The 123,880-nt window shown below is 40.9% G+C and overlaps 2 pseudogenes; both read left to right on the forward strand.

Annotated features, from left to right (window-relative positions):
* Positions 1-4,587: 4,587 nt before the first annotated feature.
* LOC132522676 (NADH dehydrogenase [ubiquinone] 1 alpha subcomplex subunit 3-like) lies at positions 4,588-103,090 on the forward strand (annotated as a pseudogene).
* A 16,082-nt stretch (positions 103,091-119,172) lies between these two features.
* Positions 119,173-120,618, forward strand: LOC132523818 (leucine--tRNA ligase, cytoplasmic-like; annotated as a pseudogene).
* The last annotated feature ends 3,262 nt before the right edge of the window (positions 120,619-123,880 follow it).

Consider the following 123,880-nt stretch of genomic DNA (forward strand, 5'->3'; position numbering starts at 1 on the left):
TTGGAGTTAGAAGTGTGGTGTAGCCCCATTCCTGGGGGACCACTGAGGCTGGAGCCATGTCCCCTTGGCTGTGTGGCCAGGGCTGGGCTGAGGCTTGCCCAGTCGATGCATGTCCCCATGCTGCCTCTTCGTCCAACTTTCCTGACTACAGAGGAATTGCATCTTGTACACACTTTACTTACAAAAATCTGATGACATGAGCTGAGAATAAAAATCAAGTCAATGGTAGTGGAACACCTTGCCTTATTATTCCTAGCTTCTATGCTGCAAGGATCATAGCCTTGGTGACTTGAACCTGCTACCAGGGGTTTTTGGTAGTAATTTTATTCTACATATGTTCTAATTACAATACATACTCACTTTAGACACAGCTCTGAGAAGATGCAACCCTGCTGGATTCTCAATTTTCATTCTTCAAGAAAAAATTGGAATTATCTCATCAATTTCTAAAAAACAAAAATCTCCCAATGACGTGCTACAGAAACTGCAGTAATTAAGCCTGTGGCTCTAGTGCTGGGCTCTGTGACCTTGGGCAAGTGTCTAAGGCCCTGTTTTTCCTCTGTAGCATGAAGACAACAAAGGTGAGGTAAAGACCTGCAATTACTTAGATACCAAGTTGCAGCAGGGATTCATCTGGCCTTTCCTCCCCAGAGATTCCAACTCTCTGTGTCAAGAAGCGCCACAATGTGGAACTTTACTTCAGCTGGAACTGTGGGACAAACTGGAGTTCCCTCCATCAACCCAACTGGGGCATTCCCACTGCCTGCCGCAGCCCAAGCTCTGTGCACACCCAGACCTGCAGCTGCACCTCGGCCTTGCAGGAGCCAGGGGTGGCAAGGTCAAGACAGCAGCACTGGCATCTCCAGACCCAGCCAAGAAATATTGTAGTTAAGAACTGCTCTTGCCTTGGACCACTTTGATGAAGCCCATGGGCCCTGTTTCAGGTGTCCATGCTGCATCACAGAAAGGGTTGTGGACACCAACCATTGTTTAGTTATGCTCACGGGGTGTGCGTCAGCAGTTGGGACAGGACACTCGGCTGGGAGGACTCAGAATACCAGAACCTGGACCAGAGTCTTCTACACTCATGACTGGTGCTCGAGGTGTGCTTGTTTGGGACTGTCAACCAAAGGGCCGGCATGTGGCCTATGTGGCTTGGGCTTCTCAGAGCTCACCGCTGGGTTCCAGGAAAGACTGAGCATTCCAAGAGAACCAGGAGAATACCGAATGGGTTTTTCTGGCCTCCTCTCCCACGTCAGGCACATTGCTGCTCCCACATTCCACTGGTGATGAGAGGTCACTAGAGCTGTCTCTAGACAGCTGGATCACTAGACACACATGGGGAAGTTAAATGCCACCCTGAGGGGTGATAAAAGAAATTTTCACATATTGAGATACAGAGAAGCCATTCTGACTTATGCATGAGTTAACTTGAATTTTATGCTAACTAAAATATCCTGTTTATGGCCTATCAAACATACATTGTACATCTGCTTTAATTATTAGAGAAAAGGGCACGCTGACCAAAAGTAAAGAATGTCCATGTTAAAAATAAAGTTTAAATTCCTCTCTTCCCAGGACACCAGTGCTAGTACTCCTCCTTTGATGATAAGACTCCCTTCCCAGATGCCAAGGCCATGCTGACTTGCTATATAAATGCTTATCTGTGTGATTTTTGTTGTTGGTGGTGGTTTTTTTTGTTTTTCTTTGTTTTGTTTTGTTTTTTGAAGCATTGAAGAAATGTATCCCTGACTTGTTTAATGTTCTTTGTTCTGACAAGATATAAAACTGTGCTGGAAACCATGCTTCTCTGGAGCAGCTTCTCAGAGTAATACGGGAAGCTGGCTTCTGGGCTAGTCCTTAGTTTGGCTCAAATAAAACTCTTTTCTTATTATAGACTGTTTATTGATTATTTTTGTTGACAGGGGTCTTGACACCATCACTTACAGAAGAGCTGGTGGGTGGAAGATATTGCTGTGGCCGACTTTGGAAAATACAATCTGCCACAGTCCCATCTCAAAACAATGTTTTTAATGAATAAACAAAATATTTATAATTATAAAGGAAACCAATTATATTAGAATACAAGTTAAAACATAATTTGTGGAATAGTAATATATGTGCCTCTTTATTAACACGTTGGAAACAAGATCTAGTGGTGGGTCTAACTGCCACTAATTACCAGTTTTAAGGTTGTGATGAGCTTGAATGATATTTTGAGAAATCCACCACAATTGTAATGTGCACAGATCTGTGACTTTCTATTGATGATGAAGTCAGAGGTCCAGCAAAGCCCAGTGACTTGTGGCTTTATATTCACATTTGAATTTTCTTTTCTCTGTAAAATTTTTATTGGGATTATACTATAAGTATAGATTAATTTAAGGAGAATTACATTTTTCATTTTCTATATTTTGACTCCAGGACAAAATATATCATCCCATGTATTCAAATTCAAAACTTGTTTTATCATCATGTGTTTCTTCATATGTATTTTCATACACTTCTTGTTAATAGTATTTCTAAATATTGTTTGTATGGTTATTATACATGAGATTTTTTCTTCCAATGTATTTTCTAACTAGGTATTATTTCTATGTAGAATAACTATATATTGATTTTCTTATATAAACTTGTTTGCAGTTTGTTTTCTTGCACCTACCATGTGTTCTGTCATGTTATCTGCTAACAGCGGTAACTTAGCCTGTTCCTAACCAAGTTTCATACCTTCAATTTCATCCTGGTTAACTGGATGAGCCTCCAGGACAATATTAAATAAAGAGGTCACACTGAGTTCACTTTCTTGTTCAGTGTCAGAAGCCAGCCTGCCATCAAACAACAACCCCCTAACAATCAGCTCCAAATGGCCAGAACTTGATCAATAACCGGCAGCTTCCCTAATTTTTGTTCCCACTTCCAACTCAGGACCAACCAGAGAAAGCCGGATATGCTCCCCTAACCAGTCACACAAGATGTCCCCTTCTAGCTAGGCCCCCATAGCCTCCACAAGTGCTCACCTGAACCTGCTCTTTTCCCACTGATATTCCACCCTTTTCCTTCCCTTCAAGGATCTTCCAAATGCAATGATGGTAGCTGACTCCCTTGTAAGCTCTGAATATATAGCCTTTGCTTCTTCTCATTTGGATGGCCTTGGTTCATTTCCACAATAGATAAACATTTTATGTTAAGGAAGTATCCTCTATTTGGGTTTTATTGGTCTAAAAGCAGGTCTTACCAAGGGCTGCCTTCTCATGCTGCTAGGGGTTGAATTGTAGCCGCCCCCCCCAGGGAAACACACAAATTCATATGTTTGAGTCCTAACCCCCAGTACCTCAGAATGTGAGTATATTAAGACATAAGGTCTTTACAGAAGTAGTTAAGGTTAAATGTAGTCACTAGGGTGAGCCCTAATCCAGTATGACGTGTCCTTATAAGAAGAGAAGATTGAGACACAGACATGCACAGAGGGAAGACCATGAAGGACACAGGAAGAAGGCACAGCCATCTACAAGCCAAGTAGAGTTCTCAGAAGAAACCAACCCTGCCGACACCTGGATCTCAGATTTCTAGTCTACAGAACTGTGGACAGTACATTTCTGTTGTTTAAGCTGCCCAGTCTGTGGTATTGTTAACGACATCCCAAGCTGACTAATACACACGTACTGGTGAATCCTCAGTGCTTTAACCTACGTGTTTCTTGGTTATTCCCTGACAGATCATCTGAAGCCCATCCTGCAGTGTCTAATCCCTCAATTAGTTTGTTTCCTGCCCAACCAGGAATTCACCTTGAGTCAGAGTGTATATTTTTCTCTTGTCACCATTGACCCCAAGATCTCCAAGCAACTCCTGTAAACATCTGTCACCCCGTTTGCACTTACCCTGTAAGAAGGAAACCCCACAGGGGGAGGCTATGCTCTAGAACAACCATCTACATTCAGCAGATGCCTGGGTGACCTCTTGATGAGATGGTGGAGACCAGGGGATCCTGTGCATCACCAGCCTGTGTTTCCCTTCCAACAGGAAGCCTTGGCCCTACACAGCCCCATGATGATGCAGGGTTTATCAAACTCCCTTGTCAGACAGGCATCAGCCCTGAAGGGGCACCTGGCACAGTAGATGGCCCTTAGCTACTTAGGGGAGATTTTTGACAGTTATGATGAATGTTGAATCTCATCACATGTATTTGGTTTGACTTAATGATGTAGTGTGCCATGTGAAGAGATTTCTTCATTTTACGCCATTCCTGGCACAAATTCTGTTTGGTTATGTCGGACTATTTTTTTACTGGAACATAAATTTGATTTACTGGTCTTGTAGTCAGAATTTAGCCAGTTTGTGGACAGCAGCCTTCAGGATGCCCCGATGATCACACTCTGTATTCACACCCTTGTGTCATTCTTCCCACACCATGCGGACTGAATCTGGGGCTCATGCTCTTAAGGAACAAATAGGCAGAAGCGATGGCATTGTCTCTGTTGGTTGCATATAAAAAGACTCTGGCTTCCCTCTTGGGTGTCCTCCTGACTTTCTCCCTCCCTCTTTGCAGGAAGCCCACAGCCATGTTTGAGCTGCCCTTGGGAGAGGCCAATGGCTGCTGTCTCTTTTGTCTGCCAGAGAGGACCTGAGGCTGACAGCCACGTGAGTGAGTATGAAGCAGACCGAACCCCTGTCAAGCCATCAGATGACCCCAGCCCCAACCAGCAAGGTGAGTGCAGCCCTGCAGAGGACACAGCTGAGCCGAGCCAGACTCCTCACCCACAGAGACAGTGGGATAAAAAATATGTGTTGTTTTAAGCCACCAAGTTTTGGGATAATTTTTTAGGCAGCAATAGATAATTAATACGATAATCTTAACTAAAATTATCTTTAGGTTTTGGAGTTGGGAAACTATCTTATGATATTTAATGAATTGGGGTAAGTTTTTACAATCTTTTTCTATGATGAAATTATTTATTCTTTTTAACTTTCAAATGAGCACTTGTAAAATAATTTAGGAATCAAAACTTTTGTTTTTAGAAGAACTCTTTATTAATTCCTTCAATCTTTTCCACTGTTCTTAATATACTCAGATATTTCCTTTCTTGAGTCAGTTTGGGTCATTATTTATTTCCAGAAAATCATTTGTTTTATTAAGATTTTTCAAATTTATTCATGGACATGTATATGATATTCTCTTATTAATCTGGTTATAACCCCTTTTGCATTTCTAACTGTTGATTTCATGTTCTTTTTCACTACATTTTTTCTAGGCTATCCATGTATTATTTGTATATGGTTTGGAGACTCTGAAAGTAGCAGCTCTTGAATTTATGTATCAATTTAGTATTTATTAATATCTTCTAGTAGTTGCTATTCTGTTTTCTTCTATTCATAAGGGTGATTTGCTTATTGTTGATGGTGTTTTGTAAACTTTGCTTAGATTATTCTTGTTTACTATTATTGTTTATAATGTAATAATTGAAGGTTATTAGTACTGTTCTGCAGGTTCTCATTGTGAGGTTTTCTAAAGTGATTTACTTTCCTCGTTGACACATTTTTTTCCACTGGAGTGTTTTATAAATTCCCATATCTTCAGATATGGGGATATATGTATATGTATAGTTGATTCACTTTGTTATAAAGCAGAAACTAACATACCATTGTAAAGCAATTATACTCCAATAAAGATGTTAAAAAAATTCCCATATCTTCTGTGTGTGTGTGTGTGTGTGTGTGTGTGTGTATGCATGTGCACACATATGTGTAGTTAATTTCTAGCTTTATTACTTTGTACCCTGTGACAGATAGGATGGCCATGTGTCCCAGTTTTCCCAGGACACTCTCAGCTTACACTGTGTGGGGAAATAAAACTTCCCCGGTTTTCTCAGTGCTCCTGTAAAAGACCTGCTTCCTGATATTCCTCACATGCCATGAGAATTCCATCTGGAGGATGGAATAGTAGTTACTATTTCTACTAATAGTAGTTACTAATTAATACTAACTACTAATAGTAGTTACTAATTCTCATTCTTTTGTCTAGTTAATTTCTTAGATCCATAAGAATAATAAAACTTCTCTTGTCTCCCCAAGAAGGCCAAACAATACAGACCAACCTCCCCAAGGTGGCAAAAAGGGAAGCAACTCTCTCCCTAGTTATAGACATTTCAAGGAAGAGTGAGCCTCAGAACTTGGAAAACTCTCTAAGTCTAAAAAGCCAAGACACACACACACACACACACACACACACAAACACAGGACTGTCTGGCCCCTGGAGACTTTATATATCAAAAGGTTGAATTAAGGACTCAGGCCCATTATATTTCCAAAGAGACCCTTTCAGAAGGATCAAGAACAGCTGCCTCCTTTCCTTTATGTGCAGAGAAGAATCCTTTTCCCTCAAACCTTCACTTCATCCTGCCACCCGTATCAGAAACATTCCCCCCGAGCTTGCCTCCTGTCTCTCCAGGGTTAAAGACCTGGACCAAAGGGGTGTCAGCACACTTGATCATCTTGTATGGTCTGTGAGGTTTCATTAAGAACTTGGTCTCTGATGCTGTTTGTTTCCCATAACTGCCATAACAAGGTTGAACAAACTGGGTGATTTAAATAACAGAAATGTATTCTTTCACAGTTCTGAAGGCCAGAAGTCTGAAATCGAGGTGTTATTGAAGCCAAGCTGCCTCCAAGGGCTCTAGGGGGAAATCCTCCCTCCGCTTCCAGCTTTTGGTGGTGGCTGGAAATTCATGGTGATCCTTGGTTTATGGCAGAATAATTCCATTTTCTATCTCCATCTTCACAGGGCAGTCTTTCTGCTGTGTCTGTCTGAGTCCAAATTTCCCTCTTCTTACAAGGACGCCAGTCATTGGATTAGGGTTCACCCTACTCCAGTATGACCTTGTCTTAACATGATTACATCTGCAAACAAACATTCTATTTCCAAATATGGTCATATTCACACATCCCACGTGGACATGAATTTGGGGGGGAAACTATTCATCCCAGTACATACACATTCAGGAGAAAATTAACAAAGATGAATATTAAAAGCCCAACATACTTTTCACCTCAGCATAATTATTAATAGCTCCCCCTTTCACTCTCAAAAGTGTTCCAGGGACTTCCTTGGTGGTCCAGTAGTAAAGAATCCGTCTTTCAATTCAGGGGACGCAAGTTCAATCCCTGGTCAGAAAACTAAGATCCTACATGCCACGGGGCAACTAAGCCCATGTGCCACAACTGCTGAGCCTGCATGCCTCAATTAGAGAGCCCACGCACTCTGGAGCCCGTGCGCCACAACTAGAGAGAGAAAACTTGCACGCCACAACTAGAGAGAAGCCCTCACCCCGCAACAAAGAGCCTGCACGCTGCAAGGAAAGATCCTGCATGCCGCAACTAAGACCTGACGCAGCAAAAAAAAAGTGTTCCAGTTTGGTTGATAAATGGTAAGGTCCCCAATGGCAGACTTTCATATTGTTCAATAATAACAAGTTCTCTATTTCTGCTCTCTTGACATTAGGTGTGGCCGTGAGAATAGTTCTGGTCAATAAAATGTGAGAAGTGACATTTGTGAAGCCTTTAACTGTCAGTGCTCAACTCTGCTGCCCTCACAATATTATCAAATCAAATCCAGCCTGTACTAAAATAAAATATCACCAACAAGTAGAGTGTATCTTAAGAATGCAAGGCTATTTTAACATTAGGAAATCCATTAAGGTAATAAACCAAAGGACTAAAGGTGGGGGAAGGGTGACCCTCTTAGTGATAATAAAATAAAATTCAACACATATCTGAGATTTGGGGGGAAAAAGAATCAATAAACTTGGATTAGATAAAACCTTATTTATTGATAAAAATGTATCTGGCAAATTACACCCTTAAGTTGAAATATCAGAATTCCTATTAAATTCTGGAAGACAGGAACACTTACTGTCATTACTTCCATTCCACAAGATATTTCAGGTCCTGGCCAGTGGAAGAAGAAAATCAGAGGATCTGAGTTAGGAAGAAAGAGGGAAAGAATCACCTATTTACTGATGTGTGATCATTTAACTAGAAAGCCCAAGAGAATCCATTGAAAAAGTGTTAGAAATAGCAACAGAACTCAGCAAGATGATCAAAATAATATATATGTATAAAAGCTAATATCTGTATATACATTTTTAAATGTACTGAATTTAAAAAGTGATCCATTAACAATAATGACAAAAATTATACAATCCTAGGAGCCTAACAAGAAATGTGTAAGATCCTTATGAAAAAATTTACATTTTACTGAAAATACAAAAGGCCTATATAAATGAATAAATAATGCCACATAGTAAGACTCAAAGTTGTAGAAATAGAATCCCCCAAATTTAGACTCAGTTTTGTTTAAAATTATTGAGACCATTAAGTCATAAGTAAGAGGGGTATTTAGTGAGAAACCTTGAGAGAAAGATTGTTGTCATTCTTGTGCATCTAGCTAAAGGGCAATATTTAGCGAGTGACTGAGATGAGGAAGATTAAAGAATGCTTTTATTTGGTGATCTCAAAAGACTGACAAATAATTATGGACCAATGAGACAAGATTCTTCATTTTAAACTTATACATAACTACGTTTCTTCTTAAATGTTTAGAAAGTAAGAGTAGGATGCCCCTGTCATAGTCAATTTATAACTATGAAGGTTGCTAATCAAAAAACTCAAGGATGATCTATAAACTGCATTTGTTGGAATGTTAGAATGTTTGTTACAGAAAATTGTATTTATTCATTGAAATTTAGAAAGAATGTTTGCCATAAAATTTCGAATTTGTTCACCTACATTATCATAACTACCCACCAACTCTGACCTCTCTGATCTTATAAACATTAACTCTGTCAATATACAAACATTATGTACTATCTTAATAATTAGGAAGAGTACATCTAGATATTTCTCCCTCCTGAGTTTTAAAACTACAATAAAAAATCCTGTTCTTGAACAACTTCAAATCTGTGTAACTTAATCTATAAATTTAATACAACCTCACAGAATATTTTATGAAACTCAACAAGATAATTCTAAACTTCATTAGGAAAAGAAAACACATGGAAGAAGCCAAGAAATTTTTCAAAAGAAGAAATGAAAGAGAAAATGTTCCTGCCAGATATAAAAGCATGAATACCATACGTATATTACATGATACATTACACACATTCTAGCAATTCAAATACTGGCAAGGAGTTGGACACATGAAACAATGGGATGAAATAGAGATTCCTGGAGCAGTTACAATGGAAAGTTAGATCCTTTTCTCATGTTGTACAAAAATAAATTCATAATTAAGGCATAAACATACAGAAAATACTTTAGAAGTTTAGAGGGACTTCCCTGGTGGCACAGTGGTTAAGACTCCATGCTCCCAATGCAGAGAGCCTGGGTTTGATCCCTGGTCAGGGAAGTAGATCCCACATGCATGTTGCAACTAAGAGTTAGAATGACACAACTAAGGATCCTGTGTGCCGCAACTAAGGCACTCGTGTGCCTCAACTAAGGAGCCCGCCTGCTACAGCTAAGACCGGGTGCAACCAAATAAATAAATAATAAAAATATTAAAAAATAAAAGTATAGAAGCATAATTTACAAAACCATGTAGAAAAGACCTTCTTAAGAAAGACACACAGCATGGAAATGATAAGCGTGTGATAACTTGACTACATAAAAATTTAAAACTTCTATACAACAAAAGATTATAAACAAAGTAAAAAGATGAGAGAACCCAGCTTCCCTGGTGGTACAGTGGTTAAGAATCCGCCTGCCAATGCAGGGCACACAGGTTCGAGCCCTCACCCGGGAAGATCCCACATGCCATGGAGCAACTAAGTCCGTGCACCACAACTACTGAGCTTGCTCTCTAGAGTCCATGAGCCACAACTACTGAAGCCCACGTGCCTAGAGCCCGTGCTCTGCAACAAGAGAAGCCACCGCAATGAGAAGACTGTGCACAGCAATGAAGAGTAGCCCCTGCCTGTGGCAATTAGAGAAAGCCTGCGCACAGCAACAAAGACCCAACACACCCAAAAAAAAAATTAAATTAAATTAATTAATTAAAAAAAAGATGAGAAAACAAATATATGCACTATGTCTATAAAGGGTTTATATTTAGAGTATACATTTATTTTAACTTTTATAAATCAATTTTTAAAAATAGACAAACAACCCAATAGGTAGTTAGACAAAGGATATAGACAGTCATACAAATGGCCTATAGACATATAGAAATATTTTCACCTTTATAATGATTGTGGAAATTAGTTTAAAAATCTATTATGTATTATGTTATCTTTCTCAGAATGACATTCTCTCTTTGGTAATACACTATAGAAAAGAGAATAAATTGGTACAGCCTTTTTTGAAGGGCATTTTGGCAAGAATGTATTGCTATTTTTAACGTGCATACTTGGAGTAGAATGAGTGTCACTTGTCAGCATTCACCCCCACTTTGCTGTAAGAAGAGTTTTCATGTCTGTCCACTGCCATGAGACTCCCAGGGCCCACCCCTAGGCCAAGAGTACATCCTGTATTGTAAGACCTAAATTTTTAAGAGCCGCCTTGACATCTTTGAGCCTCACAGGGCTCCAAAGTTCTAAGTGAGTTCCCCTGCTCTCAACAGGTGTGACCCCCAACCAGCAGGAAATATTCCCCTTCCACCCAGTCCTCAACTTAATGGGTTTCACCTCCCTGTCAGCCTGTGGAAGTATTTAAACAAGCCAATCACATCCTCCTGTGGGAATGAGGGGGAACCCCTTGTTATGCAAAAGCCTGCCTCCCACAGCCCTGCTGTTTCACTCTACTCCCAAGTGCACCCCTGTGTGACCCTGCACAGTGTGTGGAGTCCTCCTTACTGAGGCTGGAAGAACTTGTGACTAATAAACTGCTGTCCATCTCATCTGTCCAGCATCAGCACTGTGTGTTTGGCCACTTCGTACTACTCAGTGTAGGGATCCCACCTTCAGCAACAGGGACCTGGGATGAGAAGAATATAGACCTGAGCCTCATCCAGGAGCAGAGGAGCTGGTGCTGTGCAGCCCTTATGTGAGAAAAAATGTGCATCACTGGCAGTGTGGGCTTGTTTGTTACTGTAGCAAACCTGAATGCTACAAATATCCTCTTACCCAGCAGTTCCTCCTACATGTGTGTGTGCTGGAAAACACTTATAGTCCGGAGGGACACAGAGAAGCACATAGCAGAATTTCCAGTGGAGCATTGTGTGTACTCCTAAAAAATTGGAAGCAATTTAACTTCCCATCAATAAGGAACATTCAAAACAATGTCAATCTACACTATGTAAAACCACACAGCAATGAAAAAGAATGGGTTAGAACTGCTGCCTTAACAAGCTTTACTCCTGAATAGCAACACGCATTGTGATTCCACTTATAAAATAAGTAAATAAAACACTATTTACAATTGGAAATGTTTATAGGTCCATATAGAGCTATGCATATGCATAGAACAGAGGTTTGGAAGTTTATTCACTGAAAAATGAAAAACTTACTTTTTTTTAACATTACTAATAGCCCTTTTTTCAGATTTTTTTTAATGTGGACCATTTTTAAAGTCTTTATTTAATTTGTTACAATATTGCTTCTGTTTATGTTTTGGATTTTTGGCCATGAGGCATGTGGGATCTCAGCTCCCTGACCAGGGATCAAACCCACACCCCCGGCATTGGGAGGTGAAGTCTTAACCACTGGACCACCAGGGAAACCCCTGAAAGGCTGACTTCTGACAAGGGAAAGTGGTGGTCAAAAGAAACCTTTAACTAACATCTGAGTAATTAAAATAAATGAGATGAGAAGCACTTCTGGACTGTCTGTGTGGATAGACATGGACCCTCTCCCCAGCAAATGAGTCAAAACTAGTAAAAATTATATTTTTTTAAAAAACCCAATTATTTAAACTCTCAATAAGTTGTCCTATGAGCAAATGGAGAAATATTTACTCAAGAAAGCTACTGTCTCAGTAATAACAGAAAGTCTATGCCTTTTGAGCGTTGACACACTTCTATCCTTACCTCAGGGTGACTGAAGCTGTACTCTGCCCAGATGTGGCCAAGAAGATGGAACTCCCTCTTCCCTACCTCCCAGTCAAGAGCTACAATACCTTCTTGGAAGGGGAGACCACCAGCACTTGCATCCCTCAGCTCTGTGTTGCAGAAACTCTATTCCAGGCAAGCATGGCCAAGAATCTGAGTCTTCCTTCCTCTACTCAGTCCCTACTCTAGGGCAGAAGCTTCACTGCAAGTAGGGCAGGCTGAGAATTCTAGACCCCCATCACCTCCACCCAGTACCCTGATAAAGCAGAGGTTCTATACTAGGAGGAAAAAACCAAGAAATGCAGGCGCTACTGCTCCAAACCTTTGCCTGATCCAGAGCAGGGTGTTGGTCTGAGAGAAGCGGGCTACTGTTCCAGCTACAAGTCCCAGAACAAAGACACAGAGGGTCTTTCTGGAGCAAAGCCATGCCAGGGGAATGAAGGACTCTGTATCTGTCCCTAATGGGACAGATTTTATTTAGAAAAGTACTTGGGGAAGTTCAAGCATAAGAGTACTCCAAGGATATTTTAGTGGTGAGCAATCTTGGAGACTTCTATGATAGCAATGAGTGAAATAATACACAAACTGAAGTTTAACAAAGAGAACCAAGCAAAGAGACAGCTAAGAACTGTCCAGGTTCTGAACAAGCTTTAAAGATTGGCCCCAAAGTCTATGCCCATTAAGAAGTTCAGCTTTAATTGGATAAGACTGGGGAGCAATTTATGCCCCAGGGTGTCATTCAAAACAATACAGCAGTCAGCTAATTAACAAAGGCAAATAGCTGGTATCTATTGATACCAATAGAGGCAGACAAGCCAGAAGCTTAAAAGTGATATCACAGGAAGAGACAGAGAAAGACTAGCTATAAAACCCCTGGCACCTGGGGGCGGGAGGTTGACTGTGAGCATGTATCTTTTCGATGTCTCCAAATAAAGTTTTTAAGTGTATAAAATTACAAAGGAAACCAATTATACTGAAATATAATTATCTGAATATTTTACATTGTGAGAGAACAATGTGAGTCTTGTCCTTAAGGGATTTATAGTCTACTTGGCTATGTATTAACCTTATCTGGCTTAACGTGCCACGGAGTGACTAAGCCCATGCGCAACAACTATTGAAGCCTGCACACCTAGAGCCCGTGCTCTGCAGCAAGAGAAGCCACTGCAATGAGAAGCTCGTGCATCGCAATGAAGAGTAACCCCCACTCGCTGCAGTTAGAGAAAGCCCGCACGTAGCAACAAAGACCCAACACAGCCGAAAATAAATAAATAAATATTTTTAAAAAGCCGTTATCTGAACTTCATGTAGCAGCAACACCAGCTACATCAGGAAGCATGTTCCAAGCTCTGCTCTAGTGCTGGTCAGCTGCAGAGCCCTGAATAATTAAACTGTTAGAGTCTGGTTTTCTCATTTGTCATAAAGGATCATAGCATGTTCAGAGCAATTGTGAAGAAATAGAGCACAGAGAACTTTTTATAAATTGTAAAGCAAGATACAAATGCTAATTATTTTAAACACTGTCAAAGAAAAAAAAGTGTCCCACACTGAGAACAGACAAACCGTGTTCTGGGTCTTCCTCACTGGCCTGAGATATTCACAAGTGGCACCTATTTAAGAGGAGACTGTGTGGTGGGGTCCTGGCCTCTGTCTAACATCCCTGAGGCTTCTGTGTGAATCCATCCTATGGCCTTAGGCCCCCTATCAGTCCCTTGCTTCTGAGATTCGGTGATTTCTGATCAATAGTTGCCTTGCTTGGTGCCTCCCATCATCCAGTTGATAGGGATAGAATAAGATAGTTACACAGCTAGAAATCCCACTAGGGGAAGCTAGATAGAGAGAGACTTTAGGAGATCACCATAAGCTAGACACCAACCAGAAAATGCCCAGAACATCTGGCAGCTAATCAATAATCAGAACATTTTGAAACTAAACAGACTTAGGCCACTACCATAGAAAAATGGATACAAGACCTGAATTTGGCCTTGGGAGGTCAATAAGATAATGGAACCTGAAAAAACTGCATTCCTGCATGTAGCCAAGGCAGAAACATAGGTGAAAGGGGAAAGAAACTAGGTGAAAGGGGACATTATAGCGAAACCTGAGATGAATTACCGTATTTTAGTATATGTTACCACCCTTTTGTTAATATACATATGATTTTAAAAGCGCCATGACAGTCCCAGTTAGACTGTATAGGGTCAAAGGAGGAAATGATGATGTAAGCCTTTATGTCTACCCAAGAATGAGGAAGAAGGTAGTCTTCTTCCCGCTCTAATTTTTCTCTGATTATAAAAACATAGCCCTCTTTGTTCTCAGGGCTGCACTCCCTTGCCTGCCAGCTTGTATCTCTCACAAGCGTCCTATGCTAATAAACTCACTCTTTGCCTGTCACTTTGCCTCTCACTGAATTCTTTCTTCTCAGTAAGTCCTGAGGCCAGGTGTGCAGCTTCAATCAAATGACTGTGGATTCGAGTCCCCTCCTGAGTCAGAGACTGTGGGTTCGAGTCCCATCTGAGGAGTACAGTTTCAGTGTGGGGCTTCTTCTGTAAAGAGTGATGGGAACACCTGTTCATGACTTCATGAAACAAAACTGAAATCATTACCTAGTTAGCTGCTCACAGATTAAAATCTGCAAACTTGATTTCCCGAGTACAAACCCCCAAGATTTTCAAACACACTCTGCTGCAGGTCACCTCTTCATCACCTTGCTGGTTCCCTGATGATAATCTGGTTGATAAACAATGACATATGATCAATTTGTCTAAGATGTTTTGTCTTTATCACCACTGTTATTAATATTAAAAGTAGTGAGCGTTGATACGCCCCCAAACTGCCTTTCATGGTCTCTAGCAGACATAATTCCTTTCTCATCCTCTAGGTTTCTGAATGTTTGAATTCAGTGTGAATTCACTCGCCATGAAACTGCAACTAAACCATCAAACACAATGGACAGGCTAAGCTCAGTATACACTGGGGGTTCTGAGTGCTGCCCCCAGACAAGCCCCTGCATCCTTGTGAACCAGTTAGAGATGCAAAATTCTCAGACCCACCCCCAGTCCTGTGATATCACAGCCCTGTCTCCCCAAGCCTGTCTCCCCAAGCCTGCTGGTAGCTCTGATGCTCACTAGAGTTTGAGAAGCCCCAGGTTAGAACAGCAGGAATGGTTTCTTTCTTTGCCCATCTGTAGCTGTGATAAACAAGTTTTTGGGGTTCTCGCTCTACACTCAGTTTATTTGAAAAGCAGATTTCCAACCAGGGTTCATCCCACCATTAGGTAAGAAACTACTGTTTTTAAATACAGGAAAAAGATAGACCTGTATCAACTGGGGACAGATAGAACTGAGGAATCCACCCCCACTGGCTGGGAATGTAGTTGAAAAAATGTGCTTAGAATTGAACCAAAGATGAGAAACCAGGAGAATAACGTTGTTCTCACCTTCACAGCAAAGGAAGACCTGACAGGCCCTAAATGTCCTGCTTCACACTGTGGAGAAGAGGAAAATCTTTTTGACATTACATTTTTTTTCATTTTTAAAAATTGAGGTATAGTTGATTTACAATATTATATATGTTTCAGGTGTACAGCATAGGGATTCACAATTTTTAAAGGTTATACTCCAGGGACTTCCCTGGTGGTCCAGTGGTTAAGACTTCACCTTCCAATGCAGGGGGTGAAGGTTCGATCCCTGGTCGGGGAGCTAAGATCCCAAATGCCTCGTGGCCAAAAACACCAAGACATAGACCAGAAGCAATGTTGTAACAAATTCAATAAAGACTTTAAAAATGGTCCATATCAAAAAAATCTTTAAAAAAAAAGGTTATACTCCATTTATATTTATTACAAAATATTGACTATATTCCCTGTGCTGTATAATATATCCCTGTAGCTTATTCATTTTTTACACAGTGGTTGGTACCTCTTAATCTCCTACCCCTATTTTGTCCCTCCCCCTTACTTTTTATTCTTATTAAAAGCCACTATCTTTTTGATGTTAGGTTCATTTTACTCATAGCAGTTATGTCTGTTTCAAGTTATCATTTTAAAATGTATTTACTGATCTCTTTCTGTCCCCTCCCACAATGAAGGCAACCTTTTTATCTGGAGCTTCTGGGTCTCCTCAACTCCTGGGACAGAGCCTGAGGCATCCCAGCCCTCTAAACATATTTCCTAAGTAAGTCAAATGAAGGCTTTACACCCTTTGGAAATGAATTACATTCTTGCTCACAAAAAGGACCACTAAGGAAAAAATATGGTATATTTGTCAGCTCCAGCTACCATAACAAAATACCACAGACCAGGTGGCTTGAACTACAGATACTTTCTCACATTTCTGGAACCTGGGAGTCTGAGATCAGGGTGCCAGCATGGCTTGGTTCTGGTGAGGGCTCTCTTCCTGGTTTGCAGACAGCCGGCTGCCTTCTCACTGTCCTCACATGGCAGAGAGAGGGCTCTGGTGTCTCTTCTTCTTCTTTTAAAGGCACTAATCCTATCTTGGGGCTCCACCCTCATGAACTCATCTAAGCCTAATCACCTCCCAAAGACCCCACCTCCAAATACCATCCCACTGGGGGTGGAGGCTTCAACATGTGAATCCTGGGGGGACACAATTCCGTTAGTAGCAAGTGGGTTGTTCTAAGAATTTGAATTTCATCCAGGGTTTAGTCAGTGATGAGTAAGAGAGCCACTGTTTGTATTAGAAGATCGTAAATTATAATGGTTGTGGGGGTGGGAAGGGACTGAGGGTAGGAATCCAGGATCTCACAAAGCCACAGACAAGTCTCCCATGTGAACCAGATGCTTAGGGATGGGGCAGGGTTGAGTTCTATGGATGTGACAACATCTTCCACTCTTCCAAGAAGAGGTCAGGGCTGCATTGACAGCATGCTCCTTCCACTCCTCAGTGTATCTTCCAGCATCAGGTTCAGGAGATCTAGAGCTTTGAGGGGTTCTTTTGAATTTCCCCAAAATGATATGCAAATTTTTCTGGGGAGTGAGTCTGTAGCTTTCATCAGAATCTCAAAGGAATCTAAGACCAACAGAAGACTAGGACTCCTGGGTCTGACTGCATCCTGCTGAGGTGGAATAATTTTGTAAGGTAGGTATGCCCTCAACTTGGTTGAATTTTCTTTCTGTAGCTTCCCTGGAGGGAGTCCATAGAATGCCCAACTCAGCATGAGGTCGGGGGTCTCTCTGTAGCCAAGAAGGGTGGGGTGGAAAAGGGATTACACAGATGCACACACGAGATGCAAACTTCCTCCTCTTCCACTCACAGCTGATGAGCCACCTCACACTCAGTGGGAAAACAGAATCCACCAGAGGAAACACCTCCTCCCTCCTTCTGATCCACACTGGCATGGAACAGGCACAATCTGACTATGGCCAAGCACATGCAGCCGTTCCCTTTGGCATCCTAACCTGTTCTGGCCTCTCCTGTCACTTAACAGCTTTCCCTGAACCCACCCTACTTCCGGCACACCTTGCTTGTGTCTTCACTCCTTCCATGAACTCCAGCCTCTTCAATTAGACTTCCAGCTCAACCACTCCACTGAGATTACTTTTCTCCTGGCCACCAATGGTCTGCCTCTTGGCAAATCCAGTGAACGCCCAGTGTGTTCATCTCATTCAACCCAGAAGGCCAGTCCCCCATTTTGAAATCTCCTCCTAATTGAACTTCCCTCTCATTCCCTCTCCTGGCTTTGCCATAGCCCTGGAGGTCCCAGCTTCACCACTTTGCTGGCTTATACGTCTCTCTTCCAGCACCCTGGGGTTGGCATGTGGAATGAAGATCTGACTCTACTTTTTGATGTTTGATGACTGCCTTTAAGCCCCCTCACCTCCCTTCCCTGCTGGTGCACATCTGGACACACTGGTAAGAAATTTGGTGCTCCTTCCTTTGGCACCATCAGGAGACTCAAACTGAATGAGCCCCTGCCTGTGCGGCAACCTACAGCTTGGCCCACCCGCTAACCATGATGAAACCCCGAGCCAGTCTCCCTTCATTGTGCTCTCAAGCCTTTTGCACCTGCTTGCGAAGGCTGCCCTGCTCTCCCAGAGACCTCATTTATGTAAGTGAAGGGGATCAAGATATGCCACCCCAAGTATGCTCCTTTGGCATAGAGATTATTTTAAGCTAAAGGCAATTGAGATACAACAGATGCCCTTCCCTATCTACCTGAAAGCAGGGCACCAATTTCACTTGAGAAAGGTGATCCCTCCCTCATATCAGGGAGAGAAGAGCACTCTTATCACCTGAGACAAGGAGTCAACACAGACTTGCACTTACATAAACAGACCTTACTAAAACTACCCTTATCTCTCATTAGTTCTACTATGTATTTCCTCATCACTTACCCACAATTTATTGTCCCTTGAAGCCCAATTCCCCTTCCCTTTGTTAAAATGGTATATAAGTCTCTGAGTCTAACCACTTCTTTGAGTTTTCTTTCCCGTGAACTCTCATGCACATAAATATTAATAAAAATTGTGTGCATTTTCTCCTGTTAATCTGCCTTTTGTTAGCTTAATTCACAGTCCCTCTTTACAGAATATAAGAGCGTAGAGGAGAAGTTTTTCCTCCCTGATGTTAAGTAATAAACCTCTTCATATCATTTTGCTGTGTATGTGGCTTTATCAGTCTTGACATCAGAACCTAAATTAGGTGGGGCGAGGGGGTCTCTCCAGTTTTGCAGGAACAGTCACTGACTCCTCTTTTCTAGTTATACTCACACCTTTGCTAACGTTATCCAGTCCCATGGCTTTAAATAACATCTAGATGCTCCCCAAATAATAGAGAGCCCAGAATCCTCCCCTGAACTCCAGACTCAAATTTCTACTCCTTAGTTACTACTTCAATATCTCCAAGTTTAAATTTAAACAGAATTCTTCAACAACAACACATTAAAAGCATCATACATCATGATCAAGTGAGATTTATCCCAGGGATGCAAGGATTCTTCAACATCCGCAAATCAATCAATGTGATATACTATATTTACGAACTGAAGAATAAAACCCATTTCAATAGATGCAGAAAAAGCTTTTGACAAAATTCAACACCCATTTATGAAAAAAATTCTCCAGAAAGTGGGCATAGAGGGAGGCTACTTCAACATAATAAGGACCATATATGACAAACACATAGCAAACATCCTTCTCACTGGTGAAAAACTGAAAGCATTTCCTCTAAGATCAGGAACAAGACAAGGATGTCCACTCTCACCACTACTATTCAACTATTCAACTTCCACTATTATCTGGAAGTCCTAGCCAAGGCAATCAGAGAAGAAAAAGAAAAGGAATACAAATTGGAAAAGAAGAACTAAAACTGTAACTGTTTGCAGAAGTCAGGATACCATACATAGAAAACCCTAAATATGCCACCAGAAAACTACTAGAGCTAATCAATGAATTTGGCAAAGTTGCAGGATACAGAATTAACACACAGAAATCTCTTGCATTCCTATACACTAACAATGAAAGATCAGAAAGAGAAATTAAGGAAACAATTCCATTCACCATCACATTAAAAAGAATAAAATACTTAGGAATAAATCTACTAAAGGGGGCAAAAGACCTGTACTCAGAAAACTACAAGGTACTGATGAAAGAAATCAAAGATGACACAGATGGAGAGGTATACCATGTTCTTGAATTAGAAGAATGAATACTGTCAAAATGACTATACTATCCAAAGCAATCTACAAATTTATTGCAATCCCTATCAAATTACCAATGGCATTTTTCACAGAATGAGAACAAAAAAATCTTATAATTTGTATGGAAACACAAAAACCCTGAAGAGCTAAAGCAATCCTGAGAAAGAAAAACAGAGCTGGAGGAATCAGGCTCCCTGACTTCAGACTATGGCACAAAAACAGAACTATAGATCAGTAGAACAGGACAGAAAGTTCAGAGATAAACCCATGCACCTATGGTCACCTAATCTATGACAAAGGAATCAAGAATATACAATGGAGAAAAGACAGTCTCTTCAATAAGTGGTGCTGTGAAAACTGTACAGATACATGTAAAAGAATGAAATTAGAACAACTCCCTAACACCGTACACAAAAATAAACTCAAAATGAATTAAAGCCCTAAATGTAAGGCCAGACCCTATAAAACTCTTAGAGGAAAACATAGGCAAAACACTCTCTGACATAAATTGCAGCAAGATCTTTTTTGATCCACCTCCTAAAGTAATGAAAATGAAAACAAAAATAAACAAATCGGACCTAATTAAACTTAAAAGCTTTTGCACAGCAAAGGAAACCATAAACAAAATGAAAAGACAACCCTCAGAATGGGAGAAAATATTTGCAAATGAAGCAACCAACAAGGGATTAATCTCCAAAATATACAAACAGCTCATGCAGCTCAATATCAAAAAAACAAACAACCCAATTCAAAAATGGGCAGAAGATCTAAGTAGACATTTCTCCAAAAAAGATATACAGATGGCCAAAAAGCACATGAAAAGATGCTCAACATTGGTAATTATTAGAGAAGTGCAAATCAAAACTACAATGAGGTATCACCTCACACCAGTCTACAAACAATAAATGTTGGAGAGGATGTGGAGAAAAGGGAACCCTCCTACACTGTCAGTGGGAATGTAAATTGGTACAGCCACTATGGAGAACAGTATGGAGTTCCCTTAAAAAACTAAAAATAGAGCTACCATATGATCCAGCAATCCCACTCCTGGGCATATATCTGGAGAAAACTATAATTCGAAAAGATATATGTACCCCAATGTTCATTGCAGCACTATTTACAATAGCCAGGACATGGAAGGAACCTAAATGTTCATCGACGGATGAGTGGATAAAGAAGATGTGGTACATGTATACAATGGAATACTACTCAGCCATAAAAAAGAATGAAATAATGCCATTTGCAGCAACATGGATGGACCTAAAAATTTTGAGTGAAATAAGTCAGAGAAAGACAAAATCATATATTACTTATATGTGGAATTTTAAAAAATGGTACAAATGAACTTATTTACAAACAGAAATAGAGTCACAGATGTAGAAAATAAACTTATGGTTACTAGTGTGGAAAGTGGGGAGAGGGATAAATTAGGAGATTGGGATCAACATATACACACTACTATATATAAAATAGATAACTAATAAGGACCTACTGTATAGCACAGGGAACTCTACTCAATATTCTGTAATGGCCTATATGGGAAAAGAATCTAAAAAAGAGTGGATATATGTATATGTATAACTGATTACCTTTGCTGTACACCTGAAACTAACACATTGTAAATCAAATATATTCCAGTAAAAATTTTTTTAAAAAACAGAATTCTTCACTTGTCCTTTCCCTCCATCCCAAATAAACAGCACATTTACCCAGTTTCAAGCCAAAGCCCTAGAATTTATCCTTAACTCCTCCTTCCATTCATGTGCCACATCCAATTTGTATATGCCCTTCAAGGTATCTCCACGTAGCCGCTGAATCCTCCTTTCCATATAGTGCCCACTGCCCGTCCAGCCACCATCACTTCTCATCTGATGGCCACATGTGTCCTTCTCTCCACTTTTGCCCCTTGGCAGTGTTCAGACCAGGATGCTGAACAAGCGTTTGTAATATGAAGGCTCATCTCTCTCGCCTGCTTACAGCTCTGCCCACTGGAATAAAATCCATCCTTGATTTCAGGAGTCTGCTTGCCTCTTCCACTTTTCTCTCTCTCTGAGCTCCAGTCAGACTGTGGGCAATCTGTCACTTCATCACATTCGGCCATCCTACCTGGAAGCATTTGCCTGGGCAGCTTCCTTCTCCTCTGATCTTAGCATCCTTAAAATCCAGCTTCCATGCCCCCTCCTCCATGAGACCTTCCCGACCATCCTTAAAACTACAAGCAGGTATGAAAACTTGAATTATCCTGTTTACCTGAGTGCTAATTGTTTTATATCTTCCTGCAAGTATCTCCTTCAACTTGACAATTTTCCTCTCTCTGCCATGGCAGAATTTCTTGAACCTGGCATCTTGCTTCTCAACACTGTATGCTTTCATGAGAGTAAATGCTATTTTTCCAATCCCAAGCACAGAGCCTTACAATAATACACACACAATAATCATTTCTGTATAATAATAGATGACCGCATGTACAAATAAATGAGTAAATCACATGTCCTGGAACAGGGCTCTGTTAACCATCAGCTCAGGATATGTGAATTAAAAAATAAAATATTTGAATATAAATTTACAAAGAGCAGAAGAAAGTAAAGGTAAACATTTGTCCATTTTCTGTATGGGAAGATATGTGTACACTTAATATAAATGGAAGAAATTACAAAGTAAAAATTTGATGTCATGGATTGCATTGAAAATGTAAAAAATATAAAATGTAAAACAATTTTTACATTTAAAATTACATACCACCAAGAGAGAAGGAGTGTGTAACAAACATGATGAGCTTAGTACTCTTTAATATTCCTGATTTGTACATAGTGATTAGAGAAAACATGACCCCTAGAGTTTAGTGAGGGCAGAGAACATAAGTAAACTATTTATTAAAGAGGATTAAAAGAAGAGAAAGTATATTCCACCTTACTAGAAATCAAAAATGCAAATTAAAACAATAAGATATCCATTTTTGTCTCTCAAATTAGCAAAAGGTTTCAATGGCAAAACTGTAATGAAACAGCTGATGGGAAAATAATTTGGTATAATTTTGTGATTTTTAAAAAATGCCTTAAAATGATTTTATGAACACTAACCCAGTAATCCCACTTCTCTGAATTTATCTGTAAAGAAATAACCAGAAAAGGCAGAAAAGATTTATGCACAAAATTTTATGTTACTTAATTAAAAATGTATCTTTGAAACAATTTAGGATATTATTATTTGAGTAAAAGTTAAGTAAAATGTAGCTCATTTATGTGAAAGACTATAATAAGGCCACTAAAATGTTTACAAAACCTGTGTAATGGCTTGAGAAAATTCCTGTGACATAATGTAAAGGAAAAAAGGAATGATATGAGAGGATACATTCATGTGGGCATACATAGAAATGTACTAAAAAGAAACAGAAAGATGTATAAACAACCAGAAAGAAACATAGAGTTTCTTCCTTCTCTAAGTATCAAATATTTATAATTCCTGGTAACTCTACAGGTCACAAATGAGGTTTTAATATTTTAGCATCATAAATATTTGTTATTGGCCACATTCAAACCCAGTCCATTCAGCATCCTTCCATCTGAAACCTGTTGTTTTACCCCAGGCCACACCCATCTAGTCAACCCATCTCTCACTGGTCCACAGGGTGTTAGGCGTCCAAGGACACAAGGTAAATATAATGTGCATTAACTAAGTTAAAATTTGAAATCTTGAAAATAATGCAGAGCTTCATGAGGTTGATGAAAATCTCAGGGAAACACTGCTCAGATCAGGCTAAATCTGCTGCGAAAAGATTTGTCCCCCTAAAAAGGATTATGTAATGGTTAAAGAGAAGAAAATAAAGATCAATGCTGTCAATGAGAATGATTTGAGTATCAATTTGAGAAGCCCTAAGAAAAGTTTTTTTTTTCTTTTTTGTCAATTAAACCTTTGATGGTTAGGCTGTCAAATTCAAAAGTAAAGTGAAGAAAACATCCCAGGCCAAGTTGGTGGTGTGCGCATGGGCAGGGAACCAGAGAAGTCTGGAAGGGCGATGGGACCACACTCTAGGGATCCTGGAGCTCCAATTGCCTTAGGTCTTCAGTTCCCCAAGTCTCTGCCCAATTTTCAAATCCCATCTGGGGCTGATGTGAGAAAGGGTTGGGTCATGTACAAGGCCAGAGTGCCCCCTCTGAAATGATCCAGCCTGGGGACTAACCTAAGTATTTATTATAGGAAGAAGGTGCTGTACAGATGAAAAAGGAAATGTGCAATTTTAAGGAAGAGAAATCAGTGGGCATCTAGAAGACCTAAACTATATTTCAGCATTTCCAGATCCTGGGCTAATTAATTCCAACCTCACAGACCCTAGCATTGGAGACTCTTAGTAAGTGTCAGCCTCCTTCCTGCCTTCATTCAAGTTCTGAAAAATTCTCGTCCACCTGCACACCTTCCAGGCTTCACGGTTATGACATATTTTCATAATTAGTTTGAAGACAGATTCACTGCTTTATTCGAGAGTCTTGTCACTTAAAATATTAACTGCCATTAGATTTTGCAGTAGGTGTATCCAGAGGTTATCACCATAGCAGTAATTTCTAAGCTAAGACTCTACAAAAGTGGCCTAGAAACTCCGATTTGCCCTTTGTTTCTCCCTGACATTTCTCAGTTTGTTTCTCATGTACTTATGTGATTAATAGAATATCACTTGGTAAACTAAATTCCCAAAACATGAATAGTTACAGTAACATAGCAGCTGTGACAAATTACTCAGTCCTGTCTTGCCAGACAAATATTTTTTTTTCAGATTTCACATTCATAAAATAAAACTGTGTAAACATTCTAGCTAGGAGTATAGAATTTTAGCTTTTCCTAACCAAAGTGGATCACGTCACTCTAATACAGTGTATTCAGATTATACAAATCTACACTTTCTGACTTGCGCTGTACATCAGGGGTCCCCAACCCCCAGGCCGTGGACCGGTACTGGTTCTCGGTGGGTTGCACAGCAGGAGGCAAGCAGCAAGCGAGCAGAACTTCATCTACCTCTCCCCATCGCTCGCATCACCGCCTAAACCATTCCCCCCCTCCTCCCGCATCCCGGCCATTGGCCCATAGAAAAATTGTCTTCCACAAAACTGGTTGCTGGTGCCAAGAAGCTTGTGGACTGCTGCTCTGCATTATGAATATCTGCAGTGGTAAATAAAATGCCTGAAAAACAGTGACCGTCGTGAACAAGGAAAAGTGTCGTTAATAAACGCTCTGAAATATTATACAACAGAGAAACTTTTTGCTGAAGATCTGTGGGTCAAGCATGATTTCTCTTTGGTTTCGAAGCATGTTTATTTTGTGGAGAGATGTAAGAATAAAACAAAATGAACCAAAAAGACATTTCAATGATGGGAAGTAGAATTGCTTGATGACGCTGTCTATGCAATTCACAAAAATATACAGGTTGTTAACGTATTTAGCTGTTCAGCCTCTGCTGGGCATGCCCTTTTTCATCAAGCATTCCACTTTGCTCCCCAGGCAACCTCTCCATCCCACCTCAGCTGATCACCCTTTCCTGAGCAAGATTCAAGCCTCCACCTCCCTAGGAGGGGCTTTCTCAGCTGACAAAGGTCCACAGTCCTCACCAGCAATTCCAAAATCCAGACATTTTCAAAGCCAAATCTTTGCCTGAGTTCAAGGCACCAAAGCCCAACCTGTGGTTTCTTATATTCTTCATTTATTTCACTTAGTATGAATAATCATATGATTCATTGCACAAAATATTAATATGTTTGATTTGGGGCTGCTGCCCAGCCCTGACAGAGGTGTTTTATACTAGAGAATGTGCTCCCTATCACTTTTCTAAAATCTGAAAGCTCTCAGTCAGTGAGATGTTTCTAACCCCTACAGGTCTCAGTGAAGGGATCTTGCACCTGTGTATGTTGGGTAAGAGGATCCTACGCCTTCGTTTACTCTTGAGTTATTCCCTGGCAGGTGCCTTCATGGTGCTGACCCCTCCCCACCCCTGGGTATGGCCCTCTGATTCTCCAACACCAGCTGGTGTCCAATTCAATTCAATTCCACCATCTATTCAGAGATGGAGTTAAATCCCACAAGTTGAAAGGCTCAGTCCCAGGAGACCACCCCCCACCTCAAGTGCCAGTCCCAACGGCCATTCATACCAGCCCCATCCTGAGGCTACTGAGGGGCCCCACCCTGAGTCACTTCATTAGCACGAACTCAGATCTGGTAGAAAGGGGCTCCTTATGAAGAGCAAGACCCTTCTATCCTCAGGAAGCCCCAAGGATTTTAGGAGCTCTGTGCCAGGAACCAGGGACAAAGACCAGATATTTTTTTTTGCACCACAGTCCCAAGCACAGTACTGTTGGCTGTCCATGCGGTGGAGACCCAGAGCAGGGCTGGCCACCCTTCCCTCCTCTGCTCCTGACCCTGTGTCCCCAGGGCCTCAGCTAGTTCACACAGGACCTTTGCGTGAACTAGGAAGGCAAACTGAAGAAGCCTTTGCTTGCCCTGGCTCCCATCCCAGGGCCCACAGCATGGCAAGCCGAGCAGGCTGCATTTCAGCCCACCCGCCCACATCATCCCTGCAACAGCCCATGTCCTGCATTCATTCTGCATATCCCATAGACCCCAAGGCTGCACAGCCTGACCACACTGACAGGCTGCATGGGTTTTAGAAAGTGATTCTCTGTTCTGCTGACAACCAGCCTGAAATTTTCCCAGCACAAGAAACACCATGTTTACAGTGGAATATAGATAATACCAACAGAATGTAGACAATTCTTCTAATAGAGCACAGACAAGGTAGCTGCCAAAATGACCAGCAGCCCATTACCCAGTGACAACTCTGTGCTTATCAATGACCTCCGAAGGCCGTTCACCTCACTCCTCCACAATGCGTTTGAGAGCTCCATTGGAGGATCCTGCTTCCTGGTGGGCAACGTCCAGCCCAGAGCTGGTGGTAACCTCCCTTGTCACCCAGCGCAGGCTCAGCCCCATAAAAGCCCACCCAAGGGACTTCCCTGGAAGTCCAGTGGTTAGAACTCTGCGCTTCCAAGTCTCCCCCTTGCTGAGCCTCTCTCTCACTCCTCTGGGACGTTTCCTCCCCTTGCAGTAAAAAGCTAATAAATCTAGAGGGTGCCCTTGGCAAGTTCTCTAAAGGAAAATTTAACATGGAAGAGGGAAATGTTTAAACGATGGGCCAAACGTGATCTCCCCTTTAGTTTAGTGAAAAACACCCAAGGAATTACACACATGCCCTCAGTCTGTGCATATCCACAAAAGAACTTCCTGCTTCCACCCCTCTACTCACATTTCAAAAAAACCCACCTCCACCTGTAGGAGTTTCTACTCCCTGGACCCCCTCGCTCCCCCAGGTGGAGGTGCAGGAAGGAGCTGGCCTGGGGCACTCCACCTCACAGAACCCTCCCAGGAGGCATGGGCCCTTTAGAATCTCCAAACTCAGTTTAGTTGCCACATACTCGCTTTATCCACTTGATTGTCCAGTGGGCCACGTTTAAGTAGTGCACACACACATTTACACAGCCACATACATACTAAAGACAAATGTTAATTCTTAAGGGGAAAAAATATAGAGATTTTGATTGACATATATGCACTACTCTATATAAAATAGATAACTAATAAGGACCTACTGTATAGCACAGGGAACTCTACTCAATACTCTGTAATGGCCTATATGGGAAAAGAATCTAAAAAAAGAGTGGCGATATGTATAACTGATTCACTTTGCAGTACAGCTGAAACTAACACAACGTTGTAAATCAACTATACTCCAATAAAAATTTTTAAAAAAGAAAGAAAATATATAGTAAACATTATTTTGCCAGGGCCACCTCTGACGGTGACACAAACTCTAGTGAAATCTTTAAAATGATTGTGTGTTAGGAGTTGATTAATTCTCAGCCAAGGATTGCCTCATCCCCAGCTGTGTTTTGGATGTACAGGGTAGGATGAAGATCGTGTTTCATTTTCCAGATATGCGAGCAGTCAGGTGAGCTGAGTGCCTCTGTCCTCTGCAGACTGGTCGTCATTCTAATTGGAGCTACTCACGGGATTTCAGATTGCTGGAGGCTCCAGTCCTTGGCATGGGCAGCATTCTGAGCCCCAGTGCCAATGACAAGTAAGACAAATTAGCCAGTTCACAGGAAGGAATTTTTCCTTGTGGCACCTGACCTGTATTCTAACTCCTACAGAACAGCACACAGGAGGGGCCTAACAATGAGCATGTGTTTCATCTTGTTCTTTTCATGCTTTCAGGAATAAGGCACAGGGATCTGAGCTGAACACCAGAAGAGCCGTTTGCTAAGCATGGGGGTGAGATCAGGAAATATTGTAATCAAAAGAAAAACAAAATGTGTAACATGAAGGACTACTCTTAATTTGAATTTTTATAAAAAATAGGTATTATTTTTGAAATCTGAAAAATAGTTATAAGATAGCAACAATCTACACAGATGTAAAAGGGGAATAATATTTATAAATATTTTATTTATATAGTTATAAAAATAAAATAGCAGTTTACTCTGAAAGCAACAGGGTCTTAAAAAACATAGAAGTTCATTTCTCTCATGTGATGATAAAAGTGCAACCAACTCAGGACTGTTGAAAAATGTAGATTTTATTATTATCCAGGTATGGTGAGGACAACAGATCAGATGGTTGTCATTGAAAAGACAGTTTGTTACCCACAGTTTCCAAGAGGTGGGAGCATGCCATGCAGGGCCACTCAGGGAAGCACCAGGATCAGCCAGGAGGCAGAAGAAAAGGAGGAAATGTCAGCAAAAGACTTTTTTTGTGGTTTCTGCAGGAAGGAACAAGCAATACAGGATAAGTAGGTTTAGAATTATCTAGTTAATAATTTCAGCAGGCTCTGAGGCACAGGGGCTGTCCTTGGTTGTCTGGTATCTGGCCCTGGGCTGATCAGGCCAGGGGGATAGTGACTCAGAGTGTGAAAGCCCAGTAGAGGAGGTGGTTGAGGTGTGAGCTCTGCTGGGTTGGTTTGTGTATGAAAAGCATGCTCCTTGTGACTTCTTAGCTATTTAGGAATTGGCTAGCCCTGGGAGGAGCAGTGTCTCCAGGATCGGCAAGACCTCAGATGTCAAAACATCAGAAATACAGAAAATAAAAGGGTCTGATTAATACAATGACAGATAAGGTGATTTCCTCAAACAGAAAATGTGAAGGATGTGATCATCCCTTCCTTCTTCCCTCCCTCCCCCTCTAAAACCTGCAGATCATGAGACTGCCATCCTCAGGGTCTTGCCCCAACTACATGGTCAAATGTGGTTCACAACCTCACCTATGTTCCAGGTAACAGGAGGAGGAAGAGGAAATGAAGGGCACACCCTGCCCTTGGGGAGGAACTAATTGTTCATACACATAGCCTATTGTGTAGAATGAGATCGCATGACCCCCATGCAGCTGCAAGGGCATCTGGAAAATGTAGTCTTCCTTCAGGGCTGGATGTGTCCACCTGGATCAGGGGTTCTATATCACTAATGGAGAATGGAATGATAGAGGACAGCTAGAAACTCTCCCACAAATTATGAGATGAGGAAAGAATGGGAGAATGAAGCTTATAAAAACAACTTGAAATAAACATAGACTATGCAAGAAGAAGAACATTTCAAAAAACAAAAATGGTAACTAATATCCTCAGAAAGATAAGAAAATCCATAATAAGATGCGATTAAAAATAAATGTTTAGAGATTTTTTAATAATTGTAGAAATAAACTCAGCATGTTGCTTAGATGAAATATTTAAGGAAATTGCCTAGAAAGTAAAACAAAAAGACAGAAGTAAAAAAGGAATGAAAAGAAGAGAAGGTCACAGGGTGAGGCCTAGATCTGAATAACTAGTTTCTGAAAAAGAAGAGAAAAATCAAAGAAATAATTTAAGAAAATTTCTCCCACTGAAGGACCTGAGTTTCCAGATTGAAAGCATACCTGGCACAATGGATGGAAATAGTCCCACATCAAGGCATTGCATTCTGAAATTTCACAACCCAGGAACAAGGATTCTACAAAGATTTCAGGGAAAAAATGTCACTTACACAACACATGAATCAGAATAGCACCAGACTTGTCAGCAGTTAGAAGACAGTAAGGCCATGCCTTCAAAACTGTATGAAAATGACATCCTGGATTTCTATATCCAGCCAAACTATCAACCAAATATAAGGACAGAATAATGATATTTTCAGACACCCAAGGTGCCATGCACACTTCTTCCAGAAACTGCTGAAGAATATGCTCAACCAAAATGAGAATATCAACCAGGAAAAAAAGACATGGGATGCAGGAAACAAGAGATGCAACAATGGACAAGGGGACCCCCAAGATGATGGAAAGGGATGCCCAAGGACAGCAGCAGAGCATCAAACAGAAAGCAACCAGTCCACATTGGACCAGCATGATCCAGAGGAAAGAGAGTTATCATCACCAAAATCCCTGCTGCTATTTTATTATCTTGTTAACCTGAAAATTCCCTCAGGTGAACTTGGCGCAGATTCTTATTTACATTTGATTTGCTGGACCCAGAGATATGATACTTCTGACAGTCCCACCATGTCTGTCTAGGTACTTTCATTTCACCCCACAAAGTGTTTTGTTTGATATGTGCCTAAGAGTTGGACATCAGCCATGGTAAGCTTAGAAAAACAAAATTCAGAGCAGCCCACTTCCTCTGCCCATATTCTTGCCAGGTATCCAGGTCTTGACCCACATCTTAGCCCTGCAGATGCCCCAAATGTGGTAAGGCCCCTATTTCCCAAGGTTCTCTCATGACCTTACCCAAAAGTAAAGCCAGGTTACTTCCCAGGAATTCTCTATGGCTTGTCTTCTCCTGAAAACTTTTATCCACCCTGGCAATATTGACCTTCCCTTATTCAAGTTAGTCTTATGCTTGCTATTTAGATTTCAAACCATAGCAATTGTTTTTTTCACACTATATATGCTGATGACAGAAAAATGTTGGTATAGTTGTTATTTCTGGAGGGGTTCCATTAAGGGTGAGCCAATAGGGTTTCTAGATGATTGGTAATGTTTTAGTTCTTTTTTTTAACATCTTTATTGGAGTATAATTGCCTTACAATGATGTGTTAGTTTCTGCATTATAACAAAGTGAATCAGCTATACATATACATATATCCTCCCTCTTGCGTCTCCCTCCCACCCTCCCTATCCCACCCCCTTAGGTGGTCACAAAGCACTGAGCTGATCTCCCTGTGCAATGTGGCTTCTTCCCACTAGCTATCTATTTTACATTTGATAGTTTATATATGTCCATGCCACTCTCTCACTTCGTCTGGGCTTACCCTTCCTGCTCCCAGCATCCTCAAGCCCCTTCTCTATGTCTGCATCTTTATTCCTGCCCTGCCCCTAGGTTCTGCAGAACCATTTATTACTATTATTATTTTTAAGATTCCATATATATGTGTTAGTATACGGTATTTGTTTTTCTCTTTCTGACTTACTTCATTCTGTATGACAGACTCTAGGTCCATTCACCTCACTACAAATAACTCAATTTCATTTCTTTTTATGGCTGAGTAACATTCCATTATATATATTTGCCACATCTTCTTTATCCATTCATCTGTCAATGGACACTTAGGTTGCTTCCATGTCCTGGGTATTGTAAATAGAGCTGCAATGAATATTGGGGTATATGACTCTTTTTGAATTGTGATTTTCTCAGGGTATATGCCCAGTAGTGGGATGCTGGGTCGTATGGTAGTTCTATTTTTAGTTTTTTAAGGACGCTCCATACTGTTCTCCATAATGGCTGTATCAATTTAAATTACCACCAACAGTGTATGAGGGTTTCCTTTTCTCCACACCTTCTCCAGCATTTATTGTTTGTAGATTTTTTTATGATGGCAATTCTGACTGGTGTGAGGTGATACCTCAATGTACTTTTGATTTGCATTTCTCTAATGATTAGTGATGTTGAGCATCCTTTCATGTGTTTGTTGGCAATCTGTATATCTTCTTTGGAGAAATGTCTGTTTAGGTCTTCTGCCCATTTCTGAATTGGGTTGTTTGTATTTTTCATATTGAGCTCCATGAGCTGCTTGTAAATTTTAAAGATTAATCCTTTGTCAGTTGCTTCATTTGCAAATATTTTCTCCCATGCCAATGGTTGTCTTTTCATCTTGTTTATGTTTTCCTTTGCTGTGAAAAAGCTTTTACATTTCATTGAGTCCCATTTGTTTATTTTTGCTTTTATTTCCATTTCTCTGGGAGATGGGTCAAAAAGGATCTTGCTGTGATTTATGTCAAAGAGTGTTCTGCCTATGTTTTCCTCTAAGAGTTTTATACTGTCTGGCCTTACATTTAGGGCTTTAATCCATTTTGAATTTATTTTTGTATTTGGTGTTAGGGAGTGTTCTAATTTCATTCTTTTACATGTAGCTGTCCAGTTTTCCCAGCACCACTTATTGAAGAGGCAATCTTTTCTCCATTGTATATTCTTGCCTCCTTTATCAAAGATAAGGTGACCATAAGTGTGTGGGTTTATCTCTGAGCTCTCTATCCTGCTCCATTGATCTGTATTTCTATTTTTGTGCCAACACCATACTGTCTTGATTACTGTAGCTTTGTTGTATAGTCTGAAGTCCAGGAGCCTGATTCCACCAGCTCTGTTTTTCTTTCTCAAGATTGCTTTGGCTATTCGGTGTCCTTTATATTTCCATACAAATTGTGAAATTTTTTGTTCTAGTTCTGTGAAAAATGCCATTGGTAGTTTGATAGAGGTTGCATTGAATCTGTAGATTGCTTTGGGTAGTATAGTCATTTTCACAATGTTGATACTTCCACTCCAAGAACACGATATATCTCCCCATCTGTTTGTATCATCTTTAATTTCTTTCATCAGTGTCTTATAGTTTTCTGCATACAGATCTTTTGCCTCCCTAGGTAAGTTTATTCCTAAGAATTTTATTCTTTTTGTTGCAGTGGTAAATGGGAGTGTTTCCTTAATTTCTCTTTCATATTTTTCATCATTAGTGTATAGAAATACAAGAGATTTCTGTGCATTAATTTTGTATCCTGCAACTTTACCAAATTCATTGATTAGATCTAATAGTTTTCTGGTAGCATCTTTAGGATTCTCTATGTATAGTAACATGTCATCTGCAAACAGTGACAGCTTTACTTCTTCTTTCCTAATTTGGATTCCTTTTATTTCTTTTTCTTCTCTGATTGCTGTGGCTAAAATTTCCAAAACTATGTTGAATAATAGTGGTGAGAGTGGACAACCTTGCCTTGTTCCTGATTTTTGAGGAAATTGTTTCAGTTTTTCACCATTCAGAACAATGTTGGCTGTGGGTTTGTCATATATGGCCTTTATTATGTTGAGGTAAGTTCCCTCCAGGCTTACTTTCTGGAGGATTTTTATCATGAATGGGTGTTGTATTTTGTGAAAGCTTTTTCTGCAGCTATTGAGATGATCATATGGTTTTTCTCCTTCAGTTTGTTAATATGGTGTTTCACATTGATTGATTTGCCTATATTGAAGACTCCTTGCATCCCTGGGATAAACCCCACTTGATCATGGTGTATTCTATGCTGTTGGATTCTGTTTGCTAGTATTTTGTTGAGGATGTTTGCATCTCTGTTTATCAGTGATATTGGCCTGTAGTTTTCTTTCTTTTTGACATCTTTGTCTGGTTTTGGTATCAGGGTGATGGTGGCCTTGTAAAATGAGTTTGGGAGTGTTCCTCCATCTGATATACTTTGGAAGAGTTTGAGAAGGATAAGTGTTAGCTCTTCTCTAAATGTTTGATAGAATTTGCCTGTGAAGCCGTCTGGTCCTGGGCTTTTGTTTGTTGGAAGATTTTTAATCACGGTCTCAATTTCAGTGCTTGTGATTTTTCTGTTTATATTTTCTATTTCTTCCTGGTTCAGTCTCAGAAGGTTGTGCTTTTCTAAGAATTTGTCCATTTCTTACAGGTTGCCATTTTATTGGCATATAGTTCCTTGTAGTAATCTCTCATGATCCTTTGGATTTCTGCAGTGTTAGTTGTTACTTCTTCTTTTTCATTTCTAATTCTATTGATTTGAGTCTTCTCCCTTTTTTTCGTGATGAGTCTGGCTAATGGTTTATCAATTTTGTTTATCTTCTCAAAGAACCAGCTTTTAGTTTTATTGATCTTTGCTATTGTTTCCTTCATTTCTTTTTCATTTATTTCTGATTTGATCTCTATGATTTCTTTCCTTCTGCTAACTTCGGAGTTTTTTTGTTCTTCTTTCTGTAATTGCGTTAGGTGTAAAGTTAGGTTGTTTATTTGAGATGTTTCTTGTTTCCTGAGGTAGGATTGTATTGTTATAAACTTCCTTCTTAGAACTGCTTTCGTTGCATCCCACAGGTTTTCTGTCATCATGCTTTCATTGTCATTTGTTTCTAGGTATTTTTGATTTCCTCTTTGATTTCTTCAGTGGTCTTTTGGTTATTTAGTAGTGCATTGTTTAGCCTCCATGTGTTTGTATATTTTACAGATTTTTTCATGTAATTGATATCTAGTTTAATAGCATGTGGTCGGAAAAGATACTTGATACAATTTCAATTTTCTTAAAGTTACCAGGGCTTGATTTGTGACCCAAGGTATGATTTATCCTGGGTAATGTTCCATGAGCACTTGGGAAGAATGTGTTTTCTGTTGTTTTTGAATGGAGTGTCCTAATAAATATCAATTAAGTCCATTTTGTTTAATGTATCATTTAATGCTTGTGTTTCCTTATTATTTTCATTATGGATGGTCTGTCCATTGGTGAAAGTGGTGTGTTAAAGTCCCCTACTATGATTGTGTTACTGTCAATTTCCCCTTTTATGGCTGTTAGCCTTTGCCTTATGTATTGAGGTGCTCCTATGTTGGGTGTGTAAATACTTACAATTGTTATATCTTCTTCTTCGATCGATCCCCTGATCATTATGTAGTGTCCTTCTTTGTTTCTTGTAATAGTCTTTATTTTAAAATCTATTTTGTCTGATATGAGAATTGCTACTCCAGCTTTTTTTTTTTCTATTTTTTCTATTTCCATTTGCGTGGAATATCTTATTCCATCCCCTCACTTTCAGTCTTCATGTGTCCCTGGGTCTGAAGTGGGTCTCTTGTAGACAGCATATATATGGGTCTTGTTTTTGTATCCATTCAGCCAGTCTATGTCTTTTTGTTGGAGCATGTAATCCACTTATATTTATGGTAATTATCAATATGTATGCTCCTATTACCATTTTCTTAATTGTTTTGTGTTTGTTACTGTAGGTCTTTCCTTCTCTCGTGTTTCCTGCCTAGAGAAATTCCTTTACCATTTGTTGTAAAGTTGGTTTGGTGGTGCTGAATTCTCTTAGTTTTTGCTTGTCTGTAAAGGTTTTAATTTCTCTGTCGAATCTGAATGAAATCCTTGCTGGGTTGAGTAATCTTGGCTGTAGGTTTTTCCCTTTCATCACTTTAAATATGTCCTGCCACTTCCTTCTACCTTGCAGAGTTTCTGCTGAAAGATCAGCTGTTAACCTTATGGGGATTCCCGTGTATGTTATTTGTTGTTTTTCCCTTGCTGCTTTTAATATTTTCTTTTTGCATTTAATTTTTGATAGTTTGATTAATACGTGTCTTGGCATGTTTGTCCCTGGATTTATCCTGTATGAGACTCTCTGTGCTTCCTGGACTTGGTTGACTATTTCCTTTCCCATATTAGGGAAGTTTTCAAGTATAATCTCTTCAAATATTTTCTCAGTCCCTTTTTTTTTTCTCTTCTTCTGGGACCCCTATAAATCAAATGTTGGTGCATTTAATGTTGTCCCAGAGGTCTCTGAGACTGTCCTCAATTCTTTTCATTCTTTTTTCCTTATTCTGCTCTGTGGTAGTTATTTCCACTATTTTATCTTCCAGGTAACTTATCCGTTCTTCTGCCTCGGTATTTCTGCTATTGATTCTTTCTAGAGAATTTTTAATTTCATTTATTGTGTTGCTCAACACTGTTTGTTTGCTCTTTAGTTTTTGTAGGTCCTTGTTAAACGTTTCTTGTATTTTCTCCATTCTATTTCCAAGATTTGGGATAATCTTTTCTATCATTACTCTGAATTCTTTTTCAGGTAGACTGCCTATTTCCTCTTCATTTGTTTTGTCTGGTGGGTTTTTACCTTACTCCTTCATCTGCTGTGTGTTTCTCTGTCTTCTCATTTTGCTTAACTTACTGTGTTTGGGGTCTCCTTTACACAGGCTGCAGGTTTGTAGTTCCCTTTGTTTTTGGTGTCTGTCCCCAGTGGCTAAGGTTGGTTCAGTGGGTTGTGTAGGCTTCCTGATGGAGGGGACTGGTGCCTGTGTTCTGGGGGATGAGGATGGATCTTGTCTTTCTTGTGGGCAGGACTGCTTCTGGTGGTTTGTTTTGGGGTGTCTGTGAACTTATTTTGATTTTAGGCAGCCTCTCTGCTCATGTGTGGGGTTGTGTTCCTCTCTTGGTAGTTGTTTGGCATAGGGTGTCCAGCACTGTAGCTTGCTGGTCATTGAGTGGAGCTGGGTCTTAGCATTGAGATGGAGATCTTTGGGAGAGCTTTTGCCATTTGATATTACATGGAGCCGGGAGGTCTCTGGTGGACCAATGTCCTGAACTCGGGTCTCCCACCTCTGAGGCACGGGCCTGACAGCCAGCCAGAGCACCAAGACCCTGTCAGCCACACAGCTAGAAGAAAAGGGAGAATAAAAGAAAGAAATAAAGAAAGAAAAAAATAAAGTTATTAAAAAATTATTAAGAATAAAGAAAATTAAAAAGTAATTTTAAAAAAAAGAAAGAAAGAAGAGAGCAACCAAACCAAAAAACAAATCCGCCAATGATAACAAGTGCTAAAACTATCCAAAAAAATAATTATAATGGACAGACAGAACCCTAGGACAAATGGTAAAAGCAAAACTATACAGACAAAATCACATAAAGTCCACCATCTCCATTTTGGGATGATTTGTTGTCTATTCAGGTATTCCAGAGATTGTGGAGATTTAATCCGCTGCTCCTGAGGCAGCTGGGAGAGACTTCCCTTTCTCTTCTTTGTTCACACAGCTCCTGGGGTTTTCTTTGGATGTGGCCTCGCTTCTGCGTGTAGGTCGCCTGAGGGCATCTGTTCTTCGCTCAGACAGGATGGGGTAAAGTAGCAGCTGATTAGGGGACTCTGGCTCACTCAGACCTGTGGAGGGAGGTGTACGGAATGCGGGGTGAGCCTGCAGCAACAGAGACCAGCGTGACGTTGCAACAGCCTGAGGCGAGCTGTGTGTTCTCCCAGTGAAGTTGTCCCTGGATCATGGGACCCTGGCAGTGGCGGGCTGCACAGCCTCCCGGGAGGGGAGGTGTGGACAAGTGACCTGTGCTTGCTCACAGGCTTCTTGGTGGCGGCAGCAGCAGCCTTAGTGTCTCATGCCGGTCTCTGGTGCCCACGCTGATATCCGCGGCTTGCGCCTGTCTCTGGAGCTTGTTTTGGCGGTGTTTTGAATCTCCTCTCTTGGCACACCCTGGAACAATGGTCTCTTGCCTCTTCGGCAGTTCCAGACTTTTTCCCGGACTCCCACCCGGCAGGTGCACTAGCCCCCTTCAGGCTGTGTTCACGCACCAACCCCAGGCCTCTCCCTGGGATCTGACCTCGGAAGCCCGAGCCTCAGCTCTCAGCCCCCGCCCGTCCCGGCGGGTGAGCAGACAAGCCTCTCGGGCTGGTGAGTGCTGGTCAGCACTGATCCTCTGTGCAGGAATCTCTCTGCTTTGCCCTCCGCACCCCTATTGCTACACTCTCCTCCGTGGCTCCATAGCTTCCCCACTGCCACCCGCCATCTCCACCAGTGAAGGGTCTTCCTAGTGTGTGGAAACATTTCCTCCTTCACAGCTCCCTCCCACTGGTGCAGGTCCCATCCTTATTCTTTTGTCTCTGTTTTTTCTTTTTCTTTTGCCCTACCTAGGTACATGGGTAGTTTCTTGCCTTTTGGGAAGTCTGAGGTCTTCTGCCAGCATTAAGTAGGTGTTCTGTAGGAGTTGTTCCACATGTAGATGTATTTCTGATGTATTTGTGGGGAGGAAGTTGATCTCCACGTCTTACTCCTCCTCCATCTTGAAGGTCCCCTCGGTAATGTTTTAATTCTTAGCTTGAGTGGTAAACAGAGGAACTTGGTTGTTTATTATTATCATCATCATCATTAGAAGTAGTATTACTTAAACCCTATGACTTTCATAAATTCTACTGTATAAATCTGTATTAGTTAGCTAGGACAGCCATAACAAAGTTCCACACACTGGGCAGCTTAAGCAACAGAAATTTATTTCTCCCAGTCCTAGAGGTTGGAAGTCTGAGATCAAGTTGTGGGCAGGGTTGGTTTCTCCTGAGGCCTCTCTCCTTGGCTTATAGACAACAGTCTTTTCCCTGTATCTTCACATGGTGTTCCCCCTCTTCTTGTCTGCACATCTTTTCCCTAAGGACACCAATCATATTGGATTAGAGCCCACCCTAATGACCTCAGTTTAACTTAATTACCTCCTTAAAGACCCTACCTCCAAATATAGCCTCACTGTGAGGTACTGAGGGTTAGGACTCCAAGGTATAAATTTTGGAGGGACACAATTCAGCCCATAACATTATCATACTTTTCAGTGTTTATAATAAATTATTAAAGGAAAAAATAAAAAGCCATAAAAAATTTAAAAGGCAAAAAAAAAAAGAAAATATATATTACGATTAAAGTTTTAAAGTGGTAAGAATTTCCTAAGAACAAGAACATTCTCTTACATAACCACAACACAATCATCAAAACCAAGAAATTTAACTTTGGCACAATGCTATTATCTAATCCACAGAACACTGTCTACTGTTGTCAGTTGTCCCAATAATGTTCTTTTTGTGGCTCTTTTTTTTTTTTTTCTGGTCTTTGATCAAATCCATAATTATACAATACATTTTGTTTCATATCCCTTTAATCTCTATTAATCTGGAACAGTTCCTCAGCTTTTGTCTTTTATGACCTTGTAATATTTAAATTACAATTCATTTTCATTACACTAGTTTTGTAGAATGTCCCTCAATTCTGGTTTGTCTGATGTTGTCTCATAGTTAGGTTTTAAAAGGAATACTATCAAAGTATACTTTCACAACGCCTTATATCAAGAAGCACATGGTATCAGTTTGTCCCAATACTGGCAATGTTAACTTTGGTTGTTTGGTTAAGGTGGATTCTGCCAGATTTCTTTTCTCTAAAATACCATTTTATTTCTTAGTAGTCATTCCACTACATCAGTAAGTTGTAATCTGTTTTTGTTGTTAATTATTCTGATGCTCAATCATTCCAGATTTGGTGTTGATGCCATTTTTGGTATGTCTCCATCACTCTTTAAAAACACAGAAGTATTTAGGAGTGAAGTAACATGCTGTCTTCAACTTACTCTGAAATGGCTCTGATGGAATAAAAGTTATGTTTTAAGGCAGGACAAGAAAATTTAAGCATAACATATTCCCTGCACGTATTGGGCCCTCCCTAATGTGCAGTGTGCATCTGTGTTACATAGAAACCAGACCTTCTCAAAGGTGGGAATGCCTGCTCAACCATAAAGATGAATGTTGTTGTTGTTGTTGATTTTTCATTCTTCTAATGCCAGCAACATAACCCTTTAGATTAATTTTTCTTTTCCTAATTCTGTAAGGGGTCATGGCATCTTGCTGCTCACTTCATATGTACAGATCTGGACTAAGTACCTTTGGTGAACTTTATGTAAAATGTCAGTGTGTCAGTGTGTCATTTTGATTTATGATCCTTTGTCTTGAAAATGTATATGACTGTGCTTTCAACTTCTAAAAAGTGGAACAGTCCTCAGAGATTGCTGAAAAACTGTCACCCAGGTTATAATTCTCAGGTTGGCTTGAATGACATTCTCTACTTCTCTTTTTGATTGACTATTGATTAATTTTTCATTGACATCTCCAAATATATACATTGAAAGTATACAAACACAAACATGCACACATATATAGATAGAGATAAAGAAAGACAGAGAAAGAGAGAGAGAGAGAGAGAAAGAGAGAGATTACAAACCAGGTGGTTAAAACAATAGAAATTAATTCTCTCACAGTTCTGGCGGCCAGAAGTCTGAAACATGCTATCAGAAGGGCAATGCTCCCTCAAAAACTCCATGGAAGGATCCTTTCTTGCCTCTTCTGGCTTCTCATGGCTCCAGGAGTTCCTTGGATTGTGGCGGAATCATTTCGAATAGCTGTCTCCATCCTGACATGGCTATTTCTTCTGTGTCTCTCTGTGTCCTCTTCTTATAAGGACACCACTCATTGGATTTAGGGCCCACCCTAAATTCAGGATGATTTCATCCTAAGATCCTTAACTAATTATATCTGCAAAGACTCTATTTCCAAATAATATCACATTCTTAGATTCTGAGTGAACATGAATTTTGAGGAGTCACTACAGAGGCTTTCACAGATAAGAAAGCTGAACCACAAATTTAGCTCCCGGCAGTAAAAGTGTAAAGAAGAATACAGTTGCATAGTCCCCATTATTAATAAGGAGGAAGCAAGACAGACCTGTGAGGGCAGCAAAGTTTTTTCAACTCTAAGTTCTGAAACATCTTGCATGAGATCCCCTGACCAACAGCATCAGCATCACATGGGAACTTCTTGGAAAGGCAAACTCACCTGACATCTGAATCAGAAATTCTTGTGGGGACCAGCAGTCTGTGTTTAAAAACCCTCCAAGTGATTCTTAGCCTCTCTCAAGTTTAAGAAACCCTGTAATAGATAACATCCTCACAATGTGAAAGTACCTGGGGTTCCACACAACTCTTTCTCGTAGCATCCTTTAATAGAAGTAAAATTATGACAACAGCACACACAACTCTCTAGGTGGGAGCTGGGGAAGCAAAATTCAGATGGTCAAATTCAAAATTCAATTTGGAGCAAAATTCAAATTCAAATGGTCAAAATTCAAATTCAATTATGCCCCTTTTACAATAATGCCACCTATTCCCACCATAAAACCTAAGATTTCTATCAAATCACATATTTGATACACATTTTTCCATATATTCTGCATCTCTTATGCAAGCTTTCAACAAGAACTGGGCAGGTACAAGAAGGGGAGGTTGGTTATTGACCAATCATCCATTAATTGAAGTGGACCCAAGAGTGTCCTTATCAAAACTATCCCACCTTCCTGCGTAATTTCCTTAGCTCTAGGCCATCTCCCCAGACCCTGGTCTCCATCAGGCATTTCCATGTTCATCTTTTGATCTCTGAAAAACATAGATCCAACGTCCAAGTTAGCGGGGTTATACTATAGAGTAGATTTATTTTATATTGTAGCCCACAGATTCTCCAAATAAGAATCAGCTTATTCAAAAAGTAGGCTATTGAGCATCACCACAAACCTGCTGTGTCCAAATGAGTTCTGAGAATCAGGCTTTTATACACACTGTGATGACCACCACACATTACAGTTTGCATGCTGGCCACTGTATTGAATATGTGGTTGAAATCTTGACTCACAAGACTTGGATGTGCTGAGTGCTGGTGGAGCTGCACAGGCTGGTTTTGGATGCCCCGCTAACTGTGTTACCTTGTTACTTAACATTTCAGTACTTCAGTTTCTTCATCTGTAACCTGGGAATGTCAACAGTACCACTTCAGGGGGTTGCTATGACATTCAATAAGCTAATGTAGGAAAAAGTACTTAGGATAGTGCCCCAAATCTAGTAAGTGCCATATTAATTGTCAGCCATTGTAATCGGTATCATTTTCAAGGCAGCTGTTATCACACATCTTTCAAGTCACACACAAAAATAGCATTTGAGCTTCCCTGGTGGTGCAGTTGTTATGAATCAGCCTGCCAATGCAGGGGACACGCGTTCAAGCCCTGGTCCGGAAAGATCCCACATGCCGCGGAGGAACTAAGCCCATGCACCACAACTACCGAGTCCTCGTACCACAACTACTGAAGCCCACGTGCCTAGAGCCCGTGCTCTGCAACAAAGAGAAGCCACCGCAATGAGAAGCCCGTGCACCGCAACGAAGAGTAGCCCCCACTCGCCGCAACTAGAGAAAGCCCACGCACAGCAATGAAGACCCAATGCAGCCAAAAATAAATAAATAAAATTTTAAAATTCAGCATTTATTTTTGAGAAATATAGCTTCTTGTTGAAACGATCAGGATCATTTTGTCGAAAGTATAGATCTCTAAATCAGTAAATTAATTTATCTACTCTATAGAAGTGTTAGATATAAACAAATTCTGGAAGGCTTGCACCAAACAGAATTATTTTAATTTTATGATAGTTGAGATTATGCGTGTTTTAAATTATTAATTTACTTTTGATAGGCAACACCTATACAAAGTACAAAATTTAAATGGAACAAAGAATAAAAAGTACCTCATAGTCCCCTTTGGCCAGGCACCCACTTCCTTTCCAGATAAGAAATCACTATTACCATTTTCTCTTTTCTCTTTAGTCACTAATAGTAATGACATTTAATAATAGAACTAACTGGTCATTCCTCCTTCATCAGAGTAAAAACACAAAAGCGTATAAACCACTAAATGATATTGAATTCTAACTTTCGGTCGAAGCGGGTCAAACCATACCTTGATAAGTGAAAAAGGCAGAATGACTAAACCTCAGTTCATGTGGGTGTGAGTTCACATGGTCCGCACCTGTTGTCCCAGACAGAGATTGCTTTCCCCAGATGCTCACTGCAGTGTCAAAATGCAAGTTTGCATAGGTACCTCAACTGAAAGTCTCTGTCTGGCTCAAGTAGCTTAATCTACAGCCAGTTCTGACTACAGAGTCTAAAATAGTAAGATCAATAAAAGCAGCAAACAATTTTACATTTTTTCTAGACAGTTTTCTTCCAAGATACCTGAAAGTGGCAACAGTCAGAAGTTCCACATGTCTGGCATTCATTTGTTTCTTGGGCAAAATTTTGACTGGAAATCCTGACCTGGAGACTGTCAGGGAGATAACCTCTGATTGGGATGACCATTTAATACAGCATCCCAGCTTGGTACCCTGGGAGGGAAAGGGCACCAAGCAGGGAAGATGCTGGGACAAGATGCAAGCTGTTCATCTTGGGTCTAGTGCACCTGTATGTGGGGGAACAGAGAGGAAACATTGGGAAGATGGGATAATATCTATGAGGGGCGTTCACATTCATGGAGTTTGTATTAGTTGTCTATTGCCATGTAACAAATTACCATAAATTTGTGACTTAGAACAACACCCATTTATCAGTTCACAGTTCTGTAGGTCATGGTCCAGCACAGCATGACTGGGTTATCTGCTCAGGGTCCCACAAGACTAACATCAATGTGTCGGCTAGCTGCAGCACTCCATCTGGAGCTCAGAGTCCCCTTCCAAGTTCACATAGTTGTGGCAGATTTCAATTCCTTGTGGTTGTAGAACTGAGGTCACCATTTCCTCACTGTTGTCAGCCAGAGCCACTCAGCCAGCAATGGAGAATCTGTCTTTCTTTACTTTTTTAATTTGCAAAGACCTTTTATTATGTGATTGGTTGCTTCTAATGCTTGCAACATGTTATTTAGATAAATTACAATATCTGTGAAATTTAACGATGGTTCAAAATTTATATCAGTTCAGATAAATGGGGCACCTGTGAGCTTACTAAGCTTTTCCCAAAGGTGCATTATATTGAGAATCTACCTCACATTGAATCCTTTTTCAATCTAGTCCTTTTCAAGGGCTTGCCTGACTAGGTCAGGCCCGCCAAGGATGATCTTTTTAAGATCAACTGATGGGGACCTTAATTACAACTGCAAAATTCCTTCTTACAAAGACTTAGGTTAGTGTTCAACTGAATAACTGAGAGGAGGTGGTGTCCACCAGGGGCCAGGAATCTTGAAGCCCATCTCAATTCTCCCTACAACAAAGTTAAATAGGGTAAAAATTGATTTTTAAGAATTTGGTAAAAATTAGAGCTCATTAGAAGATCAGGCTTTGAAGAATTTTACTATAAGAAATTCTTTTCTGGTATTCATTTGAAGTAAGTTTTTCATTCGAACTAGATGTTATTCATTACTTAGGGACTTTATTATTATGAGGCTCTCATGGTTGTTATCTCAAAAACTCCCTTTTTTTCAAAACCTAAGCAAATTTCAAGCCTGACCTCGGGAACATCTCCCTGACTATTTGAGCCCTGAACCAGCAGTGCAGTGGAGGCAGGAAGGCTGCATTCTTGGTTAGCTCCCAGCCTCACTCTCAGCTTTGTTCATCCAGGGAAGTTGACCCCAAATACGGCATCACCTGGGCTCCTTCACCTCCTGGTTTCCAGCGGGGCTCAGCCAATGAGAGGCTGGGGATGGGAAGAGAGAGAAGTCAGTTCTTGTTCTCGCCTTTTTCTGCCTCCCTCCAGTCAGAAACCGGATGTGCTCTGTGTAGCCCCTTGACACAATCCCAAGTCCTCACCAGGCTCTGACATCAGCGGCACATTCTTTCTGCCTTTCAGGCCTTGGGGGCTAACTCTCACTAGTCCCCTGTGCCTCACACCCCTTGTTGGATTTTTACCCAACTCTGCGAAGAGTCTCTTCATCTCAGAGATCATGTATCTCCACTTTTCAGACAAATGATCTCAAGTGTGTCCTGCCAAGACCCTGACGGATACAGATAGATGAGGAGACTTGACTGGTCTCCCTCTCTTTCGATTCCTGGATGTCATTTATATTTTCATGCATTAGGGAACAAGCAAACAAACATATATACAAAGAGCCTTAAAAATATAACAACAAAATGACCGAAGCCCTAGGGACCTGCTAAGGAATTCTAGAGGGTTGTGGAAACCAGACACACTGAGGTCAATGATGGGGATGAATGGGAGGGAGTACCTTCTCTTTCGCTCCAATTTCTGGCCTATAAAATATCCTGAAATGAGAGTGTCTGAGAAGATCCATAGAGATGCTTCCGGTTCCCTGTAGCTGTATATCAAACCTCCTCAAAACTCAGAGACTTAAAAGAACACCAGCATTTATTTAGCTCACAAACCTGCAGTGTGGACAGGCTCACTGGGGACTGTGCATCTTTGCTCCACAGCCGCGCCAGTGGAACCAGATCCCCCACAACAGTGGCCCAAGGCAGGGGTCCTGAGAGAGGCCCAGGAAGAAGCCATGTCACCTCTTCTAACACAGCCTCATCAACCACCCAGACCATTCCCGCAGCAATTGCAGAGCTCCCCAGGTCCAAGGGGAGAGTTCAGAGATGCAGCCTCTTTGTGTGCAGTGACAAATATTCCGAGGAGCCCATGGGGCCAGAATGCAGTTGTAGCCAGCATGGGCAAACAGAATCTGTCACTGAGACATGAAGGAAATCAATAAAGTGTGAACATCAACATTCCCCACTCTGGATTGCCTTGTTATGATCCTGATAGAGCACCCCTCCATCCCAACCCCACACAAGCATCTTGAACTTGACCTCACACCCAGGCTGTCTTTGAGGCCTCATCACCTTTGGACTGTTACATGAGGACACTTCTGCATTATCCTGAGGTAAACCAGTTGTCACCTAAATCAGTGTTGACCATCAGTTAAATTGCTTCTCGAAGAATGCTACTTGGAGCTTCATTGTTTTTCTTTGTTGGCTGCAAATAATTTTTCTTTGAATCATGATCTAAAATAGCAGAATGGGAGCTCTTCATTTTCAGAAGCTTGCAAGAGTAATAAAACAATAAATGAACAAAGCTGGGATTCCCAGCATCCACATACTGAAAGCTGAGATCTGCATCCAATTTAATAGTTTCCAGAATTTAAATGTGCTTATGAATACACATGAGATTCCATCCTAATGTCACTCTAAGGGCAAATTTTTCTCCCCCTGCTTCAGTGAGTCTTCACAAAACAGGCATTTCTGGAGTAAGTCACTCTTCTTTTGTTCAAGAGCAACCCTGGAGTGTGTGCCAGTTCTGCAGATGCAGCAGTGAGCAAGGTACAGAGGGGGCCAGCAGCACCCTGCCTGGAGCTGAGAGCCACCACCTGAGCCAAATCTAACCTCAGCTGGACTTGAAGGCTTTCTATTCTACAAACCCCTTTATTCAAACCCAAACTCCCCTCCAGAGTTGCTACCCACCCTTCAAGGCCTCCTCTGTGATTCCAGGTTCCTCGACTCATGATGGACACATGGCTGTAGGTAATCTGTCCTCTGCATGGATCCTATTCTTTCCTGTGCCCTCCACTGCCATCTCCCTACTGACCTATTAATGAATAACTAAATCACCTTTGTTCGCATGGGGAAAGAAAAACGTTTCCCAAGTCCTTCCATAGGGAAGGAAAACATTTTTTCCTCTACCCATCTTAGGTTCCTTGGCTGGAGCACTACAAATTAGACTGGCAAAAAACAAATCAACAAGAAGAAAACAAGCAGAGTTTATACTTGTATGCAGCCTGTCTTCATGCGGGACAAACTCAGAGATGAGTTACTCAAAGAGGTAGTTACAACTTGGGGGCTTATATAGCATCTTAACAGAAGAAAAATAGATTTGTAGAGAAGTGACAAGACAAAGGAAAAGAGGTTGAACTGTGGGAAGGTCAATATATGGGGGCCATTTGTGGAGTAAGATTTGTCTGTGAAGGCCCATCTTGGTGCCAGCTTCCCATCTTCTTCACGGTCATAAAACTTTCCCAGGAGAGGGGAATTATGGCACTCCCATTTCTCAGAACTTTCTGCTTTTAGTCAGATAAAGGAAGCTCTGGGAAGGAATCTTTCTGTATCTGTTGATTCTTATTTGCCTCCAACTCAAAACAATCTTTATGCCAAATGGCACGTTTGGGCTGGCATGTTCCCATCCCCTAAACTTCCATGATGTAGCTCGGTTTTACTCGACAACGTCCCAAACCTGGAAGCCATCTCTAAGAGATGGCTGCTTCCCCTACCTTCATTCATTCATGGGCCAGGAAGGGTGATCACATCCTTCTGTGCACTATCATCTCTGCTCAGACACTCTTGTCTCCTCTTGGTAGTCCTGTGTCGTTACTGATGCCACCTCCTCGCCATGTCCCTTCTGCTTCCTCCAAGGTCTCCACCTCCCTTTGGACTCACCCCTGACATTGGTACTTTCAGCATTTTCAATGATAATCCTTTAACAACTTTCATCACAAAAGCCCTTTCCTTCATTTGGATGCCCTTCCAAGCCTACTGGGCAGGGATCAGCAGCCACCCTTGACCAATGAAAAATCGAGGCTTGCAGAGGTTCCAGGCAACTTCTCCAGCCTCACAGCCCATGTGACAGAGCAGCCTCTGCACCAATGCTGCACCCCTATTCTCTATGAAGCTTTTTATGGCTGGACCAGAGCAAGGAGGCTGTGACTGATTCTAGTTTGGGGGACACGTCTGAAGTTTGGGGGAATCCCTCCTGCCCTGCTCCCAAGCCACCACATTTGCAATGCCTCCATCTCTGCTCCATGATGCCATGGAAATCCTGTCCATGCTCAGCACTGCTGTGCACAAAACCTGCACTGTTCCCACACTTTTATTCGTACATATACTGAAGTGTGTTCTCACTGATGAAAATAAATTCTGGTGCATGGCTTTTACACCCAGCATCGTTTTGCCTCTGTGAGATGGTAGCAGAGAAGGACAGGAGCTGAAAGTGTTCTGCCTAAACTGGGGACTGGGAAGGAAGCGAGAGGCATCAGCAGCTGAGATTCGACATCAGAAACATCTGTGAGGACAGAGGGCCCAGGGCCTTAACACTTGAAGTGGCATCACCTGGGAACTGGCTGGCAAGGCAGAGTTTCAGGACTGAGCCCTGACCTGCAGTCAAAACCTCCATTTTAACAAGATCCCCAGGTGATCTGTGCACACATGACAGTTTGAGGGACCCTGGGCTGGGTAATAGAGAAGGTGAATGGCGGGCCCACGGAAGAGGGGAGGGTCTGACAGCGGAGGTCATGCCTCCACTCAAATTTTTTGAGGAGCCCTGCCTGTCCACTCACTCACCTCCAGGCTGAGGAAGGCTGTGGGACTTGAGCGAGCATTTCCCTCACAATGCTTCTGGCACCAAATGAACAGGGTCTTTTCCAACACCGATTCTCCAATTCTCTGACACCAGCCAGGTGTCCTGGAGATAACACAGACCCCATAGGTTAAGGGCTCAATCTGGCAAGACTGCCCTCACTTCCGACACCAGGTTGTCTCCTGTACTTCTGATCACCCTGCTGTAAATTCATGGGGTTCCCATGCCCCCCTCCTCTGGTTTGATAATTTGCCAGAATGACCCACAGAACTCAGGAAACTGTTTAGTTACCTATTACTAGATTATTGTAAAGGATATAATTCAGGAAGAGCCAGATGGAAGAGATGCACAGGGCAGCGAGAGAGAATGGGAAGTGGGAACTTCCATGTCCTCTCTGGGTGCACCACCCTCCCAGCACCTCCCTTCACCACCCCAGAAGCTCCCCAAACCCCATCAGTGAGAGGTTTCTATGGACATTCCACTATGTAAGCATCGTTGATTAAATCATAGGTTTTGGTGCTTGAGCTCAATCTATAACCCCTCTCCCCTCCCTGGAAGTTGAGGGATGGGGCTGAACGTTCCACCTGGGTCTTTCTGGAGACCAGCCCCTACCCTGAGGCCACCCAGGAAGGACCCCCAGCCCCAAAAGTTATCTCATTAGTAATAAGAGACACTCTTACCACTCCCGAGATTCCAAGGATTTCAGGAACTGTATGCTAGGAACCAGGGACAGAGACCAAATATGTACCCTTTATTACATCACAGGACCTGTCTCTACCCTGTTTTCACTGGGTATGCTTCAGCTGTGTATGAAGTCTGAAGCATGTAGATTGAATTAGGGTGAGGGATGTGACATCCTGGGATACGAGCGCCCAGAAGGGCGCCCTCATATAAGATGTCCAAGTGTGCAAGAATGCGGTGCTGGAGAGACCATATGCACAGTGGTGACAGTGCTGCCAGATCCCAGCCTCCGCCATCTCCATTGAGGCACAGACATGTGAGGGAAGGGATTTTGGATCCTCCAGACCAGCCAACCTACCAGCCAAGGTACCACTGAATAATCCTGTTGATACCGCGCAAAGCACAGGAAGTGCTAGGCTAGCCCAGAGTGAATCCTGCCCCGTAGGACCTGTGAGCGGCATCATGGCCCTGCATGATGCATGCACTTTGGGGTGGCTTGCCACAAGTGATAGAGATTGGAGCAATGTGCAGTGTGGGGATTTGGAGAAGCAAAGCTGTGCTTTCTTAGGGACTGGCTGTTCTTCCTGCACTGGGATCACAGGGATGGGAAATGGGAGGGGAAAGCGCCTGTCCCACCACCCTGCAGCCAGTACAGCTGTGACTTTCAGCCTTTTAGTGATTTGTCTTCCAAGAACAATTTTCCTATGAGCAAAGAGATTTTCTGGGTTCTGAGTGTTCTTAGGCTTAGCAAAGCTGGGACACCCCTCAATTTACAGATGAGTAAACTGAGGCCCAGAGAGGGGAGGTCCCAAGATAACACAGTAGTTGGAGACCAGAACACCCTGCTAACTAACCTCCACTTGCAATTCTGGTTGTTTCATATCCAGGTGGCCTGTTCTATCCCATGGATCAAGAGAAGGAACAAGCTTCCTTTAACATGTGTGCTTTGTTCCCGCATCTAAATTTAGCCCCTTAGGTTGGCAACTAGATGTGTTAGGCAGTCTCTAAGCAATACACCTATGTTTCTCATTACATCTTTCATCTCCATGGTTTCAACACTTCCCAACTTCTAGAACCAATTTCATTATCACGTCTCAATGACTTTAGTGGTGAGCTAAACATCAAGCAGGATATTCACACTTAAATACGTAGCATTCAGAATCTTATTTACTTATTCCTACTGGATGCTCTCTTCCCTAGATGAGAGAGGGCCTAATTAAAATGGACTCATACAGATTGATTAATCTGTAGTAACAAGCAGTGACTGAGATAAGACATCACATTCAAAGCATGTTGTAGAATTGCTAACGTAGCTGTCGATGTGGGGGATACTCAAAAAGTATTCAAAAATATAAAATTGCTCAGATAACTGAAGCACACCATTCAGAAACTTTAACAACAACTCTTGTTGAAAGTGTGTATATTCTGAGCAGAGAATGTAAGAAGATGAAAACACCTAGTGAGTTTGGCACAGAAATATTCATGAAATAAGTGAATATGAAATCTAACCTAAGCTTTTTGCTAAGTCTCTGGGTCACCCTTTTGAACAGTTTTGTTGTCACACAGTAATGTTCTCAGAGACCATGGAGGTGTGTTTACCACCTTAACTCATGGTGGGAGATTTGAGGTTAGCTGGGAAGAGTATACTTGGCAATTAGAAAACAGAGGTGGTTCCTAGACTGAAACAAAAAGAGACAGTGCTTGGATAGTGTGGAACAGTCATGTGCCCTGAGGGGGATAAACAAGTCAAAGGTGCCACTTCCCTGCCCATCACTCTGGAGCCTCCATAAAGTACTTGATCTCACACGAGGCTAGGAGTCTTTTTTTTTTAATTTATTTATTTTATTTATTATTATTTTTGGCTGCGTTGGGTCTTCATTGCTGCGCGCGGGCTTTCTCTAGTTGCGGCAAGCAGGCGCGGGCTTCTCATTGCAGTGGTTTCCCTTGCTGCGGAGCACGGGCTCTAGGCACGCGGGCTTCCATAGTTGCGGCTCACGGGCTTCAGTAGTTGTGGCGCACGGGCTTAGTTGCTTCATGGCATGTGGGATCTTCCCCAACCAGGGCTCGAACCCGTGTCCCCTGCATTGGCAGGCAGATTTTTAACCACGCACCACCAGGGAAGCCCTAGAAGTCTTAAAATAAATTTAGTAACTAGAATTTGTGTGGGGACAGGGTCCTGTACCCCTGAAGCAGCCCTGGTTGCTGGTCAGGCAGCCACCAGGAGGAGAAAGCAGGCTTGAGGCACTGGGTGTAGGAGGGCATCTCTGGACGCCTGCAGTCCCTGCACCAGTTTCCTCACAGCCTCCACCTGAGCCATGGCCCACAAAGCACCCTTAAATATCTTATCCTTATTTTAAGAATTGTGCAGTTTCACATCTCTGTAGAGTGGCCATTTGAACTGCAACCTGGAAATGACTTTAGTTTTACATTTTAGCTTGTTCTTTTTGAGTCTTTGAATTTCATGGGAAAAGTCAGAATTTGGTCTTACTAACTGCCTCTAGAAGTTGAAATTTCTTATGACTCTTCAGGCTTACTTAGTAGACTGAGATCCTTTTTCTTTTTCTTTTTTCCCTTTTTCAGGGTATCTCTCAGCACTAGCATTTCAAAGATTCAAGAAACACGTTTTGGGAAACATTGGTTTAGATTAAAGGCCTCTAATCACATCTGAGTCCTACGACTTCTCAGAATCTTCCCAGTTCTCTTCTTTCTCTCAGCTTTAACCCCTGCTTTCCCTACCTCCCCAGATCCAACTCTTCCAAATGGGCATACTTACCCTTAATTAAATCCTTCTGAGAAGTCCTCCAGCTCTAGTGGGTGTGGGACTTATCAGCTCAGCAATACCCTTACTTCGATTAAAGCAGGCATCCCTTTGTCCTGCATTCCGATCCTCAATAAATATCAGCTGATTGATCCTATGAGGTCTGTGCTCATAGAAAGTGTAAAATGAACAAAACTTGGTTAACATATCCACAAAATCATCATCCCTTACTTCTCTAATTGTTTCTAAGTTTTTTACTGGGCTGAGTCCAATTTCATCATCGTCTGACTGAAGCAATGAACATGGCCTCTGATCTGGTTTCTGGAGGCAATTTTAATGTTGCAACCAGAGGTCAGCTAGCCCTTGGATGCTTGCTTGAAACCACCACAGCACCATCATTGCATAATGGAAAGTATGATGCCTCTGTTCACCACTCTTTCGGGGATTTCACCTTACACTGCCCTACCTTACCCTGACATGTGATTTATCTCCCCTATGTCATTGCCACATCTCCCATTGTCTGTCTCCTCTCCTTAATTAAATGATAGATGTCTCAAGGCAGCATCATATACCGAGCACAATGCCTGGCACAAAGTAGGTCTTCACTAAAGAGCGGTGAATAGAGAGATGGCTCACAAGTATTAGATTTTAAAACATGGAGCTGAACCAAAATTTTTTCATCCAAGCAGCAGGCATGCAGAGTCAGTGAGGTTTATTTCTGTCGAAAGCCTCAGATTTTAAAAGGAAAAACTAAACCAAAATTTCCCCTCAACACACCAGGCATCCACAACCGTGAAGTTTATTTCTGTGTTAAAAGCCTCCAGCTCATGCCTGGCACCCCATGCACCCCAAGCTGCGATTGGAGAGATGTAGGTCACTGCTCACAATAGAGGTAAAAAATGAGTTAATGAGTTGGCTTAATCAAGAAATATGACCTTAACCAGCCACTAATAAGACGTGTTCTGAGAATCACTATCTGGAAAAATAATAAACAAAACATTTTATGCTGCAGTTACTCAGGAAAAGGAGCGTAATCTCCAAGGGAACATTGGCCTTGATTTCTGAAAAGATCACGTTCCCAAAATCTGCTCCTGTCAGGTTGCACCTCAGAGCAGCATGGGTGTCAGTCGGCATGGGTAAGGCTGGTGGTGGAGTTCTGGAGGGTTAAATGCGGATGATTTATAACACAATGGGGATTGATGGTTGGCCCATCAGAGAATGGCAACCTGACTTGACATATCAAGTGAAAAGGGGTGAAAAGGGGATTGATTTGCAAGGCAGGGTTTTGCAGACTTTCCAGGGGATGTCCTGACAAGAGGACTGGGGACACCCATTCTGACTTGGACACTCACCCCAGCCCAGCCCCCTGAACTCCTCGATCTGAGTGGAAAGTGTGACTCTAGTCTTAAACCCTTGTTTAAACCAAACAGACCAGGAAATAAAAGTTTAAGATCAAAATCTTAACCAAATAGTAGCACTTGGAAATTACTCTTAAAATATATTTCTCTGTATTTTAAGAGTTTGACAAAAATCCACTCTGTATTTAATCTGACCAATTTTTAGATTATATTTCATATATCTAAGTAGTGGGTTGAATGATGTTTCCCCCAAAACATATGCCCAGATCCTACCTCCCAGAAAGTGTGAATGTGAGTTATTTGGGAAAAGGATCTTTTCAGGTGTGATTAAGTTAAAGATCTTAAGATAGGATCATCCTGGATTCGGGCAGGATTAAATCCAATGACTGGTATCCTTGTAAGGGATGGAAGAGAGTCACAGACACAGAGAAGGCTATGAGAGAACAGAGGCAGAGATTCGAGTGGTGCAGCCACAAACTAAGGGATGCCTGGGAACTCCAGGAGCTGGAAGAGGCAGGAAGGATGCTCCCCTAGAGCCTCTGGAGAGAGGGTGGCACTGCCCATACCTTGATTTCAGACCTCCGGACTCCAGAACTGAGAGCATAAATTTCTATTTTTTACGTCACCTGCTTTGCGAGTTTTTCTTAAGGCAGCTCCAAGAAACTAAAACAACCTGTAAGAAATTTTATTTGTTGGAAAGGAAAGGAAGAGGTTGAAAATTAAAGTTAGCCCCAGAGTTTTATGGCTTTGGGTCTTGTTTTTGTTTTCCAAGTCTGTATTTTAAAGACCTCCATGGACGTTTGAAGAGATAATTTGTAGTGTTTTTTCTCCAGGCATCCACACCCACTGCTGGGAGCAGGGGAAGAAGGGAGTCGTCCGTGAACTTGTTCTTGAAATCCCCTGTGGGTTGTTTTGGGGTCTTTTTTTATTTTATTTTTTTGGCCTTGTGGCTTGCGGGATCCTAGTTCCCCGACAAGGGATCGAACCCATGCCCCCTGCAGTGGAAGCTTGGAGTCTTTACCACTGGACAGCCAGGGAAGTCACTGTTTTGGGGTCTTGATGCATCTTGATATTCCCACTAGGGACTGTGTCCTCTCCCTTATACAGTACTCATCTTCACTCCTCTTTTCTTTCTTTTTTTTCTTGCTTTCCTTTTTTTGTTTTCCTCTGTGGGCGACCCTCTAATTATTATTGAAGAAAGTTGTCTCTGAGTCACCATTCTGTGCCTAGCCGGGGCAAATCAGGCCTATGAGTCCAGCAATTTTCCTCCTTTGGAGGGAAGGAGGGATTTCTACTCCAGAGGATGCTCTGCGCCAAGGTATAAATGGGGTGGGAGGTGGGAGCGGGCATGAGTGAGGGTTTTCAGAGTTTATCCAAGATTCTTCTTTTCCCCAGTTGCCCTTAGCAGGGTAAGAACTATGTTTGTCTGTTTCTCTCTGGGCAGGACTTCTCTAATTTCAGATGAATAAACGATGTGCTCCACAATGTGGTGGAGGGAGAGCAGACAGGGGCAAGGGGAGAAAACCAGGTCCCTGGGCCCAAAACTTAGCTCCAGCACTACCTGAACCACATGTGAACAGGTGAGTGGACAAGCCCAAGTTTGGGGCTCACTGTCTGTGCACTGGACCCTGGGGGTCTTGAGTTTGGACTTTATCTGCATGTTGACATCCCTGTCATCTGTGAGTGTGGAGCCCTCAGAGCTTGGCTCTGAGGAGTGACCCCCAAAAAGCTCTTCCCCTCTGCTTCCGCTCTGCCTCTCCTTTCCCATTAACATGCTTCTGTAGCCCATTTTCACCAGAGACAACAGAGAAAGAAGGATCAAGAGAGGGAGAGAGACCAAAAATGACCACATTGGCACTCAAATTGCAAATTTTTTAAAATAATTTAAAAAAAATATTTATTTATTTGGCTGTGCCAGGTCTTAGTCGCAGCACACATGGGATTTTTGATTTTCATTATGTCACACAGGATCTTTAGTTGCGACATGCAAACTCTTAGTTTCAGCATGTGGGATCTAGTTCCCTGACCAGGGATAGAACCCAGGCCCCCTGCATTGAGAGCATAAAGTCTTAGCCTGTGGACCACAAGGGAAGTCCCTCAATTTGCAAATTTTTATGCAGAATAAAGTTATTTATTCAATAGAAGGTAGAACTCTTATAGATATGGAAATTTAACCTAATTAAAACTTTTTTTCAATTTTTATTTAAGGATTTTTTTTTTTATGATGACTGAGGTTTGACAAGAATGTGCTTGGATATTTATAATGCAGTCACATGTGTTTGCTGGAAGAGAGGCCACTGATCCACAGAATCCCACTTAAACCCTCTCACAGTATAATCCACACCCTCTACAGGAAAAACAACCAGCAGCCTCTGGGTGTGTCTATATTAATCTAAGAGGCCTGACTCATGGCTGGTGCCCAACTCTCCTTGAATTATGGTGGATTTGGGTTTGTATCCAAGTCTCTGGATGAGCCGCTTGGCCTATCCCCAACCTACCAGTCAGTACCCATCCAGCTGCATTTGTAAACCTAATATGTAAAGCCCTTTCTGCTGTCTCTAGGTCTGGCCACGGAGAATTCAATGACTACAGCATTTTCAGTTTGTTGTTCCTTAAGCTTAATTCATTGGCACAAGAAGAAATACATCAGATCATAAGTTATCTGTAGACTTTATGCCTTTTCTGTAAGGCTAGAATGTTCCCAGATGCCAACAATTCTTTAGATGGTTTACTCAGATTGATACGCAAGAGAATTATCCTTCTTTGTAGAAAATCCATCTAAACCATTTACTGAAGGATTTGCTATTTGTTGTTACCTCTTTGGTAAAGAAAGCTGTATTCTGTCAATAACTAAAGTAGTGGAGCAGGGACATGGGTGTGTTTGCCTAGCACCCCATCCAAGGGGACAGACCCCCTCTCCAAGGCCTTGCCACCTCACTGATGGGGAATCTTTCCTCCATCCTGCTGGCTTGCAGAGCTATCATCCTTGCCTCTCGTCACTTTGTATGGAAAATAAAAGGATTTAGTTCTGTACATCTTTGAGCTTTCTTGAGGGGAGAGGGGGTTGGTTAGAAGTGACTAGCTGTTATAAGTCGTTTTATTTCTTGTGTGCCCATCTCTATCTTAAAGTCCCCTGAAACCTCCAGTCTGGGAGAATCGATGCCTAATTGCATAATTTTTATTTCACATAACATTTGAACATGTTCCGTGGAGATTTCACTGAACTCCTATTAGGGAGGAGTAAGCAACAGTAAAATTGCCAATAAATTTTGGAACACAATCCTAGGCAAAAATGTTTACCAAGACAAAAATCATTGCAAAAATCATTTTTCTTTATGAGAAAAAAATGTTAGACAAGCACAACATGGTCCAAACATTTATTCGATGATTCCAAAGGCATTTCTACTCTGCTCAGGACTTGGTGAGATGCTGCCACATTCCTTATCCTGGATTTTTATTAGTTAGAGGCCATCCCTGGGGAGAGTCAATGTGGGGTCCTGGTGGTAGACTGTGTTTCCAAAGAAGCCTGCAGCAATGTCTCGCATCCCCTTTGCCCTTCCACAGTGTGACTGTGCACCCTTCCCTCAAGGGGTACAGTCCAGTCTTTCCCTTTGCATCTCAGCAGGCTCTGGACAGACTTTGACCACGAGAATGCAGAAGTGTAACTGCCAAGACTGATCTCAGAGAGACAGCAGTGAGTGGTGGTGTGAAGCAAGATCTTAATTCCCTGCCCAGGAATGGAACCTGGATAGCCTGGATGAAAACCAGCAATCCTAGCCACCATACTCCCTGGGCTCTTGCCCCCAGTGGAAAATGCATTTCTCACTGAGGCAAAACTGTAGAAACAGATACAAAGTTTATTATTAGAGACACAGCACAACAACAAGTGGGAGACCACACAGAGAAACAGTTTGTATAGTTAAGATAGAAGCAAGGCAGAGATGCACACCCAGAGAGAAAGGGTGTGGGCGTCCTCCCTAATGAGGAGGAGTGCAGTAAAAATGGATTATAGAGGCCTTAGCATCACATATTACGGGGTGGTGCCCCCTCCTCTTTGACCCCCAAGGAGCCTTTCTGCACATGTACAATGTCTCCCTTGCCCCAAGGATGGGAAATATATGACCTCTTGATCTTTTAACAGGGTTTAGCCCCTTTCTGTCCCTGCCATAAAAGTGTCCAATGTCCTATTATCTACCCTATTCCTGTTGTTGTTTCTTATATCGAAGTGCCAATCTCTAAATATAGACAGGAGTCCGGTCATAAATATGTAGTCTGGAGCCTGTTTGTCTCTTGCCTCAGGAAATGTAAACAGGGGGCTGGTAATGAATGTCCGGCCTGGAGCCCATCTTCTCACCCCAGGAACAGGAGGCTGGTTCTAAATGCCTAGCCTGGAGCCCGTCTATCTCCTGCCTCAAGGTGGGACCATGGGAAAGCTGGGTTCCTCTGCCTCCCTCCCTGAGCACCATATAAAGAACAACCTGGAGAGAGAGATCCAGCCAGGCCCCAGGCTTCAGCCACCACAGGGCCGGGTTCTCAAGTGCCAGCTGCAGGGGTCCCAGCCCCTCACCGATTTGCTCACCAACACAGCGTGGAGCAGGACTACCCACCTGAACCCTGCCCTGGCCCCTGACGCTGCAGAATTCTGCACAAATAAAATGGTGGTTGTTATTTGAAGCCACCAAGTCTCTGGGTTTGTCACCCAGTGAAACAGCCAGCAACCAGGAGGTGAATAGTGTCGGGAATACAGGCAGAGCAGGAGGTGAAGCATGAGCAGTTGGATCAAGGACATCTTTTGCTATCACAGGCCCACACCCCAGAGGGGCCTGGAAGCAGTTACTGCACAGAAGGCAGCCGGGAGTTCACCTAAGACCCCAGCCATAGAAGCTGGCTTCTAAAATAGGCAGAGACACTGTGAACAGAACTGAGGCCTAAAGTCAGAGATGCCAGCAGACACAGATTCAACCCCACAGTGATGGAAGAAAGGGACTTGAAAGACCCTACCTAGGATCAGAATATGTCTTAGCAACTGAGTCATGGATCTGTCTGCAGATGGGAGAGAAAAGGCCCACCTCCTATCCATCAATGAAATACATTGAGGGCCTGGAAATAAACCCTCACATTATGGTCAAATGATTCTGGTAAAAGTTCCAAGAGCATTCAATGGGGAAAGAATAGCCTCTTTGACAAACAGTACTGGGACAACTGGACATTCACATGCAATAAAATAAATTGGACCTAAACACTGCATGCAAAAATTAACTCAAAATGATTCATAGACCTAAATATAAGAGCTGAAACTATTAAACTCTTAGAAGAAAATATAGGAAGAATTCTTCATGACTTTGTTTTAGGCAATAGTTTCTTAGATATGACACCACAAAAGAAACAAGAGAAAAAATAGATGAATTAGACCACATCAAAATTAAAAACTTTTGTGCTATACATAATATCATCAAACAAGGGAAAAGACAACTCAGAAAATTTACTCAAATTATATATCTGTTAACAAACTTGTATCTAGAACAGACAATGAACTCCTACAACTCAATAAGAAAAAGACAAGTAACCTAATTTAAAACTAGCCGAATTCTCACTAGGAACTCTGGTCTGAAGTGCCTGGTGCAAGGCCTCTGCACATGGCCCTCTACGAGCAAGTGAAACTGGAGGAAGCACAAAGGAAAAAAGACAAATAAAGCTGAGAGAATTCCTTACCAGCAGATCTGCACTTAAGAAATTTTAAAAGTAGTTCTTTAGTCCAGGGAAAATACTACCGGATGGAAATTTGGATCTACATAACGGAATGAAGAGCACAGCAAATGCTTCTCTCACAAAGAGCATTATTATCCTTACCCTGTGACCTGCAGAAACCAAGGAGGCAATGAGAGGTGGTCACCTCAACCCCTTCAAATACTGATGCATCACACATGGTGAATGAGCATTGCCTCCAACTCTTAAGACTGATTGAATAACTTCAAAGATTGATTTGCCTTGCTTCGCTTGAAGTTTCAGGAGGAAGGCGGAAGATGGCGGAAGAGTAAGACGCGGAGATCACCTTCCTCCCCACAGATACACCAGAAATACATCTACACGTGGAACAACTCCTACAGAACACCTACTGAAGGCTGGCAGAAGACCTCAGACCTCCCAAAAGGCAAGAAACTCCCCACGTACCTGGGTAGGGCAAAAGAAAAAAAGAAAAAACAGAGACAAAAGAATAGGGACGGCACCTGCACCAGTGGGAGGGAGCTGTGAAGGAGGAAAAGTTTCCACACACTAGGAAGCCCCTTCGTGGGCGGAGACTGCGGGAGGCGGAGGGGGGAGCTTCGAAGCCACGGAGGAGTGCACAGCAACGGGTGCGGAGGGCAAAGCGGGGAGATTCCCGCACAGAGGATCGGTGCCGACCGGCACTCACCAGCCCGAGAGGCTTGTCTGCTCACCCGCTGGGGCGGGCGGGGCTGCGAGCTGAGGCTCTGAGGCTTGGGCTTCGGTCGGAGCGCAGGGAGAGGACTGGGGTTGGCGGCTTGAACATAGCCTGAAGGGGTTAGTGCACCACAGCTAGCCGGGAGGGAGTCCGGGGAAAAGTCTGCACCTGCCGAAGAGGCAGGAGACTTTTCCTTCCCTCTTTGTTTCCTGGGGCGTGAGGAGAGGGGTTTAAGAACGCTGCTTAAAGGAACTCCAGAGACGGGCGCGAGCCGCGGCTGAAAGCGCGGACCCCAGAGACGGGCGCGAGCCGCGGCTGAAAGCGCGGACCCCAGAGACGGGCGCGAGCCGCGGCTGAAAGCGCGGACCCCAGAGACGGGCGCGAGCCGCGGCTGAAAGCGCGGAATCCAGAGACGGGCGCGAGCCGCGGCTAAAAGCGCGGACCCCAGAGGCGGGCGGGAGACGTTAAGGCTGCTGCTGCCGCCACCAAGGGGCCTGTGTGCGAGCACAGGTCACGCTCCACACCCCTCTTCCGCGGAGCCTGTGCAGCCCGCCACTGCCAGGTTCCCGGGATCCAGGGACAACTTCCCCGGGAGAACGCACAGCGCGCCTCAGGCTGGTGCAAAGTCACGCCGGCCTTTGCCACCACAGGCCCGCCCCGCACTCCGTGCCCCTCCCTCCCCGCCGGCCTGAGTGCGCCAGAGCCCCTGAATCAGCGGCTCTTTTAACCCCATCCTGTCTGAGCAAAAAACAGACGCCCTCCAGCGACCTACACGCAGTGGCAGGGCCAAATCCAAAGCTGAGCCCTGGGAGCTGTGAGAACAAAGAAGAGAAAGGGAAATCTCTCCCAGCAGCCTCAGAAGCAGCGGATTAAAGCTCCACAATCAACTTGATATACCCTGCATCTGTGGAATACCTGAATAGACAACCAATCATCCCAAATTAAGGAAGTGGACTTTAGGAGCAAGATCTATGATTTTTTCCCTTTTCCTCTTTTTGTGAATGTGTATGTGTATGCTTCTGTGTGAGATCTTGTCTGTATAGTCTTGCTTCCACCATTTGTCCTAGGGTTCTATCCGTCCATGTTTTTTTTTTGTTTTTTTTTAATTTTTTTCTTAATAATTAATTTTAATAACGTTATTATACTTTACCTTCTTTCTTTCTTTCTTTCTTTCTTTCTTTCTTTCTTTCTTTCTTTCTTTCTTTCTTTCTTTCTTTCTTTCTTTCCTTCCTTCCTTCCCTCCTTTAGACAACGAATCATCCCAAATTGAGGAGGTGGTCTCTGACAGCAAGATTTATGATTTTTCCCCATTTACCTCTTTTAGTGAGGGTATATGTGTATGCTTCTGTGTAAGAGTTTGTCTGTATAGCTTTGCTTCCAACATTTGTCCTAAGGTTCTATCCGTCCCTTTTTTTTTTCTAAATAAGAATTTTTTAATTCAATAACTTTATTATACTTTATTTTATTTTTACTGTATCTTCTTTCTTTCTGTCTTTTTCCTTCTTTCCCTCCTTCCTTCCTTCCTCCCTCCCTCCCTCCTTTCTTTCCTTCTTGCCTTCTTTCCTTCTTTGCTTCTTTCTTTCTTTCTTCCTTCCTTCCTACCCTCCTTTCCTTCTTTCTTTCCTCATACTTCTACTAATTCCCTCTACTTTTTCTCCCTTTTATCCTGAGCCGTGTGGATGAAAAGCTCTTGGTGCTCCAGCCAGGAGGCAGGGCTCTGCCTCTGAGGTAGGAGAGCCAACTTCAGGACACTGGTCAACAAGAGACCTCCCAGCTCCACATAATATCAAATGGCGAAAATCTCCCAGAGACCTCCATCTTAAAACCAGCACCCAGCTTCACTCAACAACCAGCAAGCCACAGTGCTGGAAAATCTATGCCAAACAACTAGCAAAACAGGAACACAACCCCGCCCATTAGCAGAGAGGCTGCCTAAAATCATAATAAGGCCACAGACACCCCAAAACACACCACCAGACGTGAACCTGCCCACTAGAGAGACAAGATCCAGCCTCATCCACCACAACACAGGCACTAGTTCCCTCCACCAGGAAGCCTACACAACCCACTGAACCAACCTTAGCCACTGGAGACAGACATCAAAAACAGGAGGAACTACGAACCTGCAGCCTGCAAAAAGGAGACCCCAAACACAGTAAGATAAGCAAAATGAGAAGACAGAAAAACACACAGCAGATAAAGGAGCAAGATAAAAATGCACCAGACCTAACAAATGAAGAGGAAATAGGCAGTCTACCTGAAAAAGAATTCAGAATAATGATAGTAAGGTTGATCCGAAATCATGGAGATAGAATGGACAATAGAATGGACAAAATGCAAGAATCAGTTAACAAGGACCTAGAAGAACTAAAGATGAAACAAGCAACGATGAACAACACAATAAATGAAATTAAAAGTACTCTAGATGGGATCAATAGCAGAATAACTGAGGCAGAAGAACGGATAAGTGACCTGGAAGATAAAATAATGGAAATAACTACTGCAGAGCAGAATAAAGAAAAAAAAATGAAAAGAACTGAGGACAGTCTCAGAGACCTCTGGGACAACATTAAATGCACCAACATTCGAATTATAGGGGTTCCAGAAGAAGAAGAGAAAAAGAAAGGGACTGAGAAAATATTTGAAGAGATTATAGTTGAAAACTTCCCTAATATGGGAAAGGAAATAGTTAATCAAGTCCAGGAAGCACAGAGAGTCCCATATAGGATAAATCCAAGGAGAAATACGCCAAGACACATATTAATCAAACTGTCAAAAATTAAATACAAAGAAAGCATATTAAAAGCAGCAAGGGAAAAACAACAAATAACACATAAGGGAATCCCCATAAGGTTAACAGCTGATCTCTCAGCAGAAACCCTACAAGCCACAAGGGAGTGGCAGGACATACTGAAAGTGATGAAGGAGAAAAACCTGCAGCCAAGACTACTCTACCCGGCAAGGATCTCATTCAGATTTGACGGAGAAATTAAAACCTTTACAGACAAGCAAAAGCTGAGAGAGTTCAGCACCACCAAACCAGCTTTACAACAAATGCTAAAGGATCTTCTCTAGGCAAGAAACACAAGAGAAGGAAAAGACCTATAATAACGAACCCAAAACAATTTAGAAAATGGGAATAGGAACATACATATCGATAATTACCTTAAATGTAAATGGACTAAATGCTCCCACCAAAAGACACAGATTAGCTGAATGGATACGAAAACAAGACCCTTATATATGCTGTCTACAAGAGACCCACTTCAGACCTAGAGACACATACAGACTGAAAGTAAGGGGATGGAAAAAGATATTCCATGCAAATGGAAACCAAAAGAAAGCTGAAGTAGCAAGTCTCATATCAGACAAAATAGACTTTAAAATAAGGACTATTAAAAGAGACAAAGAAGGACACTACATAATGATCAAGGGATCGATCCAAGAAGAAGATATAACAATTGTAAATATTTATGCACCCAACATAGGAGCATCTCAATACATAAGGCAAATACTAACAGCCATAAAAGGGGAAATCGACAGTAACACATTCATAGTAGGGGACTTTAACACCCCACTTTCACCCATGGACAGATCATCCAAAATGAAAATAAATAAGGAAACACAAGCTTTAAACAATACATTAAACAAGATGGACTTAATTGATATTTATAGGACACTCCATCCAAAAACAACAGAATACACATTTTTCTCAAGTGCGCATGGAACATTCTCCAGGATAGATCATATCTTGGGTCACAAATCAAGCCCTGGTAAATTTAAGAAAATTGAAATTGTATCAAGTATCTTTTCTGACCACAACGCCATGAGACTAGATATCAATTACAGGAAAAGATCTGTAAAAAATACAAACACATGGAGGCTAAACAATACACTACTTAATAATGAAGTGATCACTGAAGAAATCAAAGAGGAAATCAAAAAATACCTAGAAACAAATGACAATGGAGACACAACGACCCAAAACCTGTGGGATGAAGCAAAAGCAGTTCTAAGGGGGAAGTTTATAGCAATACAAGCCCACCTTAAGAAGCAGGAAACATCTCAAATAAACAACCTAACCTTGCACCTCAAGCAATTAGAGAAAGAAAAACAAAAAAACCCCAAAGCTAGCAGAAGGAAAGAAATCATAAAGATCAGAGCAGAAATAAATGAAAAAGAAATGAAGGAAACAATAGCAAAGATCAATAAAACTAAAAGCTGGTTGTTTGAGAAGATAAACCAAATAGATAAACCACTAGCCAGACTCATCAAGAAAAAAAGGGAGAAGACTCAAATCAATAGAATTAGAAATGAAAAAGGAGAGGTAACAACTGACACTGCAGAAATAAAAGAGATCATGAGAGATTACTACAAGCAACTCTATGCCAATAAAATGGACAATCTGGAAGAAATGGACAAATTCTTAGAAATGCACAACCTGCCAAGACTGAATCAGGAAGAAATAGAAAATATGAACAGACCAATCACAAGCACTGAAATTGAAACTGTGATTAAAAATCTTCCAACAAAGAAAAGCCCAGGACCAGATGGCTTCACAGGCGAATTCTATCAAACATTTAGAGAAGAGCTAACACCTATCCTTCTCAAACTCTTCCAAAATATAGCAGAGGGAAGAACACTCCCAAACTCCTTCTACGAGGCCACCATCACCTTGATACCAAAACCAGACAAGGATGTCACAAAGAAAGAAAACTACAGACCAATATCACTGATGAACATAGATGCAAAAATCCTCAACAAAATACTAGCAAACAGAATCCAACAGCACATTAAAAGGATCATACACCATGATCAAGTGGGGTTTATTCCAGGAATGCAAGGATTCTTCAATATATGCAAATCTATCAATGTGATAAACCATATTAACAAATTGAAGGAGAAAAACCATATGATCATCTCAACAGATGCAGAGAAAGCTTACGACAAAATTCAACACCCATTTATGATAAAAACCCTGCAGAAAGTAGGCATAGAGGGAACTTTCCTCAACATAATAAAGGCCATATATGACAAACCCACAGCAAACATCATCCTCAATGGTGAAAAACTGAAAGCATTTCCACTAAGATCAGGAAGAAGACAAGGTTGCCCACTCTCACCACTCTTATTCAACATAGTTTTGGAAGTTTTAGCCACAGCAATCAGAGATGAAAAGGAAATAAAAGGAATCCAAATTGGAAAAGAAGAAGTAAAGCTGTCACTGTTTGCAGATGACATGATCCTATACATAGAGAACCCTAAAGATGCTACCAGAAAACTACTAGAGCTAATCAATGAATTTGGTAAAGTTGCAGCATACAAAATTAATGCACAGAAGTCTATTGCATTTCTGTATACTAATGATGAAAAATCTGAAAGTGAAATCAAGAAAACACTCCCATTTACTATTGCAACAAAAAGAATAAAATACCTAGGAATAAACCTACCTAAGGAGACAAAAGACCTGTATGCAGAAAATTATAAGACACTGATGAAAGAAATTAAAGATGATACAAATAGATGGAGAGATATACCATGTTCTTGGATTGGAAGAATCAACATTGTGAAAATGACTCTACTACCCAAAGCAATCTATAGATTCAATGCAATCCCTATCAAACTACCACTGGCATTTTTCACAGAACTAGAACAAAAAATTTTGCAATTTGTATGGAAACACAAAAGACCCTGATTAGCCAAAGCAATCTTGAGAACGAAAGAAGGAACTGGAGGAATCAGGCTCCCTGACTTCAGACTATACTACAAAGCTACAGTTATCAAGACACTATGGTACTAGCACAAAAACAGAAAGATAGATCAATGGAACAGGATAGAAAGCCCAGAGATAAACCCATGCACATATGGACACCTTATCTTTGATAAAGGTGGCAGTAATGTACAGTGGAGAAAGGACAGCCTCTTCAATAAGTGGTGCTGGGAAAACTGGACAGGTACATGTAAAAGTATGAGATTAGATCACTCCCTAACACCATACACAAAAATAAGCTCAAAATGGATTAAAGACCTAAATGTAAGGCCAGAAACTATCAAACTCTTAGAGGAAAACATAGGCAGAACACTCTATGACATAAATCACAGCAAGATCCTTTCTGACCCACCTCCTAGAGTAATGGAAATAAAAACAAAAATAAACAAATGGGACCTAATGAAACTTCAAAGCTTTTGCACAGCAAAGGAAACCATAAACAAGACCAAAAGACAACCTTCAGAATGGGAGAAAATATTTGCAAATGAAGCAACCGACAAAGGATTAATCTCCAAAATTTACAAGCAGCTCAATAACAAGAAAACAAACAACCCAATCCAAAAATGGGCAGAAGACCTAAATAGACATTTCTCCAAAGAAGATATACAGACTGCCAACAAACACATGAAAGAATGCTCAACATCATTAATCATTAGAGAAATGCAAATCAAAACTACAATGAGATATCATCTCACACCAGTCAGAATGGCCATCATCAAAAAATCTAGAAACAATAAATGCTGGAGAGGGTGTGGAGAAAAGGGAACACTCTTGCACTGCTGGTGGGAATGTGAATTGGTTCAGCCACTATGGAGAACAGTATGGAGGTTCCTTAAAAAGCTACAAATAGAACTACCATATGACCCAGCAATCCCACTGCTGGGCATATACCCTAAGAAAACCAAAATTCAGAGTCATGTACCAAAATGTTCATTGCAGCTCTATTTTCAATAGCCCAGAGATGGAAACAACCTAAGTGCCCATCATCGGATGAATGGATAAAGAAGATGTGGCACATATATACAATGCAATATTACTCAGCCATAAAAAGAAACGAAATTGAGCTATTTGTAATGAGGTGGATAGACCTAGAGTCTGTCATACAGAGTGAAGTAAGTCAGAAAGAAAAAGACAAATACCGTATGCTAACACATATATATGGAATTTAAGAAAAAAAATGTCATGAAGAACTTAGTGGTAAAGCAGGAATAAAGACGCAGACCTCCTAGAGAACGGACTTGAGGTTATGGGGAGGGGGAAGGGTGAGCTGTGACAGGGCAAGAGAGAGTCATGGGCATATACACACTAACAAACGTAGTAAGGTAGATAGCTAGTGGGAAGCAGCCGCATGGCACAGGGATATTGGCTCGGTGCTTTGTGACAGCCTGGAGGGGTGGGATAGGGAGGGTGGGAGGGAGGGAGATGCAAGAGGGAAGACATATGGGAACATATGTATATGTATAACTGATTCACTTTGTTATAAAGCAGAAACTAACACACCATTGTAAAGCAATTATACCCCAATAAAGATGTTAAAAAAAAAAAAAAAAAACTAGCCACAGAATTTGACTAGGCGTTTCTCCAAAGACATAGTCAACAAGCTCATGCAAAGATGTTCAACATCATTAGTCATTAGGGAACTGCCAATCAAAACCACAGTGAGAACACTTCACTCACACTCACTAGAGTGTATACAATCAAAAGGACAGAACAAATGCTAGCAAGAATATAGAGAAATTGGTAATCTCATATGGTGCTTGTGGAAATGTAAAATAGTGCCTAAGGCTGGGTCGGGGGGATTAGGTGGGAGAATGGGGATTGAATGCTGATAGGTATGAAGTTTCTTTCGGGGGTGCTGGGGAACTAAAAATGTTCTAAAATTAGATTGCAGTCATGGTTGAACAACTCTACGACTATACTAGAAACATTGAATTATATACTTTAAATGGATGAATTGTATGGTAAAGGGTAGGAGAACATGCCACCCAAAATATGCCACTTTGACATAGGGATTCTTTTAAGCTGAAGGCAATTGAGAAACAGCAGATGCAAGAAAAGCTCTCTGCCCTCCCATTTGCCTAAAAAGACATCAATTTGTAAAGGCGTCCCCCTCTTCCTTTCTCTACCAGGAAGGACGGACCACACTAGACCCAGATCAGCCCTGAGACACAGCAGAGGAATCTGCATTGCAAGTAGCTCTTATCTTCCATCAATTTCCCCATGTATTTACCTTCCCACAAGTTGTGGTCCCTAGAAACTCAAAGTCGTTTCCTTCGTCTTGTCACTTCAATAAATATTTATTGTTCTGTAGAGATGCAACATAAGTCCAGGTTACACCCTGGAGTTACTCATTTCTGAGTGTTCCTGCCTGTATGAACTTCTCTCTTTCTCTTGTTAATCTATCTTTTGTTAGTTTAATTTACAGAGTCCCAGTCAATCAACATAAAATTAGTTTTTCCTCTTCTAAAGGTATGTGAAGTTTATTGTCAGGGAGGGGAAAATTTCCCTCTACCCATCTTGAGTTCTTGTGCCTGGATTCATAATGAAACTGAGACAAGACAGAATAACAGGAGAAAAACAAATAAATTTTAATTTGTGCACACAGAGTCTCATAGAAATGGAACCTAATAAGTGACCAAAGCAGGCAGCTTATATACTTTTTAGACAAAGAAACAATAAATTTGCGAAGAATTGTCAGGACAAAGAAATTTAGGCTATGAGTACTTAATTAGTCAAGAATCTGGAGTTTGGGCTTGGGGTAGTAAAGTAAATAAGGTTTGTTTATACAGGCTTCTTGGCCTGAATTTCATATCTCTAGTGATAAGGGTGTCCTTCTACCTCCAGATGCAGGGAGTGTATCTTTCATATGAGAGATTAATTTCCTGCTTTCAGGGAGACAGAAAGGAGGGTCAGTGTGTCCCTCTTGCATAGGCTGTTTCTTAAGTAACTTTAATTCAAAATAATCAATTTGCCATTGACACATATTTGGACAGCCTAAATCTCAGTAAAGCTGTTACAAAACCAAATAACCAGGCCCGTCTCAGAGAGGAGATGAAAGAAGCTGGCAACTGGAATCAATTCAGATCTCCCCCTGCCTCTTAGTTAACAAGGGCCAGCATCGTACCGCAAAGGTAAGACATGTCAGTTACCTGGTATAGTTAGTAGATAAAATGCAGGACCTAAGAAAATGGTTTTAATATAGTAAAGGAAATGAAGGATTTACATTAAATTGTTTAATAACATGCTTTTTTTGTTAAGTATTTTAATCTATTAAATGCTTCAATAAATTGACCGCACAATAATGAAAGGGAAGACATGTAGGTATAATCATAGGTTGCCCGAGGGTCAAGGAATTTAGTAAATGTGTGGCAGAGAAAAACATATCTAAATTCAAATTGGAAAAGTCAGTGTGAACTCACAGAAACATTTCCCCTGTTAAAAAAAATTGTCTCAACAACCACCAGAGTGTCTCTGCCCACCATCATTTCTCATGTGCACCCCAAACATCCACCCTTTGGTTTCCAATTCTATTCTCCCCTAAAAGGCATCTTGGAGAATAGCTGAGAACTGTCTCAAGGCTGAGAAAACTCACAGTGGGCCTGGAATACCTGTCATTGCCAGGAAGCTAAGAAGCTTTCAAGGATGTCAATAGGATGCTAAGGGGACAAAGAACTAGCTTTTAGGGACTCCCAGTGACTACCCTGTGATGATTTGAATATCAAAAATCTTTTCCCTTTAATTGAGAGAAATTAAATTATAAAAAGCTGTATACAAGCAAACCAGAAGCTTGTAAGCATACTGTACTATCAAACTTTTTGGTTTTTTCAATCAGCTAGGTCTAGAAATGAAAGCTGGCCAACTTTCCTCCCCTGCTTATGACTTAAAGAAGAAAAAATTCAAAGAAATCTATTTTAACTCCTCTGCTACCTCTGTGAATGTAGCTGCAGCGTCAGAGGGCTGGCCCACCTTGGGAAGTACAGACAGGCTGTTCCCTTCACATAAACAAACATGTGGTCTAGACCTACCTACAAGTGTAAGCCCTTGCTGAAGCTAAACTGGGTCAGTGGTGTTATCTTTGTAGAACAAAGGACAGTCTCTTGTTGTCATTCATTAGATGCCTCTGTGACCTTTAGCAAACTCAGAATGGTCATCGTTATAAAAAGAACTGTCGGTCATGTACCAAAATGTTCATTGCAGCTCTATTTACAATAGCCCGGAGATGGAAACAACCTAAGTGCCCATCATTGGATGAATGGGTAAAGAAGATGTGGCACATATATACAATGGAATATTACTCAGCCATAAAAAGAAACGAAATTGAGCTATTTGTAGTGAGGTGGATGGACCTAGAGTCTGTCATACAGAGTGAAGTAAGTCAGAAAGAGAAAGACAAATACCATATGCTAACACATATATATGGAATTTAAGAAAAAAAAATGTCATGAAGAACCTATGGGTAAGACAGGAATAAAGACACAGACCTACTAGAGAATGGACTTGAGGATATGGGGAGGGGGAAGGGTAAGCTGTGACAAAGCGAGAGAGTGGCATGGACATATATACACTACCAAACATAAAATAGATAGCTAGTGGGAAGCAGCCGTATAGCACAGGGAGATCAGCTCGGTGCTCTGTGACCACCTAGAGGGGTGGGATAGGGAGAGTGGGAGGGAGGGAGATGCAAGAGGGAAGAGATATGGGAACATACGTATAACTGATTCACTTTGTTATAAAGCAGAAACTAACAAACCATTGTAAAGGAATTATACTCCAATAAAGATGTAAAAAAAAAAAGAAAAAATAAAGGACTGTTGGGACTTCCCTGGTGACGCAGTGGTTAAGAACCCGCCTGCCAATGCAGGGGACACGGGTTCGAGTGTGGTCCAGGAAGATCCCACATGCCGTGGAGAAACTAAGTCCGTGTGCCACAACTGCTGAGCCCGTGTGCCACAACTACTGAGCCTGTGCTCTAGAGCCTGTGCTCCGCAACAAGAGAAGTCACCACAATGAGAAGACTGCACAACACAATGAAGAGTAGCCCCCGCTCGCCACAACTAGAGAAAGCCGCACACAGCAACCAAAAATAAATGAAAAATTCCACAAAAAAAAAAAAAAAAAAAGGACTGTTGGCCAATATTAGTATTGGCTCAACTTGGATTGGATTCAATTCCTGTGGCCAGGAGACAGCCCTTGCTTTTGTTCCTCCACCGCCAGCAGCATCTGGAACTCCCCTTGCTTCCAGGAACAAATGAAAGAGGCAGAGTGTGCAGTGAAGGGCCGTGTCTTGTCCACTTCTCTCTCTGAGCCACTATTTCTCCTCCCAGGAAACTGTCCTGCAGTTGCACAGTGTAGAATATGGGTGTGTGTGCCTAAACTTTTTTCTGGCTGGATGAGACCACTTCCTAGAGCACAGGCTTTCTTTACAACTCTGGTGAAAGGATAAACATTTCTGAAATCAGTCACTCATCTCATCCTTCCCTTCTCTACCTCTTGCCATGAATGTCATCCCTCCTGGCCCCTGATACTCTGTTCCAATGTTAGATAGTATGATTGTGAATTATTGTAGTATCAGGTTGCATTATTTAATTAGTTCATTTTTGTTGTACATATTTTGCAGGGTAATGTCATGGGTCTACTGTTTCAAAATACGCTCAAACGACCAGACTGTAGAAAGAAAAAAGGAAAAGCACCAGCTTCTGCTTACTCATCTAGGTTCCCAGTGATTGCCAGGACAGTGTTACCAGCTCACAGAAGCAACATAAGTAGGTGAGACGGTTGGGTGTGGGCAAGGCTCTCTCTGATATAACCACCCCAGTGCCAGACATCCTGTGTGTACCCACCTTCTAATACAAGCCAACGATGCACCTGCCTGTGTCTAATTGTGGTGATTGACCAAGGGCATTTGTTAGAATGTGAGGTGAAATAAAAATGGAAATTTCTCATATTAGTTCACCTTGAAAACAATTGATTGAAGGAAAACTATGAAAACAAGGAAGCTTTATTAGACAGCTTGGGGAATTCTGTACATAAGGAATACCCTTTTAAAGTGTTCTTTGGGGTATGGTTTTCACACTTTCTCGAGACGTTTTCCTGTGGCCTATTATAATTCATCCACATTGAGGTAAGGGGTGGGGGGCTGTGGAAAGCTGTGCTCAAAAAACCCTTGCTAGTCCTTGCTTTTCAAATTCTGTGGGCTGCCTGAGATGTGTTGGGTGGAACCTGCCTCCCTCTGATCAGTGGGGCTCCCTGCCAGCCTTGCAGTCAGGTCACAGGGAGGCGGAAGCCCACCCCCAGACCCCTTAGCATCCAACACTTGATAAGAGGTGATGCACCTCCCGCTTCCAAGAACGGCTCACAGAGCCAGGCTGGAGACCATGGTGTGGCTGTGACAGTCAGCAGTGTAATGCTGGCCTCAGGGAAGAGTCGCCAGCGTGTCCTAAGGCAAGACCATCAAGCATGTTTTGGTGCCCCCAAACTGTGTCCTGTATGGACTTCAGAATTTGACCCTCAGATCAATCAAGGAGTTGATTACCAGTTGAGTATTGGTTGAGTAGTCAACGTTCTTTGAGTACTAATTAAGTGTTTACCCTGCTTTAATCTTCTCCAGAGCTCTTTTCTCCACCCACGGTGCAGTCACTTGATTATTTGCTTATTGGTAAATTGTCCCCCCTGCAACTTGTTTTCCCCCACTTCTAAGCACTATGTTTCCCAGCATCTAGAATAGTACCTGGTGCACAGTAGGGCCCCAGTTAATTTTTTTGAATGAATGAATGAATGAGGCACACTGCAATGCCCCTGTTCTCACAGGAGCTGAGGAGATAAAATCCATATCCACAAATATGGAGCTGGATGTACAGTATGCATATAACATCTTTAGGCCACATGTGAACAGGTCAAGGGGGAATTATAAGGATAAGGGCTGTAAGGACTTGTAAAGATGGAGGTTTCATTGTGGGCAGTGGAGTGGGAGGGGTAACTATTCTCAAAATGTAAACTCTGGGATAAAATAGTTTTACTGCCAGAGAAAGCAAAAGAATCATTGTTTCTAGAGCAGAGGTCTGTCTTGGCTCTTCCGTGAATTACCTATGGGCCTTAGCATGTCTCTAAAACTTCTGGGACTTCAAACATAGAGCAGAGTCTAGATGGTCCAGCAGCTCTTTCAATGCCAACTTTTCCTGATGATTATCGATGCCCAATTTTTATGGCTTGAGCATGTGTTATAAAAATGAAGGAAAGGCAACTTCCCTGAGTCTGTCTTACTTGCTTCAAAGGCCATCTGAACCAAATTTCTAGTGTTGATGCAGAGCTGATTCCCCCTGGTCCTGTCTCCCCTCACTGCAGCTTGTCTTCCCACTGCTAACCTTTCACTTAAAACTTTGCCTCCTGGAAGCCCCCCTCCAGTGTGAGCAGGCCATGCTCCCCCACCTCTGATTCTTCCTGAGGCCTTGCCTCCTTGTAGGATCTTCGTGTCCTGGCTGCCATTCTCCCACACTCTCCCAGGGAGGCAGGCGATCTCCTTTCCTCTCTGCCATTGTAGAAAGAGCATCCTCCTTTGCCAGCTTTGTCCCCTGGCAATAGCAGCTTCTCCTGTCCCTGACTGCACTCTTCTACATGATGATGATAGTAGCTCGTGGACAGTGTGGCAGGCACTGTTCCAAGTGCATTTCATGTACTAAGTCATTCCACTCTCCAACACAATTATGTACAAGATAAGGATTAATACCATGATCCCCATTTTACAAATGAGGACACTGAGGCCCAGAACAATCAAGTAACTTGTCTAAGGGGACCCTATTAATAACTGATAGAGCCAGGATTAAAATTTAAGCCATCTGGATCCAGAGTCCATGGATGCTGTGCAATCTAGCAGTTGGGTGATGAAATTAGTGTAGGGAGTTGTGACCAGCATTTATTTTTAGATAAAATAGAACAGAACAGAAAGAATAGAATAGAATAGAATAGAAATTAGTAAATAGAATTATTTTTGCAATACTCTTGTTTTATTTCAGTCATGCACATGTATTTGAGTGCACACTGTATTTCATTTTTTTTTTTAAGTTTGAAAATCATTGCAGGGCTTCCCTGGTGGCACAGTGGTTGAGAGTCTGCCTGCTGATGCAGGGGACACGGGTTCGTGCCCCGATCCGGGAGGATCCCACATGCCGCGGAGCTGCTGGGCCCGTGAGCCATGGCCGCTGGGCCTGCGCGTCCAGAGCCTGTGCTCTGCAGCAGGAGAGGCCACAACAGTGAGAGGCCCGTGTACCGCAAAAAAAAAAAAAAAAAAAAAAAAAATCGTTGCAATGTTCTGTGGCTTCTTCCTGACCTCATTAAAACTGTGACATGTGACTCTAAGTACCTCTCTCCACTTTGACTTCTGCCAACATCTTGATGATTTCATGGTTCATGGGTCCATCCAGTAGCTAGTTCTTATAGTTCCTTAACTCCAGATATATTCACCTCCATTTCAATTCATTTAGCTGGTTCCATAGCTAAATCCTGGGAATGATCAGTTCTTAGCAATTGCTGTACTTATGAAACTGTGAACCCTCAAGTTTACTCTTCAGACAGACCCCTAGCCTTTCATATTCTTTGCACTGTGTCTTAGTCCATGCAGGCTGCTATAATGGAATACCATAGACTGGACAGCTTATTAAAAACAGGAATTTCTCACGGTTCTGGAAACTGGAAGTCCAAGATCAAGATGCTGGTAGATTTGGTGTCTGATGAGGGCCCACTTCCTGGTTCCTAGACAGACATCTTCACACAGAATCCTCACATGGTGGAAGGGGAGAGGGAGCTCTCTGACGTCTCATTTATAAGAGCACCAATCCCATTCATGAGGGATCCATCCTCATGACCTAATCACCTCCCAAAAGTCCTACTTCCTAATATCATCATGCTGGGATTAGGATTTCAACATACGAATTTTGGGGGGAGGACACAGACACTCAGTCCATAATACCCTGCCATGTCCCCAGGCCTGATTTGGAGCTCATATGTCTCTTGACTCTTCCTCTTTGTCCTTCCATGCTGTCTGTGTCCTCTTGTCCCTGTCTTTTGTTCCTTTCCTTACCTCACTGATCACCCAAGATCCTATGATTGATGACATCAACTTCTTTTCCATCTGTATTCACCACGCCCTTACCTCCTTATCCTTCTATGTTCTCCTAACACTGAATCAGTCTGCAGCTGACCCTTCACTCAGATGCAAAAACCGAGGAGTATAACCAAGCAAATGGTGGCACTCAAATGAGGGTCACCATTTTTACTGGTCTATTAGTGCCCCTCAGCATCTTACATTTGACCTGGGTCCTACCTGACAGAGAAAATAAGCCCCATCAGCTCTCCATCCCACCCTTGCAGACACATTGACATTCTCTTTCTTTTTAAAATGACCTCAGATCCAAGACTCATCCTCCATCTGTGCTCTCAGCCTCCCAGCTTCATCCTTGATTCATCTTCCTTTCCTTATATTTTTAACCTCCTGCTCTCTACTAGTTTTCTCTCAGCCTATGAACATTTTCACATCTTTTTCATTAAAACAGCCCCCACCAATTCCGCAGCTGCTGTCCAATGCCCAACCCCTCTCCATCACATTGCAATGAACACACAAACACACACACACAATTCATTCAGTCTCCATTTCCTTTTCTCCCATTCATTCCTCAGCCCCCTGATACTGGGCCTTTGCCCCTACAACTCCATGGAAACTGTTCTTGTCAAGGTTACCAGTGATTTCTGTCAAGGAGAAATAAATTTTTGCCTACACTTCTAGGTTCTTCTGTCTGGTCTAAGAATTAAATTGACATGAGACAGATTAACAGGAGAAAATCAAACAAAAGTTTAATAATATGTATCCATAGGAGAGACCCAGGAAAATTGAGTAACTTGCCAAAGTGGCTGAAGCCCTCACCTAATTACCATCTTCAGCTAGAGACAAAAGAGAATGTTGGGGTAGTAGTTTGGGACTTCAAAGGGGAGGAAGGCAACTCAGAAATAGAAAAGCAAATGTCTGGTAAACAAATGTTTGCTGGGCCCTGCAGAGACAGTGGAACACAGAGTGAATTCTGACCTCTAGGCCCTGCCTAGAGTTCCTTTCACCACACCTGGCCCATATTCTGTGCAGGTATATCTGGTGACAGCTCTATTCTGGGGACTGGCCCTCTATCTAAATTCTTTTAGGCAGTTAGGAGGAAGGTCAAAGTTTCTTCCTGAGTCTTTTGGGCCTTGATTGTTTTTAGCTCAAAATAATCAGCATGCTAAAGAGACATTTTGGGATGGCAAGTTTTGCTGCCCTACACTTCCTTGTAGTCAAGTCCATAAAAACTTTTCTGTCCATATATCTTTCATTCTATCTGAGTATTTGGTTTTGTCTATCACTGCCATTGTCTTGGATCTTTCTTCCTCTCTGACTTCTGTGACTCTACTCTTCCTGTTTTCTGCCTCACATTTTGGTCATCTTTCTTCATCATTAGTTTCTTGCTGTTGAGAGTTAGTTTTAGAATAAAGGGAAGAGCCCATGTGAATTGAATTGACCAAAAGTTAACTCTTCTCCATAAAAATATCATCAAAAAAATTTTTTTGGACTAGACAAGCTGATTCTAAAATTTATATGAAAAAATGAACAAACAAGAATAGCCAATGGAAGAAAATCTTAAAAAGAGGGAGGACAATTAGGTGAAAATAATGGTGCAACCAGATATTAAAACATATTATGAAGCCTCAGTAATGACCACAGCATGGTATCAGCACATGAACAGACAGATCAGTGGATCAGAATAGGAAATCTGGAGCCAAATACAAATATACATGGGAATTCTATTTATGATAAGGAGAGAGTTAACCAATGGGGTAAGGACAGACTACTCTCAAATTTTTAACATCCCTTTTTCTGTATTTTCTGTCTCATCCTGTATTTCTGTCTCCTTTCTTCGGTCTATAAATACACTTGTGTCTCTCATTAAACATCAGAAAACAAACAACCCTCACTCCCTTCCTGTATCATCTTAGTTAACCACTATTTCCCTTATACTTTGCAGCCAAGTTCTCTTTAAAGAATAGTTCTTTACACACTGTCTCCGCTTCTTCCCTTTGAAAAAATATTTTTAAATCTTATATTTGTTTATTTTTAGTTATGAAGTAAGATAATATATAAGACTATGTATCTTAATAACTTGAAATATGAAAAGAAAATGGTTGTAATTAATATTTATTATCTCAAGAGTGGAATTACAAGGATTTTTTATGGTCTAAATCTGCACTATCCAGTACAATAGTCACTAGCCACATGTGGCAATTGATCCTTTGAATGTGGCTACTCTGAGTTGAGATGTGCTATAAGATACACATTGGATTTTGAAGTTTTACTGAAAAAAGAGAATGTAAAATAACTCTTTAGTAATCTTTTCTACTGATTATTTATTTAATCAATAACATTTTGATATATTATTTTTTGGATTTTATTTATTTTTTCATACAGCAGGGTCTTATTAGTTATCCATTTTATACATATTAGTGTATATATGTCAATCCCAATCTCCCAATTCATACCACCCCCACCCCCACCCCTGCCACTTTCCCCACTTGGTGTTGATATGTTTGTTCTCTACATCTGTGTCTCTATTTCTGCCCTACAAACCGGTTCATCTGTACCATTTTTCTAAGTTCCACATATATGCGTTAATATACAATATTTGTTTTTCTCTTTCTGACTTACTTCACTCTGTATGACAGTCTCTAGATCCATCCATGTCTCTACAAATGACCAAATTTCATTCTTTTTAATGGCTGAGTAATATTCCATTGTATATATGTACCACATGTTCTTTATCCATTCGTCTGTCAATGGGCATTTAGGTTGATTCCATGACCTGGCTATTGTAAGTAGTGCTGCAATGAACATTGGGGTGCATGTGTCTTTTTGAGTAATGGATTTCTCTGGGTATATGCCCAGTAGTGGGATTCCTGGGTCATATGGTAATTCTATTTTTAGTTTTTTAAGGAAACTCCATACTGTTCTCCATAGTGGCTGTATCAATTTACATTCCCACTAACAGTGCAAGAGGGTTCCCTTTTCTCCATACCCTCTCCAGCATTTGTTGTTTGTAGATTTTCTGATGATGCCCATTCTAACTGGTGTGATGTGATACCTCATTGTAGTTTTGATTTACATTTCTCTAATAATTAGTGAAGCTGAGCAGCTTTTCATGTGCTTTTTGGCCATCTGTATGTCTTCTTTGGAGAAATGTCTATTTAGATCTTCTGCCCACTTTTTGATTGGTTTCTTTGTTTTATTAATATTGAGCTGCATGAGTTGTTTATATATTTTGGAGATTAATCCTTTGTCCATTGATTCGTTTGCAAATATTTTCTCCCATTCTGAGGGTTGTCTTTTCATCTTCTTTGTAGTTTCCTTTGTTTTGCAAAAGCTTTTAAGTTTCATTAGGTCCCATTTGTTTATTTTTGTTTTCATTTCCATTACTCTAGGAGGTGGATCAAAACAGGTCTTGCTGTGATTTATGTCAAAGAGTGTTCTTCCTATGTTTTTTCTCTAAGAGTTTTATAGTATACGGTCTTACATTTAGGTGTCTAATCCATTTTGAGTTTATTTTTGTGTATGGTGTTAGGGAGTGTTCTAATTTCATTCTTTTATATGTAGCTGTCCAGTTTTCCAAGCACCACTTATTGAAGAGACTGTCTTTTTCTCCATTGTATATCCTTGCCTCCTTTGTCATAGATTAGTTGACTATAGGTGTGTGGGTTTATCTCTGGGCTTTCTATCCTGTTCCATTGATCTGTATTTCTCTTTTTGTACCAGTACCATACTATTTTGATTACTGTAGCTTCGTAGTACAGTCTGAAGTCAGGGAGTCTGATTCCTCGAGCTCCGTTTTTTTCATTCAAGACTGCTTTGGCTATTCGGGTTCTTTTGTGTTTCATTACAAATAATAAGATTTTTTGTTCTAGTTCTGTAAAAAATGCCATTGGTAATTTGATAGGGATTGCATTGAATCTGTAGATTGCTTTGGGTAGTATAATCATTTTCACATTGTTGATTCTTCCAATCCAAGAATATGGTATATCTCTTCATCTGTTTGTAACATCTTCAATTTCTTTCATCAGTGTCTTATAGTTTTCTGCATAGAGGTCTTTTGTCTCCCTAGGTAGGTTTACTCCTAAGTATTTTATTCTTTTTGTTGCAAAGGTAAGTGGGAGTGTTTCCATAATTTCTCTTTCAGATTTTTCATCATTAATGTATAGGAATGCAAGAGATTTCTGTGCATTAATTTGTATGCTGTAACTTTACCAAATTCACTGATTAGCTCTAGTAGTTTTCTGGTGGCATCTTTAAGATTCTCTATGTATAATATCATGTCATCTGCAAACAGTGACAGTTTTACTCTTCTTTTCCAATTTGTATTCCTTTTATTTCTTTTTCTCCTCTGATTGCCATGGCTAGGACTTCCAAAACTATGTTGAATAATAGTGGTGAGAGTGGACATCCTTGTCTTGTTCCTGATCTTAGAGGAAATGCTTTCAGTTTTTCACCATTGATAATGATGTTTGCTGTGGGTTTGTCATATATGGCCTTTATTATGTTGAGATAGGTTCCCTCTATGCCCACCTTCTGGAGTTTTTTTCATAAATGGTGTTGAATTTTGTCAAAAGCTTTTTCTGCATCTATTGAGATGATCATATGGTTTTTATTCTTCAATTTGTTAATATGGTGTATCACACTGATTGATTTGCATATATTGAAGAATTCTTGCATCCGTGGGATAAATCCCACTTGATCATGATGCATGATCCTTTTAATGTGTTGTTGGATTCTGTTTGCTAGTACTTTGTTGAGGATTTTTGCATCTATGGTCATCAGTGATATTGGTCTGTAATTTTCTTTTTTGTAGTATCTTTGTCTGGTTTTGGCATCAGGGTAATGGTGGCCTCATAGAATGAGTTTGGGAGTGTTCCTTCCTCTACAATTTTTTGGAAAATTTGAGAAGGATAGGTGTTAGCTCTTCTCTAAATATTTGATAGAATTCACCTGTGAAGCCATCTGGTCCTGGACTTTCGTTTGTTGGAAGATTTTTAATCACAGTTTCAATCTCATTACTTGTGATTGGTCTGTTCATATTTTCTGTTTCTTCCTGGTTCAGTCTTGGAAGGTTGTACCTTTCTAAGAATTTGTCCATTTCTTCCAGGCTGTCCATTTTATTGGCATAGAGTTGCTTGTAGTAGTCTCTTAGGATGCTTTGTATTTCTGTGGTGTCTGTTGTAACTTCTCTTTTTTCATTTCTAATTTTATTGATTTCAGTCCTCTCTCTCTTTTTTTTTGATGAGTCTGGCTAATGGTTTATCCATTTTGTTTATCTTCTCAGAGAACCAGCTTTTAGTTTTATTGATCTTTGCTACTGTTTTCTTTGTTCCTATTTCATTTATTTCTGCTCTGATCTTTACAGTTTCTTTCCTTCTACTAACTCTAGGTTTTGTTTGTTCTTCTTTCTCTAGTTCCTTTAGGTGTAAGGTTAGATTGTTTATTTGAGATTTTTCTTGTTTTTTGAGGAAAGCTTGTATTGCTATAAACTTCCCTCTTAGAACTGCTTTTGCTGCATCCCATAGGTTTTGTGTCATCATGTTTTCGTTGTCATTGGTCTCTAGGTATTTTTTGATTTCCTCTTTGATTTCTTCAGTGATCCCTTGGTTATTTAGTAATGTATTGTTTAGCCTCCATGTTTGTGTTTTTTACTATTTTTTTCCCTGTAATTGATTTCTAATCTCATAGTGCTGTGGTCAGAAAAGATGCTTGGTATGATTTCAATTTTCTTAAATTTACTGAGGCTTGATTTGTGACCCAAGATGTGATCTATCCTGGAGAATGTTCTGTGTTCACTTGAGAAGAAAGTGTAATCTGCAGTTTTGGGATGGAATGACCTATAAATATCAATTAAATCTCTCTGGTCTATTGTATTATTTAAAGCTTGTATTTCCTTATTAATTTTCTGTTTGGATGATGTGTCCATTGGTGTAAGTGAGGTGTTAAAGTCCCCCACTATTATTGTGTTACAGTTGATTTCCTCTTTTATAGCTGTTAGCAGTTGCTTTATGTCTTGAGGTGGTCCTATGTTGGGTGCATACATATTTATAATTGTTATATCTTCTTCTTGGATTGATCCCTTGATCATTATGTAGTTCCTTCCTTGTCTCTTGTAACATTCTTTATTTTAAAGTCTATTTTATCTGATATGAGTATTGCTACTCCAGCTTTCTTTTGATTTCCATTTGCATGGAATATCTTTTTCCATCCTGTCACTTTCAGTCTGTATGTGTCCCTAGGTGTGAAATGCGTCTCGTGTAGATAACATATATATGGGTTTTGTTTTTGTGTCCATTCAGCGAGCCTGTGTCATTTGGTTAGAGCACTTAATCCATTCATTTTCAAGGTAATTATTGATATGTATGTTCCTATGACCATTTTCTTAATTATTTTGGGTTTGTTTTTGTAGGTCCTTTTCTTCTCTTGTGTTTCCCACTTAGAGAAGTTCCTTTAGCATTTTTTGTAGAACTGGTTTGGTGGTGCTGAATTCTCTAGCTTTTTCTTGTCTGTAAAGCTTTTGATTTCTCCCTCGAATCTGAATGAGATCCTTGCTAGGTAGAGTAATCTTGGTTGTAGGTTCTTCCCTTTCATCACTTTAAATATATCATGCCACTCCTTTCTGGCTTGTAGAGTTTAACTTTATGGGAGTTCCCTTGTATGTTATTTTCCCCCTGTTGCTTTTAATAATTTTTCTTTATCTTTAATTTTTGTCAATTTGATTACTATATGTGTTGGCGTGTTTCTCCTTGGGTTTACCCTGCCTGGACTCTCTGTGCTTCCTGGACTTGGGTGACTATTTCCTTTCCCATGTTAGGGAAGTTTTCAACTATAATCTCTTCAAATATCTTCTCGGGTCCTTTCTCTCTCTCTTTTCCTTCTGGGACCCCCATAATGTGAATGTTGTTGCATTTAATGTTGCCCCAGAGTTCTCTTAGGCTATCTTCATTTCTTTTCATTCTTTTTTCTTTATTCTGTTCTATGGCAGTGAATTTCACCATTCTGTCTTCCAGGTCACTTATCTGTTCTTATGCCACCATTATTCTGCTATTGATTCCTTCTAGTGTATTTTTCATTTCAGTTATTGTATTGTTCATCTCTGTTTGTTTGTTCTTTAATTCTTCTAAGTCTTTGTTAAACATTTCTTGCATCTTCTTAATCTTTGCCTCCATTCTTTTTCAGAGGTCCTGGATCATCTTCACTATCATTATTCTGAATTCTTTTTCTGGAAGATTTCCTATCTCCACTTCATTTAGTTGTTTTTCTGGGGTTTTATCTTGTTCGTTCGTCTGATACATAGCCCTCTGACTTTTCATCTTGTCTGTCTTTCTGTGAATGTGGTTTTTGTTCCACAGGCTGCAGGATTGTGGTTCTTCTTGCTTCTGCTTTCTGCTCTCTGGTGCTGATATATTAATTTAAATGAAAACTTATTAAAATAATTTCATATGTTTCTTTTTCTCTTTTTAAAGTGGCTGAAGGACTTCCCTGGTGGTCCAATGGGTAAGACTCCATGCTCCCAATGCAGGGGATCTGGGTTCGATCCGTGGTTGGGGAATTAGATCCTGCATGCATGCTGAAACTAAAGATCCCACATGCCACAACTAAGACCCAGTGCAGCCAAAATAAATAATAAATAAATAAATAATAAAGTGGCTGCGAGAAATTTTTAAATTACATCTGTGGCTTGCATTTTACTTACTTACAGTGCACTATTTATGGTTTAAATAGTTTGTGTGTGGTTTGAATTTTGCAACAGTGAGTGTATAGTATTTTCACATTCAAACTAACTGTTTTCATTTCTTACTGTTTTAGTGTGTTAAAAATACATATATATATAACATAAAATTTACCATCTTAGCCATTTTTGTTTTTGGCTGCGCCACCTGGCATGTAGGATCTTAGTTCCCCGACTAGGGATCAAACTTGCACCCCCTTCATTGGAATCGCAGAGTCTTAACCACTGGACTGCTAGGGAAGTCCCCCATCTTAGCCATTTTTAAGTGTACAGTAGAGTAGTAACTATATGCACCTTGTTGTGCAACAGATCTCTAGAACTTTTCATCTTGCAAAACTGGAACTCTATACTCATTAAAAAACAACTCCCCACTCCCCCCTCCCCCCATTTGCTAGTAAGCACATTCTACGTTGTGTTTCTGTGTCTTTGACTATTTTAGATACCTCATATAAGTGGAATCACACAGTATTTGTCTTTTTGTGACTGGCTCATTTCATTCAGTATAATGTCCTCAAGATCCATCCATGTTCTAGCATGTGTCAGAATTTCCTTCTTTTTAAGGCTGAATAGTATTCCATTGTATGTATACACCACATTTGCTTTATCCATTCACCTGTCAATGGACATTTAGGTTGCTTCCACTTCCTGGCTATTGTGAATAATGCTGCAGTGAACATTCATGTGCAGATATCTCTTTGAGATTCTGTTTCCCATTCTTTTGGATATATACACAGAAGTGTGAGGGATGTTTCCATTTCGTAAAAGATTTTCTTCCCTTTCATTTCCTCTGTGACCCTCCATGCTCAGTGTCTGCCCTTTATAATCATCTGAAACTGTCCTGACAAAGATCTCCCACATCTTTGGAAATGTTGCCAATTCCAGTGGTCATGTTTCCACCTTATGTTACCTGACCTCTCTGTGGCATTTAGCACTGTTTACTACTTCCTTCAGGAAACTCCATGTTTCTTGAACTTGCATCTAGTTCCCCATCCATCATCTTCCTAGCCTCTTTTACTGGCTCCCACACCTCTGCCTGCCCTTAAAACTGGTACAGCACAGGACTTTTTTCAAGCAAGCTTTTCAGCTCACACTTGGTGTCGCCCATTCCCCCACCACCACCTCATCCAGTCTTTTCTCAGAGGCTTCAAATCTACTTACTCCTCAGACACCTAGAATTCCGCATGTTCAACTCTGCCTGTCCTATCCCCCACCCCCTGCAAAGTCCACCGCCCTCACCTGCTCATTTCTGTGTGCTTTCTTTCCCTTTCACATAGTGCCTCTATCATGGTACTGATAATACCCAACAAGTTTCTGGGAGTGAACCAAGAAACCTCTTTCTCATGTCCACTTCTATTTTTTCCCTAGATGTTAACTCTACGTAAATATCTCTCAAGTTAGTCCATTTTCTTTATCTCTACAGCCAGTGGTCTAATTCAGACATCCATTCTCTTACCTGTTGAGAATTCTCTTAACTGTCATCTGAGGGTGTTCTTTACACCTAATATCATTATGTGAATAAGATACAGGAAGCATACAAAATCTCCCATGTAATTTTTAAGTTAACAACCTGAGCAGGGCTTTCTAGAATTCTCATGTAAATGCAATTCAATAAGTATTTTCCCAGCACCTACTTTATGCCTTGCATCAGGCTGGACCCAGGGAATGCCAAGATTTTAAAAGTGCTGAGTTTCTTTCCTCAAGGACATCACAAACTGATGGAACTGATGTCACAAACTGGCATATAAACACTTATAAAAACAAATGCTTTTTTTTTTTTTTTTTTTTTTTTTTTTTTTGCGGTACGCGGGCCTCTCACTGTTGTGGCCTCTCCCGTTGCGGAGCACAGGCTCCGGACGCGCAGGCTCAGCAGCCATGGCTCACAGGCCCAGCCGCTCCATGGCATGTGGGATCTTCCCGGACCAGGGCATGAACCCGTGTCCCCTGCATCGGCAGGCAGACTCTCAACCACTGCGCCACCAGAGAAGCCCAACAAATGCATTTTATTGCATTTCATACCAAGTGTAATGGGACAATGCAGGAAGTAGTAAATACCCAATTCTCTCAAATTCATCCTCTATACTGGTGCCAGAGGATCTTTCTAGATCCCATCTCCTATATTATAAAGGCTAAAATCCCTAACCTCACTAGCCAAGTCCCCCATGACCTGGATTTTCATCCCCTACTTTGTCCCTATTGCCCCTATTCTTCAGCCATACTAAATACTTGTGAACATTCCAGGCTTTGTCATGTTTCCAGGCCTTTGTATTTGCTTTTCTGCCAAAAAAGTCTTTCTCTTGTTTGTGGGTGTGTCTGGTGAATCACCTCCTCTATGAAATCCCTCCTGCCCTCTAAGTTTGGATGGTCACACTCCTTCTTTTGTTGTCACATAATACTTGCAACCAGCTTCTACTAGGGCACCTGCCACAACCAAATGTGTTGATTCATTTATTTTATAACAGCTTTATTGAGAGTATTCACATACTATACAATTCACCCATTTAAAGTGTACAACTGAATTGACTTTTATTATATTCACAGAATTGTACATCTATCACCACAATCAATTTTAAAACACTTTTATTATCTCAAAGAGAAACCACACATTTCTCAGCCATCACCCTTCAATCTCCCCTTTCCTCAATCTCCCTAGCCCCAGGCAACCTCCAATCTCTACTCTGTCTCTATAGATTTGCCTCTTCTAGACATTTTGTATAGGTGAAACCATATAACACATGGTCTTTTGTGACTGAGTTATTTCTCTTAGTATAATGTCTCCAAGGTTCATCCATGTTGTAGCATGTGTCAGAACTTCATTCCTCTTTATGGCTAAATACTATTCTATTGTAAGAATAGCCCACATTTTGTTTATCCATTCATCAGGTGATGGACATTTGGGTTGGTTCCACTCTTTGGCTGCTGCTAGGAACATTTGTGTACAAGTTTTTGTGTAGACATATATTTTCATTTCTCGTGGGTATATACCTAGAAGTGGAGTGCTGGATCTTATGGTAACTCTACGTTTAGCTGTTTGAGGAACTGCAAGACTGTTTTCCACAGCAGCTGCATCATTTTATAATTCTACCAGCAGTTTATGAGGGTTCAAATTTCTCCACATCCTTGACAACACATTATTATCTGTTTTTTTACTATAGCTATCCTAATAGGTGTAAAGTGATAGCTCATTGTGGTTTTGATTACATTTCCCTGATAGATAATGATATTGAACATCTTGTCATGTGTTATTGGTCACCTATATAACTTCTCTGGAGAAATGTCTATTCAAATTCTTTCTCCATTTCCTAATTGGGTTGTTTGTTTTATTGTCATTGAGTCATTGGAGTTCTTTATATATTCTGGGTATTAATCTCTTATCAGATATGTGATTTGCAAATATCTTCCCACATTCTGTGGGTTGCCTTTGTACTCTGTTGATAGTGTTCTTTGATGGGCAAAATTCTTAATTTTGACGGAGTCAATTAATCTATTTTTTCTTTTGTTGGCTCTACTTGTGACGTCATATCAAAGAAACCAAAATCATGAAGATGTTCTGCTATGTTTTCTTCTAAGAGTTTTATAGTTTCAGCTCTTATGTTTAGATCTTCAATCCACTTTGAGTTAATTTTTTATGTGGTAAGCCCTTTGACTATTTTTAATTGAGTTATTTTTCTTTTTTATTATAAAGTTGTAAAACCATTTATTTTTATGTATTTATATATGCTAGTCTCCTTTAGTTTGTGATTTCCTTGAGGCAGAAATGGTCTTCCCAATTTTGGCATCCTCAGGGCCCAACTTAATGTAAGGCATAAAATAGATGTTGAAAAATTATTTATTGAACTGAGTTTATACAATATTTCTGAATAGAACTACTCATGTTGTTACCTAGGAAAGTATATATGGGGGATTTTGCATTCCAAGTACTATTCATGGTTTGAAATCACGTACCATGTCTGCTCTTATTGCATTTTCTTGATGTTGTGCAGTATCTTTTGCTGAGTGAGCTTCTGTTGCTGTTTCAGTTCAAGACTAAATCCTGCTGGTTTCTTCCTGTTTCCTTAGAAGCCATTAATAGTCAATCCCCTTTTCTTTGCAATCTTCCTAAACCAGGATAAAGTGAGTAAAAGAGAATCCAAAGCAGGTGAGGCCAACCCCAAGTGTACAGACAGAGGTGACAGGCCCCATGACAACCTGGAATACATCTTATTTAATGGATAGCCTCTCCTGTGCTCACACATACTCAATGCTGCCTGGTCTTATAAATTTGGATGTTTATGAGAAGTTGCCCAACTTTTAAGTGTTGGTAACTAACTTTTTTAAAAAAACATGATTTTTAAACATGTTTTAAACTGGAGGACAGCAGTTTGTATCTTTGATCTATATATATTTACTCAACTTGTGTTAAATTACTCACTGTAGCTTGGGTTCCAGTCTTTAAAGTCTATTAAATTTCTTCTCCCGAACAAAATACTAATTCTGAAGCTTGCCTTAGCTTGTCATTACTTATTATTTATACCATGCTGAGCTAATCCCTGAATTTGACCAAACATAAATCATTGGATGCCTACCCTGAGGAATTTCTGTCTTCCCCTGCACTTCAGAGAATTACTAGATTAGACAAAGAAATCTCAGATGGGTTATTGAATGCAGAAAAATCAAACCTGCCCAAAGAAGCGCTTTAAACAGATAGTCATGCCTTATACCATATGCCCTACTCCGAGGAAAATCATAACCTTTGACCTACTTCTCTCTGAACAAATATTCAATTACATGATTAATGAAATCAATGTTTACAATTAAGTTGCTACATTTCTTTGAATGATTTCTAAAGCTGTTTAACATTTTGCTGGTGGATAAATACCACTTGTAGTAAGTGTAAAAGTTGTCCTTGTTCAAGGAGTTCTGGTTCTCAGCTGAAAGTGCTCTGAACCACGGTAAGCCAGGAAGGAACTTAAAGCAACTGCCAAACAATTGTTTGTATTGTAGGGGAGGAAAGCTCTTCCCTTTTTCCCTTCCAGTGGCTAGTCTAATAATTAAATTGACATAAGACAGATTAACAGGAGAAAAACAAATTTAATTTTGTATGTTCGGGAGTCCATAAAAATATGGGACTCAAAGAAGTGACCAAAGCAGACTGCTTTTATACCTTTTAGACAAGGAAACAATAAATGTGTGAAGAATTGACAAGATGAAGAAGTTTGGGTTTGGAGTAGTAAATTAGTTAGGAAGTAACAGGTTTGCTTATACAGGTTTCTCAGCCCTAAATTCCCTATCTTTGGTGATATGGGTGCCTTCTACCCCCTAGTACAGGGAGGGGACTTTTCACAGGAGAGATTTATCTCCTGCTTTCAGGGAGAAAAAGGAAGTTCGGAGTGTCCTTCTTGCAACAGCTGTTTCTCAAGTTCTTTCAATTCAAAATCATCAATATTCCAAAGTGGCATATGTTGGAATGACATATTCTGAACCCCTGCAATGATTAGAGCCTTCCCAAATATAATATACTGAGAAGCATACCCCTGAGTGTGCCCTTATTCTTGCCTCTCTCCTCTCCTCCATCTTAGTAAATGGCCATGCCATTCACCAGGTAATCAAACTAAAACCTTTCTCTCCTTGCCTCAAACTTATACCTATCCATCAATATTCAAATGTCCCAAACATTTTGATGTGCTAAATGTGTGCATTTGGAGCTAGCACTTGCCTCAGAGCCTTCAGGCTTCACCTGGGCTCACTGATCATCCTTGGGGCTTGGCTTTGGTGTGGGCTGGGGGCCACTTCTAGGCACTAGTAAGTTTAGAAGTGAAGGCAAAAGGATAGGTGTAAATAAACACCAGACAGCAAACCCTGATAGAATGAATGATGCTGACGGATGGGTGCGCACAAAGGAGAGCTCAGCCCATTTCTGGAACACTGAACAAAGACGGAAGAGTGTTGATGGAGGAAATAGCAAAGGAAACCACAGCCCAGAGGAAACAACAGCTAGACTAGGAGATGCATTTTGGGGGGAGGATGGCGGGGAGGGGAATAGACTGCTCTGCCTGTAGAATGTGGGATGGGCCCAGGGCTTGACACTTAGGGGCAGGAGAGAAGAATGGGGCTGAAAACCAAGCACTGTCTGAAGATCTGTGTACAGGAGGGTCAACATCCCCCTACCCCTCCGCAGTCTGTGCACAGAGCTGCTGGGAACATCAGCCAGGAACTTACCCTGAGCCCAGAGGAATGTGCCCAGTCAGGGAAGGACTTGGGCAGCTGGTGTGCAGACCCAGAGTGAAGACCACCTCCTGCTGGAATGCAGCTGTTGAGGGGAGAGGGGCAGAGCCTTATCTTAGCCTCAGGTGCTTCTCTGCCCACTCCTGCTGAGGAGTCCAAGGCAGCAGTCCCTGCTCCAGTCCCAGAGTTTTTGTCTGCCTTTAGGGGCTCACTAGAGATTAGACAAAACTTGTAGCATGAAAGAAAGCAACCAGGATTCTAAAGAGAGAGAGAAAGGCAGAGACAGAAACTTATCTCAGAGGAAGCAGAGGGAATTCAGAGAACAAGAGAGTATAAAACAAAGAACATAACAGAATAAAACCTCTTTGATCAGCATCCTCAGAGAGATTTTAGAAAACATTGCATCCATAGAACAAGAGCATGGCACTATGAAAAATGAGCCATGTGAAAATACCCACAACAAAGCCTCTGGAAATTAAAATTGTTTCACAAAACATAAAATAACAAATATGGATGGACAATAACGTTTGGGACATTTCAGAAGCTACAGAGAGAAAGAGGAGACAGAAAATATGACAGAAATAATAAGAGATATAGATGATTAAACCAGGATTAATCCAGATACAATGCCTAACTAGTAGGAAATCGAGAGAGACAGAGACAGAGAGGGAGAGAAACAGAGGGGAAGAGAAGAAGGAGGAGGAAGAGGAGGAAAAGAAGAGGGGGAGGGAGAGAGAAAGAGTGGGAGAGAAGGAAAGAAAGAGAACATAAAATGTAGAGTAGAAAATTATCAAATAAATAGAGAAATTTTTCCAAGAGCTGAGGAAAGACACAATCTTGAGATTGAAAGAGGCTTTGAGAGTATAAATTAATATGCCACTTTGAAGAGTGACCTGACAGTAATTCCTGGGGCTGACTGTTCACACACCAAGTAATTTCCCTTTTGAGTCTGTCCTCTAGGGCAGAGCTTCCCGACCAGGTGCCCCAAGTTGAATGCAGATGTGTTGAGTTTGTATGTGTTCTCAGGTGTCCCCTGGTGGCTGAGCAGGGCCAGGGGCATTTAGGGCTGCTGGGAGCAGCACCTCCTGAAGGAGCAGCACCATCCTGTGCTGACCCCAATCTGCCACACCAGTAGTGCTGTGTCTGGTGTGTGATGTGATGTGGGAAGTTTGGGAAGCATTTGTCTCAACACAGAACATATAAGCAGCTTACGCGGTGTTGTTCGTGGAAGCAAAATAAATGGGAATAGCCTAAATATCTACCAATGGATTAAAAAGTAGTGCATTTGCTGTGCAAACTATTATATATAGGATGGATAAACAAGGTCCAACTGTATAGCACAGGGAACTATATTCAATATCCTGTGATACACCATGACTGAAAAGAATATGTATGTGTGTGTGTGTGTGTGTGTATGTGTATGAATGATATCTGAATCACTTTGCTATACACCAGAAACTAACACATTGTAAATCAACTATACTTCAATAAAATAATTTTTTTATAAAAAGTAATGCATTGATCATACAATGAACATGACACAAAATAAAAACATGAACTGGACTACACATATCATCAAGGATAAAGTCTGAAAACAAAATGTTGAATGAGAAAACAAGTTGCGAATCTTTTATATAATGTCTACAATACCATTTATGTAAAATTAAAAAAAATAACAGTGGACTGTATGTTAAAAACAAGCTTTCTGAAACTGGAATCTATGAAAAGAATGTGCAATGTCAAAATTTAGAAGATCGCCTGAGATGAAAGGAAAAGAATACATTTAAAGATTTATGATTTGGAAACAAACATTTGATGTGTCCCTTCAAGAAAAAAAGAAAAGCAATTACTATAAAATACTAGATAAAATACACAACAATAAGATAATAGCCAAGGGGAGGGGGGAAAATGGTTGTGAAACAGGTAGAAATGAAAAAGAAGCAGGATGAAACAAGGAAAGAATGTGATATGAAGGACCAGCTTGAGTCACAAGGCTAGAATGCAGCAAAAAACATTGAACTCTATGACTGAATCAATATCACACTTTTTAGAACTACCATATGACCTAGCAATCCCACTTCTAGGCATATACCCAGAGAAAACAATAATTCAAAAAGATACATTACCCCAATGTTCATTGCAGCCCTATTTACAATAGCCAGGACATGGAAGCAACCTAAATGTCCATCAACAGAGGAATGGGTAAAGAAGACGTGGTACATATATACAATGCAGTATAACTCAGCCATAAAAAGGAACAAAATAATGCCATTTGCAGTGACATGGGTGGACATAGAGATTGTCATACGGAGTGAAGTAAGTCAGAGAGGCAAAGACAAATATATGATACCGCTTATATGTGGAATCTAAAAAAAGGGTACAAATGAACTTATTTATAAAACAGAAGTAGAGTCACAGATGTAGAAAACAAACTTACGGTTACCAGGAGATAAGTGGGGGGAGGAGGGGTAAACTGGGAGGTTGTGATTGACATATACACACTACTATATATAAATAGATAACTAATAAGAAACTACTGTATAGCACAGGCAACTCTACTCAGTACTCTGTATATGCCTATATGGGAAAAGAATCTAAAAAAAAGAGTGGGTATATGTATATGTATAACTTATTCACTTTGCTGTACACCTCAAACTAACACAACATTGTAAATCAACTATACTCCAATAAATTTTTTTTAAAAATCACACTTTTAATTAATATAACTTAAAAAACGTTTTTTAATTTATTTATTTAGGCTGCACTGGGTCTTAGTTGCGGCACACAGGATCTTTAGTTGCGGCATGTGGGATCTTTTAGTTGTGGCATGCATACTTCTTAGTTGCAGCATGCAGACTTCCTTAGTTGCAGCATGCAAACTCTTAGTTGCGGCATGCATGTGGAATCTAGTTTCCCGATAGGGATAGAACCCAGTCCTCCTGCACTGGCAGTGCAGAGACTTACCCACTGGACTACCAGGGAAGTCCCTAATTTATTATAACTTTAGAATAAGCTTTAATATCTGATTACGTTGCTCAACTTTCAATATCTTTCTTTTAACACTTAAAAATATATTCATATTTTCTTCCTTTTGAAAAAAAACTTAAGATATGACAAATAAAGACACTACCATAATTTTATAAAAACAAAATATTAATTATTAAATTTGAAGATAATTTTTTTTAAGTTTTCTGGACTTTAGTTATTGATTATTTTTTAAAAGCTACCAATAAGACTTGAGAAAGTATATTTGTTGTGATGTTTGGTGATGCTCTACTCCACGACCAGGGGATGTGAGTCTCCATTATTTTATGTTTTCGAGGCCTGACTTTATTGACAAAGTTATAAGCACCTTAGATGTAGGAAAGAAAATGCATTTACTATAGAAAGTAAATAAGGTAATTGACATATTACATATTAATAAAAAAGTAGAACAGGATTCTGTCAAAACAAAAATTCTGGGACTTCCCGGGTGGTACAGTGGTTAAGAATCCACCTGCCAATGCAGGAGACACGGGTTCGATTCATGTTCCGGGAAGATCCCACATGCCGTGGAGCAACTAAGCCCATGTGCCACAACTACTGAGCCTGCACTCTAGAGCCCACGAGCCACAACTACTGAGCCTGCATGCCACAATTATTGAAGGCCGGATGCCCTAGAGCCCACACGCTGCAACTACTGACCCTGCGCTCTGCAACTACTGAGCCCACGTGCCACAACTACTTAGCCCATGTGCTACAACTACTAAGCCCATGTGCCTAAAGCCCATTCTCCTCAACAAGAGAAGCCACCACAATGAGAAGCCCGTGCACCACAACAAAGAGTAGCCCCTGCTCACTGCAACTAGAGAAAACCCACGCACAGCAATGCAGCCAAAAAAATAATAATTAATTAATTAGTTTTAAAAAAATGCTTAAGAAACTCAAGAATGAAATTATCCATTCATTCACTCCACAAATCTGGATAAGTGTGGACTAAGGAGCTGGGGACACATGTGGTCCATGCCCAATGGAGCTTCTATTCTGGTAGAAGGGCCAGGTAGAGTTGTGACCAACATCAAATAATAATCAGCATCATGACTGAAAAGAACAGAGTTTTGTCTGAAGCCTTAGGAATTGCAATTCAGCAGACACAGATGCAGGTAAAACCAAGAGTGTTCTGGGGAAGAGAAACAGGAGGTTATAAAGGCAAAAGCTACAAGGTTATTACAGTTGTCTTGCAAGACTTATAATTGGCTCTGATGCAAAAGAGAAATATTTGTTCCTTTATTTTTTTCTTTTGCGTTATGATTTAGTACAGGATATTAAATATAGTTCCCTGTGCTATACAGTAGGACATTTTTGTTTACCTATTTTATATATAGTAGTTTGTATCTGCTAATCCCAAATTTCTAATTTATCCCTCTCCCCTACCTTTCCCCTTTGGTAACCATAAATTTGCTTTCTATGTCTGTGAGTCTATTTCTGTTTTGTAAATAAGTTCATTTGTATCATTTTTTTTTTAGATTTCACATATAAGTGATATTGTATGGTTTTTGCATTTCTTATTTCTGACTTACTTTATTTAGTATGATAATCTCTAGGTCTATTCATGTTGCTGCAAATGGCATTATTTCATTCTTTTTTATGGCTGAGTAGTATCCCATTGTGTATATATACCACATCTTCTTTATCCATTGTTGAGGGACATTTAGGTTGCTTCCATGTCTTGGCTATTATGGGAAATACTTGTTTTGAAGAGATAGGCTGAAAGGGCTTCCCTGGTGGCGCAGTGGATAAGAATCTGCCTGCCAATGCATGGAACACAGGTTCGATCCCTGGTCTGGGAAGATACCACATGCTGCGGAACAACTAAGCCTGTGAGTCACAACTACTGAGCCTGTGCTCTAGAGCTCGTGAGCCACAACTACTGAAGCCCACATGCTTAGAGCCCATGCTCTGCAACAAGAGAAGCCACCGCAATAAGAAGCCCGTGCACCACAATGAAGAGTACCCCGGCTTGCCACAACTAGAGAAAGCCCGCCCACAGCAACAAAAACCCAAAGCAGCCAAAAATTAATTTAATTAAAAATTTTTTTAAAAAAAGAGAGAGAGAGGCTGTCACAAGTTATTTAGGGTAAGGGTCCCATAAGTATCTTGGGTTTCTGGAACACTGTGCAGATGATCTTGATGCCTGTGTTAAGGCAATAAGTGGTCAAAAGTTAAGATTCCATCCAAGCTGAGACATGCATAAGTCCCACCTCATCAGTGGCCTCCTGGTTCCATTTTAGAGAGCTCTCTCAGCAATACTGACTCCATTCTGATTTTTCTTTTACACCAGAAACTGGAATGTAAAGTAGAGAAAGCTGCAGGTTCCCCAGGGGAGATGTGACCCAGCCTAGGCATCAGGAAGAGTTGCCTTGAAATGTGATGAGTAAGCTAAGAGCTGAAGGACCAAAGGAGCTAGCAAGGCAAAGAACAAAAGAACATTCCAGGTGAAGGGGGCTCAGGTATGGAGCCAGGTGAGAAATTATTGACTAAAATGAGAAATCTGTGATTACGGACTTCCCTGGTGGTCCAGTGGTTAAGGTTCCATGCTTCCACTGCAGAGGAGTATGGGTTTGATCCTTGGTCAGGGAAGTTCCACATGCCATGCAGTGTGGCCATAAAAAACAAAATCTGTGATTACAAATAGTGACATTGTCACTCAAGAATTACCAATGCCATTTCTATTCATAAAAGGGATTTGCTCATACGGTCCTAGGAACAAGATGTGGATTGAGTTTCATCTTCACAGTAAGCAATCTGGTAGATTACACAGCTCTACTATTCTGAAGTAGAAACATATTCTACTATGTTCTATCTAAGACTGATATTCTTTCTGCAGTTGCAAAACACAATATTCAACTGCTTTTGTATAGCTTTGTAGCTTCATACAAGATAAATGTCCTATATCCCAATATATTGACTGATTTTTGTATCTTATAAAAATATTTTGCCCAGGGCTTTCCTGGTGGCGCAGTGGTTGAGAGTCCGCCTGCCGATGCAGGGTACGTGGGTTCATGCCCCGGTCTGGGAGGATCCCACGTGCTGCAGAGCGACTGGGCCCATGAGGCATGGCCACTGAGCCTGCGCGTCCGGAGCCTGTGCTCCGCAACGGGAGAGGCCACAACAGTGAGAGGCCCGCATACTGCAAAAAAAAAAAAAAAATTGCCCAGAGGATGCTTTGGATTCTTTTTTTCAGAATTTAGAATGTTGCACATGGTGGGGAGGAGGGGTACAGTTGGAAGCCTTTAACTACCAAGTAGAAATTTCATGATGTTCTATATTTGAATGTGTAATTTCATTAGTGATGTGTTCTTTTTCTTTCTTTTTTTGCTGTTTGCAGTGACTATTTCAGAGTTCAAATTACAAGTTTTACTTTGAAGATTTTATAAAGATACAATTGCCTACTTTAATTTACAATATTGAATTTTCAAATAAAACAAGGATGCACAGTGATTAAGGTCCTAGCCAATGTAATAAAGAGACAAAAACTAGGAAGTTAAATAATGGAATGATGCTTGTCTTACAAAATTCAAAATGATCAACATAAAATCTAGTGGAAGTAGTAAGAGAGTTCCATTAGGTGGGCAGATATGGTTCCAACAAACAATAACCATTCACCCTGAAACCAAGCCAGACCCTGAGGGGCCCTCCTGGGTACAAGTCCCTTCATGTCCTGACTTCTGATTTGTAAAAAAAGCTTTAGTCTCCTAGGCCTTCCCCAAGTTCCAAAGATCAGACTCAAGCAGTTAAGTATTACAGAAGTGAGAAAACGCAGAAACAAAGGAAAAGCAGTCAAACAAGAAAAGTACTAAGCCTGAACAATAGAGCCACAGGACTCCTAGTTCATTCTGAAGGGATATAGATAACAATCCGATGCATATCCTTGAGTTTTTTACAGAAACTAGGACCGCCCCACCCCCCACCCCGGGTTGGAAACTGCTAACCACAAGCACACAGACATCAGACTGGTTGGAACCAGAAGGTTGAGGATTGAGATTCCTGAAATATCACCTTGTTACTGCACCACCAACCAAAAAGAAGAATGTCCACAAGCTGATCATGCACCCTATGATCCTCACCCCTAATGTTGCCTTTAAAATCTCTGAAAGCCATGAGGAAGTTTGGGTCTTTTAAACATTGGCTACCCATTCTCCTTGCTTAGTGCCCTGCAAATAAACACTGTACTTTCCTTCACCACAACCTGGTGTCAGTAGATTGGCTTTATTACATGGCAGGTGAGCAAATGTAAGTTTGGTTTGGTAATAGTTTTTCACATAGGAGAACAACCTTACAAGGAACATCCAGTTAGAAATGTAATGCAAAATAATCCCAACAAAAACTATAAAAAAATTACTCAGTAAATTCAACCAATCTTAAACCTAATGGAACTTGAAACGTGAATTCTAAAATTTTTCTAAAAGATAAATAATATCTGCCAAGATTTTTTGAAGAAGAGGAATGATGAGAGCACACTGTCCTATCACAGGTAAAATACTGATGGCTGTGAAATGAAAATAGTGTGGTTTTGCACTGCTGCAGGCTACTTGACCAATGGGAATTTAGCACATGACAAAGTCAAAGTTCAAAAATGTAGAGAAAGAATGCATTATTTTTTAAATGGTATTGAGACAACTGTCTGTTCATACAGGAAAATCTGAGATGTCTTTCCGGTGTATGGGAGCAAAATTTGCCACCCCAAATTGTGTCTCTTTGGCATGAGGATTAAAACAGGCTGATTATTTTTAAGAAACAAGAGATTCAGGAAGTCTTTTCTCTCCCTTCCCCTTAGCTACCTAAAGAAGTTAAATAAAGGGCTTATTTACAGAATAAAGCTGTCCAGAGTTCTCTGCAAAGAATATAGATTAGGTGTGGTGGGGGAAACTCAGCAGGAGCCAGAGACCAGAGTTTGCTTTGTGTCCCCTCACCTCTGCCTGGCCCAGCAAACATTTATTTACCAAACATTTGCTTTTTCAACTTCCTGTGAATTGCCTTTCTCCCCTTTGAAGTTCCAAACTACTATCCCCAACATCTCTTTTTTCTTTAGCTGAAGATGGTATTTAAGGTCAGGGTTTTGGCCATTTGGGTGAGTTACTTAGTTTTCCTGGGTCTCTCCCATGTACAGGTTATTAAAATTTTGTTTGATTTTCCCCTGTTAATCTGTCTCATGTCAATTTAATTCTTAGACCAGCCAGAAGAACCTAGAAAGGTAGAGGAAAATTTCTTCTTCCCCAACATCAGTTTAAGAATCACACAGCCTTGGGACTTCCCTGGTGGTCCAGTGGTTAAGACAATGCACTTCCAATGCAGGGGGTGCATGTTTGATCCCTGCTCAGGGAACTAAGATCCCATATGCCACGTGGTGTGGCAAAAAAAAAAAAAAAAAATCACACAGCCTTAAAATGTTTTGTATTGATTAAGGATGTAAATGTTAAAAAGTGAAATTATAAAAGTACTAGAAGAAACCAAGGGGGAATATTTTCGATTGTTGGGTGGGAAAGTGAAACCAAACAGAACCCTGTGGGTCTCCCAGGTACAAATCCTTTCTGTGTTCCCTGTTTCTTGTTTGCAGAAAATAAGCTTAATTCAGCTTCCATGACCTTCCCTGAGTCCCAAAAGGCAGGTTCAAACAGTTGCTAATCAGGGAAGGGAGGGAATGCAGAAATAAGGGAGAAGTCAAGAAACAATAGTACAGCCTTGGGGCTGGGTCCTGGTTCTTCCTGAAGGAATATATATAATAATACCTTTGAATTCTTCTGCAGGAGCTAAGGTCCCCACCCAGGTAGAAGATGGTAACTTCAAGCTGAGCACAAGATTCCTGGAGCACCACACTTTTACCTCACCACCAGCCAATCAGAAGAAAGTCACACACCCTGCAGCCCTTACCCTAAATTTACCTTTAAATACTTCTCGCTGAAAACCATCAGGGAGTTCAGGTTTTTTAGCACAAACCACCCATTTTCCTTGCTTGACCTGGCAATAAACCTTTCTCTATTCCAGACTCCCACATTTCAGTTTGTTTGGCCTCACTGTGCATCGGGCACACAATCTTGTGTTTAGTAACAAAAGTACTGTTAGGGACAGAATGTTTGTGTCTCCCCCAAATTCATATGCTGAAATCCTAACCCCCAGGGTGATGGAGTCTGGAGGTGGGGCCTTTGAGAGGTAATTATGAATGGGATTTGTGCCCTTATAAAAGAGGCATCAAAGATCTCCCTCATTCCTGCCAGGTGGGGACACAGTGAGAAGGCAGCTGTCTAGGAACCAGATAGTGGGTCCTCTCTAGACACTGTACCAGATGGTGACTTGGTCCTGGACTTTTAGTTCATAGAAGGTGAGAAATAAATTTCTGTTGTTTGTAAGCCATGTATGGTATTTTGTTATAGCAGTCCAAACAGACTAAGACAATGACTTACTAATGAGGATATGAAATGCAAAAGCCATAAAGAAAATAAATAGGTTGGACTTGGCTGCATTAAAATTTAAACTTCTATATGGCAAGACACCAAAAAAAAGTTAAGCAAATAATGCACAAAATTTTTTTAACATAAGAAGAAAATTACAACAACCCAGCAGGAGGGAAAATGCATAAAGGATGTGAGTAGACTGTTTAGATAAAGAAAACTACAAATGGTTAACAAAAACACTCTCTCGTAATAGTTATCAGAGAAATGAAAATTAAAACAGTGAGATATCATTTAAGCTAATTAGATTAGCATAAATATTAAAGATTAATAATATCCAGGGTAGGGACTTCACTGGTGGAGAAGTGGTTAAGAATCTGCCTGCCAATGCAGGGGACACAGGTTTGAGCCATGGTCCAGGAAGATCCCACATGCTGTGGAGCAACTAAGACCGTGAGTCTGCGCTATAGAGCCCACAAGACACAACTACTGAAGCCCACATGCCTAGAGCCCGTGCTCCGCAACAAGAGAAGCCATGGCAATGAGAAGCCCTTGCACCACAACAAAGAGCAGCCCCTGCTTGCCACAACTAGAGAAAAAGAACCCGTGCTCAGCAACGAAGACCCAACGCAACAAAAAATAAATAAATTTATTTAAAAAAATAATAATATCTAGTGTAAGCAAATGAATCTGTATGTTTCTGGCATGGGAAGGAAAACTTATTCTTATACATTTTCGGTAGGAAATTGGTATAGGACTTTACGAAGAACTATTTGTAAGCATCTATCAATCAGATTTTAAAGTGTACATATACTTTATGATAGCAATAACATTTATAAAAAGCCCTTCTATAGAAATAATCATGAATGTTAAGTGGATGATTATAGAAGTATTGTTTATCATAATGAAAAACAGAAACACCCTAGATGTTCATCAGAAGGGGAATTTAATTAAACTGTGTCACCTTAATATTATAGAAAACTATGCAGTGGTTTAAAAGGATATAAGAAAGTCCAGTTCAGGACAGCAGACCAATGAGACATCCCACCTTCCACTTGTCTGAGACCTCCTGCTTCTAGCAGTGCCTTCTTCATCCCAAAGCTCCCTGACGACACACACTGAATGAAGTCTGCTGGTCAGTGAGTGGTCCCCTGAGTTCCCAGTCAAACTCACTAGAAAGATCCCTGGGGTGACATGACTTCCATCCAAAACAACAGCATAAATTTCCATTGGCCACTGAGCTCTCCTGTAACAAACATCCACCAATCACCATGCAGAAAAAAGAGAACCAATAATTTACAAGAGAAATACACAAACAAATGGCCAGGCATGGAACAATAATTTGTGAACAACATATAAGATGAAAAGTCTCTAACATACTTGGAGAAATGTAAGAAGATTTTCGCCAACATAAAACCCAGATAAATGTGGAGTTACTGTGTACCGGGTACAGAGTTCAAGTCTGGGAAGTTGAAAAGAGTTCTGGAGGTGGAGGGTGGTGATTGTTGCACAACAGTGTGAATGCACTCGATGCCACGGTACTGCACACTTAAAAGTGGTTACAGGCCTTCCCTGGTGGCTCAGTGGTTGAGAATCTGCCTGCCAATGCAGGGGACATGGGTTCGAGCCCTGGTCTGGGAAGATCCCACATGCTGCGGAGCAACTAGGCCCGTGAGCCACAACTACTGAGCCTGCACGTCTGGAGCCTGTGCTCCACGACAAGAGAGGCCACGATAGTGAGAGGCCCATGCACCGCAATGAAGAGTGACCCCTGCTTGCCACAACTAGAGAAAGCCCTCGCACAGAAACGAAGACCCAACACAGCCAAAAATAAAATAAATAAATAAATAAAAACTAAAAAAAAACAGTGGTTACGATTATGTTATCTCTATTAGACTACAATTATAAAAAAAAACAGAATATAATGAAAAATAAGACAGAGGGCCAGTTACTCGGCATGGTTCTTCTTGCAGCTGTGGTACCAAAGGAGATGATAACAGAAGTTGTTCGATTTGACATCTGGGAAAGTGCCTGGAAAGCGGCACACATCCTGGGATGTGTCTGCCTCCGACATACAGCTGTCTTGGGACAAGAGGGAAGGCAGCCTCACCAAAGGCATCACTACCCTGAAGACCTAACAAAGGAAAACAGACGCCTTCCCCAGGGAAGAGGTGAGGAATAAGCACCCTGCACTGCGAAGGCACCTTCCACTGGTCTCCTCTGTGGAGGCAGTGTATGGATGATGCCCCAGCAGATGAGGTAATAAGACAAAACCCCCGTTGTGAACGTATGTGTTTCAGCCCCTTGGGAAGTCAGCTGTCTGAAGCCAATCAACTTGTGGGCATTAGTGTCAGGGAGCAGGTGACAAATCACATCTTGCTTGTTACAGCTAAAGCCAGAATGCCTCAGCTGTTGAGGAGAGACGTGTTAACCCCTCAACATCCGTTCCCATGACGCGCCTGTCATGAAGACTAGAAGAGAAATGCTTCCCTTTATTCTTGGTAGCCAAAGGGGATCATTTATTCCATGGACACAGGGGATAAAAGAATTCTTAGTCATCCTCATTAGAAAGACCGTTAAACCATAAATCGCACAGGTCATGGAGGCATAGGACAAATACTCCAACTGCTAGCCCTCCTCTTTCATTTTGGAGGTCAGAAACTTGGGCCTGGAAAAGCTAATATTTTTCACAGATTTAACAACTAATTTGGGAACTTAAATTCATGCTTGGAAGTGTAAGAGAAGAAAATAATTTTCCCTCTACCCTCTGAGTTCTTGGCTGAGACCCTCCTAATAATAAAAGACAGACTGACAAGAAAAAAAGAACAGAAGTTTATTAACATGTATACCTCATAGGTGCATGGAATATACCCAGGAAAACTGTAAATCCCCAGATTACCCAAGCCACCACCTTAAATACCATCTTCAGCTAAAGACAAAAGAAAGACGTTGGGGAAGGGAGGCCAGTCATGGTGATGGTGGGGGTTATTTCCAGGAAGAGTAAAGTAAACAAGGGTAAAGTTGTTATATAGATTCAAGTGTGTGCCTCCCTCACTTATTAGACTCTCTTGTAATTTAGAGTCATCGTCCTCTTCCTTGTACATAATAGGTGATACCCATACAAATGGATAATTACTTTATAAATGTAAATGTCCCTTACAAAAAGGTAACTTCTACTCTGTTTTCAGAGCTTCTATGGCCTCAGCTGTTTCTCAAAATAATCCTTGTGCCAAAGAGACATATTTTGGGGTGGCATATTCTGCTACCTTTCAGCAAGCTCTAATATCTGTAAGAAAAATGGATAGTTTTGATATTTTTCCCCAAAAAACTGCACATTCACTATCACCTTGAAAAAAATCTAGATGCTTGACTGTATTTTATTCTATTGAGTTGTTAACTGCTCTGGTATTTATAGTTCTGTTTCCCTAGTGAAGACTGCGGTTTTAAAAGCCACTGTCCCTCCCCCATACATCACCATCTCCCTTACTCCGCTTAATTTCTTGGCAGTTGGGACCTTGTTTCTAGTCTTCAGGTCAAGAAGAAATCACGATATAAAATATTAATTTAAAATGTCATACATTATCTATTCTGGGTTTTATATAAACCATAATATAAACTATGTTGGATTATATTAGCACTGATTTATTTTTTTATAAATCTTATTTGATGTCTAGAAATTTTTTCCCTAGAACTCTAAATTTTTCAGCTATAGAAGCCAAATATTCTCTCCATATAGGACCTCAAAGCATAAATCTGTGTTTTCCTGCAGAAACAGTATCAACAATCTGTATCAAAGATATTTATTTATTTATTTATTTATTTATTTATTTATTTATTTATTTATTTTTGCGGTACGCGGGCCTCTCACTGTTGTGGCCTCTTCCGTTGTGGAGCACAGGCTCCGGATGTGCAGGCTCAGCGGCCATGGCTCACGGGCCTAGCTGCTCCACGGCATGTGGGATCTTCCCGGACTGGGGCACGAACCCATGTCCCCTGCATTGGCAGGCAGACTCTCAGCCACTGCGCCACCAGGGAAGCCCAAAGATCTTTATTTTTTTAATGGTGACTAAACAGCTCTCAGAAGGTAGAAGTGATTCAACACGTTAAACACAGGGACTAGAAACCTTGCAGGGGAGAAAGGTCCTCGCGTCTTTCACATTCTCATGTGCTTGTGCAGTGGGTCAGTTTTCCTTCATGACCCCTTTTTGTCTCTGTACTTTGCAGAGGGTGAAAACAAAGTCTCGGTATTTACATCAGTAGCACTAATATAACCGGTTTTGCTTAACTGATTTATTTCCATTACTATGCAACATTTCTGATGGTGGACTATATAAGTAATATGACATAGTCCTATCTGATCCATGTTTGGTCATGAATCAATGTAGCTCTTACATCCTCCTTCCCTTTCTCTTTACAAAAGATTTTGTTTAAAAAAAAATTAAATGGGGAGCAGATGGAGCACTCTTCAGCACATATTAAGCCTTAAATGTGAAAATAAGGAGCTTCCCTGGTGACACGGTGGTTAAGAATCCGCCTGCCAATGCAGGGGACACAGGTTCCAGCCCTGGTCCGGGAAGATCCTACATGCTGTGGAGCAACTAAGCCTGTGTGCCACAACTACTGAACCTGAATGCCACAACTACTGAAGCCCATGCACCTAGAGACCATGCTCCGCAACAAGAGAAGCCACTACAATGAGAAGCCTGTGCACCACAACGAAGAGTAGCCCCCGCTCGCTGCAACTGGAGAAAGCCCATGCACAGCAACTAAGACCCAAAGCAGCCAAAAATAAATAAATAAATAAATGTGTGTGTGTGTGTGTGTGTGTGTGTGTGTGTGTGTGTGTGTGTGTGTGTATAAATGTGAAAATAATCTGAGGTAGATAGAAGGATCTTGCAATGTCCACTTGTGAACTACAGGGACATGGGAACACATGTAGACATCTCCCTGAGGCTGCAGCCCTGCTTTGTGTTTCCCCACCTTCTTCCTTCCAACACCAGAGGCTAATGGATAGGCACCACGCTTCTCCCTTAGTTCTGAGAATGCAGAAGTAAACACTTTCCTACCAACTCCCTGGTGGTCACTGCCTTGCCTCTCCTGAGCATCTCTTTGCCCATACCTCTTTTTCTGCATCCTTCTAAAGGACAGAAATTTGGGGATGCAGTCCATTCTTCACTTCCCAAATACAGAAACTGACAGCTCTCTCCCCAGTCACTCTGGCCATAGTCCAGTCACCTGTAGGAACAAACCAAGGAGCAACAACTGGACCACTTCTCTTTTTCCTTCTCAAACAAGCTAAAAGAAATTATCCTGATATTTGTTCAAATGGTAAGGAAGACCTTTCTCAAGACTATTGCGATAGGGGCAAGAGATCAGGCCCAACTCTGAATGCAGCAAAGATGGCTAGGGGTTTACAGCCAATGAGCCGACTGTGAGGTTGGTGGATGGGAAATCACTAAGAGGAGACATCCAGGATGGGGGATTCTAGCTAAACCTGTCTAACTGGATTCTTGCTGAAGGCATCAAGGATGAGACACCAATAGTGGGGGATGAGGAGTTTGATCAGATATCAAGAGTGGGTGAATCAGGCTAAACTGACTTAGCAGGATTTTTTGCTAAGATTGTCTTTAGCAGGCCGTGGATGAGGAGTCTGTCTAAAGTTTGGTCAAACAGAGGGTCCTTGTGAACCAGCTGACTTAAATTGGGGTAGCCAGAGAAACTGCAAGACTCCTTCCTTCCTCAAGAATGCCTGAGCCAAGGAGCTGGTGCTGGTGGTGTCCTTCACCATCGGGGGCCTCATTATAATTCTGCCCACAATCAGCCCCTGCACCAAATATGCCATCATGATCAACCAGGCCTCACCTTACAACCACACAGTGCTCCTCCTAGACCATGGGAACATAACCAATGGGTCCAGCCACTCACAGGACCCACAGGGCCCAAGCTTAGAATGGCTGAAGAAACTGTGAGCACCTACATTGACAGGGCAGGGTCCTCTTCCCTGGATCCCCCAATAAAAATGTGAAAACTGGAAAAAAAAAAAAATGTGGGCAGCAAGCGTATGTGCATGTGCATGTACGTGTGTTTAATTATGGGAACGGGAGAGGCAGAAACAAGTGTATTTTTAGATGAGACAAGTCACTTCCCTAGGCCCAGTTATTCCATTCCAAGCTGCTTGGGGATTGGTGCCCTGCCTCTATCCAGAGATTTGAACCAGTAAAGGTTTGCTCCATCTGTTTTTTGAAATACAACTATAATCCCAGGGAAAAACAGCTATTTGTCTTGGAGACAAACCAGCCAGGGAAATTTCAAAGAAACGAGACAAGAGTTGGGGGGACTGGCCCACAGCACTGTCGTACTCATCCTTCAGGATTCCGCCTGGCTGGCTTCATTCCCACAATGTCTGGACAGTCTGCATACTAAGCCCTAAGGGTGAGGACTCTGCCTTTAGTCCTCAAACATTTGTTGAACACCTACCTGAGCTGGGCCCTGAGAAGGTGCTGAGGATCTTGACCCCACTCTTGAGGAGCCTGCAGTCTGGGAGGGGAGGTGAAAATGCAGACACTCCCAGGACACCGGGGATGGGGGGATGGGGATGTCCAAGGCAGCTGGGGTGCAGCGTCAAAGGGAGGAAAGAAGGAAAGGGGATGAGGACAAGTCAGAGAAGCTTCCCTCCCTCTCTCTCTCTCCCTGCCTCCCTCCTCCCTGACAATAGGAGAATTCGTTTTGCTGTTTTATTTAATCCCAGTAATTCCATAGAGTCTAGCTAACTGCTGGCACATAGATGCTCAAAAAAAGTTTAATTGACTGACTGACTGAACAAACCCCATTTTTCCTCTTAGAATGTCTCCTTGGCATGAGGATTATCTCAAGCTGATAATTTTTAAGAAACAGAAGACTCAGGAAGTCTTTCTTTTTATCTCCCTCTTACTGCCTAAAGAATTTAGATAAAGGCCCTGACCCAGGAAGAGCCCCATCACCAGAGATATCTACAAAGAATACTGGCTGGGTGTGGCAGGGGTCACTCAGCAGGGCCTGGAGACCAAAGTGCTCTCTGCGTCCCACTGTCTCTGCATGGCATAGCAAACATCTGTTCACCAAACATTTGTTTTTCCACTTCCAAGTGAATTGCCTTTCTCCCCTTTGAAGTCCCAAACCCCTACCCTTTCTCCTTCCCTCAGATGACATATAGGCCTCAATTACCTAACTCGCATTCTTATGGAGGCCCCGTAGGTATGTAGTATGTAATTAAATTTTATTTTCTCTTGTTAATCTGTCTCATGTCAGTGTGGTTCTTAGACCAGCTAGAGGAACCTAGAAAGAGTAGAGGGAATTTTTTTCCTTTCCCAACATGGCACCATGAGCTTCTGGCTGGCATGCCAATGCCTCCTTCTCTTTGCTGCTGCTCTTCAGTATTCTGGATCCCCAAGGCATTGATAAGGGTATCCAACCCCACTATGAGGAAACATATTAGCTCTGTAGGGGAGGAAAAAACTCTCCCTCTTCCCTCCTAGGTTCTCCAACTGGGGCCCTGCAAATTAGACTAATAAGAGACAGATTAAGTAGAGAAGTTCAGAGTTTATTAATGCGTGCAACACACATAGACATGGGAAAACTCAGGGATGAGTAACTCAAAGGGGTGGTTAGAACTTGGGATTATATAACATCTTAACAAAAAACAATAAATCTCTAGAGATGTGACAAGGCTCAGGAAAAGATGTTCAAAATTTAAAGACAGCAAACTTGGGAAGGTAAATATATGGGGAGAACTCATGGAAGATAAGTGTTATTTTAGTAGCCTTGTTACATAGATTCCTCTCCTGCTATTTTGAGAGCTGAGAAGAGACTCAGAGCCATCCTCCTCTTCCTGGTACAGTACAGGGGACACTTTTACAAATGGGGATTTATATCGTGCTTTTAGGCAGATGGGGAGGCTGGAGAGTTTTGTTTGGCATCTGCTGTTTCTCAATTGTCTTCAGCTCAAAATAATCTTTATGCCCATGTGGCATGTTTTGGGGTGGCCTGTTCTGATCCCCTATAGCCCTTAATAATCCCAAATCTTGATTGGTGGCCAAATGCACTGCCCATGTTTAAGGACAACCATGATGATGCAGGATTTATATACCAGTAGTATAACAGAGTTTAAGATGCCCTGGGAGGATGTGGACCAGACTTGTCACCTTATTCCAAATGGCAAAGGCTACCTAATGTGATGGGTTGTATGCCCTTGGCTGTATCAAAGAGTGAGATTTCTTTCTATCTTTTCAATCTTTTTAGTGAGTTACATTGAATGCCTGTGATGTGCATCGAATTCTGGTTTAATGCTTTATTTGATAATAATGTTGTTTTCTTTTTCTTCTGCTTCTGTGGAGCAGTATTCTGGGGTGGGAAAGGATTTTGCAATTATATTTGCCCCACACTGGCCAAAAACAAGCCCCAGCACACCTGGCCCGGTGTACCTCCAGGTGGTTGCAGACTCAGCCCCCTACCCCAAGGAGTGCTCTTCTTCCTGCCACACCTAAAGTGCCAGGGTACTCTGGAAAAGACCAAGGCCCTGTAGCCCAGGCCAATTATCATTGATCAAAATTTCTGGGGTAGAGCTGGGAAATCAGCATGTTTTTTTAAATCTTCCCAGGAGATTCTAGTGTGCAGTCACTAGAGAGATTTGCAGCTCTGGGAGACAAAAACCCAACTCTTGCTGGAATTGGAGCCTCAAGCAGAGCTATGTAGGGGTTGAAAATGGCCAAGCTCCCCATGAGGAGACACCACATCTCTTCCTGCTCCAGGCCTCTCAGGCTTCTTGGTCTCCCTGTCCTTTCTCAGCCTGGGCCTTTAGCCTTTCCTTCGGTTTTGGGAACAATAGATTGCCATTCATTTCACTTCACTTAAGTTAGCTCACAATGATAAAACCTCATACAGTTATCGGAAGGAAGTGTATGGGATGAAGAGGGATGACCCTCTCAGGGTCCCTGGCTAGGTCTGAAAATTAAACTGATAAAGGCAAATGGACAGGAGAAAAGCATACACATTTATTTAATATAAGTTTTATATGACATGGGAGCCTTCATAAGAAAATGAAGACCTAAAGAAACAGTTAAAACTGAGCGTTTTTATGCTAAGTTTGATGAAGAGTGCACGGTCATGAAGGAACAGGATAGGACAGGGTATGAAGTCAGTGTAGTAAACTGGGGAAACAGCAAGGCCTGTGTGCTCAGAATCTTCTCAGTGTCTCTCCAACCTGGAGATAAGGAGGTTCCTTTACTCTGGGTATAAGGAGGGCACCTCTTATAAGAGGATCTCATGACCTGATTTGGGGGAAGTGGGAAGTCAGAGAACCCTTCCAAGAACCTGTCATTTCTCAAATGCCTTCAGTTTAAAATATTCAATATGCCCAGGTGCCAAGATGTTCTGAACCCCATCAGAAGGAATCGTTACTTTCAACTTTATACTGAAAAATCTAACCATGAGTTAGATTTTTTTATAACCTCTCAAAACTTAGAAAATCCAATCCAAACTTCCTAAGACTACGGCCCTGTTAAAGAAAATATCATTATGACACTTGTTAAAACAGTAAAGAAGACTCTCTTCAGCACTATGTTGAAAGGTGTCAAGACTATTGCAATAGGGGCAAGATATAGGTCCAACTCCAAATACAGCAAAGTTGGCTGGTGGTTTATAGCCAAAAATCAGAGTGAGGGGTCAGTGGATAGGAAATCACTAAGAGGATACATCCAGGGTAGAGGATTCTTGCTAAACTAACTTAAGAGGATTCTTGCTGAAGGCAGGCTGGGGTTGTCAGATATCAAGGGTGCAGGGGTGAGGAATTTGATCAGATATCCAGGGTGAGCAGATATTGAAGGCATTCAGGGCACTGTCAGGGAAGAAGAAAACTTTCCCCTACCCTTCTTAGGTTCCTCTGGTTGGTCTAAGAATTAAATTGATATGAGACAGATTAACAGGAAAAAATCAAATTTAATTTTGTATGTATAGAAATCCCACATACATGAGAGAGTCAGAGACCCCACATACATGAGCAGTTCAGAGACAGAAAGGTAAAATGAGGTATATATGTCATCCTGAGCTAAGGAATGGGATAGGGGCCTGGGGCTTCCAAGGACAGGAAGGTAATTCACAGGACAGTAAAAAGAAGAGCAGGTGTTTGGTAATTAGATGTTTGATCTGCTGTATATATTGGGCCACTTAGATAAAATTTATCTCCCAGTAATAACTTTTCTGGGAAAAATCCCCAGTTTAAATTCTTCTAGGTATTTAAGGGAGGAGCAATAGCTTCTCTTAAACCAGCAGGGTCTCAATTGCCTTTAGCTCGAACTAATCCTCATGCACATTTTTGAGAGGATTGTCCTGAATCCTGACAACATGCTACCCCAAAATATGCCATTTTGGTATATTGATTATTTTGAGCTGAAGGCACTTTAAAAACAGAAAATCAGGGAGAGGCTTTCTCTGAACTCCCCTCATTCTCCTAAAGACAGATCCTCCAAAAGGAATTCAGTTGTCATAAATCATATCCCCGGGAGTTTCATCCACCAGGAGAGAAGACTAGTAATTGACATCACATCCAGAATTTGTCCCAGTCTATCATACCTCCCATCTATTCCTTTAAGGGCTCCGACATCTTTCCTGAAAATCACTTACTCTCTCCTAAGGGGCCCATATTCCCTATCCCCTTCCCCTATTAAGATGGTATATAAGCTCTTACTTATATATGTTTTTTTTAGGTATTCACTTTTTTTCCTGTGATGGCTTTGTGCACGTAACATTAAAAATTAATTGGGAATTCCCTGGCGGCGCAGTGGTTAGGATTCCGCACTTCCAATACTGGAACTCAGGTTCAATCCCTGGTCAGGGAACTAAGAACATGCAAGCCACATGGTACAGCCAAAAAAACAAAAGAAAAAAATTAATACATTTGTATACATTTTCTTCTGCTAATCTGCCTGTTGTCAGGGTACTTCATAGACCCAACCATCAAATCCAGGAAGGTAGAGGGAAAGTCTTTCCTCCCCTACAATACCAAGGGTAGGGGATTCTCTCTAAACTGAGTTAGCAGGATTTTGGCTATAGCTTGACTTGTTAGGCCAAGGACAGGGCTCAAGGACAAGGCATAGTCAAAAAGGAGGCTGTCTAAAGTTTGGTCTCACTCTCTGTTTCCATCACTTCTCAGCCTTTACTTCATGCTCCAGCAACAACTGCTTGTATCCACACACATGCACACACTCCACTCCTTTGACCATGCAATCTTCTATGCTTGAAATATTCATTCACCTTTTGATCTATAACCCACATTCAAGAGTTAAATAAGCTTAGATAAATTCCTTGAAAAATATAATTAGCAAATATGACATAAGAACATCTAAAGAGTCCCAAATCTATAAAGAATTCATAATAAAAAAAATCCTCCCTCTACAGAAAGGCCCAGACCTAGAGGTCTTTCCTGGTGAATTCTATCAAACATTTAAGATAGAAATAATATAAATACTATAAAAGCTCTTTCAGAAAATGGAGGAAGAGGAAATACTTCACAACTTGTTTTGTAAGGCCTGTGTGACCCTGATACCAAAACCTGATTAAGAATTTGCAAGTAAAGAAAATTACAGACAGATGCAAATATCCTTAACAAATATCAGCAAATTTACTTTAGTAATATATCAAGAATTAGGCTTATCATGACCCACTGGGACTTATCCTAGAAATATAAGGATGGTTTAACATACAAAAATCAATTAATGTGGGCTTCCCTGGTGGCGCAGTTGTTAAGAATCCGCCTGGTAATGCACAGGACACGGGTTCCAGCCCTGGTCCAGGAAGATCCCAAATGCCACAGAGCAACGAAGTCCGTGTGCCACAACTACTGACCCTGTGCTCTAGAGCTCATGAGCCACAACTACTGAGCCTGCATGCCACAACTACTGAAGCCTGTGTGCCTAGAGCCCGTGCTCCACAAGAGAAGCCCCTGCAATGACAAAAAGAAGCCCCCACTTGCCACAACTAGAGGAAGCCCAAGTGTAGCAACGAAGACCCAATGCAGCCAAAATTAAAAAAAAATTAAAAAACAGAAAAAAAATCAATTAATGTGATTCTCTACATTACATTGAAAAAAGATAAACTTTGAAAACATTATGCTAAGTGAAAGAAGCCAGTCACAGAAAATCACAAATGGTTTAATTCCAATTATATGAAACATCCAGAATAGGTAAATCCATAGAAACAGAAAGTAAATTAGTAGTTGCCTAGGGAGGAGGGAATGGAGGGTGATTGCTTAAGGATATGGGTCTTTTGGAGTTATGAACATATTTTAAACCGATTGTAGTGATGGTTATGCACTTTAAATGGATAAACTGTATGCTATGTAAATTATATCTCAATACATGCTATAAAGATCTCTTAGGATGTCCGAAAAGGCCCTGTAGGACATTTCTCATGTATCATTCCATGTTCAAAAGGCCAGACCTCCTAACTTAAAAATACAGTGAGGGAATTCCCTGGCAGTCCAGTGGTTAGGACTCAGCACTTTCACTTCTGAGGCCTGGTGTCGATCCCTGGTCGGGGAACAAAGATCCTGCAAGTCACGCGGCATAGCCAAAAAAAGAGAAAAATACAATGAAATCTTTTTAGAAAGATAAATTAAGTTATCTAAACCTAGACAAATACTTTAAAGACAAACAGGAAGAATGCCTCTTCTACCCCACACATGCTCTCAATTTCTGGGAACTTGTACTTGGAATAATGTGGTTTCCTACCACTGAGGCTCAGATGCCTGACTCCTGTGGCCTCATGTTTCTCAAGGACTGGGCAGAAGTTCTGGCACCAAAGGATACAACTTTTGCACAGGCTTCATTGGTGGAAACTTATTTTCCTTTTTTGTTGTCGTAGTTGCACTTCATTTTTTTCAGGCATTATTCACGTCTTATTAAGCATGATATCCCTTGCACCTAACTGTGCCTAAAAACTCAGTAGGCATCCAAAAAATATTTGTTAACTGAATAAGGGCAGGAGGGCAGGGAGGGAAGCCTGATATCTGTAACTATAAATTGAAGACTCTTGTTATTTCTATACTTTTGACATAAACAACTCCAAAAAAATGGCAGCATCTTGTAGGGATCTCCATGTCGGGGAATTTTATTGTCAAATTTCAGTGGATTTTTTTTTTTTTTTTACTTCTTTTTAAATCATGTTAGCATTTTGCTGTTATTACATGCTGTGATGGTTTTAGAATGGGATTTGCCAGAATCGTGTTTGCCCCATTAAAGAACTGCTATTACCATTGTCATGATTTTTTCCTTCAGTTGAGCATAATCTTGTTCTCCATCTCCAGATACACTGACCATAGGTATATAAATTACATAGTATGGCTTACCAATAACATTACTAAAGTACTTTAAATGCTTTACAAGCAAACCTTTTATAATTATCATTACAAAATTTGTGAAATAATGTTACTCACTATGACGTGGAACCTTGTGATACATTATTTAGTGTTTTATTAAACCTGGAAACTCACTAGCTTTAAGGAGCTTTCTCTCATAGGTTAATGGACACCAACCTACTTTGTCATTGTTCACTAGTTCTATGCCTCTGACTCTCTGAATCTCTGGTGTGCAAGGTGTAAATTTATTGGAATAAAGCATAATTAAACACAGTGTAGATGCTCAATGAATACATAAAAATCCCACCATTATGGTGTAAAAGTGGTCTAAAGAATTTGATCACCTAGAGTGTGGGGTCACATTTCTGAATGAGTCAAATTCTATCAGAAGTATTACTACGTTTAGAAAATGAATGAGTCATTAAAATAGATACATAGTGACCTCCAAGTATTTATGCACTCATTTGTTTTGATATTATTTGAACTTATTAATAATATGCTTTGAAAGATGAGAGCTTTTGCTACTTTCCTACATTAGAAAACACCTGCTGTTGGAATATGTCCAAATGAATATTCTATCCTACTTTATGCCTTTGTTTGCTTGACAGCCAGGTATGAGAAACCAGGCAATTTAAATTTTTTTCTACAAAAATGAATTGCTCTTTGGTTCAGTTAAAATGCCAAATGAATAACTTACACATTTGTCATGTGTTTTCCTTGCCTAAATGTGAAGCAGTCTCTCTGGCTACAGACACTGTCTGTTGTAGCTGAAATGAAAAGACCCAGTTCAGTGTTGGGTTCATTCTAGGATTAAAAAAGCTTTACAAGTAAGGATAGCTTTATATTAAAACCAAAATGAGACCAAAATAGAGGGGATCTTTTGCTAAATTTAATGAAAAGAATATGTGATCAAGGATCCCTGTGGTAATGATACTTTTGCAGCAATCGTTCTAGACCAAAGGCAAGCTAAACAATACAGCATTTTCCATGCCATGTATAGATGGTGTTCTTATTTAACTTGCATTCCACTGTTTTTAGTGTTTTATTTAAACTAGAGTGTGAATTTTATTGTTCTTGAGCTTGTTTCCTGAGGCAGCACATAACTTGTGTATGAAGAACCAGGAGAGATGGTTAAAAGGAAGAATGTGACTCAGTAGCAAGTGGGTCTCCCAGGGGCTGCTGCTGGTCCATGAGCCTCATATTCATTAAACATGAAGGTCCTAGAGAACTGACCATTCAAAGATCACAAAGGGAGTGATTCTCCTTCCAGTAAGAGTGGAATAAAGGGGACAGAATTTGTATCTTGCCTTACCCAACTGAAAAATAGATCAAATATAGGAAACAACTATGGATTACTGCTTGGATGGTTTGCTGGCCACGGAGCATCATAAAGGGTGCCCAGATGTAGCCCAGCAGTGGCAGGATCCCTGGGTTAAGGAGACACAGCTCAGAGATGGGGGTGGCCAAGGCAGCTATGCTTCACAGGATAGAGTGCCCCAGAGGAGAGATCTCCACAGAGAACTCCAGAAATCTGTCTGCAGATATGTGAATGAGTTCTGAAAAGTGTGAGTACCTGAGGAGACAGGCCAGAGAAAGATCACCAGAAAGGATCAGGGGAACAATCCCCAGGTTCACACAGTCCAGGTATAATTCATGTTCCACTAGCCAGACTGGAAAGACTCCTAAGAAACAGGGTGTTGAGAAAAGTAGTCAATAGTGTATTGGCTTAGGAGTAGGGACAAATTAGCCCTAGAGTGAAAATCAAGTCTTGGAAGGATCAAACTATTTACAAATACTTTCAGTAGGTACCAGGATAAAGGCTAGTAACATTTAAGGAATACTAAAAAAAATTCCTACACCCAAGAATATATTTACCATATCTATCATGCAATAAAAAAATTAACAAATATGCAAAGATCTAGGAAACTATAACTCATGATTAGTAGAAAAATAAATCAGTAGAGACAGATCCAGAAATGATACAAATGATAGAATTAGTAGACAAGCATGTTAAAATAGCTACTATGGATGTTTTCCAGATGTTCAAGAAGGCAGAGGAACACATATGTATAAAAGAGTTATTGGAACATATGAAAAAAAATAGAAAGGACCTCAATAAATAAAAAATATAATGTCTGAGATGAAAAATACACTGGATGGAATTAACAGCATTTTAGACAAGGCACAAGAAAAGATTAATGAACTTGAAGACCTAGTAATAGAAATCATCCAAAATGAAACAGAGTATCAGTGAACTGTGAGACAATATAAGTGGCTTAATATTTTTGTGACTTGAGTCCTAGAAATATGGAGGGAGGGGATTTGATGAAAACTATAAACCCACAGCTCAAACAAACAAGAACAAAAACCAAAACTGAACAACCCCAAGCAGCAGGATCATGAAGATAATTACTCCAAAACATATCATAATAAAATTGCTTAAAGTGAGTGACAAAGGAAAATCTCCCTGGCATGTGGAAAACAAAGGGCACATTCAGAATGGAGAGATGAGGATGGCAGGGGAGGAGTGGCCAGTGGGTCTAGGACCCTCTGCTTGAATGCTTGTATGTCCCTCATTTGTCCTCCTGGGCCCAGCTCACAGGCCAGCTCCTGTGAGAGACAGGAAGGGACACTGCTTACTCTTTTTTTTTTTTTTTTTTTCACTGCTTACTCTTGATTGGCAAGATCTGTTTCACTGATGTAGCAGGTGAGGGAGGATAGCACCCTCTCCCCTCACTCTGTGTACCTGTCTCTCCAGACTATCTTTGAAGAGATTTGTGTTTGGAAAGGGTAGAGGAGGAAAGACTTGCCCTGGCTGGGTCTATGAAACACACTGACAACAGGCACAGTAAACAGAACAAAAGGCATGCAAATTTGTTTATTTTGAACATCACATGAATGGGGGTGTCTCAGAGAAAAAAGTGAATACCCAAAATGGTGATGAGATTTGAGAACTTATATACTGTCATAATAGGGGAAGGGGAGAAGGGATGTGAGCATTTTAGGGGAGAGTAAATGATTTACAAAAAAAAAACCCCAAAAAACCAGATGGAAGGTGTGGTAGCTTGGGACAAAATTTAAGAGTGGTGGTGACTTCCTGTCTCTTCTCCTGTGATAAGAGTCAATCTTCCCTAGTGAGTGAAAAACTCCTGGGAGGGAATTGATGACAATTGAGTTCTTTTTTTTTTTTCTTTAATTAAAAAAAAATTTATTTATTTATATTTAGGCTGCCCCTGGTCTTAGTTGTGACATGTGGGAACTTTTTAGTTGCAGAATGCGGACCTGTTGCGGCATGCATGTGGGATCTAATTCCCCAGCCAGGGACTGAACCTGGGCCCCCTGCATTGGGGGTACAGAGTCTTACCCACTGGACCACCAGGGAAGTCCCTGATTTTTTTTGGAGGATTTGTCTTTAGGCAGATAAGCATTTGCTTTTTTCAAGTACCTTCAGATCAAAATAATCAGTATACCAAAGAGGCATAGTTTGGGGTGGTGTTCCTGAATTCCTTCAAAGGACCTTAGAATTTGTTGGTGCAGAGTTAAAGCCTTGGGAAATACAGAATCCAACACAGACCTTAAAATTTGTGGGTGCAGAGTTAGAGCCTTGGGAGATAATGTCACTTAAATATCTTAAGAGCCACAAAAAGACAAAAATCCCAAATGCAAGGAGGTTAGGTACCATCTTAAGGGGGAGGCTGCTGATCTTCGGATAGGAATTAGATAATGTACAACTTGAGTGATTGAAACATGGGCTGGGACTCCCTTTGGTACAGAAATATGTCCCTTATTTTGAGAAGGATCACCTGGATTTTCTGGAGCTGAGAGAATAACCTTGCTTGGGATGGTTACTTCACTCCACTCAGGTGGCATCACATGCTTGTGTCTTTGTTGTGTCAATGTATCTAAAGTATGTGTAGACCTAATTCATAAATCAAACATATAGAGTTAATATTTTTGTGCATACTTAGCATTTTAAGTATTTTTAAAGTTTCAGAGATTTGGGGCCCAACAATCTTGTAATTTCAGCTTAAAATGTGTAATTAAATAACTGACAAGACTTTTTTAATTTTAAAAGAAAATCTTACTCTTTGTAAATATTATTACCATTTAAAAGAACTTACGGGCTTCTCTGGTGGCGCAGTGGTTTAGAGTCCGCCTGCCGATGCAGGGGACACGGGTTCGTGCCCCAGTCCGGGAAGATCCCACATGCCGCAGAGCGGCTGGGCCCGTGAGCCATGGCTGCTGAGCCTGCACTCCACAACGGGAGAGGCCACAACAGTGAGAGACCCGCATACGGCAAAAAAATTTAAAAAAGAAATAAAAGAACTTACAATTCATGAATTTATGAAGATTGGTGATTACTGGGAAAATTTTGTTCACTAATCAAACAACCAAAGTACTCACAAAGGAAATCAAACACACACATATATATACACACATATATACATATTTTGCTATTTTTTATTTAAGTATAGTTGATGGAAATCAAATATATTGTTAAATGTTTAAGGAGACTTAAGTTGTATAAAAGCCTTAAAATTTATTTAAAGATTTGCTAGATATATAAATAGAATAATATGAATTATAAGTTTATTTAAAGAAGAACTAGGTTTTTACATTTTTAGAATTCACTAATTTTAAATTTGTAACTTTGATATAGCAAATATTGATTTAAAAAACAAAGTTTACCCCACAAAGTAGTTGAAATGTGTACAAAGAGCTACTCTCAAGGATATCCAAAATGTTCTTTGAAAAGAAGGAACTTTTCCAATACAAGAAGGACCCTGTAGGTCAACAGGAGCCTTCCCTGAGCATTGAAGGTGCAGGTGGAGCTCATTTTATACATTTCTGTCATTCTTTGTATCTTTTACAGCAAGTATGTATGAGTTTTCTAGTAAGAAAGTGTTTTAACAAGAAAAAAAATCCTTCATCTTCCTTTTCTTCCCAAGGGTGATCGATGACTCATGTTGACTTAAAAAACACACACACTGTAAGAGCTGTGAGTTGAGTATATTCAGCGTCTTGCTGAGGACTGTAGACCAGGAGACAGCCTCTCAGCCCTGAGAAACTGTTCCGAAGCAGTAAGGGAGAAGCCAGCATATATATGAGATTTTTGCTGGAAAAGACAAACAAAAAAAACATGTAGTTGAACGTCAGATTACTGCTAATCACAAAAAAAACAGACATATAAAGTTAATGATTTTAGTGCTTTGCTGTATATGGAAAGATGCAAAAATCTGGGGTCATTGAAATTTTTCCTTAGATATGCATCTTAACTACTTAGGGGCTGGTATCCAAAACCCAGAATGCTTCCTGTTATTCTCCATCCTGAATTCCCCTCAGGTGCACAGGCAACTGCAGTGGTTAATAGATTGATGGTTGTAGAACTGGAATAGCAAGGAACATTTTTTTTTCCTTTACCCTCAGAAGTCTAGCTCTTCGACTGCAATAATGGAGGAGGGGTACAGAGCCCACTGAGGAGCCTGGAACATAAGGGGTGAACAGGGTAATTAAGGAATGATTTGCAGGATACTACTCCAAGAAGAGCTTCAAAGGGCCAGTTGACTTTTGTCCTTGAGAACCAAAAACCATATCTCCTGGAATTAAAAATTCTTCCCCTTAGCTTCCACCACCTACCAACACAACATTATCATTAGCAGAAAGTCACTGCACGCACTCTAGCTGGGCGAACTTATATTGAATTTAATTGACATCCAAGGCAGAGAGAAAAAGCTATGCTTTGCCAATTTTTTATGTAAAGATTAGCAGTAGTATATATGGACACACATTAGAAGCACATTCACACATGCGGGTGCTTGCTCAAAAGGTTTTCAACTTCGAGATCGAACATGTTTGGAGCTCATCTATTTAGAACATTCCAACTATTCTGCCTCACAGGAGAGGTGATCAGAAAAAGACTGAAGATAACAAAATTCTCGGCTTTTGATTTACAGAGTAGGCTTCTGAGGTCTCAAGGCAGAGATTTTAGTTTGAGAAAAAAAACTTGAGAAGTATGAAAAGTGGGTTTGAGACTCAAATGCCAAATTGCTAAGGACTCACAGATTTGGGGGATATCGAAAGAATAGATGAAACTGGCCTTTCCCGCCCTCCTGAAATGAAGACTCCCTCCTCCTTCCAGGAAGCTGACATTGCTATGAAAAGTAGAAGGCCTTGGGATCAGGGCTTGGGACAGATCATACCTGGTGGGAGTCTCTCTGTCCCTAGGTTGCCGATGCCTGGAAGCTAGCATCTTAGCTACGTTCTCCATAGGTTTTGGCTTTGTCCTGGCCACAGGTTGCACCTCTGTGGGTTATCCTGGATGTATGTTATCTGCTAGAATGCCAGTGCTCACTGTATGTGTCTCAGGCTTTGCTCAGCCCTCTGAATCATCCTCATAGCCACAGGAGGTGCGGTGAGGCCCAGATTGAAGTTGGTAGATGACCCAGTCTTGAAGGCAAATTGTGAAAATAATCACCACCCAGGGTCCTTGTTTGCAAGCATTGCGGCTTCACAGATTTAATGTCTCTGATAGCTCTAAGGGACTGCTCCAAAGAGGCAAGGGAGGATCCAGGATATACAGGAGTTTTTGCAACTAAAAGCAGGTACTCAAAACATCAAAAGTTACTGCTAACTAAAGAAAACCAGACATCTCAAGTTAGCACTTTTCTATCTATGGGAAGATGCAAGAGTCTGGGCTCATCAAAATTATTCCTTTGATATGCACCTTAACTCTCTAGGACTGGTATCCTGCTTTTCTCCATCCTGAATCTCTTCATGGTGCACATTATGGGGCATCTGCAGTGGTCGATGGCTTGATGGCCCCAACATCCTTTATTTACTGATAAGCCTGGTGACATTCTTCATTCTCTTAATGAAGGGAAACCTCACTAAAATAGAGTTGGGAGGGCAGAAGGGGGAGCTCTCACACAGATACCATTTGAAGTCTATAAGATCCCAACAGGAAGAGAAGTACCTTCCATCTCCTACAGGAATGATACTACTTTATTACCACCAGCAGGAGGAAGAGAGATTTTCTTCTTGCTTGGCATGGCTCAGACAATGAGAGACAGTCACAACTTAACCAATGAAAAGCCACTATACTTTGAACTCCCAGTTTCCTCTAGTGCAGCAGTCCCCAACCTTTCTGGCACCAGGGACCCATTTCGTGGAAGACAATTTTTCCATGGACCAGGTGTGGGGCAGATGGTTTCGGGATGAGTCAAGCACATTACATTTATTGTGCACTTTATTTCTATTATTATTACATTGTAATATATAATGAAGTAATTATACAACTCACCATAATGCAGAATCAGTTGGAGCCCTGAGCTTGTTTTCCTGCAACTATATCTTCCCATTTGGGGGTGATGGGAGACAGGGACACCCGAAGTGTGTTGTTTATGTCCAGTCTACTCCGTAATCTCATTTTGGTTGCTGTCACTGCAGGAAACCCTGCTTCACAAAGATAGGATGTTGGAAATGGAAGCAGGCTTTTCAGTGCTTTTGTGGCAATCTCAGGATATTCCGCTGTGACTTTAATCCAGAATGTATGGAGTATGGAGATTTGAAGTTGTCTCAAACATACTTTTAAGGCCACCATCATTTGCAATCTCAAGCAGTTGATCCTCTTCTAGCACAGACAAAGTCAATTCACCTGGCTTATTCACAAATGGGTCGCAGATCCATTCCTTCCCAGTTCGGGGGTCTTTTGTGGTTGGGAAGTAATGCTCAAACTCTTGTGAAAGCTGAGATAGATGAGCAGTTTTGAAGGTTTCATGGTTTCGTTGGATAGCTGGTCGCCACATATTATACAAAGTGGGCTTGGAGAATGTGAATCACCTGCTGCAATTTAAGTAAGACTTGGTATTTTCTTTTAAATGCAGCTTTTTTTTGTTGGCAGCCTGAGAGTCTTCTGCTCTCTCATCATTGGGTCTTTCACCCTTTTCATAGAAGCTCTTCAGCGACATTTGTTTTTTACTCATTTTGGCTAGGGTGAGCTTGTGGGCTTACCAAAACTATGACTGAGACAAGTGCACAGTGTGGGAAAGAGGCGCGGATGGAAGTGGTAAATAAAATAATGGGCGGGCCACGTGCAGACTAAAATAAGGGTCAAATTCTGACTTAAAGCCTGCCACCAGATGCAGCTTAATTGTCACTTGTCACTCACTGATAGGGTTTTGATATGAGTCTGCAAGCAATTGATTTATTATGGTCTCTGTGCAGTCAAGCCTCTCTGCTAGTGAGAATCTGTATTTGTAGCCGCTCCTCAGTATTAGCATCACCACCTCAGCTCCACCTCAGATCATCAGGCATTAGTCTCATAAGATCCTTCGCATGTGCAGATCACAGTAGGGTTCATGCTCCTATGAGAATCTAATGCTGAGGCTGATCTGACAGGAGGCAGAGATCAGGTGGTAATGTGAGTGATGGGGAGTGGCTGTAAATACAGATGAATGGCTCACTCACCCGCTGCTCACCTCCTGCTGTGAGGCCTTGTTCCTAACAGGACACAGACTGGTACCAGTCTGTGGCCCGGGTTGGGGACCCCTGCTCTAGTGGGCTTTTTGTTTATAATAGCCCCTCCCAACTTTCCCTTCTCCTCAACAAAAAGTTTCCTCTCCTTACTTTGCTGCACTTCTTTGCTGGATTTTGATGTCAAAACTCCACAGGCAACTTCCTCACTTTGACCCAAGCTCTTGATAAATATTCAGCCGATGGAATGTGCTTGGCTCTAGCTGATGCTGGTGACACTGTTGAAGATTCTAACTTTATGGAAACCATGGCAGATGCAGGTATTCTCCATCTGTACACCTGGGTGGAATGGGTGAAAGAAATGGTTGCCAACTGGGATAGCCTAAGAAGTGGTCCTGCCAACACCTTCAATGATAGAGTTTTTGCCAGTGAAATTATAAAAACAGATCAAAACCATGAAAAGATGATGCTTAAAGAAGCTTTGAAAACAGGGTTTTTGAGTTTCAGGCTGCGAAAGATAAGTACCATGAATTGGCCATAGAAGGGATGCACCAAGACCTTGTGTTCCGGTTTATTGAAGTTCAGACACTTCTCTTGGCTCCATTCTGTCCTCATTTGTGTGAGCACATCTGGACACTCCTGGGAAATCCCAACTTAGTTATGAATGCTTCATGGCCTCTGGCAGGTCCTGTGGATGAAAGCTTGATACATTCCTCACAGTATCTCATAGAAATAGCACATGACCTTAGACTGCGACTCAAGAACTATATGATACTAGCTAAAGGGAAGAAGACTGACAAGCAGCCCCCTCAGTAGCCTTCACATTACACCATCTATGTGGCGAAGAGCTATCCATCTTGGCAACACATCACCCTGTCAGTTCTACGTAATCACTTTGAGACCAACAGTGGAAAATTGCCTGATAACAAAGTCATGCTAATGAACTAGGCAATTTGCCAGAATTGAAGAAATACATGAAGAAAGTGATGCCATTTGTCACAATGATTAAGGAAAATCTGGAGAAGATGGGACCTCATGTTCTGGATTTGCAATTAGAATTTGAAGAACAGGCAGTGCTCATGGAGAGTAGAGTCTATCTGACCAACTCCCTTGAGCTAGAACACACAGAAGTCAAGTGTGCCTCTGAAGCAGATAAAGTCAGGGAAGATTGCTGTTCTGGGAAACCACTTAATGTTTTTAGAACAGAACCTGGTGTATCAGCTTCCGTAGTGAATTCTCAGCCATTCAATGGCCACTTCTCAACCAAAATTGAAATCAGGCAAGGAGATAACCGTGATTCTATAATCTGGCGTTTAATGAAAGTGGACTGAGGAATCAAAGACCTTTCCAAAGTGAAACTGATGAGATTTGACGATCCACTGTTGGGGCCTTGGCAAGTTCCTGTCCTGGGAAAAGAGCATGCTGAGGAGACACCCATTTCTGAGCGTGCTGTTTTACACATGGACCCCACGAGCAAGAAAATTCATCTTACTGAAAATGGGCTACGGGCAGATATTGGTGATACAGTGATATATCTTGTTCATTAAATTCAGGCACATTGGAGATTTATCCTGATTTCTGGGGATATTACTACTATGACCGTGCCTACAGATGGGCTATGAGAACCTTAGGCTGGACCTAAATGTGGTTTGCTATAGTTGCGTGTCTCGAATTGCAGTTGTTTTCTGCTCCCAGATAAACTTGCTTTGCTGGTATAATAACTGGCTGTTTTATTGTCTGGTGTTAACAAAATCTTTGCAGGAAAAAAATACTACAAACAAAAGAAAAACCCAAATAAAAAATCTGGTAAATTTTTTGCTACACATATGACAGAAAACTAGTATTCTTCAAGGTGCAAAGAGTTCCTACAAATTAAGGAGAAAAATAAAACAAAAATCCAAATAGAAGAATTGACCATGGACATAGACAATTCACAAGAAATAAATATCAAATGACTGTTTTATGTTTCATTTTTGAACAGCTTCTTTTGAGATTTAATTCATTTACGGGTAATTCACACCTTTAAAGTGTAAAATTCAATGGTGTTTAGTACATTCCCATAGTTATGGATCCATCATCATAATCAATTTTAGAACATTTTCATTACGCCCAGAAGAAAGTCTGCACACCTTAGTCATCACTCTTCCGTCTTCCTAACCCCTCATCCCAGGCAACAACTAATCTAATTTCTGTCTCTACAGATTTGCCTATTTCAGACATTTCAGATATATGGAATCATACAATATGTGGTCCTTCATTGGTTGATGATACTGAACACTTTTCCTATGCTTATTGGCCATTTGCTTATCTTATTGGGAGAACTATTCAGATCCTTCGTCCATTTTTAATTGGGCTATTTGTTGTTTTATTATTGTGTTACTAAGTTCTTTGTATGTTTTTATACAAGTGCCTTTTCAGATATGTGATTTGCAGATATTTTCTCCCATTCTGTGGGTTGTCTTTTCACTTTCTTGATGGTGTTCCTTGAAGCTCAAAAGATTTAATTTTGGGGATCACTAGTTTACCTATTTTGTTGTTGTTGTTGCTTGTGCTTTTGGTGTTAGAATTAGAAACCATTGCCTAATTTAAGGTCACAAAGACTTATACCTATGTTTTCTTCTAAGCATTTTATAACTTTTACATCTAGGTCTTTGGTACTTCTGAGTTAATATTTACATGTAGTGTGAGATGGAAGTCCAACTTCTTTTTCTAAAATGTGGATATACATTTATTTGTCTGAGCACCATTTGTTGAAAATACTGGCACCCCTTTGAATTGTCTTGGTACCCTGTTGAAAATCAATTGATTGTAAATGTGATGGCTTATTTCTGGACTCTAAATTCTACTCCATCTATCTATATATCTTTTTTTTTTTTTTTTTTTTTCGCCACACAGTGGCCTGTGGGATCTTAGTTCCCCAGCCAGGGATTGAACCCAGGCCCTTAGCAGTGAAAGCTTGGAGTCCCAACCACTCAACCACCAGGGAATTCCCTATATATCTATGCTTATGTAAATACCATATTGTCTTAATTACTGTAGCTTTGTAGTAAGTTTTAAAATTGAGAAGTGTGATTCCTCAAACTTTATTCTTCTTTTTCAATATTGTTTTGGCCATTCTGTATTCCTTAAATTTGTACACAAATTTTAGGATCAGCTTATCAAATTCTGCAAAAATGTCGAGATTTTGATAAGGATTGTACTGAATCTGTAGATCAATTTGGAGGGTATTACCATCTATAAATATTGTATTCCAGTTTGTGAACATGAGATACTTTCGAACTTATCTAGTTCTTTAATTTCTTTCAACACTGGTAATTTTCAGAGTATAATTTTTGCATTTCTTTTGTTAAAATTATTCCTATTTTATTCTTTTGAAATCTATTATAAAAGGAATTGTTTTCTTAATTTCACTTTTGGTTTACCCATTGCTACTGTATAGGAAAAAATTGACTTTTGTATATTAATTTTATATCCTACAACCTTGCTGAACTTGTTTATCACTTCTAATAGTTTTTAGTGGATTTCTGAGGCTCAAATGACTTTTAAATATATGAAAAGAGACCAACCTGTCATAAAATGAGACAAATGTAAATAAAAACTATCATGGGATATGGTTTTGTTCACCTACTGAACTTGCAAAGATCTAAAATGACATTCATATCATTGTATGGGTGTGGTATGTATTAATATTTCTATTAATATTCATACTCTTTATTCAGCAATCTCACTTCTAGGAATATATCCAAGAGCAGCTATCTTCCAGTTCACATACAGTATCCCTAGGGATGCATAAACAGTATTGAAGTGTTACGTTGTATGTAGGCAGGTCACTGTTTGATTCCATTTACATAACCAGGCAAAACCACTCTGTTGAGAGAACTCAGCATAACTGTATCATCATATCATTTAATCAAAATTTTTCAGGAGACTTCCCTGGTGGTCCAGTGGCTAAGACTCAGCGGTCCTACTGTAGGAGGCCTGGGTTCGATCCCTGATCAGGGAACTAGATCCCACATGCCACAACTAAAAGTTCACATGCCACAGCTAAAGATCCTGCATGCCACAACTAAGACCTGGCACAGCCAAATAAATAAATAAATACTTAAAAAATTTTTTTTCAGGATGTTTCTTTAAATCATGAGGACTTCCTCCATCTCAGCCTAACCATAATCCTCCTCCTCAATAAAATAATAACTCTCCTCTATCATCGAGTAGTTTGCTTGCTGTTTGTTTTATTTTTTTAATATATATTTTTAATTGGGTTCCTTTTAATTTTTTTTTAATTTAGAGTTGCTTTACAATGTTGTGCTCGCTCCTGCTGCACAGCAAAGTGAACCAGTCATATGTGTTGCTTGCTCTTTAAAAGTTATTGTTATATTACCCTTTTCATAAGCATTGTATCCAGTTCAAATCCAGCCCCCCCAAGTTATTTCAGTAGCCTTCCACATGGTCGCCTATATTTCATAATTCCTACTCTAAATTTTCTTCTAGATAGCAACAGATTGATTTAAAAAAGTCACCCCACGAACCTGACTGAACATCTTCAATTGTCTCCCACTGGATGGTGAAACTCCCTTACATGTGCATAGAATTTAAATTCCCCAATATCCTGGCACTTGAGGCCCTTCACAAACCCTATGTTCTAACAAATGCGCATGATACAGTATTCAGACAAGTCATGTATTCATTTATAATAAATAGTTGTTGAACCCTTACTGTCCTCTAGGAGGTATATTGATAAGGAAAACAGATCTTGCCTCTGGCCTCTGGACTTTATAATGGGGTGGGTGGTGACTAAACAAGTCAGTGCTGGATGTAATTACAAAAGAGAATCAGTACTACAAAGAAAAATAAACAAGGATGTCAGTAAAAGAGAATAGAGGGCAATCTACTTGTGCAG

This window comes from Lagenorhynchus albirostris, chromosome 7, assembly GCF_949774975.1.
Source record: "Lagenorhynchus albirostris chromosome 7, mLagAlb1.1, whole genome shotgun sequence".
In the NCBI taxonomy this organism is placed as follows: Eukaryota; Metazoa; Chordata; class Mammalia; order Artiodactyla; family Delphinidae; genus Lagenorhynchus; species Lagenorhynchus albirostris.